This window comes from Gobio gobio (genome assembly GCF_949357685.1).
Source record: "Gobio gobio genome assembly, chromosome: 15".
Taxonomy (NCBI): Eukaryota; Metazoa; Chordata; class Actinopteri; order Cypriniformes; family Gobionidae; genus Gobio; species Gobio gobio.
The window spans coordinates 28,882,611-29,026,789 of NC_137108.1; the positions used below are offsets into that span (position 1 = coordinate 28,882,611).

Below are 144,179 nucleotides of genomic sequence, written 5' to 3' on the forward strand. Positions count from 1 at the left end.
TATTAAGGACATCATGCATTCTTTAAAGTAACAAGCCATTTTTCCAAAGAATGTGATGCCTTCGGTGCAGAGACTGAAGTTTCATGATAAATGGACTTTCCTGATGGACAGCCATCCCAAAGTATACATCCAAATCTACTTAAGCTTGGTTCAGGGATCAGTCGTAGAATGTTCTTCAGTGGCCTGTACAGATTTAAATCTCATTGAAAATATTTGGTGGAATTTAAAGAAAGCAGTGGTAAAGTGAAAACAAATGATTATCAGTGATCTGGAAGCTTTTTCACGCAAGGAATGGGCCGAGATTGCAGTAGAGAGGTAACAGAAGCTTCTAAGCACCTACAGACAGCATTTATTGCCTGAAAAGATTGTGCACAAAATTTGACTTTTGCAGGTTGAACCATTTTGAACACAAATGTTTAGAGCCAATTTGATTTTTTTAATTTCTCATCAACTTTAAGTTTTCAGAATCACTTAAAGGGGTACTTCAGCGCTGGGAAGATGAATGTGTATTTAAACTGGGTCATTTATGTAGTAGAAATGTGAAATTATTTTTTAATTTGGTGCCTTCTAGACTGAGAAAAGACAGAAAATGTATTTTTGTCTCATGTGGATGAAAGACAACAACTCCCAGAATGCACTTGCTTCTCTGCCCTACAAGGCCACTCCCTACACTGCCCCACTGTCGTTTTGATCTTCATAATAATACAATAATTTCTTTCAGTTAGAGAATAAACACTACAGTTAAAAACTGAACGTGTCTTTTCAATAAAGTGTGAATGAGCCAAACGAAAGTCACGGGACGAAAGTCACGCAGTCAGAGCGCAGAGCTGAGGTAAGCAGGGCATTCATTCTCAGCGCGTGTCCAGTCTGGGTCAGATCGCATATGGAAGCTAAACTTTCATATAGGAATTCATTGAAAAGTTTAAACACTCACTTTGCTCTGCACCGCTCCGTTATTAATGCCCGAGGCCGAGCGGCAGCGGTTTACATTCTGTGAGTGTGATCTCTCCCCTGTGGGGGGGGGTGATAACACGCGGAACAGCTCCTTCTACTGGCTGTAGTTTTTAGCCTCTGGCCCAAAAATCCTCCTATGACGCAAAATGACGATTTTATTTTTCCAGAAATAAAATGCTTAAATTTCTCATCTCAGGGGGATATGAGGGGGGAAAGTACCCTAATTTGAATATACTACCGGGTTTCTACTGATACAAAGCTTAATGCTAAATCGCTGAAGTAACCCTTTAAATGTGAATGAATAAACTTTCTATAATAGTTTACTGATGCCTTGTTGAATTGTTTTCATACAATTTTGTTCTTAGGACCAAAAGTCTTGCAGGTCAAGGGGGTTGAATAATTTCGATTGCAACTGTAAGTTAACTGATATCCATATTAAGCATAATTGTAAGATACAGTTGAGTAACATGAAACTATAGGCCTGCATAGCCCTTTACCACACAATCAGTTAAAGAGCAAACTAATATATCGGCTATATTTAAAAATACTACGAATCCCTTGATTTATGATCTGAAATTTTATGATTTAAGACTAGAGATTGAAGAATATTTGCTCTTTGTCAGTGTGCTTCTGGATACAAGAGAATGACAAGAAAAGACAGTAGGCCTACTATTTTTTGTTTCATTTGGTGTAATATGAATTGGTGCACTGAATTTACTGAATTCTGCCTTCCAATACAAAGCCACTTGTACAGAGATAAATACTGTACAGTAATATATAGAGAGCTTGTCTTTCACTTTGTCCTTGGATTTTTCCTCTGACCTAAAAAACAGCATCTGGGTGTTTCCCAGCATATAGTACAAATTTGGATCCACATGTTTGGTAGTCTAAAGTCTTTTATACTTTTATAGTTATTTGGATCATTAATAAACTAAATATAGTTTATATTTATGTAGTTAAAAACTTTATATAGCTCTAACTGTTATGTATATAAGTATTGTTACTGTATTTTTCAGAAGCAATGTTTTTAACTTTAACATAAGAATCTGAGATGAGGTTTAGATTTCAATATTTTGAAATGCATTAAATAACAAATTCATTCTGAAGTAAATTTTGATGCATTTTATTTGAAATTACAAACTATAATTTCACACAAGAGCTAGGAACAATAGAACAATACCTGATAATAGTTCAGCACATAAAATAAAAGCTATACATAAAGTCTCTTTTTTTTTCATTGAGTGCAGTTGTGACAATTTATTAAATCTAATCATAACCAACGTTTCTATGTCTGAGGTCTGTTTGGGTAAGCACAACATTACTGAATGCGGGTTCTGAGCAGCTCATTGACTCTGAATGTGTCATCAGCCACCTCAGTTATGATGACTACATCAGTATATGCAGACCATTGCTCTGCCCTGCAGTACGTGCCCCTGCTGGCACCATTTGCAGGAAACACCATCAGCTCAATAAGTACAGGCTTTAAGTCAGACTGTTACCAATTATGAAGTGTTAAGATTGTTTTATATATTTAAAAATGTGACCAACAATGTCTTCATGAGGAACTATAAGAAATAATAATGAATAAATGTATTCCTGTTAGTGCTGTCAAATCGATTAAACGCGATTAATCGCATCAAAAATAAACGTTTGTGTATACATAATATATGTGTGTGTAGAAATATTTGCATGCATATATATATTTATATAATTTATATCATATGTAAATAAATATTTTAAATATTTTCTTTTATATATATATATATATATATAATACTTATATACACTGTACAATTATTATTGTATTATTGTACACTGTTGAAAGTAAAAATAATATTATGAATGCTGATGTTAACAGTGTGGAGCCAAGAAAACTAAACAGAATATTATAAGCAAAGGATCATTTACTCTACCATAAGCCAAATTGAAATGTTCAAATAGACCTGTACATCTATTGTTTCTAGATGATATTGTTTGTGCTGCTTGATAACCTGTGTCATGCTTTAGGGCACAATACCAATAACCAGTTGTCTTATGCATGTTGTAATTTTACAATAATTCTTAAGTGAAGAATCGGCAATGATTCTGTAATAGATTGAAGGTGAACTAAAATGATTAATAGCCAAAGTCAAAGTCTTGGTAATTAATATGCAGTGCAGTGCCTTTGACTAAATTTAACAGACATGCTATAACTGTGCAAGGTCAAAAATCTGAAATTACTCCAGGATCAAAAGTGTTTCACAAGAACCTTTAGATGGCATGTTTAAGTCATGTAAATATACACACATAGCCTATAGTTTAACAAATTGAAGGAATAAAAAAAAAAAATCACATGCAGGATGATTATATCTCTCCTAAAACTTTTATAAGTCTATTATAAGCATTATAAAAATAAATGCAATTTCAGTCAAATGCAAAATCTAAAGTTTATGTCTATTCATTTATTGTTTTTTAAAGTTATTTTTCTTTTTATTGATGAATAAGTTAGATATTGCAAAAGTTACCCTTAACTTTCAATAGTCGTTCAAAAAATTGTAATGTAATTTTCTGATGTATAGTGTAATTTCACAGCAATATCTATCATGTTATACATTCTATATCGCACAGATAATATAATCTAAAGTTCATAAGATTAGCATGAAAAAGGCACAACAAATTGCATATAATTGCATATTTTTAAACATATAGGTTATGATAGGTATCAGTAACATTAATTATTTAGTTAACCAACTAACAATGAAATCAATGACAGTAGACTGTAAAAATTTCACAAGCAAAAAAATACAATTGTATATTTGTTAGATGGACGTTTACTACAGGACTATTAGAAGTTCATGAGAAATATTTCTAAGAACAATATCCTGTTCTACGACTAGATTGTGAAACGGTCAGGGACAAGTACAGATGTAAAACCTGGGTGAGAAGATGGACAGCTGTTGAAAACTTAGAAGCCCGCTGTCAAGGTTACAAAGTCAACACCTTACATATTCAACAGCACAGCTGCTGGATCTCCCTGCTTCTATCCAAAACCGATGTCTTATCTTCACACTGTCAGCACTTTGTTTAAAATATTATGTTGTTTCTCAGAATGTTAATACTTATTAGGTAGCTTTTCACTGTCAAGTAAAGGAGGTTTTGGCTTTATATTTTGGAAAATATATGACAAACATTTTATCTTTGAGAATAAGTACGAATAAAAAACAATATATGTTGTTAATTCACATTATCTGTACACTAAAAAATGCCTCTAAAAATGCCATGTTTGGGTCAAATACGGACAAACTCAATTGTTGGTTTTTAAAATGGTTGTGTTTGTCCATGTTTGACCCAAACATGGGTTGAAATAACCCAGCATTTTTTTAGAGTGCTGGGTGATATTAGAGTTCCAATGCAGCCCCTAACATATAGTGTTGTAACATTCAAGTAATTAAGTTGTAATACTGTATTTCCTCATGGAAACACAATAACAGTGAATTACTTATCAGACTTCAGATAGGTCTTTTGGAGCTGATTGGTCAATGGCAGTCCAGTGGGCGTGGATCAATAGGCTGAGAGTCTCATAAATACAGCGAGTGAGGAGCGAAACCATCATCGAACAGATTCAATCAGCAGTCATGAAGTCTTTGGTGTTCCTGGTGCTCCTTGGAGCTGCCTGTGAGTAGAGATTCAATGATAGCAATTATGAATTGAATACATTTTGCATGTCAATGCTGATGATACTCTCTCATTGTATGTAGTTGCTCTGGAGGATGACAAGATTGTCGGGGGATATGAGTGCACACCCTATTCCCAGCCCTGGCAGGTGTCTCTGAACTCTGGCTACCACTTTTGCGGTGGCTCTCTGGTCAGCCAGGACTGGGTTGTGTCTGCTGCTCACTGCTACAAGTCGTAAGTGGCGTCTTCATAGAGTAGCTCATGTTCCGGTCCATTGGCTTCCTCGGTTATGAACAGTATTTTTTGTCTTTCAGACGTGTGGAGGTCCGTATGGGCGAGCACAATATCGTGGTTACTGAGGGCAATGAGCAGTTCATCTCCTCTGAGAAGGTCATCCGCCACCCCAGCTACAACTCCTGGACCATTGACAGTGACATCATGCTGATCAAGCTTAGCAAGCCCGCTACCCTCAATGCGTATGTGCAGCCTGTGTCCCTGCCCAACGGCTGTGCCGCCTCTGGCACCATGTGCAGAGTCAGTGGCTGGGGAAACACCATGAGTTCCAGTGAGTGACCGAGTTCATGATGTCACTTACTTCACACTTGATGTTTATAGCACTTGAGTTGACTGTTTTATTAATTTCTTCGCAGCTGCTGATTCCAACAAGCTTCAGTGTGTGGAGGTTCCCATCGTGTCCGAGAGCGACTGCGACAACTCCTACCCTGGCATGATCACCAACACCATGTTCTGTGCTGGATACCTGGAGGGAGGAAAGGACTCTTGCCAGGTAGGGGATGAGACAAGAAATGTCACACAAATATCACCAGCGACTATCTTAATAATAACCAGCGGTTATCTTTCTCTTTTTTCAGGGTGACTCTGGTGGCCCTGTGGTGTGCAACAATGAGCTGCATGGTATTGTGTCCTGGGGTTATGGCTGTGCTGAGAAGAATCATCCTGGTGTCTATGCCAAGGTAATATAGTTGTTGTTAGTTACAAAACAATAGGTTTGGTATTATATGAAGAAATTACATGACTTCTGTGAATTCTTATTTCTTCAAGGTCTGCATGTTCAGCCAGTGGATCGCCGACACCATGAGAAACAACTAAAGATGATCCAAAGTCACATACAGCCTCCAAATGTGCAATCCATCATTTTTTCTTTATTTTGGAGATAAAAACCTGTGTGAAAAATAAAAGCATTTAAAAAAATCCTGTTTTCTCCAAGTGCTTCATTCGTATTTGTGAATAAATACTGAATATATTGCTGTAAGTACGTAAAGAGGCTCAGATTTAAATGTACAATGCTGCCAACAAACAATTACTTAGCAAAGCAACGCACAATAACAATTTACAGGAGTTACAAGTTTCTAATATTTCTAATAATCAAGACAAATAATTTATCAAGACCATGAAAAGATTCAAATAATTTCTAACAAAGGAAATGTTAAGCAACCATACCAGCTAATAGGGAACATTCTCAGAAGTTACTCAGAGGATTGGCTAAACTTTATGGCAATGTTCTCTCAAAGTTATATATAGGCCTATATTAAAAAACATACTTCCAGTAACATTAGAATGATAGTTCAAAGTTATCTGGTCTTTAATAACGTTTTAGTTTGTCTGATATGTTCAAATGCTATTTAAACATTTAGAAATAATTTGCTAACAATTCCATTAATAGCCTAACCATCAGAACGTTCGAAAAAAACTTTCTTAGAACGTATTTTTGCTAGCTGGGATGGTCATTTATAATACAGTGATTGTTAGCATCAACATAAATCATCAACGTTCTTCATATTTAACCATTTAACCGTTCCAGTAACAACTGAAGAACCGAAAGAAAGAAATAGCATAGGCCTACTCTCTTGAGAGAAATATCGCCAGATTGTATAGGGGAGAGCAAGGATAAATATGACATTTAATAAATAGGCTACTATATGTTTTGTTGTGTGTTTTCAAAAAAAAATTACAGTGATGATGTGTTGTGTGACTAAAATTAGTTTGGCTACTATTTCACTTCTTTCTCATTTACTGAGACCGTTGTCTTGTTTCAGTTCAGTTGTATCTAACTATAAAATTTTAGGCTAGATTTAATGATAATTGCTCAAACGGGTGTTGAGGTAGATTTGCAAACCATTCCGTATTTAACCCTCTGGGGTTCTTCGGGTCAAAAATGACCCGAACATTTTATAAAAAAATGTTAAAAATCGTAGCTTCATCGGAATGGTCCGAAACTTGGTGACTTTATTGGTACTTGGTATATTAACACCCAAATAAATTGGGGACAGGAATTGAAATCAGCCAGGATGCAGAAAAAAAGGACTCAACAGTGAAGGGGTGAATCTCTAAAACATCAGACAAAAACACACACACACACACACACAAACACACAATTAGCTTTTGGAATGGCACGTGTTCATTTGTGTGTGCGTGTGTTTTTGTGTGTATAAGTGTGTGTGTGAGTTTTTTGTCTGTTTTGCACTCTTGATGTTTTAGAGATTCACCCCTTCACTGTTCTGGATCCTGGCTGATTTGTAGATTGTATGCACAAAAAACTCTGTATATTCATATATTTGCCAATTTCCCATTCATTTCCTATGGGGGTCATTTTTGACCCGAAGGTCCTGAGTGTGACAATTTTTTTTACGACCACTTCGACGTTTCAAATCCTGTCCGCAAATTTTTGGGGTGTTCATATATACCAAGTACCAATAAAGTCACCAAGTTTCGGACCATTCCAATGAAGCTACGATTTTACCATTTTTTGTATAAAACGCAAGATCCACTATAGTGGTAAAAATGTGCTATTGAGTGATAAAAATGCTCAATGTGTTCACCGGATGTCACCGATCTCATTTAAAAAATTGCTTTCATGATGCCTAGGCTTGACTCTAAAATGAAATACAGCTTTAATAAAAATAAAAATTAAATATTATATATATACATTTTTTATTATATATTTAATGTGAAAAAATGGGTCATAACTATTGCATAAATATTAATTATAAATCATAAAATTATCTCAAAACACCAAAAAAGAAAAGAAAAAAATATTATTGAACAAAAATATATTTCATTGATTTTACTCAAATCTTTTTTTTTCTTAATCCCGCACTCCGGGTCATTTTTGACCCAAAGGTCCTGAGTGTGACCCATAAATGAAGAACCCCAGAGGGTTAATACGGAATCGCACTGTAAAAAAAAAAAAAAACACCTTAAAAACTTTAGGTTTAGTTGCGACCTTAAATGTTTAAGTAGGCTATAATCAATTATCTGTGTAAGTCATTTAAAGGTGACTTTTAAAAATTTTTGTTGAATTAATATAGGCGTAACTTTTAACTTAACTTTTAACTGTTTAAATAGGCTATGTTTTGAAAGAACAGTATGTTGCTATGAATTTAGCCATTTATCATAGGATACAGGTTTTTTACAGAACATTTATGACATCAAGCGTTCCATACTGAACGCAGTTTGTCCCGTGTAGTAGGCTAGCCTTTCTATCGTTTTTAAATGTAATATAAGGATAATAAAATGATTTCGAATAGAGGACCTAGAAAGCATAGTAGCATATTTGAAGTCAATGTTTCCTTTTTTTCTAAATCTGAAAATAAGTAAAAGCTTTACGGGGTAAAATGTAACCTTATTTAGTGCTTGATGTAATTGCTTTTTTCAATACTTGCATGCGGAACCTTACTCAAGTATTGTCTTTCATTCCGGACGCTTCAGACCGACGTACCATCACACATGTATTTCGTCTGTGCTGTCATTTGAACGCATAACCTTATACTCTAGATTAAATAGATGCGCTTGTTTATTCATGGACAGTTGATGCAGTCGCTGATCACATCAGTGCTGATTTGAGGCTTCTTTATTTTTGCAATATAACGTTGTGTAACCAAGGGGATTTATTTTCTGGAGTAGTGTCCTTCATCGCTTCTTGCAATGCGACTCACCCTGCGGGCTTTGATTTCCCATGGCCGAGTGGCTCGTCGGATGGGACTCGGAACTGAGTCCAGAATCAACATTCTTCGGAACATACTCACTGGTCTGGTTCGACACGAGAGAATAGAGACAACAAGAGCCCGAGCCGATGAAGTTCGCTTTTACGCTGAAAAGGCAAGTACACGTTTTCTGTACCTTGCTTTATATTCTTCACTGAGGGAAATGTTTGACTGGTTATTAAAAAACAGCAAACTTTGTTTAATCTTGGACTTTATGATTCTCAAAGTCACTCTTCTGCTCTGGTTGCCATGAGATCCCCCATTAGAATAAATATGAACTTTATTCTGTAGTTGCTTGGCATTTAAGGGAACAATTACGAAATATTGATGAACAAATTTTATAATATTGAGTTTAAGCTAAATTGTCCAAAATAGTGCAATTCTGGTAGATTTAACTCTTTAAAAAAATAGGGGAAAATTATTAAAGGGAGAGTTCACCCAAAAATGGAAGTTCTGTCATCATTTACTCACCATCAAGTTGTTCAAATCCTGTATGGATTTCTTTTGAAGAATATGTGTTACCAAACAGTTGATGGGCCCCATTAACTTCCATAGTATGAACTGTTTGGTTACCCGCATTCTGAACTATCCCTTTAAAGAGATTTGCGGGCTCAACACAAATACAATGTTAAATCAATTTCAATCTATTCTTTAAAACGATTATTGTTTTGAATGATTTTGTTTCTATTTTGGCTTTTTATTTTTTAACATTTCTGTTTTCTTTTTTAGTTGATTGATTATGCTAAAAAGGGAGATAATAATGAAAAGTCAATGAAAATGGCTGACTTCTGGCTAACGGTAAGTTTTCATTGATTGCTAAAAAAGTTCTAACAATGTTCTTCTAACAGTGTTTCTAACAATCAAGTGTAAAGCACATGCACATTGATTTGTGTTTTTAACATTTTTACATTTCTCCATTCAGGAAAAAGATCTGATCCCCAAACTCTTCAAAGTTCTGTCGGTAAGGTTTGAGAATCATACAGGTGGATATACGCGCATGGCCCGCATTCCTAACAGAGAGAATCTGGACCGCGCAGCCATGGCTGTCCTGGAGTACAAAGGCAACCCTTTCCCTCCCCTGTTCCCCGTGAAACGGGTCAGTGAACTGAACTTGGTAAACCAACTTCTGAAAGGATACAGAGAAGAAAAAGCTCAAATGGTCACTGAGAAAAAGGACTTATAATATCGCACTGTATTTGTACATTATATTTCAACCAGTATACATTTCATTAAAATCTCAGTTTTGTTCTCAATTTTGTGTGTGTATGTTTGATGCCTAACATGTCCATGACATTTTTGAATCAATATTTTACATTCAAAATGTATATGACTGTATAAGATAAGTGTGTCTGGGGTCCTGTCTCAAACACATAATTAAAAACAAAACAAATTTCAGTTAGCATTTTGTCTTCATTAATTCATTCCAGATGGTCCTGTTGTGTGACAAGTGAATTCAAGTATATATATTCCATATCTCTCAGTTAATGGTCATAAAAAAGAAATGCTGGACACATTGCAGAAGACTTAAATTTGTTTAGTATTTTACACAGTAGAACATGTCAACTATCTGGCTGTATAAATATTTAACTTGGCCATTTAAAAAAAAAAAATTCTATTAAAATACAGGATGAAAGTTAATATCAAGATATTATTTTGGATAAATCTATTCATTTTTAAAAGCACTTATCTTTGTTTGGGTGAAACCCCCTGCTTTTCATTTTTTTCCCATGCATCCCAATATGGGTCAACAAGCTCAGATATAAAAAGTCACATTTTGATTCTTGGATTCACTTTAATTAATGAAGGGATGTGAGACTACATGGTTATAAACTGATTTTCAGTCCCATGACAATAGTTTAAGGGGTTGTTTGTACTTTAGAGTTGCAGGGTTACAATTAGCAACCTTCATTGCTAATCTAACTGCAAAATGAAACAAACAAGCCATTGTAGTAAAACAGACCATTTTAATTTGGCAAAAAGGGTATGCACTGCCAAGTCATTTGACACTATTAAAATGCATTCAGTATGAACAGTGCAACAGAAATGTGCTTAACTGAATCGTTCTGTGCTCCCGAATGTCATGTGCTATTATCTATCATACATTCAAAAAGTGTGCCCGCTCCTCTCTGCTAGGTGTGCACACTCACTGAAGAGACGGAAAAAAATAATGGCAAAGCCTTTTAGAATAACCTTTTCTGATGGCTTCCTGACAAATCAAGCGTTTCAGGCCCAAGTACATCTGTTAATACAAAACAAATCTTAAACTGCAAGAACCTATCTTTAATGATTCTTCAAGTATGGTCCATCTCTTTAAAAAACAATTTTGAATATAAATATGTCATTATGTACATAACTTATAGGATTAGATTTAAAACAGGTCAATTTCAGATGGAGATTATATAGGATATGTTCATATATATAACAAATACAACCCACAGCTTGTTTAAAAAAATAAAATAAAACAAACACAGCAGTGATAATGGACATTTTACAGATAAAACCTTCCCATTTTACCTGTACATTTGTCATTCACTCTATTGCATTTTCAAGGGTCTCTGATGGTAACGAAATAAGTGTTTAAAAACAGTAAAGTGCTCCATGCAGTCAATACAAAGTGTTTCTGTAAGAGTAGAGCTATATTTTCATCAGACGCTGTAAACAAACCAGTGGACTGAATGATTCTTCCGTCTACTCACAGACAGAATAAAAGTGTGAGTGTTATTACATGTACAAATGTATAATAAAGTTTGCTGAACTTGAATCTGAACTCCACAAACCCCTGCACTGTATTATCTGAACTAAACTGCTATTATGGAATAGACAACACAGACCAGGATGAAGATGAGGACGTCGTCATCATTCATCGTCCGCTTGAGTTAAATATTCTCTACATACTGTAGCTATAAACAGTGTGTACTGCATACAAAATTAAGACTGCTAGTTGTAAAAACTAGGCACAATCAAAATTACGTTAAATATATCAGAATGTAGACAAAGCACAAACATGCATGGTGTACAAAACTGCCTAGTTGTTCCACAGTTAACTTGCCATTGCAGTTTAACATCAGTTTGCAAAGTCTCTAGCTGTATTCAATGTGAATAAAAATATATAAACCCTAAATTATCTCCACTTTACAGACAACGTGTGTAAATAAAAAAAAACTTTAAAAAAATGAGTGAGGGAGATGAATACTTGGTTCTGTTGCATTAAAATGGCAAGGAAAACAAATATTAACGGCACCACTTGAAATGAACGAAGCATTAAAAAAATATGTCAAGAGCTAACTGTACTGTTACTGTACACATCGCTATCCTACTGTCACATTAAGCTTGAAATATCTATACTCTAGATTCACCGTCTTCTCCTGTCACTCTATTGCACTGCCTTTATTATCTCTCTCCAGTGACTCTCAACTCACTGAAATATTTATTGCATTTTTTTCTAGGTGCAGTGTGAGCAGGTTATGCCCCACTCTCTCTCTCGACGTTCTGCAGCCTGCGTTTCTCTTTACAAATTCAAAGATACGGATGTTTGGTAACATTTTTGAAAATGGCTTTGCTTTTTCACGCTTGCCTTAACCTAATCTATTGAAATATTGAACTCTTTTCCACTTCGTAGATGTTTGAAAGTTGTTTCCGCATGGCTCGTTCCTCTGCGGCCCGCTCTAGGCATTGGAACCCATCCCCGTGGCCCCTTGCATACTAAAATACTCGGTGAAGTGGGACGTTAATCTAGGAGGAGGGGGAGAGTGTGCAGAGCTGCGTGGTGGTATGGGAGGAGGAAGAGGGGAGAATGTAGACGACAGGTCTGCCGTTGTGGTGATGATCTTGTGCTCGCTGTTCCTTGGCACTTCCTGTCCCTTCCGAGCCACCGTCTCTTCTATCGTCTTCACAGGGTCCTCAATAGAGAAACATGACATATAAGAAATAACATGATTGAACACTAAAAATAAAAGGACCTTTATTAGCATCTATGGATCCATGAAGAACATTTCCATTCCACAAAAGGTTCTTTATAGTGGAAAAAAGTTATTTAGATTTATATAAAAAAAAGTTCTACAAAAATTAAAAACTAAATTTGCCTTGACATTTAGGGCCCTATTTTAACTGTCAGAGCGCATGGTGCAAGTGCACTGAGGGCGTGTCCAAATCCACTTTTGCTAGCGCCCGGCACATGGTCTAAAAGGGTTGTCCCTATTCTCTAAATGAGTAATGGGTGTAATAAACCAACCAGAGTCTCATCTCCCATTCCCTTTAAAAGCCAGTTGCACCATGGTGGATTCGCTATTTACATGGCAGAATTTACGAGCGGAAAGACTGTACACTCCAGTGAGGAATCCTTTTATTTTTAATATTTAAAAATGTTTGTGTGCTGCTGCCAGTGTTGGAAAGAGTACCGAAAAAGCATACTCAAGTAAAAGTACTGTTACTTGTCAAAAAATGTAGTGCAAGAAGAGTAAAAGTACCTGTCCTGAATACTACTCAAAGTAGGAGTAAAAAGTAGCCCTTTTAAAAGTAGCTATTATGCTATGAATGTTATTCCACCTTATACCCTGCAAATTAAAAATGTAGTTTACTCTTTTTTGGATGATTCTCAGTAAGAATAATTTTTTTTTTTTTTAAACGAGATCGCCAACAGTATTTCAGTATTTCTCCAAGTTTTATTTTTGACTGCTAGCACTAAAAATACAGCCATGTAATATTTGAGAAAGCAACCAATAACCTGGTAACATTTATGAAAACCTTGGTTACTCTGTAGAGGTTTTCTTGCGGTTAATTAAAAAAGGTTGCAAAGCGTTGTACATTAACAATTGTATGTTAAAAAAAGCAGAGTTCTTTCTTTTCAAGACGCATGTACTGCTTTAATTTCAATGGATGTTTTCTCTGTAAAAAGAATACACTTCAGATATCAGAATCAAGTAACTCACAATTTTCACCACTGATTATTTTTTACTTGCAATTAAAAAATAAACCTGATTTAAATATAAATCTGATGTTTTATGAAAGTTATTTGCTATACATGGACTAAAATTTTAAATCGCCATGTGAGAACACATTACATTAAAATATGCACTTCAATAAGCCGACAGAAAGCAGGTTAATGTGTTGTCATGCTGAGCGAAGTCGATGTAAGAAACAAAAATCTAGCAGTGACGATCGGTTAATGCCTAATGCACTTTGAAGCCTGGCAAACAATCAAGCTAAATTAAGTGTTTCCAGCAGATGGCACCGTGAGGTCGTGCAGCGCTAACAGAATACATACCATTTGTGCGTGTATTCGAAAATTCTGCATTCTGCAGTCAATTTTTAGTAATTGTTTAAGGCAATTTCACGATTCAAGTCATTACTCAGCAACAACCCCCTTTCATAAAGCGCGTACCTCTCACTCTAGGCTGGTCTAAGCGTCTGCACGAGCACGAGGGTATCACACATTTGAAGGGAGTCACACGCGCGACACATGGAGACAGGACTGATTATTCGTCTTAGCCAATCACGTTCACAGGAAAAAAAAATTTAGCGACGGCAGGTTTAGGGAAAATAGCGCAGTAAAAGTACCGATACAGCACTTAAAATGTACTCAAGTAAAAGTACACTGTTTTTAAACTACTTAATAAAGTACAATTCCTGAGAAAAACTACTCAATTACAGTAACGAGAGTATTTGTAATTCGTTACTTTACACCACTGGCTGCTGCGCATCCCTGTGTGTGTAATAAGCAAAGTGTATGTGAGTTGTAGACCCGCCTATGGGCGCATATTACTAATGCGCTCATTAAATAACAAAAAAAATATTGCGCAGTCTATTTCAGTTGCCTCAAAATGGCAACGTGCCAACAATGCGCTTGAACACACCTCGTTTTCAGAACGCCCATGGGCGCATGTAGTAAACGTTGTTTGTACGAGAAGAAGGAGGCGGGAACCGGCGGACAACCAAAAGGTTTAATAAAAAACAAACACAAAATAAAATGGCGGCGGCAGCCCCTCGCGGTCGACTGCCGCCTACACACAAACACAAAATGAAAATAAAAAGCTGCAGCCCCTCACGGACGACTGCAGCGAACACAAAATAAAACATAACACAAAATCCAGGCCTGGTCCTCTCTCGTCCCTCACTGTCGTCACTCCTCCTTTATACTCCCTCACTCCTCCGCAAGGGCCGAGATCGCTGCGGCTCGCAGCTGGCGCTCATCCTCTCTTATGAGCGCCGCCTCGTCCCGCCCTCACGGTCCCTCGGCCTCGCTGCTCGCCACATCGCACAAATGCATTTGCTTTTTAAACAATGTGGTGCAGGACGTGACAATGATAACCGCGTCGGGCTTAAACTAGCAAAAAACACTTGCGTCGCGCCTGCCGCTGCATTTTGCCGGGTGTGTGATAGGGCGCATAAGAGGTCTTTGTACCATTAAAACATCCTGTGAGTTTCATAGTTTAACATGTCCTCCTCATTAAAACAAATCTACAAAAGCTCCAGAAACGGCTCATTCGAATATTGTGGGACTTGTGATGTCACACAAGCAAATATAGGCCCCGCCCACTGGCATTCAATTGCTTAACGGCTGAAATTTGCATTCACTGGTTGTGAGCGTTGCGTCAAAAGCAAATAGAACCCATTATAATCCCTGATGCTGTCTACACTGGATACAGTATACAGATGTGCGTTCAGTTTCATACTTGTCTGTCGACAACAGGACAAATGGAAGAGTGAAAGAACGTTCGCTTTGACGTGTCCAGTTTAAACAGCTTTGTGTCTCTGTAGAGACTTCAGAAGGATGCCAAGAGGATGGTTTATTTTAATGGCGTCCCAGATCGTGTCGGAGAATTATATGTTTATTCAGAGTAATTTGTTTTGTAATCGAGGCACAGTGTAATGAGAGTTTGCAAAGAAACTATGAGTTTTATTATTAGTGAACCTCAAGGAACATATTAAAATAATAAATACATCCCTATCACGACCCCTTTAAGAGTGTAGCTCAATCATTTGAAAAGCTGTCCAGCCTGAATATATTATCATCAAATGAGTTAATTTATATTCAACTCATATTTGAATCAGATTTTTCATTCCCATCTACAACATCTGATACTCACTGAGTGGATGGAAAAGAGCTCTGTGAAGTTTGGCTGAGAGTCTCCCAGGAAGGAGCTATTCCCATAAGCATGATGAGGGAAGCTTTCTGTGCCTGCCATGCCTTTAGGACTGGAGAGAAGGATTCCTATCTGTGACGTCCGCACATGGTAAGGAAAGTTCTTATTGGCTGCTGACGGACGCGTGATGGCCTAGAATGACAAGATTATTTACATGCAGGGGTGTTATCATATTATTTGTTTAAATAAATTAAGTAAGTAATAAACAACAACAACAAAAATTCTACCAGGAAGACGATATGGGCATAGAGATGAATGCCAAGTTGGATGCCGTTAACAATCTTTTCCCTGGCCCAGCGAGAGATGCCAAAGTTGGCAATTAGAGCCATGACTGGCACAGCAAAAAACCTATGGGTGAAAAAGTAATGGATGAAAAGAGGAACAGCAGCTTTATACTGCCAGTCTTCTTTACAGCTTTACAAAGTCTGTGGAGAACTATAACCCAGAAGATTTTTGAGTCAAAGTAGAGATGAACAGTTTCAGCCTGGTCTCATGAATATGCATACTCGTCATTTCTGCGAATGTTGATGTGCTACAATTTTACTGTGATTTACAGTTTCAGCCTGGTCTCATGAATATGCATACTTGCCAACCTTGATGTGCTACATTTTACTATAATTTACCGTAGACCAATTTACATGTGAAATGTCCACCGGGTGGCACCAAAAATGATTCAAACCCACGTTTTTGCTATTAGCAGTGCTACACTCAAACAAGAGGTGCGTCATAATTTGTGTTCTTGTGCACTATTCTATGCCCTTTTAATAGAGTGAGTAGTGCATTTATAAGGAAAATTCCAAAAATAAAAAGTAATACCCGGATGATGCACTTAACCCAAAAATGAAGTGTGGAATGTTGGACACTTCTTGCACTCGACTGTCACGGCCCCTCTCCCTCCGCTATGTAAGGAAAGCTATCAAACTCCAATGTTGGATAACAAAATAACCTTATAAAATTCATACAGTATATAGTTTGTATTTTGAAGCACAACTAAGACTTGTGTGAGGTGTTGAACAAAATATTTACATTGGAAAAGTTCACACCAAGTATTTGCTCAGGCTGATGTTTTGGACTGTCATCAATTCATCTGTATTTCATGTAACGAAAACATACTATAAAATATCTTATGTTTAAGGCACTATTAAGTCGCAAATGAAAGCAGCAGCAGACCTTTTCATCCATATTGTGATGTATATATGATTGAAACAGATATTGAAAAAGAAAAAAATGTAGGGTGGAACTTGGCTCTATCCATCAGTTGTTGATTGGATGGAGGCAGATCTGAATGTGAACTTACAGTTGATTGTAAGAAAGGGAGAGAGTTTAAGCAACTAAATGACTGGAGAAGTTCGACGAGAAGTCTGTCATTACACCTGAAGATCGAGTTGACATCATTTTGATTGAAAATGATGAAGTAATAAATGAAGTAATAAATTAATTAAACATGCACAGATGAATCGTTCACAAAAATATCAATAATATGCATTTAGAAATCATACAGGGTAAATGTTTATTTCATGCAGATTTTTTTCATGCTAAAATTGGAGTGTTTTTAGAGCCATTGGATGTTGCAAAGGAAACTGGGTTAAACAATATCAAAATGGTATGTTTGTAAAAATTTACGTTTTCTCTTGCCAATTAATGTCAAGCACACCACTGAAAAAATATACAGGTGCTGGTCATATAATTAGAATATCATCAAAAAGTTGATTTATTTCACTAATTCCATTCAAAAAGTGAAACTTGTATATTATATTCATTCATTACACACAGACTGATATATTTCAAAAGTTTATTTCTTTTAATTTTGATGATTATAACTGACAACTAAGGAAAATCCCAAATTCAGTATCTCAGAAAATTAGAATATTGTAAAAAGGTTCAATATTGAAGACACCTGGTGCCACACTTTAATCAGCTAATTAACTGCAAAGGCCTTCACATGGTCTCTCAGTCTAGTTCTGTAGGCTACACAATCATGGGGAAGACTGCTGACTTGACAGTTGTCCAAAAGACGACCATTGACACCTTCCACAAGGAGGGCAAGACACAAAAGGTCATTGCAAAAGAGGCTGGCTGTTCACAGAGCTCTGTGTCCAAGCACATTAATAGAGAGGCGAAGGGAAGGAAAAGATGTGGTAGAAAAAAGTGTACACGCAATAGGGATAACCGCACTCTGGAGAGGATTGTGAAACAAAACCCATTCAAAAATGTGGGGGAGATTCACAAAGAGTGGACTGCAGCTGGAGTCAGTGCTTCAAGAACCACTACGCACAGACGTATGCAAGACCTGGGTTTCAGCTCAATGTGTTATTAGTGAAATAAATCAACTTTTTGATGATATTATAATTATTTGACCAGCACCTGTATAGCTTCTGGTATATCTATGTACACTAGATTGTATTCCAGTTTATGGTATGTTTATTGCAGAACTCACCACAGAGTGTACGTAGTGAAGAAGGGGATGTAGAAAGGTTGTTTTTCAGGGTAGTGTTTGAGGGACACCAGCACAGCATAGCAGAACCATACGTACGCAAGCAGCTGCAGACCCATTAGACCGTATCCTGCAGGGCTGTCATAAGCATACAGCACCTCGCCTGGATCAAAGAACTACAAACACACACGCAGTGGGAGTGGGAACTGGGAAATCATCGTCCCTTGGCATCCCATCTGTTTGACTGATGGTTTTAAATCCGACCATGGCACAATCTGTTAGGCTGCATAAGTGGAAACTGGCGGAACATTCCTCAAATCCAAACATCTAAAGCTGCATTAGAGCAAAGGGTGACATTGACACAGGATGCAACAGGAGCTCTCCATGATACCGCAAGAGCTTATCTGGGTCATTCTCTTCACCTGTCTTTCCCTCACTCTATTTATCTGTCTATCTGCCGGGTTCCATTACACCACGCTACAGCAGAACGACATGCTCGTGCTGAGTAACTTCATCTCACAGCTTTACATTATGTATTGAGCAGATTAGCTCTCGGGTGCAGCATGAGAAACTGCATTTGATAGTACTCAATGATAGTGAGTTTTACACAATAGGTAATATGGAAATGAATAGACATTTTCTGGTATGGTTATTTACAGTATATTTTATGGGATCAATAGTATTTTTAAATGTTTTGAAAGAAGTTGTTTTATTCTCATTTATTTGATCAAAATTAAACATTTAAAATAACAGTTTTCTATTTTAATTTTAAAATGTAATTAATTCCTGTGATGACAAAGCTGAATATTACTACAGTCTTCAGTCACATTATCCTTCAGAAATTATTCTAATATGCTGATTTGCTGCTCAAGAAACATTTCTTATTATTATCATTGTTGAAAACAGTTGTGCTGCTTAATATTTTTTGGAAACCATGACACTTTTTCAGGATTCTTTGATTAATAGAAAGAACACACTGTCACTGGGGCAGTACCCTAAGGTACAAAAGCGAAAAGGTACTAATATGTACTTTTAAAGTACTACCATGTACCTTTAAGGTACTAATATGCACCATTTAGGTCAATTTAATGCATCCCTGATAAACAAAATACATATCTTAAAAAATTAAATAAAATGTACTGGTAGGGTACTCTATATTATGGATATCCAGCATATTGCCCACCCTCAGCATATGATAAAAGAAAAAGATAAAAGGCAAGCAGATCTTACCTCTGCTTCATATATGAAGAGAATTATGTAGGTAATGGTGTACACTGTCATATAAATGGACAGTTTCACAGAGCCACTGTGACTTATTCTTGCCCTGGGAAGCAAAAGAAAGAGAAACATTATCACTACTGTATGTCATTTTCTTTGAAAACATGGGTCAAAAGACCAATTGGCATATGTAGTATCACCTGCATACCTAAAGAACATCCCCATCAACAGTTAAGAAGTACGTTCATCACTTAATTCAGCACATACTCTGAAAATATGGGAATTTGGATACAAAATTGTCTTGACATCTGGGTCACATTTGCATGATTAGCCTTGTAAGTCATTACCCACATTATGTGAGAAGTAAGGCCTCCTACCTGGTGACTGTGAATCCCTTTCCCAAGAGAATCAGCATGAGCAAGAAAATCAGGAAGCTCACAGAAAAGAGTAATTTCCCTGGTGAGAGAGAGAGAGAGCCACAAAGTGTTACACAGGTGACCACAAGTAGGTTATGAATCAGGTCAGCTTTTAAGAATGAATTCAGTCACACACACACAAATGTGTGATTCTAAAACCAAGTATGTTTAGATATTGTATTGTAATATTGTTTAGCACAGTATTTATCTGGAATTCTTCATTCTGATTGGTCATTGATTTGGCCATAGTTTGTTCAAATATTTTTACAAAACCATGTTCCTTAAAACAGACTTAAAACACTTTACACATTCTACTATCTAACCAACAGTATTCAGACTGATCATGGTATAATTTGCGATGATGAGCATGCTTTCCTCACCAAATAGCTTGAGGCTGCCATTCCCGACGCCATCCCTGGCATAAAGGCCCCAGTAAATGCAAAAGAAGAGCAGGCTTAAAACTGAGAAGGAGGAATCAGAAAGAGATTGAAAGGATGCCAGAGATATGGGAGAGAGATAAATCAAAGTAGCAGCAGTGAGAGCGCAGTGGAAGTGAGGAGGAGATAAGGATGAAAGAAATAAGGGATGACACAAGAGATGTTGTTATGCATCCAGTGTTGCAAAGCCCAGTCATAAAAGTGTGTGCTAGTGTTTATCTATATGAGTGTGTTCAGAGGCCTTTCTCACCCTCCACTCCAGCTGCAGTCATAAACATCTTATAGGTCGTATGGAGCAGCTGTCTTCCCTTTAAATTATCTTAAAGGATTACATAGAGGGAGAGAGATTCAGAGGAAACTAATAACTTAAACAGAGGGACTAAGAAAAGAGAAGAACCGTATGTTTATTCATCTGGATGATGGCTAAGAATATCCTTTAATTTAACACTAAATAATAAGACTTGCAAATTATGTATTAAGACCAACGCATTTGAGATCTTTTATACCTCCAGGATATGGAAACTCACAAGCAAAATAACAAGACAGTGTAAACACAGTAGTGAATATAACCAAGAACGTGATGTCTGTCTCCAGGATGCCTGAAACAGAACAAAACAAGAATAGCAATCAGTCACAGTGTAAGCATGATGAATGTCTTAGTTACTTAATGATGAATTCTTGGGAGAGAGTTCACCTAAGAATTCATCCTTAAATCACTCTCATTCCCAACCCATATGACTTTCTTTCTTCAATGGACACAAAAGGAGAGGTTTAGCAGAATGATAACACTGCTCTTTTCCAACAAAACATACACACAAAGATGTCAAATCACTTCAGAAGACATGGGGCCAGATTTACTAAACAGGGCAAATTAGCGTGAGAGCGCAATTCCAAAAAAAGTGCCGATGGAAGTGGAAAGTTCTGCGCATGATCTACTGACGACGCTCACATTAAAGAACACGCACGCAGTCGGATCATTTCCAATGACCAACGCAATCTACCAGTTTGCGTCTGGTTTAAGACATGCTTTCTTTGGGTGGTAAATAATGCCGCAAACACCAGTACATTGACGAGCGCAAATCTTAGTAAATCACCTTGAATGATTCACTTAAATACTCTCCTCCCATAATGTTTGTGTCTGAAAGGGAAACTCCTACAAATGCATATGCAGTAAGGTCAGCCACAAAAATAACTCTGACCACTTCTTTTCAGCGCTATTTTTCACTGCGTATTTAGTAAATCCTGACCGTAATTTTTTATTAAATCTGGTCCTTGGAATATAGTGCAAAATTGTATGGGCTAACATATGGTGCTTTTTTATTTTATTTTTAGAGCTTGACAACCCCTGATCACCATTAACTTTCATTATAGAAGAAAAATGGCACTGGTTTGGAAAAAATATATAAGTAAAAAAATATATATTGTCCTATGTCCTATTCCTCCCTTTAAGTCTATATATATATATAGAATGATTATATTTTGCCAATCTTTCACATAATATAAAATCAATTCCTCTCTCTTTCAGTTGTGTCTTACCAAATTCATCTGCAGAGAAATGCTGGGTCCAGAAGGACTGTCCATTGGTTAATGTCATTTCATATTCCAGCTGCAGCCCATCTCCCTGTGTTTCATGGCAAAAGAGAAAAAAAGGGGAATTCAGAGGAGGGAAAAGCAGGAGGTGAGGAACGGAGGAAAAAAAAGTGAGTGGGGAGCTGCAGAGACCACTGAGTGCACAAATAGATCTTTGGGCTATAAAAGACTTCAAAGCAGCACAGTTTCTAGCTGTTGAGAGGATTTCGGCCTGGCTTAATAAAAGAGAAACACTTTGATTTCACTTGGCAGGAAAAACCAATTCCCTTTCCCTCATTCCAAAAAGGTGAGGTGCATATGAAGCTTGCCCTATCACCAAATCAATGTGGCCAGAGATGGAGAGGTGAGAGAGAGCGGGACAAAGATACAGAGCTAGAGAGGGACATAGAAAAGACTGTTATGTACAAAGTGAATGAGCATGAAAGAATTAAGTGAGTAATCAAAAACTCTATCAGAAGTTACAAGGTACAGTGGTATACGGCTGGCCAATGAGAAGGGAAGTATGAGGGAGATAAGAAGAGAAATTGGCAGCAGGCACAGAGAAACTCCCTTAGGGACAGAGCTGAGAGCTCATTGCTCAGAGATGGTGCTTTACTTCAGTCCAACAGGATTTAGCACTGTGTCCATCAGCCTGCCTCCATCCATGAAACATTTTGCCCCATTTATTTGGCCGAAATCCTTCACATCGTGTACCTCTTAAACACTACATGTGCATCGCTTTAAACAGCTACAACAAGAATCACTCATTGCCTCCTGTAGAGGGTCCAATTCAGCACTGAGGCCCTGCGTTTTGGTCGATCGGATCACAAGTAGATGAGGGAGACATATTCCTGTTTACACTTGCTGTTTTAATCTGTCTCTTTTGTCCGCTTTAAACCACTTCTATCCTGATTTCTTCGAGGAGAGGGTTTATAGACAGGTAAATGTATGGGCTTTTTCAGATCTTTCAATCTAACGGACGAAATAAGCACATTAAATTTACATATGAATGCGAAAGGAGACAACGGTAAAACAGACTGAGAGCTCTGATAGCCGCCACGAAAGCTGTGAGTGTGTTAGAAATCAGGAATGGTAAGAGAACATTGTACTTGGTACGTTTTTCATCTTTAAACCAAACTTGCGTATTCGACTACCTCTGTAAGTGGTTGAAAGTGGGCAAACTCAAAACGTTTTAAACCCTGTTTACATCTGTATTTAGCGTCATCCACTTGTGATCTGATCGACATCAAAATGCATCTTCATACCAGGGGTAAACAGGGCCAAAGCCTCTTTATCCATCAAGAAATCCATTTAATCACATTCCTTAAAACCAGGTCAAATAAACACATGCCTCGTTTCTTACTCGCTTCTCGTTTTTATATTTTTATTTTTATATTTTTATTTTTATCTTATTTCCTATTTTTATCTTTTACTTGATTTATTTATAATTCTACTTATGTTAATACTTTTTATTCTAATATTATTCTATTTCTTTTTTAATTTCCCCTTGTGTTTCTTGTAACTGTTATTTGCACTGTCCATGGAGCGGACCTGTTTACATTTCACTGCCAGTTGTATATTGTGTATATAACTGTGTATGTGACAAATAAAACTCTTGAATCTTGAATTACATGCCTTATATGGAAGCAGTGAATTTGGATTACAGTAAATTCATAGTCATAATAAAAATGGAACCTGTAGAAAAAGCATATATTGTAGATGTCTCATATATTGTCTATTCAAGCCAATAATTTAGTATTTACAGCCTGGTTCTGTATTCAGATAGAATCAATTGAGGGCAGGCTTCAACTGGAAGTGCGTCAAAACTTTAGAAATAATTTTACTCCATTTGTAGTTTCCATTTAGCAAATTTACCATAATTCATAAAATTACTCATTCGTTTTTTATTAAAACCTTTGTGTAAAATAAATCAATGTTAAATGATCAAACTAAAATAAAAATATTTTTATTTACCGATACTTATAATATTTATTAACATCTTGAGTAAGCTTTTATTTTTCAAAAGGTAAAAAAATATGTATAATATAGTATCTTATTTTAATGTTCAGATAAACTGTAAAAGGAGACAGCAACATGGCCATCCATGTGCAGACAATTTCACACCATTGTCATTCACAAGACACCACTTTAGTCATCCTGGCTTCACAGACTAACCATTATGTTTTTTGATATGTTAATTAAAAATATTGCTTTGCCCTTGTTGCATTATCAGTCTAACGTGTTATTCAGTGGAATTAGACATTCATTGTGAAGTCATTAATCATGCCTTTGTGAATAAGGTAGTTCGCTTCAGGCACATTCCTAGCCACTACATATTGTTTACCGTATCAGCACTCACCCCACACTTGCTGAGCGCAATGTACCACCATCTCTCTCTGACAGAACGAAAACTTCGACCTCCTACACAACTCAGCATCTCTTCATTACCTTCGCCTTCCACCTGATACAGGCAGATATAAAGACAAAAGATTACAAAAAGAAGCAGCTCTTCACTGCATAATTGTACAGCATATTCTCTTATAATTTGGTGTGTGTAATTTATTTATTTCTCCTATCCACGTTTAATATGGGGAGACATACTGAAATTAAGACACAAATCAATATGCATGCATCATGATTATTTGAGTTGGCTCGCCCATTGGCAGACAGGCAGTGTGTTTGGGAAATCATTGAAAAACATTCTTTTTGCAATAGTGTTGTGCAGTGTGCACACAGACTATGTAAGACTAGCTCGTTTCTTACCATACAGCCAGACCAGGTGTAGTGGGTGGTCAGGTTGATGACCTGGTTATTTTCAGGCCTCAGCACTGACTCTTTCAGGTAGCAATCCTGTAGAGCACATAAACCCTCCATGAACAAACATGCTCTCCGTGGGATTTCAGGCACCCTATAACAATATCAAGTGCTGAAGTACTAAGTAGCAGATTATGACTGGAGGAGTGTGATGAAGAGCAGGGGCTTCCTACGAGCACTTTTTCATAGAATCCCGCAATGCAGATCCTTCCACAGGGAGAGAAAATGTGCTGTATTTAAATACGCACATGCACTGACACTCGTGTCTTTTTGGAGACTGGATTTGGATTCCTAATCCACAGAGCACTGCTGACATTTCTCCTTTAATTCTCATATACTTTCGATGTGTAACGCACACATTCATGCTCGTGTTCTCTGTTCACGCACACACATGCAGTCTGTCAGTACATTCAATATTTTCACACACACAAACACAAAGTCTTCCAGCGTGTGTCTCACCTTGTCCGGCCTCTTGTACACAGATGGCCACTGAGAGCTTTCATCAAAGTAGAGCAATATGTTCTGACAGCATCGGGACTTTCAGTGAGCAACAGATATAGAGAGAGGGAGGGGAAGACAGGATAGATGGAGAGATAGATAGAGAAAGGGGGAGAGATTAATATTTGGACTCTCTATGCCACCTAGAAACTTAAAAGGATCTAAGTGACTGACATATACAGAAAGAAGAAAGGCACAGACTGACAACATCATTTAATGGTTAGACTCTGTAGAAGTTTTTTTTTTACGGTGTTCTTGTTTTTAAATTGCGAGGGCATCTTCTGTCCTACACACCGCCCGCGCCTTTCTTTGCTGAAGCCATTCTTTTGTAGATAGTATTAGCGTGAAACCAAGTTAAGTAGCTTGAAACCAAAATGATTTCAGAATCTTATAAGAAGCTTAGATTTATTTGGATTTAATAAGCTTTTTCTCTACTACATGTCACTTTGGTTTTCAGTTGCATAGGTTGTAATTTTAAAAGGTGCAAAAGTTCAGATTTATTACTTTGTTTTAGTTAGTACAACATTAGTCATGAGTAAAAATTTAAATATAGGTCTTTAATCTTACCTTGGGGTATCGGAACTTAAAGTTCAGTCTGCCAAAATCGGTCAGGAAGCAAAACCTTGTAAGGAAAACCCAGTCCTGTGGAGAAGAGGGGAGGGTAAGTATAGGGAAGCATAGCGGCCATGTCTGGATGGTAACCCTTGAATTTTATTCAATCCTCATTTTGGGGATTTACATGCAACATTCAGGTAGGGCTGTGAAATGAATCGAATTTTTGCTTCTAACGATTATGAAAACAAGATAATCGAGGTATAACTATTACTGTGCCACTGCCGTATTCTGTCCAGCATACTTTCCTTTCCTTCACAGCGGTGTGCTTTCGTTCCTCCCGAAGCCAAACTTAACATATTTGTGAGTGCTGTAAAATGTAGTCTACTGTTGCTAAACTATGGGACATGCTTGATATTAAACAGTGTTATTAAAAGCGCATTAAGCCGCAAAAGAGACCCTGTTCCATAGGCGGCATCCTCCAAGGTGGGGCAGAACGTGCATAAGCGAAGAAATAGCCTACACACAAACATGTTGAAATGCCATTTTGGTAAGTACCCTCGTAAACACAGTCGGTTATGTCTTTAGTGAATGTAAACATTTGAGAAATCATGTTTGAAACGTGTGTAACAGTATATTGGATCCGTGCAGCTCTTAAAGTGACATCAGCCTAATAAATCTGCTGCAGTCATTAATATTAATCAGACGAGAAAAGACAAAGATAAAATCACTCACTGCTTTTGGATGAATCATTTTTGTAGTTTTAAATAAGGTAAGTCTATATTTAGTGTATACAGCAGTGTTCTTTTACATTTGATTACTTTATTCAATTTCTGTTGTAGGCTATTACTTATCTGTTTTGTTTGTAATTTAGTTTCTTTGCTCTTATTGTATAGTGACTGTTGTCTTCTGTAACGGTTTTGAGGACTTTTAAATTACATTAATTAACCTAGTATTAGCTTTTGCTGAAATATCGATAATTGTGAAATTTCACTGACATTTAACATTACTCATATCATGAAATAAGGCGTTGATCATTTCACCCACATCATGTTAAATAATCATGATTATGATATTTGTCATAGTCGAGCAGCCCTACATTCAGACACTGTTTATTTAGAGTCCCGCAGCAACCGTACCCCTGCTAGCAGCAAACGCAAACCTTGTGAAACTCACAGAACAGCCTAACCATCTAGACATGACATCATTTAGCAGACAAAGCACCTTACAGTACATTTATTAGAATGATATTTTCCCTGAGGCTTGCTCAGCAACACTGTAGTGATGGCTCACAGCTTGAGGTATCAAACCAGCAATCTTCTGCTTCCAAGCCCTGAGCTTTACACCACATAAATTCACAAATTCAATCTTATCTAATAGAAGTCTGATCTAATGCACTGATAACGGTTTAAAGACCTTCATATCACATTATATGGTAATAGTTGAAGAGTTAATGAAGTTCCTGCAGTGTTCAAGACTTCAGTTGGGCTTCATCTCACACACTCTCTCGAACTTACGCTGACAGACACACACGCAGTCAGTGAAGTGTAAAATGGCACTAAGTGCGCTCTAGCTTTCAGCCCCTTGTCCATATTAACTTCTCCTTCAGTGTCTGCAGTTGGTGGTTTCTATAACAACAGGTTTCCTTGACAATACAGACAGCAGCCCTAAGACTCTCTGACCCAGAACTGAGCCCAAACAACCATTAAGAGCCAGGCATCACATGACCGAGCTTCTGAAAGACCACCTTGTCTCTCTAAAACAGAAGTACACGTAAAGAGCACCTATGAACAGTCAGCCAGTTAAACAATCACCCACTCAAAAAAAAAGTCTTCACTGAAACAAAAATCTTAGTACTATTGTCATGGCAACGGACACATACTGCACTTAGCAGCCACTATAGAAACCAGTAGAGGCCCGACTCTGTCTAAACCCCCTTATAGCAAGACCGACCGTCCTTTAATCCTGGTGTTTAAAACCAAAGGACTTCACAACATTGTATTTCTTTCTTTCTGTCCTTGCTCACAATTCCATCTGTTACGTTTCCTATGTGACTGCACAGCCATCCGTGTGAAAAATCCTCTCATTCTCTCCCGTAGCTTATGCAGTGGTGCAATATTCAGGGTTTAGTACAAGTTCAGCTCAATTGAAAGAATTTGTGGTGTAATGTTGTTGACCACAAAACAATTATTTTGACCCATTCCTCGTTTTATTTAATTAAAAACAAAAATAACAAAAAACATTATAGTGAATGGGACCAATACGTACATATTAAAATAGCCACTACAGTCGCAAGACGTGAACAATACAGTGTGTTGCTTACCAACCTTTTCTATGTAAAGCTATATCCAATTTTACTATTACGTTGCTATGACAATGTAATAGCAATAATAATATTAATGGCTTCACTGAAATTACAGTAAAGTACTGAGTAATGTTAATGTTACTACAAAAAGTACATGTAACACGGTAAAATAAAGTGTTTCCTATTATTGTATAATATTGTTATTACGTCATAATAGCCTAACTTCATAAAACATTTGTAAAATTGATTATTTAAACAGTTTTATAGCTCTAATTAGAACATATTAGTAATATCATGTCACATTTCTGCTTTTAAACACTGCAAAAACTGGCCCCATTCACTTCTATTGTAAGTGCTGCACCATAACCTTAATTTTTGCCTTTTAATAAAAAAGAAAACAAGGGATGAGTTCAAACTTATTTTCATAATGCCATAAATGCTTTTGACTGAGCTTACCTTGTGTTTGAGAAGCTTGAGATGATTCTGTATCTGTTTGTAAGGGCAAACTTAAACTCGTATAATGGCTGGCTGCAAAACAGAATGTGTGTGTTGTGATGCAAAATAGGCCATAAAAAGCGTCACTATTAATCCCTGCCATCCGTCTTATCCCCCACAGATACTGCATTGTAATACAAAGTCATTGAATCAGCCAAAGGGAGGATGAGAGACACGGCACACAGACCCTACATTAATCAAGCACTATACCCAGATGCAGTATCCGGTCACTTCACCGAATCAGTGGTGGCCTCACCTCTCACTGTCTTTCCGGATCTCTGTCCGCTCGCTAAGCCTCATTAAGAATTAATTACCAATCAACTAGTCATGTCACCCCAGGTCCACTGGGCTTTTAAATGATTCATTACTTAAGTTACACAACGGAGCAACACATAAATACACTCACATGTGCTGACACACATATACATTTACCCACAACACGTTGACCTGAGTGCCCCAAGAAAGAGTCCTTGCCTGTGGCAGTGTTAGTTACCCATAGGCAGTTACCTGCACAACCCTCTGGCCAGATTCAATTCAGAGGAAGGAGCTTTGCTGGAAATATGTTTTAAAGATTAAGGGGAAAAAAGAAAGGACAATGCTTTTGTTTTCCTCCGTCTCAAATTATGTTTTGATTAAAGGGGCAAACGCCTCACACCACCAAACACCTTTAACGTGATAAAACTTCCCAGTAATGTGTGTGCGTATGTGCGAGTGTGTGCATGGCAGTGTAAAAGAGCGACCTTGTAAGGAAATAAACAGAAGTGAGATTAATGGACTGTTTAATCATTTTATACAGAGACCCAAAACAGAACAGGTTCAGCACTTGGATACAGGCAGGAACAGGCTGTCGTTACATTACTCACAGCAAACAGAAGACAAAGCTCATCCACAAATGCCAAATTTAAATGGAAGAAACAAAAACCTACTTAATCACGAAAATTATTTACTTTTTAATTATTTACTTAATTATTTAAATTATTTAATTATTTAAAATTATTGAATTATTCAAATTCAAAAGAAGTAGGCTATCCATGGAAGCTTTTAAGTAATAATAAAAAGTAATTTGAAGCAGTTATTTCAATGCTATAGGCTGTGTACTATGGATTTTGAAACGAAAAAAATGTAACTGTTCCCTCATTTCTCTGTATTTTCGTCATTTTTCTTCATTAAATCCATGTGATGAAATAAGAGCTCCAATTACTTTTTGCAGCACAATCAGTCTCACTATTTGCTTCAGGCCAACATTACTTTTTGTTCCTCAAATAACAATGCCAGTGTTTCCCACAAGGCACACTGCAATCAAATAATGTATCCAAATAGCTAGCTAATACATTTAAGAAAATGACACACGGCAAATATGGACACACTTCAACAGCAGTGACTCATATCGTCTGCTGTGCCGTATTTCCACGTGAATTTTGTGCAGAGTTGTTGTTTGAATTAGGTGTATCAGTATCGTGCACATCACACACCCCCACCGTTATAAACGCAACCTAAAATCAGTTTGGACACAAACATCAGCGATGAATACAATGTTACAATGCTGTAATGATGACTGTAATGAGATTCTTGGTCGACAGACACACACCTGTAAAAGCGGATGGGAGGGTGCAAGTTGGTTTTCGGCAATACGTTTATAATGTGTTTTTAACGTGCCTTAAGGAGGAATTAAGCTTTCATCGGCTCAATAGTGGCGGGTGTAATGATCTTGGCAACGCACATTAAAGCATCAGGCTTCCAGATGCGCGCAAATGCAGAGGCGTCAGTACACTTGCTATGAGAGCCCATTAATAACAGCCATCAGGAGATGCGCAGCTGAAGAACGCCGGAAAACTCCGAACCATTACCAGCACAACAATAATAAAATGTAAACACTATACTCACCTCTTTTGTGTTGACGATACCTCTGACGTATTTCCCCAAAACCGAGCCGACACACAACATACTGGATACCACGGCGAGTCCTAATACTTTCTCCATCTTCACCTGTCCACCGTAGCGTTTCTGCGCTCTCCTTCCTATAGTGTGAGCAGGAAGGCTGGCGGAGATCTGCCTACTAGTCTGTGGCTACCAGACGCGCGTCCTCGTTCTTCGCCTCAAACGCATGTATCCCCCAGAATTTTCGCCGGGAGCGCGCCTAGTAACGCACGCGCTTTGCCAGGAAAGCGTGAAACGCGCGCTGCCGATATTTTATTGCGACATAACATTACACAAATGGCTATTCCTTATAGATACATTTGTATCGTTTTAACCCCTTCCATTGCAAAATTACTAGCCATTTTTTTGCGTTCTCCAGTCACAAGGTAAACACAGAGATGCAGAGAAAATATTTATTAAAATATAAATCGACACAGGGAAAATACATAGGCCTACTGCAGAAAAATAGCTACTCTCATTTATCATGGTAACATTCCTACAGTCCTCACGTCTCAAAATAACAACTTAAGAATATAATTATGGTCTCTCTATACAATAAATGTCATCTATGCATATACAGAACATTCCAAATACACAGGTTTGCACTTATGGTGTCTTTACATGAGGAATAATAATACCAGTAGTTATATTATTGAGAATCATAAAATCACAAAGAAGATAACTCTCAGTTCCTGAATGGCTGTGAGGCCACCTGAAAGCTCCCTCACACGCCACCCCAAATGCTGCAATACACTGAACTATAAAGTGCTTATTAGCTGAGATTGCCCTGAAAACATCAGGTCTGACTGAATGTGAGAAAGTTTGCCTGGGACATACAGTTGAGTTTGTATCACTCAGTCGATCACTCATTGGATTTTGTATCACTCAGTGACGCCAGTGAAAATAAGAGAATAGACATCAGCACCCTCACAAATGATACTGCAGTGGTCATTAGAGCCTGCTCTTAAAGTGAGCAACATCAGCCGTTGGTGGACTTCAACAGGACAGGAGCTCAAAACAATTCTGAGACAATGAAACAACCTGATTAAAACTCTCAGTCAGTGACAGATTGATTCTTGAGAACAGATGTAAAAAAGCAATGACATGACTCAGTGGACTGGTGCCTCTGAGGGGAGATGGTGCAGCACGGTTTTGGCTGCTTACTCTTCAGTAATAAGTGCAGGTATGGTCGTTTAAACTGAGGACTAAATTAACATGGTGTTTTATATAACACCCTCGAGATGAATGAGTAATCTCTCTTTGAGGGAGGCAGTTTGAGAGTCACACAAACAGAAAAAAAACACAAAAAAACCAAGGTGGAAATGCTCAAGTGCATTCAAGGTTACATCGTCCTACCAAAAATAAAAAAAAAGGCTTACAGAGACAACTCGACTGGAACGGATAACCAGAGGGCGTCATAGTGTCTTATCTTTCCTCTCCCAGTTCTGGTTGTTTTAGTCATGGTTCCATGAAGGGACTACACACAATAGAATCTAGAAGCACAATGGCATTGAGAAGCTTTTCCATGCAGAGTTTCTGAAAACAACTCGCATGCACATACAGAACCAAAAATACCTAGATAAGGAAGTATAACACGCGAACCATGACAAAAACTGCAGAGTAATCAAGACATGGCATTTCAAATCCGTCACCAGAAAGGAGCAGCTTTGACAGGGTGAAAAGAGCAAGCAAGCAAATCTTTTTATATCGTGACACTCTTAAAAACTGACTCTCAAATGCTGCAATCAGCAGTAGATGGAGCATTGTTTTCTCTCAGCAGATAAAGCCTGACTTCAGCTCTGGCTTAATCCAATCATAGACACCGATAAAGACCAGGCCTTTGCCGAGGATATATGCGGTCCCGAAAGACATGTCGTGCTGTGCCGCTGAGCAGAGCGAATTTTAAAATGACAGCAAATGGAATTATAGCCCATTGTTGTTTCAAACATGTCAACAATACTTTAAATAGGATATGTGCGCTATATAAACACACTGCGGGAGGTCAGGCCACTATCACATAGCAGAGCTTTGTACACATAGGTCTAAACCTCCCATACAGCACTAATATATTTTATGGAGTGCCACAATGTTGCCGATTTTGTTTCGGAAGAGTCAATAGAGTTAATTAGTGCCAGAGAGAGAGGAGACCTGATTTAAATAGAGACACGCTATCTCAGCGGTATGTATCACACATATGCAGGCTGAAAGATTTCATTGGCTCAAGGTTGCTTGGTGTAAAGGGAATCAGCTTAAAATACCTCTAGGATGGGCTGGGTGAGAATTGAAAAGTGTGCTCAAAATGGGTCAGCATGCACGGGGACAGACGACACGACTGTGAACAAGGGGGAAACAAACTGACTGAAGGAACGAGGGAGGTGGAAAAATAATGGAAGCTTGCGCCGACATGCCGACTAAGAGGGAAAGGCCGTGATGAAGAGGTATAGCCCATGTTTTTTTCTCTCTAAGCTCTTGTCCAGTTTTCAAACCAATATATATATATATATATATATATATATATATATATATATATTCTTGTCTTTTTGACAAGTAATCTAATCTAACAGATAAATAATGTTATTATAATAAACAAATCTTAAGTCAAAATATGTCATTTCGACACCACCTGCGACTTAAAGATGCAATTCATCCAAAAAAAATATAAATTCTGGCATTATTTACTCTCCAAACCTGTATGACTTTCATTGTTTTGTGGAGGGTAGGGGAGATATTTTGAAAAGTTTCTCAGTGTTTTTCTCTCTTGCTCATACAATGAAAGTCAAAAAGTTCCCATGTTGGTTTGTTTTGGACCCCAGTGGCTTTCATTGTTTGAGCAAAAATAGCTGTTAACGTTCTTCAAGACATTGTCATACAGGTTTGAAACAACATGAGGGTGAGAAAATGATGACAGAATTTTTGTTTTTGGGTGAACTAGCAATTTTAAGTAAACATTTACAGACATAAACACAATTCTCCATGCCATTACGAAGATAATATACGACAGTGGCAAAATAGACTATTATCTTGAATATAGCAAGACTGGGCACCATAGAACACAAATAACACTATATCATAAACTCTGTGTCGTTTCGTGTAACTTGAGCTTTCCTTCCACAGAGCGCTTGTGGAAACTCGATCGTAATTAATTGCATTTGATAATCATTGAACTCTATGAGGACAAAGCAGCATCAGAAATCCCATTCAAACGCTAGTCACACAGGACGTTCTCTAGGTGCCAAGAGGCAGGTAGATTAATAAAGGGTGATTAACATACACAATAACACCATATTATAATTCAGTGTCATAAATATTTCAAAAGCTACTATAAAAGTATTTTAATAAGTGCTTTTGTCAGTTTAGCCCCAGGATGCCTAGCAGCAATGCATTCTATTCGGCTATAAACTGGTACACACAGGTATAATATTGAATCACAGTTAGTAGACAGATTTCATTATTGTATAAGAACATTTAGTGCTATAAGGAGTGAGGTTTGGGTTTATACATCCATTTGTGGTAATGACGTTATGTGCTGGGATGTTTTTGTAGAACAAGGCAGGATATTAGTTTTTGTGCTGGTATAACGCAACAAAAGGCAAAGTGGTAGAATAGATGTAAAGGGAGTGCATGTGTACGCCATCACATTTGAATAATAAAGCTAGAGGTTTATTAATTTGATATTTTTCCTCTCTATAACTAAATACTTAATGGTCTCTCATATAAGTTATCGTTTAATAATCGGTTAATTACTTTATTTTTCTCTCTACACTCTAATCATTCACATAATGTGTTATTCACATAACATGTCTCTCTCTCTTTTGGTATCCTTCAGAATAAAACCAGTCCAAAATCTAAGCTGGAATCTTTTCAGATTCAGATTCAGTGGGAGGGTAAAAACCAGCAAGTCCCTCCTCATCCACAACAGAAGCCTCTCCCTCAACAGATACCCCCTCCTCCTCCAGCACGGTCACTTGCGAAAGTTGAATGTGGTCTCTTTTGGTAGCGGAAGGTTTCCGATTGGCCCGTTCCAATTTGCGGTGTTTGCGCATCTCTGGCGGAGGGTCTTTTGTGGTGAAGACATCCTTGATTCGCTCCATGCATACGTTAGCTGCTTCCCGAGTCTCCCTCGAGAGCTGTGACAGGCTGAGGAAGCCATGAGGAAGGTCATCCACGACGCACAGGGTCACTGGCTGACCGACATCTCGCAGCCTTTTGGCAAACATCACAGAGTCGTCTAGCATGGGGTCCAGATGACAGGCCTGAGAAAAGGGGGATGAAGAAGAGTCTCAGACATAGGCAAACATGTGCTTATGAGGGGAGCAATAACATTTAAAATATTTGTTCTTATCCTAAAATGAAGTACTTAGCACATCTTTCTTTCTCTTACCACTATGTGTATGGGAGGTAGTCCCTTTAGCATGCTGTCTGGAGCCAGAAGGGGGGACATGTAGGGGTTTCTGACAATGGGAGAACTCTGTACGTTCATTTCTGCCAATTGCTCCGAGCGCAGAGGCTCAAAGCCGTCTGGAAACTCCCGGGGTTGCTCAGAGTCCTCCTCACCACCAGGGGGCGGAATGGCCACAGCAGAAAAGGATTCTGACACAGAGGGATCCACTTCTTTGCAAAGGAAGAAACTCACGTCCTCGGGCTAGGAGAGAGGTGGAGGTAAATGGAGGTCAGTAAGATATGAACGTGAGGCAACAATGTTCACCCCTGGCAGATGAACAAAGTGAAACATCTCCATTACCTGATGTGTTCTAATTTAAAATATTACTGCATAATGGGCATTATGGGCCACACTGGTCATATATTTATTTATTTATTTATTTTTAATTATGGTACAAATTTGGGGTGAGTAAGACTTTTTAATTATTCTTTTTTATTTCATTTATTATATAGGGCAGTGGGTATTTGTAAGGAACATAGAGGAACGGAGATGGGGAGCGGGTTCAGGAGAGGATGAGAAAACTCATTTGAACCAGGCAGTAAATAATTTGCATTTCAAATCCAGCAATTATTCACGCATCTGATGTCATCGTATCATGGGATTCTCTGTGGGATTTTAACATACTTGAACAATGGCATGCAAAATCCAAATGACTTCATTGCAGCATAACCCTTGGCACTTTCTCAGAGTTGCACACTTCACTAAGCCGGACCACGAGGAATACAGTGAAATAATTGTGCAGAATCAAAAAAAGCTATGCGATTTATTTGCACACAGTGTACCAGACTAAAATAACCAGATCAACAATTTACTGGAAGCTATTAAAATCAGGCAGTGTTAAGAGGCCAGTTAATTCTGCGCATTAGACAGCCTGCGTTCTGCCACAGCTCTGACTCTGATGCTAATTATGGCATACCAAACTCCTGTTTTTCTGCCACCAATGGCAATTTGATACTGTGTACAAACATCTGTGCTGCACTCCAGCACACATACCAGATTCTTACTAACAATGGGACTGTCTGTTATTTAAATGTTATGTTTGACTATGATATAAGCAACACTGTTTAATTGTTGAAGGCTAGGTCATTCTCACTCTAGTGCAAATTAATCAGCGCAAATATTGGCATATGTTTCACATACTCATAAAGCCATGAAAAACAGCCTGATGGATGCTCTGTAGCAGAGATTGGCACCCTAGTAGAATGCAAATCAGCTGGATGATTAATATGACTCACTATTTCAATCTGTAAAAGGGAGACCTTCGACACCACGGGAGCTTTAGGAACACGACGAAAACAGAAATTTGATTAAACCCTTCTAAAGCAGAAGATGAGGAGCTGTACCTTGCTCTCGGGGGTCAGAGTGATGTCAAGGATGGAGCTGTGGTTGGCTGTGGTGGTGCTAAGGTGGTTGGCGGTCTCGCTGGCATTTTTCTGCATGTTGCTGTTAGCATGGGTGCCCAAGTCCTGGCATGTCTGGCTCCTCAGAGACCCTTTCCCCTGGGAGTAGTCAGACGTCTTGGCGGGCACCGGAGGGTCTGTGTGAGGAGAGGTCAGAGACGCTTCTGAAACGCTCTTTCTCACAGAGTCTGAAAAGAAAAAAGGGGAGATATTTAGGTCGTTTTAGAGGTAAGTGACAATGAACGTAATTTCAAGGTCATCATGGTGATGTGGATGTTTTAAAGTCACACACATTGACTGATGTTGCACTCCCGTTTATTATTTTGTTAGATAAAATCTACATTAGATATTAACAGGCCCAAAATGTGATGGTGGAAAAACAAAAGCGACAAAACGAAGGTAATCTTGAATTCCCAAAGCAAGTTCTAAGCAATCAGGAAAAGGGGAAATTCCTAATCGAAATCTTATAGAGAGCAGACATGCTTCCAGAAACATTTCTGAATGCAAATACAGAACGGCAAAACGAGCAAGTAAATAAATATGTAAAAGGAGTACAAATGGGCAGAGAGTAGGAATTTTAAGCAACAGGGGTGGGGGATTACAAAGACCCTCACACAGACATTGGTGGAGGCTGTTGGCGAGGAAACAGTTGCCAGGGAGAGGTAAGGCATGTGACTGTCTGATGTGAAGTGCATGTGTGTGGCATTAAACAGACATTCAGAAAAATATTAAGGCCCTCAAACTACCATACAAACAGACATTAACACACACAACTGACCAGCCACAACACAGCTGTATTGCCCATAGCCATAATCTAGTGAAAAACTATTCTCAGCTATACTGGTATAGTGAATAATGAATTCATGGACATCATGAGGCAATTAGAATGCTTTGTTTTGTGTCTGACACCACACTAATGATGCCTTTTAGACATCCTGCACAGCCCTACTCTTTCTCGCTCTGTGTGAGCTAATGAACTCAAATGATATGAGATCTGGGGTTGATAGTAGCCCATTTAAACCATTGACTTAAAAACCGATGAGCATTTGACACAACGCAATATGTGAAGCCATTACAAAGGGCTTAGTCTGAATAAAAAGAATAAAAATGCAGATACAGTCAGAGAGCATTTGTGACAATTTTATTAGAAACGCAAAATATATCAGTACCATATCTATTATTGGCCAAATATTAGAGATGTTTTAATTAATTAACTTAGTTAAATATTGCATATTTAACTGTGCGCGCTTATTTAGATAACCTTTGCTGTCATCTAATAACATATTTAATAACACTGTTTTATGCAATCTTTAGCAAATATAAAAAAAATGTATACTGTAATATTGTGATGCCTAAATTGACCTGTAGCATTCAAAAAATATTTTAGTGTTTTATTTTTTATTCTCATATACAAAATAGTATAGAATTCTAATACAATTATAACAATTTTAAAACAATTGAAATAGTAATTGGTAGCAACCAACTGAAGCATGGGAGGCAGGGCTGAACTACTGTTGTTGGTGGAATATCATGGGGAAGATCACTTAGGCCAAAGGGTTGATGAGTTATTAAAGGGTTAGTTCACCCACAAATTTAAACTCTGTCATTAATTACTCACCCTCATGTCTTTCCAAACCCGTAAGACCTTCATTCATCTTCGGAACACAAATGAAGATATTTTTGATGAAATCCGAGAGCTCTCTGACCCCTCCATAGACAGCAATTTAGATGCTGCAGTCAATGCTATTCACGTGAGCACCACGACGCATGTGCATGATGATGACGTGGGAGCTGCACTCTTTGTACAACGTAAACTGTGTAGGAGACTGGCACAGGCTAGAACAAAATTGTTGAATAAAGTCGTTATTTTCTCTCTCGGATTTCATTTTAAGGGTGAACTATCCCTTTAATACTACTGTAGAGAGAAGAGGAAGGAATTGTGGAGTTGAAAATTGGGTTAGCCTTCCAGGTATGCTTCAACAGCCCGCTTCGATGACGGATACAGACTGAATCGGGGCCTCCAATCAGAAGCATTAAGTCAGCAAATGCTCAGAAGGACTGCTTTGCACAAAACCATCTGTGTGTCACGCACCACAAGCTGGAGAATGAGTTCAGAAGCTACCACATATAGCTCTGAACAAATGGCTATTATCACCATGGAGCCAATTATATCAAGCAAAGCAGAGTGCTACGGGGGATTTGTATGCCTTAATTTAAACCTAATTAAAACAGATCAAATAATTAGCCAGCTGCACTATTACAAAGGCATCATCATCAGTGTGTGTAGGGATTATAATCATAAAATGACAAATTGATAATGACGTTTTAGACACAGTCTGCACAATGAGTACAGAATACGCTCTATTTCAGCCCTATACATGTACCTGCACTCCCTCTATCCAGCAGAGAATGGATCCAGTTGGAGGCCCCCTGTTTGAAGTCTCGGAGCAGCAAGGCAGTATCTCTCCTCACCATGCTCAAAGTGCTAACCTTCTCCACCTGCTTCTCCACCTGTGGATCTGTGCCTGCACACAGCAGAGAAGGACAAAGGGGAAAAAGCTAATAATATGCAGTAGGGATTATCAAATGTGTTATATTGATTTAATCAATCAATATACACAAACAAACTGAAATTAAATTAAAAACATAAATGCAATATGACATTTTATAACAAAAAATCTCAAAATAAAATTTGTTAAAAAAAAATTTTAAATGTAAAATGAATTACATTTTTTTAATAAAATATCAAAAATCGAAGCATTTTAGATACTGTATTACTTTAAATAACCAGTACTACTATAAAAGAAATACAACATTGCTACAGTTCACCTGCAGAGGAAAGACAATACAAGCCGTGGCCATTGATTTGACTTTATCATTACTATGACTGAAAACACTACTAATCGAATCATTTATAACAAAATACAAACCTATTAATCTATTCCTGACGTGTGTGGCTTCACTTAACTTTACTTGTTGAAATCATTCATCATCATTAAGGTGTCTACACTCCCCTAAATTGTGAATATGCTAAACTTTTACCAGCGATAAATTATGCATCGGACCTGATCATTCCAGCTCACTAATAACCCAAGTCACAACACAGCACTATTTGTCATAAAATCTATTAAGGTTCCAGACTGACCTGCGTAAGCACTGAGGCAGCGTGAGAGCACACTAAGGGGTAACAGAGGGTCTATGAGGGTGAGCAGGCGGGATGGTGAGGCGTACACGGTGAGCAGGGTGGCGGGGTATGCAGCGACGATGCCATCCGGCATTCTCACGCCATGAGCAGCGGCTCGCATCGACACAGTCACACACAGGTTTCCTCCTGCGCTGTCACCGGCCAAACACACACGCTCACCGGTCCAACCTGAGGAAGAGAGGGGCCAACAGAAGAGAATTAGGAAGGATGCGCAAAGCAGAAAATGAAGTAATGAGCAATAGATCACATAAAAAAAAAATATTTAGAGAATCAGGAAGATAAATACACTCTATAATTCTCAAATGAGGTCACGTTTTTATTACGGATGTGCAGTGGTTTTCACACCAAAAGAGAATTATTAGAAGTGCGTGATCTGCGTCATGATCCAGAGATAGATAGTGGAGGTGAGAGAACACTGAATGATGAATATGTTTACGCTGCTGTAGTCAGACTGGGTGTGAGCTGAGTTTCAATAGGAATCTTTGTTCCCTCTGGGATCTCGACACCATCACAGTACAACAGTATGACAGATCATCAAGTCAGCCAATTTCACTTGTCTTGTACCTTAATCAGTTTTCTTAAGGACTAATCAAGTGACTGAATCATACAATGACGAAAAAAAATTAAATTCATAATTTAAAAAGCAGTCTGGTAGATGGATGATGCAATTACTATAAATGTTGTATTCAGTGTTTCATTAAATTGGTAATAAAACGAACACAATTAAATGAATAAAACAAAATATTTCTCCACAAAATGTGTTCTGACATTCTGTAGGAAACTCATTTTATTTATATGTGGGTTGGAGTGCAGAGTTTGCACTCATAAAAGCTGAAGGACCACGTAAAAGCTAAATGCCGTTTTATTGGTCGTGAATAAAATGACCTCCAATTGGTCAATGTCAACCATGAAAAGACAAAATCATGCTTGATGTGTGCCACCAGCAGTCGTGCATGACAAAGCGGCTAGATCTGGCGAAAACAAAAGCCTTCTCTCAGGTGACATGTGCAGGACTTCTCTAAACATGTACTTTGCTTAAAGGGATAGTTCATCAAAATTCTGTCATTAATTACTCACCCTCATGTCGTTCCAAACCCGCAAGACCTTCGTTCATCTTCGGAACACAAAATCAAGATATTTTTGATGAAATCCGAGAGCTCTCTGACCTCTCCCATAGACAGCAATTTAATTACCACTTTCAAGACTCAGAAAGGTGGCAAAGACATTGTTAAAATAGTCCATGTGACTACAGGTTCAACCTAAATTTTATGAAGCGATGAGAATACTTTTTGTGCCCAAAAACAAAGCCTGTGCCAGTCTCCAACGCAGTTTCAGTGCAGCGATTTCGTGTTATGGCAGCCGATGCTGTTCATGTGAGTACCACGACACATGCATGTGCTGTATTTACAACGGAAACTGCGTTGGAGACTGACACAGGTTAGAACGAAATTGTTGAATAAATCATTTTTGTTTGTTTTTGGGCACAAAAAGTATTCTCGTCGCTTCATAAAATTAAGGTTGAACCACTGGAGTCACATGGACATTTTTTAACAGTTTTTACTACCTTTCTGGGTCTTGAAAGTGGTAATTAAATAGCTGTCTATGAAGAGGTCAGAGATCCCTCGGATTTCATCAAAAATATCTTCATTTGTGTTCCGAAGATGAACAAAGTCCTTTCTGGTTTGGAACAACATGAGGGTAAGTAATTAATGACAGAATTTTCATTTTGGGGTGAACTAACCCTTTAAACCCCTCTCCTGCAAGCTCACGTTCACCTGCCTCCTTTTCAATGCGACATCCAATCAACAAACGATGGCTAGAACCAAGTCCCCACCAAGCCATTACACTCGAATGTACGCTATTTCCGTATCCTTATGACTTTAAGAAACAAATATGAATCACAATATTGTATGATAAAGGAAGTATAAAGAAAGGGCTATTCTTCTCACCTAGTAAGTTGTGATTCTTGATAGCCCAGCAGTAGGCGTAGAAACATTCCTCTAAAGCCCGAGGAAACGGGGCCTCAGGGGCCAGAGAATAGTCCACTGAAAGGACGGGGGCATTCAGGTCTTGAGACCAGCTCTTCAGATATGGCTGGAGAGGGAGAGAAAGACAGTAGAAAAAAAAAAAGCAACATTTTTGGGGATTAGAAATCATAGACAACAGAGCCCGACCGATTTATCGGTCTGCCGATATGAGACTGTCACAGATGTAATGGCATCGGTGTATATGCCGCAGATATGCCACCGAGATGAACGCATCTCACAGTGCAAATATTCACACAAATTAAATCAAAATGCCTGTCTTGTCAAGTATCATCGAAAACATAGTCGGTTATATATTAAGTGAACATAAACATGAAATTTGCCAGTCACCCCCAGCGTTTTTGGTCATTTTCACAAGTTTCATGGCCCACAGAATATCTTCTATGAATATCTGAACATGCAATATATCAAAAGAAAGAACAGACCCTCTGGTAAATTCTAGCTTCATGCATTCTTGTTTATCAACACTTGAATGTGGGTAAGCAACATTTTGAGCAAAAAGCTGAGAAAATAAGTTTTTGTCAAAGACTACTACAGATGGGATTCAGAACGATGATCAAAACACAGATGGAGTAGATCGAGTCCATCAACACCAACAAAACTTCACAGTCCTATAGCCACCTATCCTGGGTCCTCCACCTCGTCCTGGTTCGACATTCATTCAATAATAAAGCCGTTTTGATTTATATGCCGTTTAATGTTGATGATAGCATTATTTTACATATGCATCTGCTTATATGAGATCGCTCGTTTCTGCTTCTTCTTCGCCTATGTTTTGATCAGGAGACTCTGCACTCTTTCGATGCGTAATAGTGCCCCCTACCATATAACAGTGAAAACATGGAAAGCCAGAAAATCTTGTTTTCTCAAAAAAGATGAGAACAAATTAATCACTCACTATTCTTGACTGAATAACTTTAATAAGAGTCGATCTATATTTATACAGTGAAGACTATGAAGTGATATTTTATATTTGATCACTATTTTTAACTTTTAATAAAAAACATTAACATACTACCACGCTTGGAAAGACATCTCTTCTTTGATGACGTGTACTCTGGTACAGGGGCTGGCCCATAAGTTTTCAATCCCTCCCCTCCCTGTCATTCCACAACTGACTGCAAACTTACATTCAGAGTTTGCAATTCCCACTTTCTGCAATCCAATCAGTTCCTAATGGATAAATCAAGACCGGCCCTACATTTTTTCTCATTTCACTCAGAAATACATTACAATAGGAAAGAAAATTGTTGCAATTTCCAATTCATGCTGACTTTGTTTAGCATTTAATTACCTGTTTTACCTGAACTGAATAAATGGGTCCAAATCCTCAATAATATACTCCCTTATCCTGAGTCTGAATATGGCTACCTACTTACTAGATAGTATGAGAAAAACAATACATCAAATGTGCAATACAGCATTCAGTAGGCATAAAAATACCCAGATTACCTACTTTCCCACCAAGAATTTAAAATGTGTATCCAATGGACACTATTATCCCATGAGGCCACATGAGGTGTGTTACGTATTTGTAAATAACAGGGAATGAGGTCACGGCTGAAATAATGCCAACATGTCAGATGTAGCATGTTCAAATTGTAATTGTAGAGTACTTCATTAGCTAACGAGAAGTATATTTTTTCTGCAATGTAGTACACATTATGACTATTTATATTATGGATTTATTTCACTTGTGTCAATTAAGTAGTTCTAGTGTTGCTAACTGATGGCAAAGATCCACATTTTCAAATCCTGAACTGCTTACCCAGCTCACAACCCTAATTCCTCTCTGAATTCTGACCTCATGTAGTTTCAAGCTTTAAGACATTGGTTTCAACGTGACTGCAACTGCTGAACAGAGCCTGAATTAAGCTAAATGTTCATTTCAAATAGCTTCTGTCACCCTGGATATCCATCTGAACGTGCCTCACCAAGCATTAAGAGAAAACACTTAGGGAATGAGCATATTTCTTTTCAGATATTTCAGTCTTTTTTTCTTGTTCTCACTCTGTTTTGTTTTGCAGTTTAAAGAAATGATGCGTGCTGACAGGCGTCACAACATGTTGCTCTGACTGCCAGTTACATCTCATATCAACGTGTCCAATGTTGAGTGGCGCTCGTTCAAGCAGCTAATGCATTGTGTCGAGAACGCAGGCTCCCGCTGGTGAGTGTGTGCGTGTGAATTTTGCATGAGTGCAGTGATAATATGATACTTTAAAAGAGCAGTAGTCTTATATTGTGCATAAGACACAGGGCACAATCAAATGCAAATGACCAATACTGCTTGCCAAGAAGCTGCTCTGCATAATATCCAAAAGAAGAGGCATTATTATTGACCACTAAATAAATAATCAGACATATAAGTGGGATCCTGGGGGACTGCAGTCCATGTCTAAAGACAAAGTATTAAAAATTCAAATAAATATGCCATGAACAACTTAAGGATGAATCTAATGGTAAAAGATGCTCTGTAGTCTGTAGCATTTTGGTATTTATTTAACTATGGGCACCTTTGTGAAAATAACCTCTCTTAAAAACAATTTAATTGTCCACTAAAAATGTCCAACAGTGAACATGCATGAATCACAGGAAAATGAAAAACTATCACCACAGTGTCATTACCACCACATCTTAAGTGACATATTATATTTAATTATATTCTGTGTTGGAAATGGCGTTAATAGGAATGGAATTTGGAATAAAACACTTTTACACTTTTAAACTTTTATTTTGCTACTGCTAATTTCACAGCCAAGTATCCTAAATACACAAAAAATTACATAATAGTTTCAAATTGTTGCATCATTTGACAAAATTATAGCTTGAAATGACATCAATACAAAATTCTGCTAAGTGATTTTACCTTGATTTTTCTTCATATATCATTGGTCTCATTAGCATATCAAGACACTGTTGTCACATTAGTAAACACAAATACATCTTTTACAAATGAAAAGTATTAGGGGAAATGGTTGTGGTGGAAATTACATCAAAACTGTGGGACTGTCCTGTTTTTTAAAATCACATTTAAAATAGCAATGGGTTATGTTTATTTCAGTATTTATTACCACTCCAAGGCTCTATACAGGGAGTGCAGAATTATTAGGCACGTTGATTTTCTGATCATATTTTTTTTCCAGGCACATTTGACCAATTCCAAACCACAGTAATCCTAATAACTACTATTGATTTAGTATTTAATAATGTATAAGTGATATATAATTGTTCATGAAGGCTGGAAATGAAAATCACCTTATATTCAGGTGTGCAGAATTATTAGGCATGTTTTCTTTTACAGATAAATTGAGCCAAAAAAGAGATTTAACTCAGACTGAAAAGTCAAAAAGTATTAAATGCCCATGAGAAGGATGCAATACTAATGCAATACTAGACATTGCAGTTAAGGCATGACCATTGGACAGTGAAATGCTCGTTGGGTCAGCAGGATCTGACAAAAACAGGTGGTGAAGAAAAGACACCTGTTAACTGCAAAAAAAATAAGAATTAAGGTGAAGAATTAAGGGTGAAACCATCAGGAACCCTTTAGTCTCCAGCGCCACCATTTTCCAAAGCTGCAACCTACCTGGAGTCTCCAGAAGTGCAAGGTGTTAGGATCTCAGAGACTTCAGTTAGGTAAAGAATCCTAAAAAATGACCCCCACTAGATAAGAATCACAAGCTGAAGTGTTGTAAAATACATGAAGAAGGTTTTTTTATAGGCTTTATGGACAGATAGGTTGAGAGTGACTCTTGAAGGACCAGCACCACATCCTCTAGTACCACTGTTTGAAGAATTCATCTTCCAGAATCTGGCAGTACGTTTTGGGAGTTCATTTTAGTCCATCCTGAAGTCCGTTTTGCAGAGATGGACTAAAAAGGAACTCCCAAAACGTACTGCCAGATTCTGGAAGATGAATTCTTCAAACAGTGGTACTAGAGGATGTGGTGCTGGTCCTTCAAGAGTCACTCTCAACCTATCTGTCCATAAAGCCTATAAAAAAAACCTTCTTCATGTATTTTACAACACTTCAGCTTGTGATTCTTATCTAGTGGGGTCATTTTTTAGGATTCTTTACCTAACTGAAGTCTCTGAGATCCTGACACCTTGCACTTCTGGAGACTCCAGGTAGGTTACAGCTTTGGAAAATGGTGGCGCTGGAGACTAAAGGGTTCCTGATGGTTTCACCCTTAATTTTTCACCTTAATTCTTAATTCTTTTGCAGTTAACAGGTGTCTTTTCTTCACCACCTGTTTTTGTCAGATCCTGCTGACCCAACGAGCATTTCACTGTCCAATGGTCATGCCTTAACTGCAATGTCTAGTATTGCATTAGTATTGCATCCTTCTCATGGGCATTTAATACTTTTTGACTTTTCAGTCTGAGTTAAATCTCTTTTTTGGCTCAATTTATCTGTAAAAGAAAACATGCCTAATAATTCTGCACACCTGAATATAAGGTGATTTTCATTTCCAGCCTTCATGAACAATTATATATCACTTATACATTATTAAACACTAAATCAGTAGTAGTTATTAGGATTACTGTGGTTTGGAATTGGTCAAATGTGCCTGGAAAAAAAATATGATCAGAAAATCAACATGCCTAATAATTCTGCACTCCCTGTATTATTGTGCTTCCTATATTTCTATAAGATTTTCAGGTGGAAATCATGACTTAAAAGTAACAGGTCTGCATGATTTAATGTACGATAAAAAGGGGGCGAGAAGAGACGAAGAGATACCTCATGTGATTTGGAAGTCTGTGCCACAAAGCCTCCTCCGTGGAAGTGCAACACCAGCCATGGGGAAGGGGGACTGCGCTTCGGCTTTAGGCCCAAAGAAAGAGATATCGGGCCCCCCTCTGAGCGGCACAGTGCTAGTAATTTCTCACTGTCCTGAAGACAGAAAATAAAAAATAAAATGGACTATAAGCACCAAAACAATAGAGATCAACCTTCCTGATTTGAATAATACTTATTTTGAATCTCTTTGAAGCTCTGCGCCCCACACAAAGACGAAAACTCTCATTTAGACAAGAGATGTGTAATTAAACACTACAGACGCATGGTTCTTAAACACGTTTACGCCTCAGCTGGATCAATAGGAGTTCAAAGGGTGTGAAGCAAAGTCAAGTAGGCTTTTTTAAACATCATTACATCTTACTCATCTATATTTCAAGTCCAACCAATTCAAGTCCTCCCATGACACTGAGAGGTATATCAGGAATTATAGGGCTTTAAGTAAAGGATAAAAGGATAAAAGATCAACCACTTTATTTAGCTAAGCACTTAGCACACCTCAATATGACTGACGGTGATTTTATTCATTCCTTGCTATCTGTGCATATTTATTTATTGACAAGATAAGAGCATGTAGAGTGAAAAAAATTACTCTCAAATTATGAAATCCAAATTATGATTCAAATGAAAAATTCAGGCTTGAGCTTCTATGAGGAGTAGGAGGAGCGGGAAGAAACATAAGTGAGGGATGATTATCATTCAGGACTAATTAAGACGGTCATTGACATCAGTATAAACTGTTGTACCTGTCCTTCTCTCAGCTCATATGAGATCAACCTCATGTGCACAGGCCCCAGGCCGATATGAGCTGCTGGAGGAGACACGGTCACCATCTGAGTGGGATCTGCCACCAACGGCAGGTCAAAGGGCATAGGGGGCACAGAAATAGCTCGATTCACCTTCACTGTTGTGGCCGTGATAGACATCAGACTCTTGAGAGAGAGAAAGTGAGATTAGATAAAGCAGCAATTAATTTCTGTTTCACTACTATGTGAATTGAACTTTGCAATATGAGAATTATAGACAGGTTATAATCTGATCTGATCAGCTGTAGAAAAGATTGTCGAGTATATTAAAAAGACACTGTGCAAGGAGTAGATGTCAGTAGAGTTTTATAACTCAGGGGAATATTTGACAAATATTGTCAATGCAATTTGAACAACGTTATAAGATAAGATATCAAGGCTAAAATGTTTTGCCCACACTCTGCTGTCAGTATCCTTTGAATGCGTTTAAACTTTAGAAAGTTAAGAAAGAGAGAGATAAAAAAAGTTTTCTAAGTTGAGTCAAAAGTAAACTTAGTAAAAATGTTTCATTTGAATCCACACTGGGCCTAAATTTGATAGTGGATTTTTAGGTCCTCTTTAGTTGTGATAGGGATTCAGCAAATGTGGAAAAATAATATATTTTTTTCAACCCCAGCCTTATTTAATGTTATTTCACATTTGGCTGGTGCCCAGTGTTAATTTGCATTCAAATTTTTAAATATATTATATTATATTATATTATATTATATTATATTATATTATATTATATTATATTATATTATATTATATTATATTATGTTTTATTATATTAATTATATTTGAACTGGGGTTGAAAAAGTGAATGCAAATTAACACTGGGCACCAGCCAAATTATCATTATAAATGGGGTGTCAAATCTCAAACGGTCAAATCTCAAACCAATTTTTTTTTTTTATTATTAATTGTGATGCCATAACTAAAACACTCAGATGGTTAATACTAACTGATAAAACTTCAGTCTCTGTTACGTTCCAGAATGTCTTCCAAAAATGAACATCCAGGTTCTGAGTGATGCGTTCATACTCCTGACCTCTCAGTTCAGGGTCAATGGCATACTTCCCAGAGGTGAGGAAAGAACTGGCTGCTACACCTGAGAGAAAATACAGACAAATAGAGTTAGATTAATGCCTGCCTACATAACTGGCATATCACACCAGGGCATCATACTTAGACAGTAATACAGAGGGGAAAGAAATGAAAGTGGGTTCCCGACTAACAGAAACGCACAAATAACAGTGACCTCGATCATCTTACCTTGACAAACAAGAATGAGCAATTCGTTTAATATTTACTAACAGGGAGTAGAAGAAAAAAGATTCTCAGATGCATCATGGTTCTCTTTAAAAACTTCAGAATCGATCCAGAGCTTGGTTTTGTTTTTTTCCTGCATATTATGCACGACGGCGCTTGTGTGTGGGGGTTCTCAACTCTGGCCCTCAAGATCCTCTTTCCTGCAGAGTTTTGCTCCAACCCGAATCAACCACACCTGAACAAGCTAACCAAGATCCTTAGGATTACTAGAAAGATACAGAGAGGTGAGATTGATCAAGGTTGGAGCTAAACTCTGCAGGAAACAGGGGAGCCCTGCAAACCCTGGCCACCCCTAGTATGATTTTGCATTGGGTACTGTTAATTTGAATGCATAATGTAATTTCACAATAGGTTATGAAGTGAAAAAAATGTACTAAAATGAAGCAGCTGCTGCAGCCACCAAAAAAAGATTGTAGATTGTTTGGCACCACCAGTGTAGCTTTTAAACCATTCAAGGGCGACAACACCAAAGAGAACTTTGAATATTGTGTCATGTGACGCGCCAGAATTAAGTTCTCTTTCGTGCTTGAACGAACAATAACACACAGAATTATGACAAAATGTCTGTTTTGTTGAGTATTCTCATAAGAACAGTCTTAAATTAGTGAAACAATGCCTTAAATTAACTTAAAGAGTTGTGAGAAAATGAAACGCACGTCAGATAAGTAGAATAATAAACCAGGGGCTGTCATCCATATTAATCAAAAGAACAAAGGTTATAGAGAAAAGTGTATCTTTAATAAGGATTAATCTATATTTAATTTATTTATGCAGTGCAGACTGTTTGATAACTTTATTCAGTTTCTGTATATTTCTGTATATCTGTTAGACAGAAGGCCACAGGTAAATACATGTACTATAATGGGTGTATGTGAAGATTGTTTTAAAGAGTTAGTTTACCCAAAAATTTTAATAATGTAATTTATTACTCACCTTCATGTCGTTCTACACCTGTAAGACCTCAGTTCATCTTCAGAACACAAATTAAGATATTTTTGATCAAATCCGATGGCTCGGTGAGACCTCCATTGCCATCAAAGTCACTGAACCTCTAAAGATCCAGAAACTTTCTAAAGATGCATTTAAAACAGTTAACGTAAGTACAGTTTCGAATCAGTGGTTCGGTGCGCCAAAGTCACGTAATTTCAGCAGTTTGATACGCGATCCGAAACACTGATTTTAAATAATTACATTATTTAAATGTTTGGGTAAACTATAATTTGATATAATTCATAAAAAGAAATTTAAAAAGTTATTTTCCATAGCCTAATAAATGTTGAAATTGATTTAGCTTTCAATTTTACTGTAATGTTGAATGTCTGCCATTAATGTTTTTTTAAAGCAATTTCATAGAGACATCAGTATAGTATCGTGATACTGGCCTTCATTCATAAAAAAAAGAGCCATTACAACAAATATTTAAAATATACTATCTTTAAGTTGCTTCTACATTCATTTGGAGAGTAACTGTGAAATCATTACAATATTAAATATTAAAGACAAATGTTATAATCGTGGTTATTCACGATTAATAACAATTTTTTTTTTTATTAATTAGTTACTTTTTTAATCGATTGACAGCACTAATTCATATTAATGTATTATTTACATTGAATTATGAGTCATGATATTCATATTCTAATGTTATATAGGCTGGTAGAAGAGCAATTAATTACTCTAAATAAAGCTGCATTTCATAAATTTTACTTCTTTGTCACCATCTCTGTTTGAACCCTGAAACTGCAGTTATTTTCAGAGTTATCTTCCATATGGATGGATGGATTTTGGATAAATTTTAACCAAAAAAAGTTACGGACTACAGCTTTAAAGTCATATTGTTACAATAACCGCAAACAAAAGTAAACAGCTGTATTTTGGTAACACTTCACAATAAGGTTCATTATAGTTAACATTAGTTAACTACATTACAAGTAATGAACTGCACTTATAAACCATTTATTTATCTTTGTCAATGTTAATTTCAACATTTACTAATGCATTACTAAAATCTTGTTAACATTAGTTAATGCACTGTGAACTAACATGAACAGCTGGATTTTAATGAACTAACATTAACAAAGATTAACTAATGCTGAACAGAGGTGTTGTTCATGGTTAGTTCATGTTAACTAATGCATTAACTAATGTTAACTAATACAACCTTATTGTAAAGTGTTACCTGTATTTTTTTGTGCCCTCCCAAGATTTGCTGTGGCTTCCTCTGGCCACCCCTATTAAAAGATTCTGGGGGCGCTACTGGCAGGAAAGCACTCAAGGGCCAGAGTGAGAACCCCTGCACTAGAGACAGCCATATTCTGCTTGCTAATCAAAAAAACATTGAACAAGTATAAAAACTTGCATTAAGTTTCTTGAGCAAAATACAAGGGCAATCGCAGGCTTCACTGCACAGGCTATGTGCTGTGACAAGCGTATTTTGGTATATGTATTTCAGGGTTTTCTCTTCCAAATGCTCTACAAAAGCATTATTTATGCTGTCTGAAATGCAGTATATTCGATACACAAAACCCACTTACCAACAGACAGCTGCTTTTAAATGCTCATGTGCATGACTCCTTATAAGCGGTTAAGTAGGGTACTTATAAGTATACATGTAATTTAAAAAAAAATGTACAAATAAATTTGATATTCAAAGTCTGTAAAAGTCTGTTTTCTTAAGAAGAAAAAATGTAGATCACGAATTGTTTTGAAATCAGATTGTGATTCCCAGAATCGGAATCAGATCGGTTCGGGTGGCGCCTAAAGATGCCCACCCCTAGCAGACACAGGCACTAATCAACTCTTTAGAGGAAAAAGGTAATCTACTTGCAGAATGGATGACAGGTTCAGGAAGGAAACAAATTTCTCTCATCCATACTGCCCTCTGTGAGAGCTACTCACCATATGGTGCAATATCTCCTGCCTCCCCTAGGGTGCAGCATTGAGCACAAGAAACAATATTAGAATGCCTCTGCAGGTCAGCGTATACAACTGCACTTCTGTGTCCAAAATTAACACAAGAGGAAAACCTGCTGTGCAGACACTCGCAAAGATAAAGTAGTGTGAAATAGTGACCTGTTCCCATAAATCAGAAGACACATAAAGGAAGGTTTATCAGACCAGGCTGAATATGACCGCTTTACTGACCTATCCCTGACTGATGTTTCTTGTAGTTGTCTCCAAAGGCAACGAGGCTGATAGCAATTGACTGCAGGCATGGACGGATGGCAGGAGTAAACTAAAAGGAAAGAGAACAAGATATTCACCTTAAAACAGAAAAAAATATGTAGGTTGAAACAGTAAAAACTGTAATATTGTGAAATATTATTACAATTAGTGTCACATGATCCGTCAGAAATCACTCTAATATGCTGAACCCAAACTTTTGAACACCAGTGTGTGTATATTGTGTTTGTATATATATATATATATATATATATATATATATATATATATATATATATATATATATATATATATATATATATATATATATATATATATATATATATATATATATATATATATATATATATATATATATATATATTTATATATTTATATATATTAGGGTTGTGACGAGATCTTGTAAATAAAAACCTGTATGGGAAAACCCGTCTTAATTATCTGTAAACAGATTTTGTTTTATTTCTTACATTAAACCTTTTGAATCTATTAAGCAACAATGGTTTTGTTGAAATTACTTTAGATTCCAACCTTAAAGTAGAAACTGTAGAAACGTGATAATCATTCGTCAATAGAATCCTGTGAGTCACAAGCTCATGCGCTCTTGTACAAACACACCTGAAATCCAACACAGCGGCCGTAGAAGCAGCCTTTGTGCATGGAGGCGTATTCTCTCAGGAAGCTCTGACTGAGGCCACTTTCCTCCTGGAAGAAGAGGTTGCCGTGGCTGTTGTCATGAAGCAGTCTCTGGGCTAGATAGAGCAGTGCCCTGAGCTGACACAGAGCGCTACAGTATGCTTCCATCTCTGCCGCATTGTGGCTGGCACGGAAAAAGATGCTTCGCCTGTTGGATGTGATATAGCGCCCTTTGTGGATGATGTGGAGGAGGCAACAGCGCACCACCTGAGGAAGAGGATGACCGAGTGAGATGAATGGAAGTGTGTGCTAGGAAACATACGCAAATGCATCATGCAGGAAAAAGGAAGTGCAATGTAAAAACTGCTTATTGAGAGAAACAAAGTCATAGAAAGGACAAGCGTGGAAGGACTAATGAAACATGCCCCCGGCAGAAATGAGCTTAACAAAAGTAGAATACGAAAACCAGTTAACAGTGATGACTAACTGCTGAAAGAGGCAGGTGGGAAAGGCATCTCTTGCCCTCAAGCTAACTCATTAAAATCATTAAGCACACAGTCAGAAAAGCACCTTAACAAGGGAGCGATATCCATTGGCAGGGATATGAGGGTCAAAGTCAAAGTGGTGGTAGATGGCAGCGAATCCAGTGATGACAGGCTCCAGGCTTCGGGCATGTTCCTGGATGGTGGTCATGGCGTCCACCAGGCGCTGAGCTGCATCCCCGGCTTGGCCCTTTGTGGCCCCAGAGAAAAAGGCGGCATTTTCTTCACACACGTCAAACAAGGCAGTGAAAACTGCCTTGGTGTCCATCACTAAAGGGGAATGGATGGGTTGAGGACACAACAATTACTTCAAATTGGCACTTATACTGAAATACTTTTAAGCCAATATAGAGCGATTAAGCTCAGGACAAAAGCCAAGCATTTGTGTAGACTGTGGTTATAAATAGAGCAATAAACATTTTATAGATCAATCAACTGGAAATGCCTCAGCCGAAGTACTCCAGTTCAGAAAATCGTTTTCTTCATCAGTGCTTTGTCTTGTTTCCAGTACAATATCTAAACATCCTTAAAACAAGAAAAATGTGTGCGAGACACAAAATATAATAAGATATTAGGAGTTGTTTCTGGAGCACACTACTGTTCAAAGTTTGGGATCTGTATTAAGATTTAAAAAAAAGGTAATTGCCACTTTTTATATAACAATTCTGACTTTTTCCAGAATTGCGTGATATTAAGTCGCAATTGTGATCTTATAATTCGCAATTCTGACTCACAATTCTATCACTGTTTTACTGTAATTTTGATCGAATACATGCAGCCATGGTTAGCAACAAAAACATTATAAAATGCACCAACTAAGCTTTTGAACTGCAGTGCATTTTCCTGCTTTAAGTATAAATATAAACCACAATAAATTGTATTACTGTAGATTACATTTTTTTTTATAATAATAATAATAATAATAATATGGGAGTAAAGATATATTCTATTAAAACAACTGTAATATTTTAATAAATTTTTAAGTAAATGTATTGTTTTAGGGATGTCAAAATGTTTTTACTGTAAAATAAGACAAAAACACTGTCCAGTCTCTATGAAAACATAGGTACCACTATCACACATACAACTACACAACCAATAGCATCTATCAGAACACATTACAATACAACACAGTGAACACACTCATTTTGAAGACGCTGACTGCTAAAAAAACTACTGTTGCTTGTTTTCTCTACAGTACGTGCAGCAAGCTACAAAGGACAGAAGCTGTGGACAAGATCACAGGACATAATACTGAGAGAAACAGTGACGGATGGCCATCAGCCAGCTATATACAGTCAGTCATTCATACACTCACATTCATGCACATTTATCTGATCAAGATTGACATGCCAGATACAGAGACAATACAGGTGAGTAAGGTCTCTCAGTGACAAGATTATGACAGGTGACTAGGTCAATCTGTTGCACTCAGCGACTTGACAACTGAGAGAATCACAAGCAACTTCACAAAAGCAGGCAATGCCGGGAATAGCAGGACCTTAAACAAACCTTCAGCTTTTTATTAATGCAGTCAAAACGAGTAATCGCATCCAAAATAAAAGTTTGTGTTTACAATAATATGTGTGTGTACTGTGTATAATTATTATGTGTGTATGTATATGTGTATGTATATGTATATGTATATGTATATGTATGTGTATATATATATATATATATATATATATATATATATATATATATATATATATATATATATATATATATAAAATGCATGATGTATACACTCTAAAAAAAAAAAGGTTCTATATTGCACCAAAAATGGTTCTTGGCTCGTAATCATAGGGGAACCTTTTTTAGTGCTATATAGCACCAATTTTGGTGCTTCAGTGGTTCTTCAGAGGTTCTTCACCGGTTCTTTGACTAAGGTGCTATATAGCACCTCTGAAGAACCGCTGAAGAACCACTGAAGCACCAAAATTGGTGCTATATAGCACTAAAAAAGGTTCCCCTATGATTACGAGCCTTTTTTTTTTAGAGTGTATACCGTATATAATTATATAACAATTGTATATATAAATATAACAAATTTCTTAAATATATACATGCATGTGTGTGTGTATTTATATATGCATAATAATTATACACAGTACACACACATATATTAAGTAAACACAACATTTTATTTTAGATGCGATTAATCACGATTAATCGATTTGACAGCACTATTTTGTATAATTTTATAAAAATAAAACACAAATGCAAGCAAATACATCTTGAGCATAATCATTATTTGTTTATATAATTTAAGATCATATATATTATCATGTATATAATCCAAGATAGGGCATTGTCCGTAACGAAGGATAATCAAAACCTAAGCAACAGTTAAAGACAAACTTACTTGTCGTACTTTACATTGTGGTGGCAAGATTTTTTTTACAAACAGAAAAAAAGATTTGGGCTTTGAATGTCTGAATCCAAAGTGCTTACTTTGTCAATGCAAAATTAGTCCAGACAACATTTCTTTTCTTACATGCATTACATTTCCATGGTTATTTAGAGCTGAATTCCCAAGATAACTCTTATCTGCTACGCATATGGGTTTAAACCAGACCTAGCTCTTTCCTTTCTGCCCTTTACTCCAGATAACCCCTCCCATCACATGTCCAGTCATTCTCTTTCAGACTTTCCAAACTCTCCCTTTTTCAACTGACAAAGTATCCTTCAAACTGGCAGTGATCTCTTCCCTTCATTGGCAAACACAAACAGTACATCTTCCTCTCTCAAAAAGGATTGTCCTCTCTTCTCCTCCATTTCTGTACCCTGTCCTTATTCTAAAAGCTGTAGCCAGACCCAGAGAGATTAGTGTCCTAATCTGCATGGGAAACTAATGTTAATGTGTCACTGCTCAAACTGCTTCCATTGAGAGACAATAAACCAACAACTATCATAAAACTAGTTTGACTCTTGTAGTTTGAGAAATTACTTTCATTTCTGTGATGGGTTTCAGTTCAGAAGCTAGAGCACTGACTAAATGAACCTCATGCCTGTAGATTATCTAAATCTTTCATTATGGAAACATGTGCAACAAGAGAACCTACCACCCAATCCATTTACTCAATGAAAGACTCCCCAGCACCAGTTTACCACAGCAAAACACACACTGACACCTGAAAACACTAAAGTTAAGAATTCAAGGCTCTTGACATAATGAAGGAAAAAGGCTGACAAATCTATAAAAACTCCAACCCCTTAATGTTGCTGGTGAAATATGAGTTAAGTTATTAGAAATCCCCTAACGATGGGCAAGGGCAAAATGGTGAGTAGAATTTCGAACATAGAATTTCGTTGTAAGCTTGTAAACACAGTTTTATTCAAAAATTTGTTTTAAAAAATTGTGATAATTTAGATAGTAGTTACATTGGAAAAGCTATAAATACATTACGTCACTTCATTTAGACTAATAACTTATAGCTTCAATAAAAATGTTTGGGGTCGGCAAGATGTTTTAAAAGTAGTCTCTTTCAGCATCATTACTCCAGTCTTCAATGTCACATGATCCTTCAGAAATCATTCTATCATTATTTGCTTCTCAAGAAACATTTCTTATTATTATCAATGTTGAATTTTTTTAAAGAACCACATTTATTTGAAATATAAATCTTTTGTAACATCATAAACGTGCACTGTAAAAATGATCGGTTGACTTCAATTGAGTTATAAACTTCAAAAAAATTAAGTTATGTGAACTTGACAATTCCACATAACTTAATTTCTCAATTACACTACTGTTATTTTATTTACTAAACTTAAAACTTTTAAGTCAAATGATCACTTTTTACAGTGTACTGTCACTTCTGATGATCAATAAAATGCTAGCTGAATAAAAGTATTCATTTCTTTTGAAAAATCCTGCAATGGCTGCAGATATCTCTAGCCAGACTAGTCAACTAGTCGATTAAACGATTTGGCTGCTTTTAGTCGACTTGGAACAAATACTAGTTGGTAACTTTTTTTTTTGTGGACATTTAGCCCTAATATTTTGCCATATATTTTTTACAAAGGCTATGTTTAAATTACCGTCATTTTATTGTTACATTTTAAAAAGAATATCTTATTTTGAAAAGTGTAGCTATATGGAGCAGAACACAAAATGATTTCAAGTCACCTCGGGTTTTGAATGCGTTGATTTTCTCTGTGGTGCTTGCGGCTGGTTATGAGAAATGTCCTTTCGAAAGTCGAGCGAGGTGAGTATTTTGACAGCCGACACAAAACCTTTCTGTTTTCTTCTATGTCATGTCTAACTAGTATATAACAATTAAGCTAGCTTATAGGCTTGTTATACTATCAGTTATGAAGGACAATATGGTATGAAATTTTCTATCGGATTAAAGGAAAAACATTATAAATTAAACTTACTTGGCACTTGAACCCTTGCTATATCATCCCAACGAAGATAATACACTTAAATAATGTATAGTTGTCAGTACACGTCAAGCTTTTCTTGCGATTTTGCCAACCGTCATGTGTACACTTCACTTTTCATACACAGCAGCGTTCAAAACTGGACACTCAAGTCAGGTAACAAACAGTTTGATTGGTCGACTAGTCGGTAGCAAATATTCTGTTTAAACGTTAATGGAATTAGTCGTTGTACACATCCCTATTTGCAAATTCAGTTGTTGGACAGAAGATGGTAAGTAGAACATTTATCAATCAACAATCAATTTAGCAATCAACACTGTTCATTCCAATTAGTACCACAATCCCAATGGATCAATAAATCAAAGAACACAGAAAAGAAAAAAAAACATTTGCAGCCAGAAAAACAAAACCTACCTAATGCTGTCTACTTTGAATGTGATCATCATTCATGTTTGCAAAACAGGCATCTTCTCAATTCATCCAAACATAGTACATATCTACAGCCAAAGCCTGGCCTACCAGGCAGCTAAGCAAATCTACTGCAAGGACACTGCAACTGCAAGGACACCTGCTTTTTCAGTGACACTGCACTAAAATACATGAATACAATTTACCCTAAAAACATACAGCACAACCCACAACAGAGAAGCAACAAGACACATGAAAGGGATACAAGGGGGTAAAGCAGAGCTTAAGTGAGAATCTACAACCTAGAAACATGCAAAAAAATACACACAGGGATGGATCCCTGGAGAATCTGAATGTTACCCTCTTCTGAACTCATGCTGGAGTCCTTGTGCGTCCTGTTCCCTCAATACCAGCACAGCCATGGATCCAGAGAAATAGAGACATGGGAAGGGGGAGGTAAACAAAAGGGGAAGACAGTAAGATAGAGTGTTTCGATTGGACACTCACACTCGCCCTCCCTCCCACCTGTTCGTCCCCTCAGATCACGACATTACATTCTGTCACTTTCTATTTTATCCCCTCTTCTTTTCTGTGAACTCCTACTTCCTTTATTCTCATTCCTCTCATTCCCTGGAGAGAACAGCTTTGTTATTTTCTCCCATACCAACTGTCCCTCTGTTATGGTGAGATGGCTTTTCACCCAGTGTACAATGAAAACAAATTACTCACTGTAACATGCACACATGTTCCACACACACACACACACAGTGTTTGCTGTTTAAAAGGATCCAGGCTAATGGTGTCCTAAGACCAACTTGACTCTTCCTGCAAACCCACAATTGCCTAAAGTAACCTTTGTAACCTTTGTTTCTACTGGTTGTATCAGCTGGGGGTGGCCATTGGCCAGTGACCTTCACCCTAACTGGATGATCCAAATCTGGTCCAGACAGCCACAACAATGTTTTTTTTGTCATTGCTACACCAAAAGTTGTGGGTTACATACCGACTTCATTTATGTCATTTGGCAATGGTTGTATATGTATGATGTCATATGGCAAGACTAGTAATAATACTAACAATAAGAGTAATAACAAGTAATGCATATAAAAAAACTACACAGTAAACAATGTTGGCATTAGTTTCCTAAGATTACTATTTCTGAGGCTAGAGTAAATTCAATAACTATAGGGATTCGCCTATATCAATACAGATAACTATTAACTATTAGCTTATAGAGAAAACTTTTTTCAAGTTATGGCTGATAATATAAAAAATAATTTATATAAAAAAATAATTAATTATAATGCTAAAGTGAATTTAGGCATCACAATTCATTTTAAATTGAGAAAAAATTATGTATGGGTCAAAGATGAAACGGGGGTTTCAAGCATTAACAAAAATTGTGTATTACAGCTTTGAATTCAGTTTTTTCTCTGTAGGCCTACATTGGAATGTGTCCTGTTTAATTTTATATTTTTCAGAGCAAAAAAATAATGACTATCATACATTTTTTACCATGATTTACAGAAGACTAAAATGTCATTCAGTGTAACAATATGTATCAGAAAATCTTATTAGGCATATTTAAAACAGGAATCATTTGATGACATATTAAAAGACTATTTAAAAATTACAGTGCAGCCCTCAAATACTAATTAATTGTAATTTTTTTTATCTTTACACTTTGCCACTATCCTTCATTCCACTAGGTTTTACCAATTTGTCAGCAAGAAGTTTTTGTAAGGAAGTGATAATCATTTAAAATATAACATTATTTTATATATTTTAATAAATTACAGGTCAGAATAAGTATATTGTTTCATTTTTACATAAATATATCCGTTACGCTGAATGACCATGATTTGTTACTCTGAATGACATTTTGCCAAAAAGGGAGATAATATTGCCATTGTTCCCATAATTGCAATGTTTTTAGTATAAGTCTGTATCATTCAATTAGTTTTAAAAATATGAATTTAAAAGTAAATGACAGCAGAAGCAGGTGTTGAAAAATAATAAGCATTCTATTCTACTGTTCTGATGCTCTCTGGCATGCTTGCTTAGCTTGTCACTTTGTTTCTGACTTGCTCGGCTCAAAAAAATCCTTGCAGCTATATTTATGAATACTTTTTGCTTGCGAATGCCAACATAAATGACGTTATCAGGATTGGTATTTTGGATGGAGAATCCCCTCAATGGTCTCTTTTGAACTTGTGACAGCGTAGTGAGGGGGAACTCTCTATTCAGAAATATTGGTAAGCTATTATTCTAACAATCGCAATCCTGAACACCTTTCTCTTTTCCTTGCTAAAGGCCCGTTCACACCAAGTATGATAACTATAATGATAATTATAAAGATCCCTTACAAACTGCATTTTCGGGACAAAAGTCCCCTGGTTATTTATATACTTTAAAAAAAATAAGACATAATCTTTTTAATATAACAAATTATTTGAAAATGCCAAGAAAATGAATATATTTTCTAACTTGGTATTTTATGTTTATTTAAGATGTAATGGCAAAATCAAAGTCTGGACCATTATGCTGAATGACAATTTTACACTTTGAAACATTATTTCCCCCATATGTTGACATTTTAATTTGACAAAAGTTATTTGAAATATTAAAGTAGACACTTTACTTGCATTTAACATGTTTTTTTATTTATAAAAAAATACTTTTGTAAACTTAATTTGATGCAGGCACGAAAATTATGACGTCTCATCTTTGTCCCTTATACCAAAAATGAATTTGACAGTTTTAATAAATTAGTGTTTTTAAAGATTAACTTTATAGGTTAGTGTTAGATAATGGCAAAGGAAAATCTAATATGATACTGATCATTCGTGCATGCCTATAAATTCAATTTTCCCTTGCAAACTCAAAAACTGTATAAACAATATGCAATATTATTCCTTAGAATATATTAACCCTCTAATAAACTCTATACTTTTCACAAACCATGAACGCACCTCAATACACTAAGCTTAATGGCATGGCAGCAATAACACAGGTATGTATGTTAAAGACCCAATCATATGGCTGTGAAGTCTTAAGGGGAAATTACTTACATAATAACATACATTTTCAAAAGGCAAACTGTTTGTTGGAATAAAATAAAAAGTTCTGTGCGTTTAAATTATGTCTGACCTAGCAAGAAATGATAAGTACATTTAAATGCTACACTTAAAAATAGAAGCATACCGTTTATATAAAAAGTAGAAAAATAGAAATGTATCTAATTATTGTTTAATACATACAATACACATACAACAAGTTTGTCACATTACTTAAATGTAACATAAAATGTCCGCACTATTCGGCTCATAAAAGGACATTCCTAGAGATTAGTTTCTGGCAAATCTGAATTTTTCAAAAGCTACAAAAGGCTTTGACAGTTAATTTGCATTTCTCCTCATGGGTCGAGGACCACACATTTCTACTAAGAATATTTGTGGTAGGGAAATTAAGACAAGAACCAAAGTAAACTGACCAGATCCGAACCTTCTCTTTTTTTCTACATGCATCATGAACCACATCCTTTATTCAGTTGGCTGGCAGTAAGGAACAATGGAAGGATCCAAGCAGACCTTTGTCCCAGATTATTTTGTATGTGGTCAAATCATCTCAACAGGAAAAGAAAAACAATGCACTGGCCCTGACATCAGTGAAGAGTTTCCTCTCACTCTCCTCAAAACATGACAGCAGCGAGTAAAACTATTTACTTATACCAAACATACATAATGTAAACAGCCTGATATGGCCAACATATGAATGTACAAGACTACTAATATTGTCATATTGCTCTTCTGCATACCTGAGAGCTCAGTTAAAATGGCTGAGTGATGTCTTAAATAGCAAATCAATGACGCTCTGGCAGTTGCAACAGAGAGAACATGGGGACTCCTTGCACCATTTCAATAACAGTGTGGTGAAATAAAAGGTTATTTAAAAGCCCACAGTGGTTTTTGATAACAGTTGGTCAAAGCATATCTTCACAAGCAAAACCCTGCAGTGGTTTTTAATAACAGTTGGTCAACGCATATCTTCACAATTATCTTAAAGTGATAGTTCACCCAAAAATGGCAAATTTACGTCATCATATATACTCGACTTTTTTGTGGGACATAAAAGAAGATATTTTGACACATGGTTCAGTGTTTTTGTCCATACAATTAAAGTCAGAAGTCAGCAAAACAGTCTGGTTGACTTATCAGCATATCCTCTTTTGTGTTCCACAGAAGAAAATGTTTAAGAACATCGACACTTACTACACACACATCTTCACTTTGATAAAGCTTAAAAACACATTCTATATCTTTCATGAGTCATGCATCCCAAAGGCATGTCCTGATGTATGTTTAGGCAAATACTCACATGTCATTCAAACGTACACTCTCCCATCTAAGATCAGTTAAAGCACAGTTTATGTCAATGTATTACAATGCAATACAGTTTATTACAATGCAATTAGTTTAAGTGGAAATGTCATCAATGCATACACTACACTAGCTACAGTTACAGTTACCGTAGCCGATGTATTGCATAACACAAAATACCCCATAAAAACGTGATTAAAACCTGTTGGTTTAGAGCTACAGCCTCTTGAGAGACTTCAAATTAATGTTTACATAGTAGTAAGCAAATGCCAGTGCTCATACGGTGTGGTAGGCTACATTGGTCCCGCATTACTGTACACAGTAAGCGTTCGGGTTTTAATCTTCTTTTTGACACTTCTGGAACTATCTAACCGGGAGCGAGGATGTCATTTACCGTACAAGCGACAGCTGCCCCCCCCTAAAAAAAGCGGTTATATTTATTAAAAGAGAATATACCTATTGGAACTTCTTTGTGCTTTGACGAGCGCCTCCTGCTTACTGCTTTTTCAAGAACACCGCTCCCAGACTTCTTTGCCGACGCCATCTTCCACAAACACGAATCATTACCTCCCACCTCTGTTCTGTCTGGACATACCTTACAGATGGCCTCGCCCACAATCAAATCTATAGCCAATAACGCGTCAGAGGATCCTCAAAGCACCTATCACATAGTTCTGACTTCACAGTACCGCCCATCATGCTGCCTATATTTAGCCAAGTGACGTTCCTACAACATGTGTGACGTCAAATAAATAAATAAATATCCCTAGTCTACTGTATTACTAGCCTATTTAACTGTCACTTTGAGTATCCAATGGAGTCCCATTCTTTAAAATAATAATAATAATAATTTGTTTATTATTTATACTTTTATATTATTATAGGCTATCGTCCTCAGGATACCCTTAAAATGCTGACATACATCAAAATCCACACAAAGCAACACGTTTTATACAATTTATTCAGATCATTAGCAGATATATTCGATTTACCACTGCAAGACACAAACATGCTTATCTTCAAACCATTAGACAGATGCAGACATAGTGACAGCCGGCTCATAAAAATACTGAAATTACCAATTAAGCAATTTATCTCAAATAATACACAGAGTTCACCCTATACTTGTTTGTCTATGATGTTTTAAATGGTCCCTTTCCCTGTTTCTTCAGATCCAGTTATGGCTTCTCCAACTGAATGTCTTCTCCACAGCTGGCCACATCCTGATAAGGGCCTTGCTGATTGGAGCGTTGAATTTGATGGTAAGCTGAGTTGCAGTCGTCCAGGTTTAGGCCCTATGGATAGATATGTGAAGGTCTCTTTCATAATTACGCTGCATGTTAGTAATAAGAATAGTGGACATGGGCATACCTCATAGATATTCTCCTCCTCCCGTCCTTTCTTCTTGTTCAGTTCATTCAACGTCTTTGACTATGGAGAAAAAAAAAGTTGCACACCTCTGATCTTCCTGGGAACACTTTATATGTTTGTTTACTGTTGTGTGAGGAGCAAATATGTTTTCATGTGGTGTATGGAACACATTTAATATGTTGAATCAACGTGTCTGACCTTGCAGAGCAGCATAGTGCCAGGGATCAGCACACACAGCAGCAGCAACACCCCTTCTGCTGTAATGATGCTGTTCTTCACACTCTCACTGAGGTTCAAGGTCTTCTGCAAAGGTACTAACAAAAAAAAATGGTCTTAACCGATCAAAATTTCTTTTAGGAATGACAAAAGCACATCATTGCAAGTCGAACTGACCATGGACCCTTGTCCTGAGAATATTTCAGGGAACAATTCGACTGAAAAAAAAAAGAATCCAAAAGAGCTGATATGTTTACTTTATCTGACAATAAATCAGAGAGTTAAGTAACACAAACTTAGCATGAATGAGTAGAATTTGGGTTTATGTCATTGAATGGGCTATTTGTATTTGCCTAACTCAGCCAATTAAATGATTTGTGGGGATTATTGCACAATGCAGCCTCTTAGAGAGCTTGAGTGCTTGCATTGTTAAGTTTACGACTTTCATATCCCATTCATGTAATGAAGAGTAAATAGTGGGCCTACAAATTATGTACAATATTAAATTACAATGCATGGTTATATACAGTACAGCATAGATTGTTGTTCAAAATTTGGGGGCAGCACATTTTTTAAAGATATTAATACTTATATTCAGCAAGGATGCATTCAATTAATGAAAAATGACAGTAAACATTTCTACATTGTTCCCCCAAAAAAAAAAAATCTCATTCAAAATAATGTCGTTCTTGAAAAGAATCCTGAAAAAAATGTATCACTGTTTCCACAAGCACAACATTGATGATAATAATAAATGTTCTTGAGCACCAAATCAGCATATTCTAATGATTTCTGAAGGATCATGTGACACTGAAGACAGGAGTAGCCTAATGATGCTGAAAATTCAACGTTGTCATTACACGAATAAATTACATTTTAAAATATATTCAAATAAAAAAAAAAAGAGTTATTTTAAATTGAAAAACTATTTCACAAGATTACAGTTTTTACTGTAGTTTGGATCAAATAAATGCAGCCTTGCTGAGCATAAAAGACTCCTTTCAAAAACATTACAAATTTTACAGACCCCAAACTTTTAAATTGTTGTGTAGCCTATATTAAAATAGAAAATAGCCATTTTAAAGCCATTTGTGAAATATTTCCTAATATATTTGTTTTTAGGAGAGGAGAGTTAAGTAACACAAACTTAGCATGAATGAGTAGAATTTGGGTTTATGTCATTGAATGGGCTATTTGTATTTGCCTAACTCAGCCAATTGAATGATTTGTGGGGATTATTGCACAATACAGCCTCTTAGAGAGCTTGAGTGCTTTTGTTAAACATTGTTAAGTTTATGACTTTCATATCCCATTCATGTTATGAAGAGTAAATAGTGGGCCTATTTTATAAAAAAATATTTCCCAATATAATTATTTTTACTATAGTTTTGATCAAATACATTTGATTTTGGTAAGCATAAGACTTCTTTCAAAAACATCGAACAGAATTTTTTTAAAAAAATAGAATTGAGTAAATATAATAAAATTAAATACACTTAAACAACTATGATCTGACTCACTGTACACTTGAAGGAAGGTACCATGGGAAAACATGTGAAGTGAGCTATAATTCAGTTTACACTGGTAAAGGCCGGTATCATTGAGTTGGACACTCTTGAAAACCAGCGAATGGCATTTGACGCCATTGGTTTCAGACATTGGATTGTGGATCACATTCTCGGACTGATTTACTAATCTGATCCATGGGGTGTCATTGACAAGGTGAACATTCACAATCCAGGTGATGTGGGGTGTCTTCGTCCAACGGTAGCAGCAGCTGACTGTAACATCATGGGCAACAGCCACACGCTGAAACGGCTCATCCGCCTCCAATTTCGGCTCTTCCACTTTAGCACTGGCAGCAGCTTATGAAAAAAAAAAACGATAAACCAAAATATACCACATAATAGTAGTTAAGAATAATATGCTGTTATTGAGGGTGGGAAGACGGCAGAACAAAATATTCAAGTTTAAAACCGTCAGTGACTTCACAGTGGGGGGTTTCTTTAAGATATGGCCATAAGTGATTAAAAACCTCTTATATCAAAGCAGCTTATTATGGGCTACAGCTTTACACCCCCAACGGGCATTCACTTCAATCCACATGATATCAGCATGTTTAAATCTATTAGCTAAACCGTACACTTCCCACCCATGCTGTATAGACAAGACTTCAGTTCATAAAGTGAAAAGCTACACAATACAGTGTAAAATTATATTAGACCCTTAACATTGAAAGTCACACTGGAACAAAAGAGAAGAAGAAAAAAATCCACACACTGCTAGCAAAAAGACACATTGCAGCAGCTGCTCTGAGAGGAGATCAGCTTCACTGAAGCAGAACGCAGATGTGCAGATGGAAATTGTGTACTTTGTTCTTTTGTAAAAGATAAAGTTTAATAATCATGTTGAAACGGTATGCTTTCTAAAAACTGTACATTTAGATGTCAAATTTGTTGTGCTCAAAGAGAGCCTAGATTACTTTAAACCAGTTATAATAAATGCTGAACAAATATTAACATTCCACATTAAAATCAACACTACATAAACACATCGGACGTACGTTAAACACCCACCTGCCCAGAAACACAAAAAAATGACCAGTCCGAACTCCATTTTCTCCAATAAACCAGACAAACTGAAGACACCTACTGCTGCTTGCAAGTAAATTTACTGTTTGAGTGTTTGTCTTCCTTTCCTGTATCATCTACACCCACCCATTCTTCTATTTCAGTTTGTGCTTGCGCGCGCGCCACACACACACACACACACACACACACACACACACACACACACACACACACACACACACACACACACACACACACACACACACACACACACACACACACACACACACACACACACACACACACACACACACACACACACACACACACACACACACACACACACCTTTTCTTGGATAATGGGGTAATCTATTAATATCAAGCAAATGCTTCTGAAAATGAAGACAATAAAAGCTTGTTGTTTTTGATCATTTATTAAAAAATAAGAACGAAAAGAAAATCATAATAATTAAAAAAAAAAACGTACCTAAATATTTCTTATGTAACTTACATATAAAATCAAAGCCCAAATACACAGAATAGTCCTTGCATAATGAATTATATAAACAGACAGCAATGAAATGCCTGTATTAAGTGGACTCCTGTACACAGAATTACATAAAAGACAGTCATATATTGCAGAGGGTTTAAAAGATCTAACAAAGAGCACTCAGTACTAAGCACTCAACCATTTTAAAGAACAAGGGGTTCGGAGAAAAATATCAGATAATCATTTAACACTGAACATTGCTAAATGAGGAGAGGGCAACAAACCCAATTTGCACAAGGCACCCTATAAATAGATGTAAACATACAGATATATCACTATATATATATATATATATATATATATATATATATATATATATATATATATATATATATATATATATATATATATATATATATATATATATATATATATATATATATATATATATGTGTGTGTGTGTGACAGATACACATGAAAGGCTTAAGGAATGAGAGAGAAATGACCACACCCAAAACCCTGTCTTGCGCATTATAAAGAGTTCATAGAGATAGCAAAGGTTCAGATTGAAAATTAATTTCTAATTGAGTTTAAATTGTAGCTCCAGCCATAAAGCAAAAGCCTTTTATAGGTAGTCTGGTTAAGGGTGTACTTTATGTCTCTCTCAGTCCCTTATTTATAATAGGCAATGCATAGTACTGTAATTACATCGTTTTCAAAGAAAATCAAAACAACAGAATCTAAAAGAATGAATGAACCACCCATTCAAGAAATCGCGAATAAAAACAATTGTGCAAAAGGACTGTAGGAAAGTCAAGTGGGTAGAACAGATCTCGCACCATGATAGTTTCATTACCAAACTTTAAGCATTGTCATTGGCTACTTCTAAAAGGAAAGAAAAGAAGAAAAAAAATGTAAGATTGACATGTACGAGTTGTTCTGATAATCCACTTTTGGATAAGACCTAGAGTAAGTCTTTTGACTGTGTTAAAGGTAAACCGCTGAGGAAAGAGAGGGAAAGGGAAACAAGGCCTTACATATAATCACAATAAACAACACAATTAGAACTTAACCGTGAATATAAAATCACACTTTGTAACAAATAAGGTAAAATAATAATTTGACAGTTGGTCGGGGTGTTGCAGTAGCATTAAGAATACATGAAAACAATTACAGTACTGGTGTGAAAACCTACTGTTTGTGTTCCTGTCTCCAAACTCTGAGATATAACACTTTTAAGCCCCTGCAATTGCCTGATCGTCTGTGATCTGACTTCCTAATAAGATAAGGAGAGCAGGAGAGTACAAGCTGGTCCCTAAAGCTGAAAAACATAGACTGATAATGAAATCCAGGTAACTGCTCTATAATTGATATAGCAATTCAGTTCTGACAGTTCTCACTTTGAATTCCTTCTGTCTAAAATAGGATTATAAACCATTACATTTACAAGCCAATCGATCTACTTCACCATTTTGTGGGTTGATCCAGCAGCTAAGGCGACCTTTCAACAGAGTATGTCATTCCAATTTACAGGTTTTCATATCTAAACTTTGTTCCGCTATCATCTCTTTGGTCCTGCTTGTGTAGAAAACTACTCCCTAGAATAAAATAACTGAGAAATAATTCCAAGTTATTCCAGATAAAAAATGCAAACCAGTAATATATATCCATTGCATCCAACGTGTAACTGTAATGTAGAACATAAAAAAAAACGGAAAATGCACAAAATGACTGAAGCCTTTTACAGCCACACCTCATGAATTTGCATAGAGGCTCACAAGTAGGCAATGCGTGATGATTATAATCGGATCTGCGTAGAATTACCACAGTACTATTTGCAACACCCTGGTTATACATAGTTATTGTGCATGCTTCATTTGTATAACACCACCAATGTGTGGATGTACCTACAAGCTGGTCTGTATGCATTAGTTACATTCAAACTTCTACGCAATAAACGCATACTTCCTCGAACCCTGATGAAATCTCTCAACATCAAAACTTGCCACGTCAAATCTTGCATCGCTCAACATCAAACCTTGCCTGGTTTCACTACAGAGAGGTTAGACTTAACTTCCAAAGACTCAAGCCCAGCTTCCCCAAACCTCCTCTCTACTTCCCTTCCTCAACCATTTATTGATCTATCCTACTTAGCATTTCTTTTCTCATTTATAGAGTAATATTCTGGTAAGATGACACACAAAACAAAACAGACAAAAACAAAAAAACTACATTTCTTTGCTTCTACTCTCCATTTTACTACAGTTTGGCCAATGCATGCTACAAAGACTCTGCAAAAAACATACATACATCCATTTTAATGTGTGTAGTTTTTGCAAATGCATGTAATTGTAATAAATATTAGGATGAGCGAACATTATCTTGAAATGGCAAAAAAAGAAAAAGAAAAAAATAAATGGCACATTATCTGTTTGAATTAACTGATTGAAACCCTGACTGAATTACAGTCCGCGCAGCAGGCTTCATATGCGTCAGACTGCATTCACAAAGATGCAACTATACTTTTCTGTGAATATAGATAGTCTTTTGGTACTAAATTACTTTTGACATGCTTAGACAGGTTAATCTTTGGGTGTGTGCGCATGTTATAATGCGCCCACTTGTACACTTAGAGTTTCGCTCTGATATCTCTCTAGGGGTTGCGCATTTCTTTGGCATTTTTTGGTTAGTCTCTCTCTCGCACCTCTCAACAGAAACACATACATACTCATTTATGCTCAAGGATCACTATAATTTCTCAACACCCACTTAATTTCTTTTCTCAGTGGCATGGAAACTGCTGGAGGCCTGCTGTCAATCTTCTGAAAGGACAGTTGAGAACAGAGATGAGAGAGCAGGAACATTCAGGCAGCATTAGTCAATCAGCGCATCTCCCGAAAGCAAGTCTCAAGTCCAGCACATACAGTGATCTGAGGACAAAAAGGACAGATGAGAGAAATTGAGTTGCAATACTTAGAAATAACAGAATAGCACTATATAAAAATGAAGATGATTCATATAAAAAATATAAATATAGTGTTGTATTTAGTACGTGGTCGCACCTTGTAACAGCAGGTTGTGATGTTTCTCAGTTGAAATGGCCACCCTGAAGTGAATATTTAGCAAGAGCTTCTTGCAACTTATAATGGTCCTCCTCAACAGCCTGAGAAAAAACACAACACCAGAGACGCATATTAGTAAGGACACCTCTCTCAGCTTCCCCTCACTCGAATGGAGCCCTTTTACTTATCTCCTCTTCAAGAGCTGGAGAACTGACCGTTCTGTTTCACAAATGCAATTGACAGCTCCTCACCTGCAGTCTCTTCAGTTGCTCCTCGAGAGCCTGCAGTCTCCTCTGCACCTCATCCATGCGTTCCTGAGAAAGAACGAGAGGAGTGCTGATCCCTTTTTCCTCGTCTCCTTTACTCCCTCCGTCTGTCCCACCCTCTTCCCCTTCAGTTCTTCCTTCTGTGCTGGATTCCTCCACTGAGAGGGAAAAAGGCATTGGGAATTTCAAAATGTATAAGAATGCATAAGTTCCACTTAAGATCATCATATACATTACATTTATTTATTTTTATATATATATATATATATATATATATATATATATATATATATATATATATATACACACACACACACACACACACACACACACACACACACACTTTTTTTAACATACATTTGATGTCAACTAAAGTTAACTAGTGGGACTTTATTATATATGTATAAGTGTGTGTGTGTGTGTGTGTGTGTGTGTGTGTGTGTGTGTGTGTGTGTGTGTGTGTGTGTGTGTGTGTGTGTGTGTGTGTGTGTGTGTGTGTGTGTGTGTGTGTGTGTGTGTGTGTGTGTGTGTGTGTGTGTGTGTGTGTGTGTGTGTGTGTGTGTGTGTGTGCGTTACTTCTAAAGCATTTAATTCAACATTTACTAATACATTATTAAAATCAAAGGTTGTATATGTTCATATTATTTAATGGGCCTGAGCTAACATGAACAAACAATGAACATTTGTATTTTTATTAACTAAAGTTAAGATGAATAAATAATGTAACAAATGTATTGCCCATTGTTAGTTAGTGCATTAACTCATCTTAATTAATAGGACTTTATTATGTGAATATATGTATAGATACTTAATAAATACAGATATTACTGATATGTATACACATTGCACACACACATACATACATACACACATACACACATAATCTTATAGAGCAATATTTTTTACTAGGATTCATCACAGACCTGAATGAGGATTCATTACATTTCTGAAGAGTTTGGTTAGGAGGGATCACAGCTGTATTTGATGATTAAGTGTGAGGCTGAACCTCTTCAGCTTAAAACCGAAATCAATATGTGTGCAGTACCTGATGACAGAACTCCATCTGCCTCCTGGCTTTCAGGCGCCGTTCCTCCATTTTCCCCAAGAGTATGAGAGTCATCTGACAAGCTAATACTGCCAACCAGCAGCCTCTTCAAATACATGACTGAGAGAGGAATACAACCAAGAAGATTAAGTATGGTAGGGGTACAATGCAGTCTGTTAGAATTTTATAAAATTATATAAAGGCTGACCTTCGTCCAAAGCACCATTAGCGGACTTCTCTGGAGGGGCGTGGCTGTGGGTGAGCAGGTCAAACCCATTGGCCGCTAGGTAGTCTATGAGTGAAGGATCAGTTTCTCTACCCTTCTCATCAGTAAGACCTTTAAATTGCGCTAAGGTGAAATAAAACACACCGTCACAATAAAATATCACTGTAAAATTACTTCATTTATGCTTAATATCCGTTTCCAAGAGCCAAAAATCTCACCACTGCGACTTTTAAACAGGTCTCCTCCATTCTCAGTGGGGCTAAGAGGAGGTTGCAAACTGGAGAAGAGAAATTGAAAGAACTTCAATGAATTAAGTTGGCTTAGAGTAGGCTAGTGGGATGTCAACCCTTAAAGGATGCTCGTATTCTCTTATGGGGCCCTTGCTATTTGCCAAAAAAAAAAAAAAAACACTCACGCATTATATGCAGGTCCAATGGTGCCGCTGGGCGTGCTCCCACCTCTGGTGTTTCTATCCAGTTTCCCAACCCTCTTCTTCAACTCGTCAATCGCAATTTTGATAGCCTCTGTCCAACTGGAGCAATAGACAGACTGTGAGTGTCAGATCAAATTGCAAGCTCTGGATCTCGATTTATCAAAAGCACATTTTCATATATTTTGCTCGTCAGTCATTCATGCATGCGTTCCATATAAGTGGCTTTATATGGTTAGCATACTCACTTTTTCCTCTCCCCTATGGACTGAGCCACTAGTTCATAGATCTGTGCTCCGCTGTCCCAAGTGAAGATGACGTAGAGGGCCTTCGGGTCTGATGAAAAGAACGAAAGTAACTGCATATTAAACTTGCGTTCTTCAGAATGAACAAGCTTGGAATAATTGCCTTGTATTTTGAGGCCTAAAAAGGATCTATTACTAACATGTTGGGAAAAATGGATGGAGTAGTATAATGTAAACAATATTTAATGACACTGTGAATGTAAACCTATACTTAGAATGAATACCCCTTGTTTTATTGTTTATCTGTTTTATATGTTTTCTGTATTTCCATAATACTATTGTTACAACCCTCTAGTCTATCTCTGTGTTTTGTTTGAGGGAAGTGTTTACTGTGTATTCTGTCCAGGAAGACTGATTCCTGCAGACACATTACTACTACACCTGTCCTTGATGGTCAGCTGACACCTGCAGGCCTATAAAACATCCAGTCATCGTCACTTCTCTCGTCAGCATTGTTGCTCGCTTGCTGTGTATAATTTAATCTCTATCACGTTAGCTAGTATTTGGAGTGTATTAATGATTTTGAATGATTTGAGAGCATTTTGTGTGATTGCTTGAGTGTTTGCTTGAAAGATACTTTGTGTGATTGACTAGTTTGGACATTTTGTGATAACTACAACTATTTGTTAGAACTTTATTTACTTTTTTTATCCTTATGGTGCGTTCACAGCAGACGCGAATGAAGCGTTAAGTGCAAGTGATTTACATGTTAAGTCAATGCAAAGACGCAAATAGACATTCTGCGGAGCGATTTGTGCGAATGACATGGTGCGAATTGAGCGTTCGGCCGTTTGACGCGCAAAATGAGTGATTCGCGCAAGTTGAAAAATCTGAACTTTGGCGGATATTCGCGCTGCGTTAACCAATCAGGAGCTTGCTCTAGTTGTGACAACAATGAGGACAAAATCATATGTGGATACCCGGAGATGTACTTCATAGAAACAGGAATAAAAATGGATCTTGCATGGAAGAAAGTGAGTGAGGAGCTCGGAGAGTCTGGTAAGTTGTAAAAAACGCTCTTTACTCAATTTGAGCTATACATAGGGTGATTGAAAAATTATTGAATGCTTGAATTTACCATTTACCAATGGCAATGAATGTTTTAAAATACGGTGAATAGGCTCAATTTGCCGGCTTTAACTAGCTTGTAGTCTCAATTGGGTGAATTCAGGGTGATTGGGACCCTTTTTGCCATTGAGATGACTTGGAAAAAGTGTCCCAATCACCCTGAATTCACCCAATTGAGACTACAAGCTAGTTAAAGCCGGCAAATTGAGCTTATTCACCGTATTTTAAAACATTCATTGCCATTGGTAAATGTTAAATTCAAGCATTCAATCATTTTTCAAAGTGTTTTCCTAGGCCATTCAAGCATTCAATAATTTTTCAAAGTCTTTTCCAAGGCGGGGTGTAACAACTATATAAAAAAATGTATTGAAAATCAAGAAAATAAAATGTTTTCTTGAAAATCAATAATAAAAATTAGGTTAAAAAAAGAAAGAAAGAAAACAACAAGATACCTCAGTGAAACTCTTACTCACCAGTGGCCACGTCTCTGAGGAAAACAGACTCCAGTTTGATGATTGGACTCAGCATCAGTTTGCCTTCTTGAGCGCCCATGTTGCTTTTGCTCTGACATTTCAAAACCATCTTATCATCCTGCTTCTGAAGCAAGACCAGCAGGTCTGACAGCAACACACAGTGCACATCTGCAAACACACACAAAAATAGGATGAGTAATAGGCCCCGAAAACCATCAAATTTGTCAATTTGCAAAAAACTGTATTGCCGGATTACCGATCGCTTTCTCCTTGGTCACCCTCCATATCAGAGGTCCTTCAAACAGCATCTTTCTGGAGGTCAGATCAATGTTCTGATGGATAGAGAAAAGAATGGATATCATACCAGTCTGAGAGCGCCTTCATTAATAACGTAACTGATACATGAGACATCAAGATATTTCTCACCTTGTACTCACTGTAGAGGTCATTACTGGGTTTCAATCCTGAGGTGTCCAGTCGGCGCTGGTAGTCTTTTAAAATCTGAGTTGAAAGATAAGCGGAGGAGAAAAAAAAACAGGTGGTGGGGAAAATGTATATTAGAAATTATTAATCAAGCTTAAACTATCCATATAGGGTGGGCGGTATGTCTAAACATATTTCACAGTATGACCAATTTTACTGTATCATAAATGTACTGAATGTTCTAACCAGCAGGTTCTCCATGAGTTTGACTTCTTCATTGACGTGGTTGAGGATCTTGCGGCAGGATTCAGCTGCTTGGTTAATGTTCTCTTTTTCTGCTTCATTCTCTGAAAGAAAAGGACATTAGATATAAACTTTTTTTGTCTAATATATTGCAGTATTGTTAGTGCTGTCAAACAGTTGTAACTGCTTAATCAGCATGTCATGTAATTACATCAATTAAATTAAAGGCCCCAATATACTTAAAGCGAAATCGAAGAATGAACTGATGTGACGTCATGTCAAACAAAATCAGGCCAAAATGAACTTAATTTGTAGTTTGTTTTGGGAGTTCTAAACAGCTTGCCAAAGAGAACTTTCTAGAAAAGTATTCAACGGCTCGTAAACACCTGGTAATATGTGGGGATTATACAATAGGTAGGTGTGCACAGATGCTCTGCCTTCTTTCACATTACATTTTTTCTGGTTCATTTCTCTCGTTTAGTCCTTCGAGGTCAGATGTCCGCGAGTAAAAACATGAACACACTGGAAATCTGCTTAAGTTGTACTTCTGATTACATGAGACACTGACACTGTTTTCATGTTTAATACTGTAAAGCTGCTTGATTGTGAGCAGTGTTGGGCACGTTACTTGAAAAAGTAATTAGTTATAGTTACAAATAGTAACTGAGTTAGTAACTGAGTTACATCATTATAAAAGTAACTAATTACCATGAAAAGTAACTACTGTTACTTTTTTCCCCCAAATGTTCAAATATGTCAAAACTTGGATACCCCCAATATTAAATATGTTAAATGAATGAATTGGACACTAAATAGAATAAATTATTATTATAAAACATTGTACATTAAAGTACACTATTGTAATGTTGCTGTGGGACAATGTGAGAGACACCTATCAAATTCAATACATTATTGCAAATATTATCAGTAGATCTACTATAGTGTAAATATTGTGTAAATATTATCAGTAGGCCTACTATACTACTCCTTTGGTAGTGGAGCTCACGCTATCACCTGGGTTTTAAGCCACTAATTTTGTGGCGGCATGTGATGTGAGGTGCTTCATTAGATTAGAATTACTTGCCACCGATGTGGAGAGACTTTTTCTTCCTGGGCATAAGTTGCACGTTACATAAACATTCTTACCTTTCACCTCAATGAGGGAAAGCTATACTTCCAGTTTGCGAAAGCTACCTTTGAAGTCATTGGACTTGCCATCGCACTGACTCCTCGTCGTTGGTGTGTGTGACTGTGCATATGCGTGTGTCATAGGTGTGCGTGCGTGTGTGTGAACTCAATCTATCAACCTCAACCTTGTCTCCCACCCACCCACCAATCATCATCAGTTATTTGTACCAAACACGCATGGCATGCACGCACGCACGCACGCACGCACGCACGCACGCACACCAACCAACCAGTGAAAAAAAAAAACCTTGCAGGTCCGACTGACAAGGAGCCTGTTCGGATGAAAACTGCTTCAGTGAGCTCAATTATAGTAACGCCGCATTTTATTCTCAGTAATGCTAACGGCTTTGTAACGGAAGAAACAGTAATCGTTTGATTACTTGTTACTGAAAAAAATTGTTCCGTTAGTAACACCGTTTATCTAGAACGCCGTTATTCCCATCACCGATTGTGAGCAATCAATTGTATAAAGTGTGACATGACTTTCCTAAAGTGCCAAATTGCAGAGCTTGTGCAAACATATCCACATTGCTATGATCAGATGCTTTTCTTATGCTTTATAAAAAAAATGCTTGCTGTTTTCTCAATTTTGTTGAGTGTTTATTTTGTTTTTGAGAGGAGAGTGCACAGCACATAATATGCTCTTTTGATTATACACTGCTGAGAGCAACGATTAGATGAATATGTAAATATTATTTACATATTCATCTAATCGTCGCTCTCAGCAGTGTATAATCAAAACAGTATATCGCTGCTCACGTACTTCGAACTTGGTTGTACCCCTAGCCAAGGAGGAAAAAGAACTTTGCCGTGAGTATATCGGGCCTTAATGAGATAGTTCACCCACAAATTAAAATTACACCATGATTTACTCACCAGAGTCGAAGTTATATTAAAAAATGTCCTGGCTAATCCAATCATTATTATGGCAGTAAATGGCAGCCCAAAATTTGAAGCCCAAAAAAATGCATCCATCCATTACAAAAGTAATCCACACGGGTTACAAAAGGCCTTCTGAAGCAAAGCAGTGCGTTTGTGTATTTAACACGCTATAAAGTAAAATATCTAGATTGCACAAGACAGCCTTCCGTATTTAACTTACGAGAAAACCATAACTGGCGTGACGTATGACGTCGGATGTAGTAAGTGTTTTAAACGGCAAGAGGCGTTACACTTTCTTCATAAGCCATTATAATGCTTGGATGAGCCAGGACATTTTTTTTAATACAACTCCGATTGTATTTGTCTGAGTCATATACACCTAGGATGGCTTTAGGGTGAGTAAATCATGGGGTATTTTTTATTTTTGGGGGAACTATCACTTTAAGCATAATTAATTGCATATACTGTCAACTGTTGAGAAAAATCCCAAGACAAAATACAATATTGTGGCAGATGAGTTCATCGTTTAATAGGTTGCACTATTTGTACATAAGGTTTAATAGAAATAAAATCAATTTGAAACACACACCTGTGTCCTTGGCAATGTTGGCCAGCAGAAGAGGGTACTTGGTTAGTCTTTGCATCTCTGTAGGAATGATATCCTTTAGCTGTAGCCTCCGACACTGTGGCTTACTCTCTGCATCCTACAACACAAACACAAAATAATCCGTTTACCAAAAGATTAGAATAGAATAGAATAGAATAGAATAGAATAGAATAGAATAGAATAGAATAGAATAGAATAGAATAGAATAGAATAGAATAGAATAGAATAGAATAGAATAGAATAGAATAGAATAGAATTTATTTTCCCGTTTTTGGGAAATACGTCTTGGACTACAATAACTACAAGATGCCAAGTCTCCAGAAAATGGCAAGTTAAAACTTTTACCCATCACAATCCATTTGTGTCTATCGACTACTAGCAATAAAATGGACAACAGTGTTTTAAGTGTAAACTTACCAGTATGAAAGCATTAAAACGGGGGTCCTTCTTTTGTCTGCTCTTTATCTGCTCTAGAGCCCAGGACTGGTAGCTACAAAAGCGTGCAGTGAGCTTCTGAAACCATTCTCCTTCTGATCCACTGAACTACAGAGATAAAGACATGTCTACTTGCGTAACATCTGATATACATTTAAACATTCAAGAAGAATGCTGAATGACCCAGTGTTCATAAAGAACAAGAAAAACGATCGTTTAGCACACTCTAAGCCACTTACCCTGTTGAGAAGTGGCGTGCTTATGATTTTGACAATGTAATCATCTTCCTGCCGCAGTTTTTTCAGGTTCTCATAAAAAGCATCTAAAAAAAATATATATATGAATTTATACTTTATACAAGAGACTTGACGGGCAACCATGCAGAGTTCAGTGTATTAATGCATTTGAGGTAGTTACGTACAGTGCATCTCTATGATCTCATCGAGGCTGGGGAAGATGGTGGCCAGCTCAGTTATGCTCATAATCTCTTCTCTCTCCAGAGGACGAGAAAACACGGTCTGTAATACACTCAGCATACGAACATGAGCGTGCTCGGTCGCAAACAGCTCTGAGAGACACAGAAAGAAAATGTTCATCATTGCATCTTGCTACATAGCAGATACGACAAAACAATAAGGCACTTGAACATGTGTTTTTCTCAATTTTGTCAATGTTCTTGCTTTTATTACCATTGATGACTTCTTGTCTTTTGGTTTCCTTCTTGCTGAGTTTTTTCATGTTCTCAGGGGGAGCAAGTTCCCTCCAGTTGGGCGGGTCCTGCTCGAGTTCCAGGAGGCGGGGCTCAATTTCCTCCTGCTGAGGGAAGGGGCCAAAAGCAGGACCAGTGAAGGGGCCATCGGACAACAATCCACCTTCCACACTGAGAGAGAGAAATGAAGGGAACAAAGTGAAAATGGATACGTACATGTTAAGCATTGTGAAAATAGGTAAGGTAGTGATGATCACAATCTCTGAACTCTATGAGTTACTGAGAAGCCCCTTGTGCTGCTGTCTCCTGTGAACGGTGTGTATATGAGTATTTCTGAGTGTGCGTGGAAGTTAGTCTTTGCCTTACGGGACTGAATGCTGTGGGGAGGGTGAGAGGGGGTGGGAAGTGGAAGTTGACTGCAGGTCCACGTCGCTTCGGGAGCGCGACTGCTTGGCTCGGGTAGAGCCACTACGTCGAGAGTGACGGCGCTCCACACAAAGGCTCTCGCTGCGCCGCACATTCCTGAACACCCAAGAGAGGGTGGGTCGAAGAGAAAAAGAGGATGAAGAAGGAAAAGGAAAGGAAAGGAAAAGGGCAGAGAAATAAAAGGAAATAGAAAGGAAAGAAATGTGGAAGGAAACGAAAGGTAATGAAATAAGGAAATTAAAGAAAAGGAAGATATAGTAAAGGAAAGGGAAAAGGAAGATATAGGAAAGGAAAGGTAGAAAGGAAAGAAAAGCAAGAGGAAGAAAAGAAAGGGAAAGGAGAAATGAAGAGGTAAGAACAGGAATGAACAAGAAGGATAAAAAGAAAGGAAGAAGAGGGGGATAAAAAAAGGAAATGTAAAGGTTGAAGAGTGGAAAGGAAAGTGGTAATGAAGTATTAGAAATGTTTTAGTGCATGGAAAATAAAATAAAAACACACAAAAAAAAAAAGAAACAGTGGAAAGGACAGACAGATGTCAGTGAGGTTAGACACCACAGATCAAAGGTAACATGACCAGATGATGGAAATAGAAAATTTAACAATACTGAAGTAATGAACAGAGAGTGAAATGTGAAGACAAATGATGTTAAAACCACTATATAACATGTTATTAACTAGTTCATCAAGGAGATTCATTCACTCCCAACAGTCAAAACCCTTCTAGGATCCACATTAGAAGAACATAACTATCTGTTTCTAAAAGTATCACATACAGCATCTCAGTGCATTTGAACACCTAAAACACTAATGTCAGGTAATTGTCCGTTCGTGGAAAGCATTCCAAAAAAGAAGACACTTCTGCCCTGAATCCCTACAGCCCAAACACCAGAATAGAACCATACTTAGCCATGCAGTGAGTGTCTGTGTGAGTCTGTATGTGACTCTAAAGCACAAAAAAACCATGCCACTAATTTAACACAACTTCTACGATATGAATTATAATACGTAATGTCATCTGTGTTTGGTAAGAGAGCATGTGTGGATCAGTAGTAGCTTGAAGCTGGCAGAAAATCCCAGACATTCGCCCCGACCCACCTTGACTTCTTTCTGTAAAAACATAGGACAACGAACAGTTAAGAGCATACCTGACAACAAACCATTTATCAACATACACCAAACAAAATCTTCCAACTAAAAACCAACTGACCTCAAAGCAAACCGAATCTGAAGGCTGACAACAAAGCGAGACAGAGTGTACAAAAACAGACAACAGCAACAAACAATGCTTCCACATGAAGGACAGTTGCACGAGCAAAATAAAAATGCACAGCTAATCCAGTTATGCCAGTTTTATGCCATATACTATAAGAAAAGCAGTTACATTATGTTAATTATGTTTAAAATCTGGTGGCCTGAAGGTTGCTGGTTCAATTTCCTCAATTAACTATCACCATTGTACCATACCGCATAACAACAGGTTGCTCCAGCTAAATTTTCTCTGTCATATGCGCTCCGTAAGTAACTTCAGATGACAGCTTCTGCTAAATAACAACCTACTAACTACAGAACCAAAAACATAACTCTTCAAATAGTTGGTTGGTCGTAATATTTGCCTAAATCTTACAATCTGCTTATTTTGATAGCTTTGTGCCTTGGCGCGACATTGCAGGACATAGCTGCGAAGGAAGACTGCGCGCAGGACGAGTAAACTGAAAGCTTACAAAAATGACTCACATTGCAGTACATCGTGTGGGACGAGGAATAAACAGACAACAAGAAACAAGAAAGCAAAATGCAAAGATAAAAAAGTGAGTAGTGGGAAAAAGGGTGTTAGGATAGGAGGGGAAAGGGAGGGAGGCGGTATGCGCAGTAAAGGATCGTCTTGGTCCTTGCTGTCCACAAGGAGGGTAGCGTATATTGCGGGCAGCAGCAGGAGCAGCAGCACAGGAGGGACACAGCACGCTCCCCAGGACAAAGCAGACAGGGAGATTTAACATTCTCCCTTAATTATATAGTAAAAAGTAAGACTAGCTTATTTTGCACAGTTATAAAAGTAGGCTGTCTGATTGGTTATTTCATTGTGAGTTGCACTATTGCACTTTTGCATTCCTTCTTACCTGCAACCATCCTGACTGTCCTCTGGAGGGATGTCAATGACAGAGGGAGGTTCACAGATGGTGAGACCCCCACCAGTGCTGACAGGAGATGCATCACCCCCCTCCGAGACAGGTTTGGGGTCTGACCGATTGTTAGAGACACCTATAGGAGGAAAGACATAATTTCTGCACATGAAATACTAGAGGGACATTCAATAATATTAATATCCATGTTTCACACTGCATCTACTGTAGGTATCATTATATGTATTGGTACCATATTGGTTATTGGCTGATATTACAGATTTTTTTTTAATTATTGCGATTAACTTTGTTGATATTGGCACGAAAATGTGACAATTGAAATGTGGCCTTTTCATCTAACTTGAGTTGAAGCATTAAAATGAACTGGAAATAAAAAAAAAACTTAAATAGTAATATTAAAAAAACTAAAAACAGATAAAAGCACGTAAAATTACAAAAAAATTACAAATATAAAATGAAAAGCTAAAAAGAATATATTTTTAAAAGTATATAATAGTAATATTAATTCAAATATGCTTGACACAAGTAGTAGCTGTAGAAATCGCACGAAGCAGGTGAATCCAAACAAACACTTCTTTATTAATCCAAAAATTATCATACAGGAGATTGCAGGAGCAAACGAACACACAACCACATAAAATAAAGACAATACCAGACAATGAAACATGAAACAAAGGAAACTGAGGTTAAGGCGAGTCACTGCGGGCAAAAACACAGTTTTTCATGCATCTGTCAATTCTGAGATTTTCAATTCTTCAGATTAGCGGAAAGAAAACATCCAAAATACACTTTTAGGTATATATTTTATAGCACGTCATCTATTAGCGCCTGTAGATTTCAATTACAGTACATATCTTTAAAGAACTTCTCAAAATGAGTTGGTGCACTGAGCCAGAAATCTCCACTTCCGTAGCACTTAAATACACCAAATATTAGTTTTATACATTTTATTCCTTTTTTTCTGGCTATTGACAGTATTTTCTGATTCATGGAGTGATAAAAGGAGATATCCAAAATCCTCTTTGTAAAAACCTTTAACTCTAATGTTGTAAGAATTTTGAACCTGACTTCATCCAATGTTCAGATTTTTGTTCTAGAAATGATTGCATATTTAATCAGATAACGCCTAATGTGCGTAATGTATTTAAACATAACATTTCAGAAATGCAAATTTTTTCCGCAATTCTTAATGTAATCAATGAACTGGGTAAGTATTGTGATATCTATTATATTATATCGATATATTTTTACCATATTCATCTGGGATGTCTTGCCTTAAATACACAGGGGCGTAATCAAGGTAAAACAAAATAGGTGCAGGAACTAATTAACTACCAGAATGATTATTAATTATCAGGAACACGACGGGATTAAGGAAAACAGAACCGAAACACAATGAAACTACACAGACAGACATAGAACTACATGTTACAATACTATAATAGTATATAAATATTACTAAAATAACACAGTCATTTCCTTTATTTGTACATTTTCATTACTTTTTCCAGCATATAACGCTCACTAGATGTTAATATTTAAAAAATAATCGGACCCACTTTATATTAGGTGGCCTTAACTACTATGTACTAACATTTTTATTAATCATTTGATACAATGCACTTATTGTGTACATACATGTTTTTACATTGTACTTACATTTAAAAAAATACTTGCATCTAATTACATCTGTAATTAATTTCTGTAGTTACATTTGAAATTACACAGTTGACACTTCCCTTACACCTAAGCCTACCCTTAAACTTACCCATACCACCACACCTGTCCCTAACCCTACCCGTATCCCACCTCAATATCAGCAAAAGTGTTTTGCAATACAATTTGAACACAGTAAGTACATTGTACTTATTTTTTCATGCAAGTACATAGTACTTAAGGCCACCTAATGTAAAGTGGGGCCAAATAATCTAAAGAATTGACATGTATCAATCGAATAATCAATCAATAAAAAATGAGACCTTGCCCAACATCCTAGGTGGCTAGGCTAGACTGATTTTGATGTGAAGGACATTTTTATCGATAAAATCCCATTCAATGACACATGAATTGAATGCTTACAATGCTCAGGATAATGCCGAAAAAGCTATTCTGTACTATAATGTCAATGTTAATTCATATTAAGTCTCACATAGACAGATCTGTATAGTCTATCCACCTTTTTCCTAATGAGCCTACTGCATTTTAGGTTATGGGAGGCCTTTCCGGTTTGGGGAAGCTCCACCAAAGACTTCAGTGAGTTCCACTCAAATCAATTCAAATCATAAGGGTGCGCTACAAATAATCCTTTTCCGTCAGTTTGACTGAATGAGCTGTAAAATTTCCTTTTTCTATTTTCAGACACCAGGAGAAAAATTTAACACTTGGTATTTTAAGTGACATTTTATAATAAGAATATCTATGGCAAGAGCTCTTTTCAGTCAACATTTACTGCGCATTTGTGGTCTGTTCTCCCCATTTGATTTATAATATCCTATGAATGATTCACTGGAATGCACTAAGAATCTCTCGTGTTTGTCTCCAAATCCTCAAATCTCTTTCCAGGTTTGTTTGTACACAGGTGCTTTAAAATGTAATCGTCTCTCTTTTTCACTTCTAATCCATATTAGCAGTGTTTACTGAAATGTTTCTAAAGCATGTAAATACAATATTTGTTATCCGTTTCACACTGCATGTACCATTATATATATATATATATATATATATATATATATATATATATATATATATATATATATATATATATATATATATATATATATATATATATATATATATATATATATATATATATATATATATATATATATATATATATATATATATATATATATATATATATATATATATATATATATATATATATATATATATATATATATATATATATATATATATATATATATATATATATATATATATATATATATATATATATATATATAAAATTGTACCATATTGGTTATTGGTTGATATTACAGATCTTTTTTTTATTATTGGTGTCAAACTTTGCTGATATTGGCACGGAAATTAAAATGTGGCCTTTGCATCTAACTTGAGTTGAAGCTCTAAAATGAACACAAAAAAAAAACGTAATTGGTAATATTAAAATGTAATCGTCTCTCCATATTAGAAGTGTTTAATGGAATGTTTCTAAAGCAGGTAAATACAATATTTGTTATCTGTCAAAAGGACAGAAATCACTTTGAAATATTATCACTCGATGTTCCAGTTACTAAACATTTTTGATTAAGGCAATGTATGTTACATAATACAGATGCATATTACTACAGTGATATTTAACACGTCCGTCATATTGCTGTGGAAATCATTTTGGGGTTATTCATGGTCTGTTGTTTGTTAATGTTTTGACACTTTTAAAAAGTACTTTTAAAATGTTCAATGGTTGAAGGGTGAGCAGAACAAATATCATCTCATTGTACCGAGTTTTTGAAATTACTTATTATTGCGTTCATAGAGCGAAACTTTTCCTGATTGTTTATAGTTTGTGCAAAGTGTTATGGGGCATAGGAAAAAGATGGATAGTCTCAAACGTACTTTAAAATCAAACTATCATAACTAAATTTTAATAACCACATCCGGTCTACATGATGCCAACGCAGAGCTGGTGCACACATATCCACATCGCTATCATCATAGCTGTGTGTTTATTTCGTTTTTGAGAGGAACGCACACGCAACATATTTGCACATTTTATCTTAACATCGCTGTCTGTAGTGTGGATGGCGTTTGGGATGTTTTTTAACAGTACATCGCTGCAAAGCGAATTCTACATATAGCTCCTTTAATAACACATTTAAACCTCAGCAAATCTCAAAACAAAAATGTTATACTGTACATTATAATGCATAAAAATTCACAAGTAGCATTTAAAATGATTGATTTTAGTTAGCGTTTTATTTTTAGACAAAATAGTATAGAATATGAATATGTAAATAATTAAAGGTAGGGTAGGCCATTTGTTTTATAAACATTATTTGTAATACTGGTTGAAACTCTTTACATCCTGATAGCAATCAATAATAGAAGTGGTCTAATATTAAAAAAATTACACATATCTTCTGTGGAAGTCTGTCCGAATGCAATGTTAGAATGTCCTACCTGCCTGTCAACATATGTATTTCCATACCTCCTCGCACCCTGTTTGTGCAGACATCACTTATTATCAGCACGTTCCATAAGGCTATGCTGAGTTGTACACAGACAGTCACCGAGCACCGCAAACAAACAGCAGCTGCCTTTTACAGTTCATCCTGAACTAAAACAACGAGCTCATGTTCCGTTCACAGCATGTCGTAACCATTATTATGAGATGGAAACTTGTGACGTTCTACCCGGAGACGTTCTATGTCAACACGATCAACGCCGAAATGAATCTGCAGCAGTCAGGGTGTAAAAACGGCCATTATAGTCAGAAAATTAGTATGCCTTCTGAATAAATCTCTCTCTGTTTGCCGAGATTGAGTGACACTCAGCATCCAGCACAGCAGCCAATCAGCACTCACAGATCAACGTGCAGGCAAACATCCCGCCCACCGCGCTCAGGGTGAAGAGAGTCGGTCCGAGCGCTGATGCCGATGCTGAACTTTGCCGTTGCATAACACATATAATTTTCCTTTTTGTTCATTGTCCGGGTGTTGTGCGTCTGTTCAAAGTAAGTGGGTTATTTATCTTGTTAGAGATCGTGGATGCGATATGCCGGACTAAGCTGTCTATCACTATTTGCTATTATAACGGACGTTAGTTTATTACGGCCAACGATAGGATATAATTCTGTCTTTAGCATGATGTTGTGCTGTATCATATACGTTTCCTTTACTTGTAATTGCTTATATTGATGTTATTATGTATATTTTTATTTGGATTTCGGTGAAAAGTGCCCGTTATTGAGGTATTCTAAAGTTGTAAACAACTTAATGCGCATGCGCGCAGGACATGTCCAGACAGAGCGCCACTGATACAATACAGAACAAATTAAGCTATTTACTGTTTAAAGTAATGTGTATGACATAGTGAGTTTTCTTCAAATCATTACACTGTTAATTCTGTTTTAATGAACATTAATCATGTGTATTTCTGTTAGAAGATTTAATGTTATCATCATGTATATTTACCCTGCATTTCCAATGTTTATAGAAAACCACATACTAAACACCTACAAATAAGGACAACTGTTCAACCATCTCTAATAACTGAGTTGTTGTGGTGACTAATAAACGGGGTACTCCCATATTGCAACCATCTTTGACTAAGTCTCTTACCGGACATCTTGTGGCGGGTTTCAAACCTAACCAGCAACATGCAACAAATGTGAACAAGCTAATAAGAGCTACATCATTTCTACACAGGGGGTACAAGTAAGAGCTCTGTAAGTTGTTTATGTTCATTATTATTGTAATGTTATGTGGTTTGAGACATGAGGTAATTTAACACCGTCTTTCGTGACGCTTTGCAGAATCTGCTGTGTGCGTTAATTTGTTTTGAAGAAGGCGTGGCTTTGGAGAGCACTCCTAGCACTGCTAGTCTCTCCATAATTGCCTGCCCTACCTTAATCGGCCACACTTTTAATACCCTTGCATCCCTGAATATGTATGGTGGCAGTATAGATTTGTATGAACTGTTTTCATATACCTTCATATTCCCAGAGGACTCAAACATTCCATGTTAGTTGATTTCCCAGATGTCCAATGTGCTTGAATCTAAAACATGTATGAGACATTTTTTGATCCTCACCCATGTCACTTTGAGAGTCGGGGCTGGGAGTCACGCTGACGCTGATAATAATCTCTTCGCTGCTCTCTGAGCCATGGGTGCTACCTGACCCTGCCACACCAGCTTTTCGCCCTGGAGTGGTGTTGCCATCACTTATGGACGGTCGATGAGGTGGGACAGTTGGTTTGATTTGCTTTACTAGACCAAGAGAAAGTAAGAGAGAACAGAAAGAGAGAGAAATGAAAGCAACACATCAATCATGCGCGATTATAAACTATTATTAAACATGGAGATGATCGTTATGTGGTTCTAACAAGAAAACATGACAACTAGATGGAGGGGAAGGGGGCAATCTGGAGTTTGATCCAACAGTGTTAGTCATTCATTGGGAAGAGAGGTTTCCAGGGTCCGCCAAGCCCAAAAATACCATAAAGAGTACAGGCGAAACCAAACACGGACAAACATCACACACGAAAACAGTGCAAAGTATAATCTATTGATGAATACGTCACCATCGGTATATTGTAATGGTAAGATCATGAAGATTTGTAAGCAAGCATTACCATCACAACAAAGTCATCTCAACCAGAAAACCTTTTCAGATTTGCTAAATGGATGGATAAAGAAACGGAAACTACAGACAAACCCATGTGTTTGAAGTGGAACATGCAAACATGCATTAGATTTGATTAGCAAGGGAATGTACCATCCAAGAAGAGAGGATCTACACAAAGAGAACAGACCATAATACCTTCAAAGTCCAATCTAGTTTGCTTACCATCATCTGCAAGAGGAAAACATAGCAACACAAACAGGTTCCTTTAAATTCTGCATCAATCTTTTATCTTGCAGGTATTTAAATGAATATATGCAAAATGTTTCTCATACTATAAACTACAGAAGTGCCTTCTAGTTTTTGTGTACATTGATTTCAATTATCTTAGCAGGTGTCTGAGATGTTATGGGTAATTAGTGTAAATGGCAGAATGGAAATCGATGTGCGCAGTGAAATAATAAAGGTTTGGTCAATGAGAGTGTGATGTAAGTAGGGAGTTGCTCTGAGTGGAGGGAATGAGGGGATTCTGTTGAGTACGTACGGCTGAATGCAGCTGGTTTTGGTGGATTTTTGTTGGGTTTGTTAGTTCCCCATGGCTGTTCAACACAAACAGAAACAAAACTGTTAGACAAGATAATACAAATACAGTCCATACAGTGAAAAACAGAGAAATGTATATGTTATGATATGTTATGACTATGGAGTACGTCATCTAACCTTCAACACAGAAGGGACAGAGGGCCGCCATCCTGACTTAGTCTTCTTGTTGTCAAGTGCTCTGGTCTTGACGCCAAGGTGCTTCATATAGAAGGCAACTGCTCCAAAGATGGAGTGACTGAAGGAAGAAACGAACAGAAATGGTTATATAGAGTACTGAAATTTGTAAAAAGTCGCTTTACAGCTTAACAGCTGTGGTCAGCACCACTTCAACAATGTAATTTAGCAAACAGTATGGTTGTCGTCACCCTTTATGTTTCAGGGCAGTTCGCAAAATGTTTGTAATCTCGTAAATTAACTCAAACAATCTTTATTCCTGTGATGGCAAAGCTGAGTCTTGAGCGTCACACACGATATTTCAGAAAGCAATCTAATATGCTGATTTGGTGCTAAAAAATAATTTCTTCTTATCATCAATGTTGAAAACATTTTTGTGGAAACCATGATGCTTTTTTCAGGATTCTTTAATGATTAGAAGATTCAAAAGAGCTGCATTTATTCGAAATATATTTGTAAAACTATTTTTCCTCTGACTGTTGCCACATATTGACAAAGTGCAACTGAAATCATGTGATCAGTGACTTGTCAAATGCAACCCCCGTAGTGTACTATGAAATTGTCCAAGTACCTTAGGGGGGATCTTCAATTGGCATCAAGCCATTTCCTTCACTCTAAAAAGAACAGCTGAATCCCCAGTAAAGGAGGAGAAAGAGAAGAGGGAGGGCTAAAAGGGGGAGGGACAGAAGTCTGGAGGAGGAGACTGTGCACATGTGCATATCCATTGTCTCATGCACAGATGGATGAAGTCATACATCTGTGCATGACAAAATGAACAAATGCAGTAGATAAACATATACCAACAGCCTCTCTCACAGACACATTGTGCACCAACTGCCTTCAGCCAATGCATTCATTTCATAAAAAAGAAAAAACATCAAATCAACCAAACTAACTAAACTGTTTACTGATATTTTCATGAACACATTCTCTTAAAAATGTGCAAAATGTGGAAAAAATGTGACTACAACTACAGAAAAGTAAATATATATGCTTTTACAACTACATAAAAGTCACTATATAATAGTTATAGATAGAAAGTGACAAAGCTACAAACCAGAAAACGCAACAATAAACACATAAGAACATGCAAATGACTAAAAAGAGGAAAAAGACAACTCACCCTTTGTCCTTGTCGGGAACAATTGAGGGGCTGCAAAAAGCGAAACAGAAATAATTAGAGGGATTTCAAAGGAAAAATGCAGCACAACGCTGGTCTAAAGGACTCACCGTTTAGAGTTAAGTAACATTTTTTCTTCCTCGTACTCGACCGGATTTTAACTCTGTTTTAGGACGGTGGAATCTGAAGTGTTCACACTTTTCCTGACCCAAAATGACAGTAACTGTTGTATTGTTTGTAGAATTCAAACTAATGAACATATTCTGTCACTTGCAAATGAAATAAAAAGAAACCAAAAAAAAAAAAGATCTAAAAAAATTTGCGGTGCATCAAAAATTGCAATCCAGGCAAATTTTGATAGACAATATAATGCAAAAGTAAAATTCAGTGAAAATCTCTTGCCAAACTAGATGTCTAGAAGTCTGAGCTACACTATCTTCTCAAACTGCAAGCACTACAATGGCACTCTCCTAAGGCACTGAGGCTGTCCTACGGCGATGTCCACAAGCAATGTAAGTGCCCCGGCGACGGAACTTGCTATTTAACTGTGTTTTTGGCTGATGCAACAAGCATGCAAGAACATGGAAATCAGATCCTTGTGTTTTCCTATGATAATATAAAAGGAGGAGTGCGATAAGGAATCCCCAGCGCCTGGCCAATCAAAAACCTTGATCCGCCTCTCAAATTAAAAGTGAAGCCAATGAGAGCATCTGTAGGTGAGGTCATTACTGTTGCACTGTCGGAGGAGAATGAATGAGGGAGCAAAAAAAAAACTGCGAGGGGAAGCAGACAGTGTTTGAGAAAACAGAGGACGATTGTGTGAGTGAATATGAAGCCTGAATAGCCATATTGAGACTAGACATAAAAAGAATCTGTGTGAAGTCTCTGAGGACACATTATGTCTCTAATAATGCCACTGAATGAGTGCGACGTTTTACATGCATTTTTTTTTCAATGCAGCCTCTATATCTCTTTACAACATCACTTTAACCTGGTGGATCTGGTATACATTAACTACTCTATCTCATTGCAAACAGGCATTTGTCCCTTGCAGCTCTGCCGGCTTCTAACTTGACCCCAGTCTCATCCCTCTTTCCATATTTCTCTCTGGCAGAGAGCCAGAAAGCAGAGACTTCCTGCCAGCGTGGCACTTCTGACTCCATCATCTCTCTACCACTTCCTCTGTTTGCCACTATTTCTTTCTTTTTTGATGCAGAATCAGTTGCAACATGGTGTATGTTTTGAACAGAAATAAAGGGTGTGACTAGGCAGAGCATGCATACCATTGTAGGATTCACGATTGAGCAGTAAAATAATTTTTTACCAGAGTTGACTGGAGTCTGAATCGAATGTTATGATATAAAGACATCCAATTTGTATGCAACATAATGGTGGTAAAACACATCTTTCTGTCTAGCTGCACTCAAGAGAGCGACTAGACAAATGACAAGTTATTTTAATGAGCCACCCAAAAAGATTCACAAGAGTTCGCTTTGATTCAATACCTGAGCAGTTACTGAATCACCATCTTACTCTCTAGTTTTTATATTCAGACATGATTGACGTAAAATGAAGACAGAGCTGTTTTGTATGCTTGAGGTTTGTAAAATAATTGTAACTACAAGACACAATAACAAAGTAAACTATGAATTAAATATACACTACTGCTCAAAAGGTTGGGGTCAGTCTGGAGTTTATTCAGCAAGGATGCATTTTTAAGTGAACTGTTACTTTAAGCAAAGCAACTTGGGTGCTTTAATACGAGGGATCGCAAAGGGATGATGAGTGCATTAGGTTCACATTAAAAGGTGAACGGGCATTAATATATTACACCCCATGAGAAGTGAGGACCCCATGCAGGAAGTGAGACAGGAGAAGACTGCTGAGCCTTTCACCTCTTCTGCACACTCTGCCAATCTGAATTCAGATCATTATTTCTGCACAATGAAAGTCAGCAGGGAAAATCTGGCACTTGCTGCGCACTATACAGTAAAAGAACCACACAAGTTCCTAACTGCATATATGAAAACAACAATATTGTACATACATTACCATTTGAAAGTTTGGGGTCAATGAGATTTATTTATTTGAAATAGAAATCATTTGTAACATTATAACTGTCACTTTTGATCCATTTAAATGTGCCGTTGCTGAATAAAAGTGTTTATTTCTGTCAAAAAAAATTTTTACTGACCGTAAACTTTTAAAAATTATAAAATGAATAATTTTAAAAGTCAATCAAAACATTATAATACAGTATACAGATAACCAATATGGTACCAATGTACTGTGCATCCCTAATTAGAAAAACTAGGAATATAGCGCACAAATCATATAGACTAGACTTTTTTTTTTGTCCTGGAAAAAGAGCAGTCTGATCATTGTGCTAAATATAGCCTTTTGTGTGCCACAGAAGGCAAAAAAATCATAGAGGTTTCAAACATGTTCATTTTAGGCAAGCATAAAGGTGACTAAACTGCATTCAGTTTAAGTGAAGAAAGGCCCTAACCCAAAACAAAAGAACAATTTCAGAGCTGAGAATGAAACTTAAATGGATACGTCAGCTGGTCCTCTGAGTTAATTGAACTGCATATGAAGGACAACAGTGAGTGGAGTGAATTCTGATATGAATATTATAGAATTCACTGCAAGGGGTCAAACAGCCCAGCAGCAAGAAGATCCTGTGCAGTATGACATTCAATAGGCATCAGTTAGCAGCCGGTGAGTGAATATCGACAGAGACTGGGGTTCTGATCCGCAGTGAATGCAGATTTGACAATAGCTGTATTCGGTCTAAGAGAGAGAGAGAGAGAGAACTGTTTGTGGCAAACGATCCTCTTCCCCACTGCAAAGATGGTCTTTGACTCAGCTGGGCAACACAAAAGTCACACAGCAGACAGTCAGAAATCAGGACTGGATTATAGGCTAGCAACTATAAACTATAAAGGTCTGGCTCTGCGTTTCAGACAAGACCAGAGCACCCGCAAGGTAGTACTTTTTCAAAGTTCAGGAACTTTTGGGGGTGGGACTTGGGTGGTGAACAGGATACGACAGATGGGCCGACGAGGTTCAGGCTTTATTAAGCTCATATACGAAGGACAACATCCAGCTGTAACTGGAAAGTTACATGCAGTCCTACGTCACCGGACTAATCTTCACGGTACTTTAGACCACGATTGAAACACAGACAGCAACAGGGGGGAAAAAGTTCCTGGGACAAATTGTTCTGGGTCATTTCGGTGGAAACGGGGACAAAATAGAAACCGTGTAAACTGACCATTACATATGGGATAATACGATTATAATTATTGACAGCTCTTACTTGGCATCAACCATCTTTTCCAGCAAGGATTCAGCCACAGCCTTCTCCTTCATCTCCATTGGGATGCGGTCGGTGGGACGATGGGATTCCACGTCACTTAGTTCCCGCTCATTGGGAGTCATTCCCATCATCCTCTTCTGCCTAATGAGGGAAACAAAGACAAGTATGGTACTGGGATAGATAAGTACTTGTCACCAGAGCCTGACATTTTTTAGCTTTATCTAATATGTAAATATAATGTGCATTGCGAATGCAAAGTACTCCAGATTCACTTCATTTTGAAATTCACTCACTGGTCACTGACTCACCTAAAGTCTTCGAGCTGCCGGAATATCTCTGGACTCTGTGTGAACTGCACTTCATTAATGTAACGTCTTTGTTGATCTTCGCTGCAAATTTCTGGACGCAAGCGATCTGAAGGAGACAGAGGGGTGAATGGAAATTAATGAAACTACAGCAATAAAACGATCAACATTGAGTGCATTGAGAGAAGAAATTTTATTTTTTACTGGTAAGGCCTTACCCAGTTCTGACGCTATGTTATTTGGCACTGATACTTTGAGAATCTGGAAGAGAGAAGGAATGAAAAGAGAAAATGTGTTATTTCCAATCCAAATCCAACAGTAAGAATGTGTTATATTGGCCAGTTAAATATATGTATAGAAATACCATAAAAAATTATGGATAATTATAAATAAATTAAATTCTGAAAATATGTTGCATTACATTAATAATTATAACATTTAACAGTTGATGTTTTTGTCCTCAAGTGTAGAATGTAATTCAGCACAGCACCACCAGAGGTCACAACAATATAAATAACCAGATAACTACTTTCTATTATTTAGTTTCCAGCTCAATCCACAGGTCCACAAGCTTGATGTCAACTCAAAGAAATGAGCACAGATTAAAATATCCAATAGAAGAAAAAAAAAGACTTAAAACTTAAAAACAAAATATTCAGTCATTCATCAGGGGAGGTCATTCCCATGACCCAAAGCAGGAAGTTGGGGTCGGACACACACTAAGATGAGACAGAAAAGGAGAACATGTCTAAAATAAGGATAAAGAACACACCAAGAAATATATAACATTGGACAGAAGGGATATGCAGACAGACTGGGGAAAAAGGATAAAGATTAAAAAAATGTATTCAAAAATGTATACAATGAATTGAGGCCTAAACAGAGATGGATTGGGGGAGAAATAGATGAGCGGGGAAATTATCTGAAATACAGTTTCATGAGAAATTAAAAGAAAGAACTGGGTAACATACTGTCTATCTCTAATGACTATATTAGAGGTATTAAAAAATATAGTCATAAAGAACCATAAAAATTCACTCGTACAAATGATGAAATTAAGAAGCACTACAGTCATTAACTTATTTCACAGCAAAATAAAACCCACTGTAAATGCAATACAGCCTAATTAGACAAAAATTTCAGTCACTTTAAAGCAAATGAAAAGCCATATGATGATACAAATTGAAGAGCCTAAAATCATGCTATTGCTAATGCTATTTCATGCATTCTGACTTGTTTACACTCTTAAAAAGTTGGATTCTCATACTAAACATGGCCAACGAGTTGGAGGGATGACGGGGTATTTCTGTGCCAAATACTCCTTCAGGATTTGAACAGGTATGGCCCTGTATGACATCATAAAGGGTGGAAATCCTTGTATGGATACTTCTCCCGGATGAGTGCGTGCGCACATCAACCTTAGCGAGAGCCAGAGTGACCCATCAATGAGCTTCGTTCGGGTTACAGAAGCTGTTAGCAGAGCTGTCATTTTGTTTTTATACCACAAAATCAAGCATGTCACTAAAGAAGTGTGTTTTTGGTTGTGAGGGAAAGATAACCTTTTTCAGTTTCACAAATAGCCCAGCGTTAAGGAAACAGTGGATGTAATTTGTTTTTCCGGAGCAGCAACGGAGTTCTGCAAGTGTGTTTGTTCGTTCCCGCCGGTCATGAGTCGAAACCGCAGGCGGTGAGTGAAACTGCATCAAATGTCTGTGTTTTGTTGCAATCGGCGAGTAAGAGCATAAAATATAAACAACACGAACGTTTCGTGAATCTAAAGTTATCCAGGGATAATTGTGTATTGTGTGTGTGTGTGTGTGTGTGTGTGTGTGTGTGTGTGTGTGTGTGTGTGTGTGTGTGTGTGTGTGTGTGTGTGTGTGTGTGTGTGTGTGTGTGTGTGTGTGTGTCTCATAGGTGGGTGGGTGCTCGTGACTCTTTAGCTCCGCCCACTGCACGCCTTCACGAGTTCTGCTTTTTCGTAAAGAATCGTTACAGTTTATCTGTCTTTTATAAAGATGATAAAACTAAAGACTATTCGGAGATATGCAGGCTGCAATACTACTCTATAATTAACATGAGATTGGCATGAAACTGTGTGTGTTATGTACCCTTTAATCTGCCTAATTCAGAAAAAAATGAACAAAAACAATTTCTCAACTTTGAAAGACAACTCGAGCTCAAAGCTAAGACTGACGGACAGCCGATCATCTGTCTGTTAAATAAAGTACAACTTAAAAAAAATTCCCCGGCATTCCTTTAGGGGGTCTAACAAAAAAAATGTAGACAATAAAATGAGGGGTGGACTGAAATTTGTGACTGAACAAAGAGGAAAACTTGTAAAGATATAAACAAACTTGACAGCTGAATGTCTAGAACTCTTCTTGTTCACGTACCGCTCCTTTTTCAAGGAAAGTGTTGTAGAATTCCCCAAAGTGCTTCTTTGTGTCTTTGGCACTGAAGTTCTTGATGAGGTCAGCATGAAGGTAGCATAGCTAGAACAAGGGGAAAGAGAGAGAGAGAACGAAGGAGGGAGATTAAAGAAAAAACAGATTTAGACAGCAAAAATAGAGGGATAGTTATGTGTGCTATGTTAACCTATACGTGGACTTTATTGACTGGATAGAGGCAACTGAATATTTCAAGATTTCAGAGAATCTTTTAGAGCAGTGAGAAAAGAGTATCAGGAGCAATGACAGGGACAAATGGACCTATCTAAAATTAATGAACACAACATAGCTGGATTCGAAACCAAACATAACTGGTCCAACTCAATAATACATTAAAGGTACACAAAAGGAAAACAATATAGGGTGAGATGTCTTACTCATACTAATTTAGATTTTTCATCTGAACATTATCATCTGTGAGATGTATCCTATCTGACCAGTTTTGAGGTTAAATGAAGATAGAGATAAAGGATTTGGGTTTGGGAGACGGTACCTGGGGTAGATCACATTGGCTGCATGCCAAACAAAGGAAGAAATACTCATGCTTTAAATCACATGAAAAGGGCTTTATCTCAATACTAGTACATACATGACAGCCCACCCCCTAAGCGCACACAACATTCATAGCTGAACAAGAGATAATGTAAGAAACACAGAGAGCCTCACATACTAAAGTGAGCACATGCATGTGGACTGACAAAAATAAAGTGCCACATATTATGTAATTTCTCACCACAGGAGCACAGTCAAACTGTAACATGACATGATGAACGAAGACCAGCAGGTGGGTGGGCCTGGACTTCAACAGTTCAATACTGTTAAAGTGACTGCACTGATCATCCACCATCTGAGAAGAAAAATCATTACATGCATATATAAAAATAATAAACAATTAAAAAAAAATGTAAATGTTTTTGAAAGAAGCCTCTTATGCTCACAAAGGCTGAATTTATTTAATCCAAAATACAATTAGTAATACTGTGAAATATCATTACAATTTAAAATAACTGTGTTCAATTTTAATATATTTTAAAATGTGATCGCAAAGCTGAATTTACAGCAGCCATTACTCCATATCTCCAGTGTCTAATATTCTGATTTGCTGAACATTTCTTATTGTTATCAATGTTGAAAACAGTTCTGCGGCTTAATATGTTTAAGGAAACCATCATAAATGATTCTTTGCTCCACAGAAAGTTCAAAAGAGCAGCATTTATTTTTTACAATTATTTATTATTTCTTTACTGTCAATTTTGATAAATTTAATGCATACTCCAAATAGTTTTACCACAAATGTACTAAAAGAATCATTAAGTAAGTGGAATATTAACCATGTTCCCAATCCCTACTAGTTCTGAGCTAATGTATCACTCACAGGTTGCTCATCATTCTCAAAGTCTTCATCCTCTGCTCCAATTATATTCATTGCTGGATTCGAACCCTGAGCACCTGACGGCCCGCGCTGTGGAGAGAGAAAGAGGAGATGAAAAAAAAGCTAACAGTTCCCTCAACACTATAAAAAAATTACTAAAAACAAAGCCCTTAACAAATGTTAATGCAGCATGTAACGATATACTGCCATTATGAGATCATTTCTAATTGAAGGAGAAGAATTGAAAACATTGAGTAGCTGCCACAAATATTCTGACTTGAGGCTAAACTAAAAGATTCATGCTCTGAACCGGAGCTCAGGGAGCCAAGGAGAACATTTAAACATGGAGGAGAGTGAATTAATATTCATACTCCACCACCAAAATGAATCTCGTTCTTTCACAAAAGGCAAGAGATCATATTTATATTTATTTCTACCTGTTGATAAGAAACTAAATCAGAGGAATATTCCATAAACCGGCAAATGCATCTGGCCAATGGCTGTAAATGTAACAGTGCTCTACTGAGAGAGTTGCTAAGAACAAATTTCCTCTGTCGTGTTGTGCAATAACTCAGTGGAAAAAGGCTGAAAATCCCTGTACAAGTCAAACTCCAGCCAATCAACAAACTAACAGTGTTTATTTCAGTAGAAACAAAAAAAGCTATTGTGATACTACAAGCACAAATAGAGCAAACGGTTTCACAGCGTAAATGTTTTAATCACAGATACAATGTGCATGTGTTTACTAAACATTACAAGGGATAGCTCCTCAAAAAAACTAACATTCTGTCATCATTTACTCACTCTCATGCCGTTCTAAACCTGTACAACCTGTATCAGAAAAAAGTCATACTGGTTTGGAACAGAAATGAGGACAGAATGTACATTATTGGGTGAACTTTCCCTTTAAGCACTGAATGAATCCGTGTTTTTGAACAGATCGGTTGAATGAATGATTCAGTGACTCACTCATAAAGCCGTCATTTGCTGTCCCCTACTGCCGTAAAAGTGTAACCTGAAGTAAGATTCACTACAGAGGGATAGAGTCCCATATTTCTGCTAGACTACTACTTTTAGGGCTTTTACCATTGTACTTCCAGACTCTGCAAAACCTCCACTGAAAGGTCAGACCCCCCTTCAGGCTGGTGAGAATATGGAGGAGTGTAACTCATTGCACAAGACACTCAGAGAAGAGTCAGCTGTGCCGCCCCACCTACTACAGCACATTCCTGATTTTATTAAGCATCCAGAAACATTTGCGACTCGACAGCTGTAATGTCAGACAGTGTATGCCTTGGTATTTCAGTGTATTCCTTGTCCATAATCTGATGTGAATTTGTTCTAATAACACAAATAAAAGCTCTCTAACTACCCCTTTGATAATATGCATTTCATGCACAAATGGTTTAAATAGTCTGTGTACTCAAACAAAGAGGCATAGTGCTAAAGATCAAATATAGACACCCTTGCGAAGGCGTACTAGCCGGCCGCAACAGGTCTCATTTTTTTCTACTTGTTTTCCATGACTAAGCCATGATGAAATAAAAGCTTTCTATACTTTTCATAAACCCGAGTGACTTGGCTTGATATCTTTTAAGAGATGCATAGTCCATCTAGTCATTGTCATTATGGTCAAAGAGAAAGTGTCAGAAAAAAGTTTATTAATTTCACAATAATGCACAGTCTTGTGTTTATGGCCAATTTTATTAAACAAATGTGCCTATGTAAATATTTCTAAACCTGGCCTGTCCCAGTAAGTCAGTTATGTGAACATTAAAACATTTTTAAAAAAAATGTGAATTTAAAACTTACATTTATGTTTTCATTGTACTAAAGCAAAAATAAATGATTAATCTAACATTATGAGAATTTTAATTCAAATATTTTTAATAATCAAAAATACATACAATTACGGTTAATTGCATTAAAGGTGCTCCAAGCGATCCTGGGTGGAGTAACTTCTTGTTGACGTTCGAAGTGTTGTCAAACAAAACCATAGACCGTAAAAAAATATGGACGACGCGACTTCATTGACTTCCGCTGACCAAAGTTGAAGCTTTCATAGGCCCGCTCACGGCGCTGACATCTTGGGACCGAGTCTGCGCAGTAGCGATCTCGGGACCGGAGTTGCGCAGTAGAGAACAGGAAGTAGAGGCGCGATTATCAAAAGCCCGCCCACACTCTCGCAGATGCAGAACTAATAATTATGTTGGTGTGAAATAAACAGTTATGGAAGTGTAGAAATTAAAGCTAAAGCTCCAATCTCCTCCCAAAAATCCAGAAAAAAGTCCGTTAGTGCCTCAGTGACAAGTTCACTCAGAGAAGCCGTCAATCTCAGCTGTCAATCATGACGTCACACCCCCGTTTTTATAGCATCAAATAACTCACTAAAACTAAACTTATTTAAAAAACGAACACTTGAAATGAAATTATTGTAATAAAAACTGCCTAAAATGACAGAAACCATCTTTAGGAAACAATTATTTGAAGTGTAATTAAATTGTTTAGTGTGTCTCGCGCCCATTCTAATACATGGAGAGGCGGGGTTTAGGAGCTATACTGGGACCGGCCACCGGGGGGCGATCGAGGCCCGAAAGCTTCAATTTCTGACTGGAGCACTACAGGCTTGAACAAAACAGAGGCTAACTAGACCCTCCCTCCTCCTCCCCATCCCCTTCGTGCTTCCGGAAGCCCTTCTGCCGCCAGAGTTCTCGCCACCTTTCCGTTGTAAATTCGGGACTTTGTGCGTTCCTTCTCCTTTTCCCTTTTCGTTGCAAGTTGATCATCAGAACGTTGTCTCTTTGGTCGTGTGTCGGCCATATCAAAATCATATAATTCGAACTTCCCTCTTTATGCTTCTCTCTTCTACACACACCTCTTCATGTGCACGCGCACCAACCCCAAACCTCCACCCCCAAATCATTCTTGTCGGTTATTGGCTGGAGCACTGTTTATTATGTTTCGTTGTCCAGACTGGCCAAGTTTGTTTTTGTTGCCGTTTGTGGAGCTTGTGCTGACTACAGAGACCGCGTTTTTTTCAAGCGGCAACCTCCCGCAGTTTCTCTTGAAGCCAATACGGAAGTGCCATATACTGCAATTCATCGACTGGCCGCTAGGGACAGGCTCCAGAAGGGAGCAGAATCTCATTGAGCCCCATGTTAAAATGGCCAACTTTACAGCAGATTAAAACATGTTTACAGCCTGGTACAAATTGTGGTTTTGGTCTATACGGCTAATTCTACCCTTCATGACAACTGTGAGGGGGGTGAATTTTTTTATAACTCATTCGTTTACATTATATAAAGCATTAAAGTTCTGCATAATTAAGGGCATGGTCACTTCGAGTGACAGATGGATAGCCATTTATCTGCTGTATGTTAGTCATCGCGTCACTTCAGCTCCGCCCACATCCCACCTTTTTGCCCATATTCTGTTATCCGGGAGTGACGCGCTGCCAAGATGGCAACTTGTCCATACTTTGCGCTTCAGAACGGCTCATCAGAATCCTATGGGTGACGTCAGGGACACTACGTACATATTTTTTTTACAGTCTATGTTTTTTTTACAGTGTGTTCAGGGGATAGACGGCTAGCGGATAGTGAGGAGATGTTTGCTGTATGTGGCAAAAATGTTTGGCCTAAAAAACGCGTGACATCACTTATAGCACCTTCAAATAATTAATTTAATAATAATTAAATTGCAATTGTTATATTAAAAATAAATGTATTAAATTAAATTAAAAATATTTAAAATAAAATAAAAATCCTGTGTAATTTTCCAGATTCCCTGGTGCCCCTGAAACTGGTAATAATGGTTGAAACGTATTACACCATCTCCGTTATCAAATCAGATGCAGGGCACTTATAAGACCACAAAGAACCAATGGAAACAAACAAATAGAAGCAGTTTCAGATATCTTTACCCCGTTTTGGGTGTCTTCATAATCCATGCTGTCGTAGTTTGCAGCAACACTGGTAAACCGAGGTCCTGCAAAGACAAGACATCATGAAAGGCTAGAATGGCATCCTTTGTCAACAATACAACACAAAGTGGAGCACATACAAACACACTGCCATGTGCAAGGCAGATTGGGCCATCTGATACAAGTATACAGAGTGGAGAACAACAACATCAGGATCAGCCAATAAATCAATAACAGATAGACCGATGTGGAAGAACTAAAGCCAGACACGGTCTATCAATGAGGATGGTTTTGAATAAACAACAGTGACTTCAGTTCTCTATGGTCAAAAGATCTATAGTTCAGTTTATTTGTTGTGTGTGACTTATCTTCTGCCTTCAGAATAATAGATATGAGATCTTTACTGCAGGAGAGGTTTTAAAAAGGATTGTTTGTTCTCTGCTCAGTATCTTGCTGATGTGTTTGTCTTTCACATTCCAATATAAAACAAAGGCTTCTTATGATCTAATCTCAATGAGCATCAATACCGACATTAGGCTACTGTATACTGCATTGAGTTACGCAGAGAAAGTGCACCAACTTTCAGACAAAAAAAAAAGCAGATAACAGGGGGATGTCTTTGCATTCCAGACTACCGTATGCAGCTGTTGGGACAATGGCCTTGACCTCTGCACTGAAGCAGTGCGATAGCAAAGGCCTAAAATAACTGCTAATGGAGCTGTGTTTGTGTTCAGGTTTTATCAGCTGCTTTAATCAGCCAAGTCTCTGAGATCTTCAAAGCTTTCCAAAAAGCTGCGTCTACAGTGCAGGCAAGCATAAAAAGACAAGAGAGAGAGAGACAGAGAGAGCGACGGAGGAAGTGGGTGTAGTTTCCTCAGGAAACGATCACAGCCATTTTTTGTCAACCTGTCTGCAAAAGTCATGTTCAGAGTAACAGAGTGCATAAAACAAAGGAAAAAGACAAGGAGACAAGGACACATGAAAAAGAGAAAGGTGTAAAGATGTATGGCACTGTATTGTTTTAAAGCATTATAGGCACAGATATGTTTTCATTTGTAGTGAGAACTACTACAAATGTTAGATAAACTATCATATTTAAAATTAATCTAGCTTAAAATGTAGCTAGTGCGCAATAAACATCTGTAAACCCCAAAATAAAAAAAATAAATAGTAAAATAAATAGTAAAATAATCGAAAATACATTAAAATAGTACAAAAACAAAACCATTTTGATCTGTTCAACTGATTCATTCAAATGATTGTAGCAAAAAACTTTTAACTCTAATTTAGAAATTCTGTTAATTTCATTTAGACGTACATGTCTATTGCTAGAACATGATTGCAAAAAAATAAATCAGGGTTAACTATTTAGACATTTTGAATTTTGAACATTTTGAAAAAAACGTAAGTAAAATAAAATGATATGTAGTTATGACCTCCTGAGGTCGACGCTGACAATTGTTGTAAAAGAAAAAAGCTTCTGTTTCAGGCTCAATTTCTTTATCTAATTCAAGAGTATAAAGTGCAAGACAGCTTAGCGATCATGTTTTCTCTCTCTTTTCGTGAGAAAGAGAGAAACATCACAACATTAGCAAAAGAGTAAAAACTTATAATAAAAAGAGGAAGAGATAACAAGAAAATTAACAACATATGAGGTCACTCATGCGTACATGTGGAAACAGAGTGGAAAAAAACATCTGTAACCTTATTTGAGCAAAAACAAGTCAAGTGAGAAAAATGATGGAGGACAAGATAGGAAAGAGGCACTGACAGATTAAAAAAAAGTGGGTTGAAAAACTATAAAAGTCATAACTGTTCTAGACATCCCAAGCATTACTGAGACAGGACTGCAAAATTCATGAACTTTCAGTATGACTCAGATTTCATGCCAAAATGTGATTTTGATAAATGACAACCTAAAAGACATTTAAAAACACCCACAGCTTTTAATAAATCATCTCAACAGCTGTCAAGATCAATCAGTGAGCGTTAAACAAAGACTCTCTTCACGAAAGAGAGAGAAAGATCTGCATGGTGGTCAGAGGAAGTGTGCATCTTCTCAATTTAACCAAGAATGAGTGCGTGGAGCCACTGGGATGTTACAGGTGGGGTTAATGAGGTCTATCGCCATCTCCTCAAAAGTATGTAATGATTGCACTCTCTCTCTCTCTCTGATTCTCTCTGGACTGTGTGGTATTTCAACACTGCAGGAGATTAGAGATCTCTGAGCTTCTCTCAGTCGTTCCAATAAGAGCAGAGGAAGGGTGGTGTACAGGCATGTGGCCTCACTGACCATGTGAGCATGAAGAGCAAAGAGAGTGAGAGAGAGGAATAAACAGTGTGACAGAATGTTTAGAGCAAAGGACTGTAAGGATGTGTGACTAAGATGTGTTAACCTCAAATAAAGATCACACATTCTCCTCCCTTAACTTCTTTCTTCTTAAAGTTTTTTCCCTTTATCTAGGTAATGGAGATTTAAATGTAATTTATTCCTGTGATGGCAAAGCTGAATTTTCCGCATCACTCTTCAGTGTCACATGATCCTTCAGAAATCCTTCTGATATGCTGAGTTGCTTCAAGAAACATTTCTTAATATTATCAATGTTAAAAAAATGGTGGTGCTGCTTAATATTTTTGTGGAAATCATAATACACTTTTTCACCATTCTTTACACACATAAACTAACTTCCTACTTTCTCTCTATCCCCAAGTTTAGTAATAGGAATGCTTGAAACCCCATTAATTCTGGAAAAAGGAGCGGAAATAAGCTTGTTATTTACCCTGCTGTGCACTTTTATCCCCTCCTGCTTTCTTTCTATAGCCTCAACTTCCCATCATTGCTAATAGACGTAAACGTTGCCTGAAATATCCCGGGGGCATGCGTTCTGAACACACTTAAAGGTAATCAAGACCATTTCACTAAATGCCAATCCCTGGATGTTTCATACAGTAACCAGGACATATTTCAAGCATATCTATTTCTACTGCATTTTTAAGTAGGGATGCACCGATACCATATTTTCAGAACCGATACCAAAAATTCTCAGTATCGGCCGAAACTGATTCGATACGAGCCCAGTTTTGTTTAAAAATTCAATATAGAATTTCTATACCTCAGTGTGTTGAACTGACAAAAATACTACTATAAACTAGATGGTGAAAAATCATGAGTGCACAATAATTGTATAAAACTAACAAAAAACATTTAGTGGGGAATCAATAAAAGTGAATAAGTGTAGCACTAAATCTGGTAAAATGTTACATGTTGTAAAATACATTCATGAAAAACAAGTAAATATATTTATAGAAATAGGGCCTATATACTAAGAAATTAAAATATATTTGTTTTAAATGTATAGCACAGCTTTTTAACGAGGCAGCAACATATTATAGATAGGGCAGAATAAGAAATGCTATTAATAATCTTTCATTGCGCAAAAGTATTATAATACGAAAGGCTCCAATACAGAGCGGCACAAAACGCGTATGCACATCCCGTGCGCAGGATAATGCGCTTGAAGCAACACAGCGTGCAGCGGCATCGCTCCGTTCGCATTGAACATTTCAAAACACAAAGGAAAGATATATTCCTGTAGTTTAAAATTTCAGTTGCCATGCGTGTGAAGAACAATACAATACAATACAATACAATACAACCCGGTAGAAAGTAACATGATTTAGCAGCAATAAACTCCAGCCAGATAAAGTCATTTTATGCGAAACCATAAACCGTTATCTTCAGATCAAGTATAATAACAGGAATATTGAATCATCTTGGAGAGAGTTTCATCGTGTTAACTGTCGTAACCTAACGGGACACAGTTTGAATGCTGAATGGAGAATGATTGACAGACGCAGCGGAGGGAAGCATTCACGTGAAGTTGAATTTAATGACTTAAATTTAAAAAAGGCTTCAGAATACTTAATATAGTGCACAAAGTGTTGATAATGCTTTATAATGTTGTTGTGCCTTTTGTGGTGCACTGGGGCAATAACACAGAATATTATACGCACAGTATCGAATCTGGATCGGGACAGGACGATACCCGATCAGGGAAATAATGGCGTCTCGGAGCCGATACCGATACTAATGCCGCGTTCCAGGCAACCCGTAAAGGCCTGTTCACACCGGGACGATTTTCGCGCACGTTTATTGCCAACGTTTAACGCCTTGTGACTCAACAAAGGGCGCCAATGTGAGTGTGCACACCGACGTGCAAAATGCCAGGCGTAAAAGCGGAATTTTTTTTTTTAAAAACGCCTCGGGTTCGTTAAAAACTGTACGACCAATGAGATCAGCGCTTTTGTTCACGTGCCTGGAGCTGCTGAAGTGACAGTAAAACACAACTTGGTGGCGCTCAAGCACAAAACGGTCTTGCCAAGCACACATTGATACGACGAAGAAGTAGTAAGTAGACAAAGAAGAAGATGAGCTGCTAATGCTGCTTGCCAGTTAGCAAAAAGTGTGTATGGTTTTGGCCATAGACATAATATATCTATGGTTTTGGCAAGCACGTAAATACTGTCTCTCTTCTTCTTCTTCTGTGTGACAAGCGAGTGTCAGAAGCGTAAAGTGGCGCCGCACCACCTTGTGTACCGGGAGTGCATCTACTGAATGTGCACGTTCACTCGACGCATCGCCAGTGAAAATCGCTTGGGTGTGAACACTCAAGACACGCCGGAAAACGTCACGAAAACCGCTGACGATAAGCGCACGCGATGTTCATCCCGGTGTGTACAGGCCTTAACCCATGTTTTTCCAACATTCTACCCGTGAAAGTGCACTGGAACGGCAGTCAAACCCGTGACTTCCCACCCGTGAATTCGTGCTAGTTTGATGTACTCCCAGTTACGAGCTCTGACGTCACATAGCCCGCGAAACAACAATGACAGCCCCATACGGATGCAGTGTTTATGAAACAAATATCCAAATAACGTTAAATAAAAGATATAACAGCTTCTCTTGCCGTATGCGCAGTTTTTTCCCTTCCGTTTCCCTCAAAATAAGCAAGTAACCACCTTTGGCGATAGAAATTATTGTAAATTTAGCATAAGCCTCGTATGGTCCGTCATGCTTTGTTTACATCAGCTACCACACGATTCCTTGCGCTCAGGCAGTTTGGCATGACTTTGCCTGGAACGCTACAAACTATGTTGTGAGTCGTGTTTTGAAGTTGAACTTACGGGCTCAAAGACCTGCCTGGAAAGCAGCATCAGTATTGGATCGGTGCATCCCTATTTTTAAGCCATCTGTAATATTTGAGGCATCCATAGTATTAAAAGCACCTTAAACCTGTTCCCTGGAAAATGTTTCTCTTGTGATGGAAGGCAAAACACATTTTCAGTCTGCTGCATGAGGTTGGCAAGCTTGTGAATTTTCCGATTGCATCCCTCCTTTATATCTACTGCTTTCCATCTTCATGTTTTTGTTCAACCTTCATTTTGTACTTTTTAACAGTACTCAAAATGAAAAATTGGCAAAAATGCCCATCCCTAACAGATATGCATCCTCGATGCGCACTTTTGATGAGCCAGCGACACGAAAGTGTAGATTCAGAGGAAAATTGCAAGGGCTTAGGGCTCCATTTGGGACAGGGCCATTATTGAGCAGACCCTTACAGACTGGTTTAGATTTGTAATGCCATTTTCAAGAATATTTTAAAATATTAGAAAATAATAATTTAAAATATTCTTTAACGGTTTCCCCACCAGCATTTTTTTTTTAAAAGTTGTCTGTTCCCCGGCAGCACTTTTGATAATTTTCACAAAAATGTCATGGCCCCCAGAATATTTTGTTGCATGAATATCTAAACATGCAATATATCAAAAAAAAAGAACAGAACCTCTGCTTTTAAGCAAAAAAAATAAATAAAATAATTAGTTCTATCTTCATGCATTCTTTTTTGTAATCAACATTTTGAGCAAAAATAAAAGGTGAGAAAATTGTGTTTTTGATAGGGATGCACCGATACCATTTTTTCAGAACCGATCCGATCCCAAAAATTCAGCCAATACCGATACCAATGCAGTTTTGTTTAAAAATTAATTGTAGAATTTCTATACCTCAGTGTGAACTTATAATCACTCTTTTGTGTGTTAAACATAATCTTCTAAATACAGGCAACTTCATTAAAAAGAAAAATAACATAAAAAAATATATAAAATCACAATATGACAAAAATACTACTATAAACTAGATGCTGGATAAACTAGATTAGTGGATAATTCAGCAGCAAAAATTAATCTAGAGAAAGCGCGAGTGCAAAATAATTGTATGAAATCTAAACATGTAGTCAGGAACAAATAAAAGTGAATAAGTGTAGCACTAAATCTGATAAAATGTTACATGTTGTAAAATACATTCATAAAAAACAAGTATATGTATATATATATATATATATATATATATATATATATATATATATATATATATATATATAGAGAGAAATAGGGCCTACTAAGAAATTAAAATACATTTGTTTTAAATGTATAGCGCCGCTTTTTAATGAGGCAGCAACATACTGTAGATAGGGCAGAACAAGAAAGGCTATTAATAATCTTTCATTGCTCAAAAGTATTATAATACGAAAGGCTCCAATACAGAGCGGCACAAAGGGCGTATGCGCATCCGGTGCACAGGATGATGCGCTTGAAGCAACACAGCATGCAGCGGCAGCACTCCGTTCGCATTGAAAAGTTCAAAACACAATGAGAAGATATATCCATGTGTAGTGTATCTATCTATCTATGCAATATTTTATTGAGTCTTTTCTTTTAAAAGTTTCAAATTTCAGTTGCCATGCATGTGAAGAACAATACAATACAATCTCAATACAATACAACCCAGTAGAAAGTAACATGATTTAGCAGCAATAAACTCTAGCCAGATTAAATCAATTTAATGCGAAACCATAAACCGTTATCTTCAGATCAAGTATAATAACAGGAACATTATTTTAGATATTTTTTACCTTTTTGCAAACATCTGCCAAAGTTATCATCATATGAAACTTTTAAGAGGTCACAATCAGAATGAGAATTACAAACTTGAAAGGATAGGGGTTGGGAGCTAAACAGGACACTACTGTCCAATGGATGCAAATGCTGGCCGAGTGAACCAGTGCTACACCACAGCATTGATTGGTAGAAGCCGTGGCAGCTTGCAATCTCCCTCTAACTGTTTCCAAATGTGGGTTGCGAGTCCAGGGAGTAATCAGTCCGCTTCAAACACAGAGCCCTTTGACTGCACACAAACCTGGCCTGTCCGGCTGCCCAACAGACCTGCTCCACCACTGGCATGCCGACCGGGATTCAGTGAGTGTGTGTGTGTGTGTGTGTGTGCGCGAGTATGAGTTAACGTCTGAGTATGCATCTGTGTTTCAGTGTGTACACGTGTCCATGTATGTTCTCACGTTGAACATCTCTGAATGGAGCACAGTTATTCAGGAACTTTACATCATGTTGTGTTTGTGTCCAACGGACGAGCGCTCGAGGGGTAGGGAATGCCAGGAAGCTCCAGCACTGTGATCGGCAGCCAGGAATCAACCCACCCTCTTTACGGAGCCAACCACATTTAGTCTATACGCCTAAAACACACTCCCAGAAACAACTATGAAGTCCTTTTAGTTGGTAGATCATCCAACTTTAACCTCCATTTTGAGTCAAGTCTGAGAGATGACTATATCTGTACTTCTTGAAAATGTGCCAGTACAAAAAGGAAAATGCTAGAATTCGGTCAAAACAAGTCGTCTCAATGGAGACAGGTGATCACTCTGTAGCTCAACTCCTAGATCTGAACACTGGCATCACCACATCAAATCATTTTCCTGCCCTCCACCAGCCTTGCTTGCTTTCCCCTCCACAATCCTGTCACTGCATCCATCATTCTGTCAGTTCATCACTCCACCCTGGGCGATCTGACTCAACCTGACTGCAACTCGTTTCTCTTCAGCGATTCCCGCCTGCATCACGTCTCACCGCCAAACATCTGAGAGAGGATCCTGGAATACCACATCATTTTCTGGCATATGCCCTTGCATCAAACATACAACACAGGGATGGCAATGAATAATTCCATCGATTTTAACTATTCATTTCATCTTTTGAATCATACCTAGTTCCAATTAAGGCTATTATCAGTAACTAAAACTATCACAAAGACTGTTAGTGGAAAAATGTAAAAACCCTTGATAAATGATTTTTATTTTTGTATTTTCAATGCTGGACATTGTGGACAATGAACAACATGTAAAGCTACCATCCCCAACTGGCTTGTAAGTTAAATTTAGGGGCAGCGACATCGGAAATCGACGACACCACTATAACAAACCAGAATGCAGCAAAAATATGGTGCACATGATTTCAGAGCAAACAGTATGAAAGAGCAAACAATATAAAAGACAATGCAAATTGTTTAGTTGATCCAAACAATCTCAATGATTATATGCCATTAACTTAGCAAAACTAGGCAAATCCACTATATAGCTGCTGTCCAGCATAGGCGATCTGACAAGATCTATCTAGTCCATACTGTGGAATCATAAATGCTCCGGAGTTGCCGAGAGTGATGATAGTAACTGCTGAATGTATAGTGATTTTTTTTAAATGATAATAAATCTAGTTCAAATACAACAAAAAAAGTAAAATGTGTGTGACAAAACTTGTTTGCATTATATTGGATTAAATACAATTTTAAGTATCCTAGTTTCTATACAACACAATCAAGGTGGTAAAGAAACTGCAACAAAGAATGTTGTTTCTGAAAAACATAATACAAATAATTTTTTCAAAAATTACACAATTAATCATGTCCTCTAACCAATACGAAAATTCAGCAATTCAAGCTTTAAGTACCGCCATCGTGTTTTTGTGAGATTAAATCATGTGCTGTTCCTACTCGATCGCTTAATCCAATTGATCAATCTGCCCCTCCGTGAAGGAATGACTTCAGTTCAGATCGATTTGAATTCGCTGTCAGTGTAAATGCACCTGAAGCGAACTACAGGCAACTCCCTGCACCAGAACACACGGAGCAGATGGACGAAGACAGACAGAATGCCACAGAACACAGGGATCTTGAGACACATTTTTATTTAAAGTTGACAACTTTTAACTTGACACGGCATCTTAAAGGTCCCGTTTTTCGTGGTTTTTTTTTAGCTTTGATTGTGTTTACAGTGTGCAATATAACATGTGTTCATGTTTCATGTGTAAAAAAACACAGTATTTTTCACACAATTTACTTATCTGTAAACCGCTGTTTTCACTGTCGGCCTAAGAATTTCAAAACGGCCTAAGAATTTCCTCGTTCTATGAAATCCCTCCTTCATAAATACGTAACGAGTTCTGATTGTGCCAGCGGTTCCCATGTTGTGATTCGACAGCAGCTTAGGGCACGTTGCCCGGGAAGGTCACGCCTCTTACCATAACGGGGAGATGAACGCGCTCAAACTACAGCCCCTGAAGGCCAAACAAAGGTGATTTGACTCCGGGATGAAAATAACAGCGTCTGAACGACATGGCGACAAACGCAACCGAACCGAACCAAACGCAACACTTCCTCTTCTCCACGAGGGAGCAACAAGACCACGCCCCCTTTTTCACGTATTCTTGTGGGCGGAGGTTAGTCAACAAACTGTTCTACTGACGTAATTAAAGCAGGATGTACCAGGATGTAGTCCAAACCGGCCGTTCGCTGTAGGCTTTGAAAGGGAACTTCTGTTAAATAAAATATCTCGCTTGGCATTGAACTTTGAACTTTATAATTTTACAGATATTATTTATGCTCTAACAGCAACATTACACACTAACTAAAGTTTGAAAAATGAGATCACGAAGAACAGGACCTTTAAAAAAACCCAGCACTCGCAGCAAGAGATGACACAACAACCAAAGACATCCACAAAAGTCCTGTTCTCTTTCGTTTCTGCTGTCTATAGCCCCTTTCGCACTGGGTAGTTCTAGGCACTAGCCACCAGGGGGGTTCTCCGGGAACTAAATGTTCCCTTAGGGCCATTTTCCTGGTTGCATTCACACCGCCAGTACGGGACTCTGAAGTGACGTAAGCCGCGCTTGTTGTTGATGCCACAGCGGACATTTATTTTGATGGCACTGAGAACATCATAGCCTGACGACACAGCACTCCCATTCTCCACCTTCATTAACAGGAACAGTGGTGAATCAGCAACAGGGCTATGGGCGGCAAAGGCTCATTGACGCAAGTGGGGCGCGAAGGCTGGCCCGTGTGGTCCGATAAAACAAGACTAGCTACTGTAGCTCAAATTGCTCAAGAAGGTAATGCTGGTTCTGATCGAAAGGTGTCAGAATACACAGTGCGTCGCAGTTTGTTGTGTATGGGGCTGCATAGCCGCAGACCAGTCAGGGTGCCCATGCTGACCCCTGTCCACCGCCGAAATTGCCAACAGTGGGCACGTGAGCATCAGAACTGGACAACAGAGCAATGGAAGAAGGTGGCCTGGTCTGATGAATCACGTTTTCTTTTACATCACGTGGATGGCCGGGTGCGTGTGCATTGCTTACTTGGGGAACACATGGCACCAGAATGCACCATGGGAAGAAGGCAAGCCGGCGGAGGCAGTGTGATGAGCAATGAGCAATGTTCTGCTGGGAAACCTTGGGTCCTGCCACCCATGTGTATGTTCCTTTGACACACACCCCCTACCTAAGCATTGCTGCAAACCATGTACACCCTTTCATGGAAACGGTATTCCCTGGTGGCTGTGGCCTCTTTCAGCAGGACAATGAGCCCTGCCACAAAGCAAAAATGGTTCAGGAATGATGAGTTTGAGGTGTTGACTTGGCCTACAAATTCCACAGATCTCAATCCATTCGAGCATCTGTGGGATGTGCTGAACAAATCCGATCCATGGAGGCCCCACCTCGCAATTTACAGGACTTAAAGGGTCAGGGCTGTTTTGGCAGCAAAAAGGGGACCAACACAATACTAGGAAGGGGGTCATAATGTTATGCCTGATCTGTGTATATAGGCTATAATCTGTGTGTGTGTACATGGCTTTTTTTTTAAATGGTGGGTGCTGGTGGCCAATCAGCGTACACTTACGTCACTGGTGGTTCCTATTGTGCTGGGTTATGTTGCCTTCACTTGTGCTATAGAAATTCTTACTTCTCACTTCTAAAATCGTGATTACGAGCTCGTCGCATTCAAGTGCTTTTTTGTCGAAAAGAACAGGAACCATGGTGGACCCCAGGTTAATTCTTGTCTATTAATTGGGAAAATCTCATTAAAACCAAAATGATATTTAGCGTCCCATTCGTTGACAACCATATAAACATTCACCTGACGATTCTGGAATTTCCGTCAAACACAGTCTATTTTCAGTGTGTATAAAACAAACAATACGCTTTAAATGATTACTCATACATGTATGCACTACTTTAACGACAAGGCAAGGCAATGTAGCGGTTGTGGAAAAAAAAACAAGTGAAAAAAAAAAGGAATACCAGTCCCAGCAGTAATCATTCTACCCTCCACCATGTTTAAAGTTGTTGGCACGCACATCTCTGGAAATTGGGAATCAAAATTTATTTAGTAAATCTGTCCTTCATTCTATACTTAAAAAAAAAATGAATCAATTTTAAATAAAAGTAATTAGTTACAATTAAATTAAAATGTAGAAACAACAAATGTAGACAGACTAGATGTAAATATATGCTTATTACTGTTTATTTCTATTTTTATGATTATTTAATATCTTGCCTTGTGGAGAGAGGGTTTTTGTTGTCTTATTTCGTTGTTTCATTTTGTTTTTGCGTTTTTGTAAAAAATGAAAACCATAAATAAAATATTTTTAAAAAAATGTTATAAGAAAACGCTTAACGTGGCTTGATGTACTAAGACAGTGTTACAGACATCCCAACCTGAAAAAAGTCATTTCAGGGAGGTAAGCCCGCCCACACTGACAATTGATTGGTTGACTTACCGAAACAAGCCAATCAGGATGCTCTCCGTCTTACATGTGCTTCATTAGGTGCACACTAGCACACACACGCAAGGTCTCTCGCTCTCTCTCCGTGCGCGCGTGCACAGTTTGCGGTTAATTTTTACCTCTTACCGCTACACATCTGACTCCGTTTAGGTCTGCTCTGCCGTCTTGTTACACGTCAGTAACAGCGAAACATGGCCAATGAGGGAGAGGAGAGAAGTGGAGATTTATGATTGATTGGTTAGTGTTTTGTTATTGTGCGAGTGTGACAAGCTCTGGTGCGACCAATAACGCGTGAACGCAGCATGATCTGAGGGAAATACACGGAAGTGAATCGCCAACATTAAGAAATGAGATCACATTTATGTTTGAATCGAGATCATGATTTTTTTTCGATTAATCGTGCAGCCCTACTTCATTCTGTCTTCTTTATTAGCTATCCATATCCTTGTATCAATAGGCCCTAGTCATTTTACTTTTCATATAAAGACATATCCCTCAATTATACCTTCTCTTTAAGACTCTGCATCTCTGTCACTATTTCTTTCCTTTTAGCTTTACATTTTCCACTTATGTCACAAGTAACTTGTTCACATACCTTTGCATCTGGATAAGGTTCAAGTGTCCGCACACACCTTTGCTTCCTAATAAAATACAACCACAATTCACACTGCGAACACATCCACTGACAACTTCCACAAACATACCTCCCACCCAGACATACGCCACTACTATTACTCATGGCAAGACATAGGGTTCTTTGTTAATGGGTCAGAGAACACCAACGGTTTCTGTTGCCTCAGCAAAGCATGCCAAAAACATCACATTACACGTATGCACATCCCCAGTACACTGTGAGAGCTTTGTCACTGCATAAACACACAAACAGAAGACACTTTTCTACTTTTTGCACTGGCCTTCTGACGTCTCATTTTAAGTGGAAATTTGCAAACTCAACTAACCAGAAACCCAAATTATCTCATTTAAAGCTAAATTCAACAACTTTGTATTCTTCTGCAACAAGAAACTAAATGGCTGTGTTCACAGTTTCTCACCTGCTGCACAGACATCCATGCATAAACAAACTTACAAGGATTTGTCCCATCATTTTTTCAAGACAGATCTTTTCATATAAAAAATTTAAACAGCGTTGTGTGCCTTGAGGCTCAGTTCACTGTTGTTTCCACATGTACGGAAAAAAATGTGTATATACACTATATTGCCGAAAGCATTGGGACACCCCTCCAAATCATTGAATTCAGGTGTTCCAATCACTTTCATGGCCCCGGGTATATAAAATCAAGCACCTAGGCATGAAGACTGCTTCTCCAAACATTTGTTAAAGAATGGGTCTCCCTTCAGATTAGCTCAAGAACAGTGTGTAGAGAGCTTCATGGAATGTGTTTCTATGGGAGCAGCTGCATCCAAGCCTTACATTACCAAGTGCAATGCAAAGCGTCGGATGCAGTGGTGTAAAGCACGCCTCTGCTGGACTCTAGAACAGTGGAGACGTGTTCTCTGGAGTGACGAATCACGCTTCTCTGTCTGGAACTCTTAAAGCACACTCCTAAACCTTGTGGAAAGCCTTCCCAGAAGAGTTGAAGCTGTTATAGCTGCAAATGGTGGGCCAACTCCATATTAAACCCTACAGATTAAGAATGGGATGTCATTAAAGTTCATGTGCGTGTAAAGGCAGGCGTCCCAAAACTTTTTGCCAGGTACTGTTGGTCTAAAAGTAATATTAACAAGAAACTATCAAGAAACAGCCTACTGAAACTAAATGAAATGGTCTGCATTCCTTCAAAAGAAAGAGTCAGTAGCGACAGTCTTGACAAGATTGAACTTGCCTCTCTGTATGAAAGTCACAGAGAGAGAGAGCGAGAGAGCGAAAGAGAGGAGCAATGTCAGGACAGGAAGAGGAAGTGGTAAGGCACCCCCATTGTTTCAGTTATTATCCACTCAAATGACAAATCTGGGAGAAAAGCACTTTACACCAACTTATTGCACGGTGTACAGGTGCTACAGTGGTAATGTGATGCCCAAGCCTTGAAATACCGGCAGTGCCACAGTATTTTCAAAACGGTAGTACGATGATGCATGGTACGAGTATTCTCATGCTATACATGCTTCAAATGCAATACTCAAGATGAACTCATTGGCATGTATTTTAGGTGCCATTTACACAGGTCCAGTGACAGAGCACAATGGAATAAAACACAATGCAAGAATTTGACAGCATCTTAAAAGGCAAAGAGAAAATACAAGAGAAATATAAAAATGTGAAAGTAATGATGAGTTCACTTGACTTTTGAGAGATTGATGGTCATTTGTAGTGCGATACTACTTGGTATTGACAAACCTATGTACTAATCTAAACAGCTGAAGCAACTTATGGGATCATGTCTAAAATATCTCAGGGTAAAAAGTGTTTTTCATACATTAAAGGGTAAGCTCACCCAAAAATGAAAATTCTGTCATTAATTACTTACCCTCATGTCGTTCGACACCCGTAAGACCTCCGTTCATCTTCGGAACACAAATTATATCGATATTTTAGTTGAAATCCGATGGCTCAGAAAGGCCTCCATTGGCACAATGCACTGTACACTCTCAAGACTAAAGACGTCGTTACAAAGTCAATCTCACTACAGTGGTTCTACAATAACTTTATGAAGCGGCGAGAATAGTTTTTGTGCGCAAAAAAACCTAAATAACGTTTTATATAGTGATGACCGATTTCAAAACACAGCATCATGAAGCTTCGAAGCGTTGTGTGAATCAGCGAGTCAAATCATGATTCGGATCGCGTGTCAAACCGTCAAACTGCTGAAATTACGTGACTTTGGCGATCCAAACCGCTGAATCGACTCAATGATTCAACTGTGCCAATGTAGGCCTTTCTGAGCCAGCGAATTTAAACTAAAATATCTTCATTTGTGTTCCGAAGATGAACGGAGGTCTTACGGGTGTCGAACGACATGAGGGTAAGTAATTAATGACAGAATTTTCATTTTTGGGTGAACTAACCCTTAAAGTTTTTTTAAGATTTTTTTTTTATTATAAATTAATACTTTTATTCAGCAAGGATGCATCTTGGATTAATTGAGCAGACGTGACATTTACATTGTTACAAAAGATTTGTATTTCAAATAAATGCTGTTCTTTCTATTCTTTTCTATCCTGAAAAACAGTATGAAGGTTTCCACAAAAATATTAAGCAGCACAACTGTTCAACATTGATAATATTAATAAGAAATGTTTCTGGAGAAGCAAATCAGAATTTTAGAATGATTTTTGAAGGATCACACGTCACATTGAAGAGTGGATGTGGATGCTGAAAATTCAGATTTGCTATCACAAAAATACATTACCTTTTAAAATATATTAAAATAGAAAAGAAGCATTTTAAATGGATAGAATACCTCAAAATCTTACTTTTTTTGACTGTATTTTTGATCAAATAAATGCAGTCATGGTGAACAACACATTGAAAAAACAAAAACTGAAAAACAATTGTTTTTTTTATTACAGGGCCCATACAGTATTGTATTTTAATAATTGATATTGCAGTGAGTGTGATTTCACCAAGTATAACATGTTCCTGTATCAATATTTTTGTTGATCCTGGAACAACATTCCAATCAACCAACCCGATTTTGAGGGACAAGTTTACAGTTTATGTTAGTTTAGGCTTTCAACCAGGGTTAGGTTCTTCTACATTAGTGTTATTCACATCATTTCCCTCTGATTTCAGGGATAAGTTATGGGTACTAGGTAGGGATATGGTTAGGACTACATTTTCAGACAGTCTTACTTGGCAAAATCACGGTGACCTATTGCACACATTGCACAGAAAAGAGGATGATTGTACAGATTCTAGATTAGAATGCTTGCTTTGAGAATTTTAATACAAATTAGTTTGAATCTTGCAGATCGTGTACATAGCCAATTCAACTGGCTTTCGTGACAGCATAATCATTCCAGCTTTTCCACTGAACTACAGTAATTAGGAACCTCTTTGTGATGGGTTGTACCATCCAAGCCAAAAAGGCCTAAAGCTCTTTATTGTTGACCTAAAACTTTTTTTGCGACTAAGTAACTGTGTTGTCTTCCTGTTTTTCCATTATGATCTACTACAGTAACGTAACCACAAACAGCTACAACAACAACGCTTGTGTTTGGCCATTCCATGTGTTAGTCCTATAACAAAATAATCTGAACAGACTCTTAAAGGATTATACATTATACAGTGGTGCATTTTAGTCTAAATAATAATCTGAGTATTTTAAAAAGCAACAACATCAAGAAAACAAGCAATGAGAATGTTTACATAAAACAACAGTGGGATGAAACCCGAGTACTATCAGCTGACAGAGAAATACCGGCAGGTTAACTGATGACTGCAATTTCTCTTCAAATGCATCCAATAAATATGAACAAGGCTCACTCCATGAAGGTTACACTAATCTAATCCCAGTTCACTCTAGCTGTCAGATGGTCGTAGCTAAGAACTACATCAAGACTAACGATGCTTCTTAAGTGCTCCTTGCCCAAAAATGTAATGGACTACAGTGGTTTTCTACACAACGAATTACCTGGAAGCCAAACATAAAATGTAAACAATGGCTTACATCAATTTACCTTGACATTCGCTTATATAACGCCTGCAAAAACAAACCGAGTCTGAAGTTAAAGATACTTTATGTATGGACAAGTGCTACAATTTGTACTCAGTTTATTCAGTAGCCTATATCAATAAAATTCATAATAAACCCTATTTGTTTCTGCCTGCCAGGGCTTATTATAAACGCATTAAACTGCATGCAATTTCTGGTTCAAATTTGATAGGTTGGGTGGTGTTTCAAGAGTGTAGTTATTTAATATAACAGCACAGGGACAAAGACTGGAGAATGTGAGTAGTGTAAAGTTGAAACAAAGCTAGTTTTGTTTCAAGGAGCAAGTTTTCTAAAAGTTGAAGTTATTGTTTTCTCTCGCGAATAGAAGAGGAACGGGGTGATTTTGCTTGCAGCGATTTGAAGGTTTTTAGAAGTCATTGCAGCATTATTTTCTCTTCAACTGGGTTTCTCTCATCAGTGGCATACAAAACAAGGGGTGGAACAACAGCGCAGTGATTAGCCAGAAGGCCTGGAGCAAGGAGGGGAAATCCACTTAAAAATGCTAATCCAGACCAGGCTTTCAGTTTGTTCGTTGGTTGGAGATACGTAAAAGTTGTTGGTCTGGTTTATTTTGGAACTATTTTATTTGGCGGAGAAGAAATATATAGGCTAGTAGCTACTTGTGTAATGAACTGTTGTATAAAATCAATATGACAATAGTAATCGTGCAGAATTACAGCCGTGCTGATATGCAGTAGCAGCAACATGCTATCGCTCGCTACTCGTGTGATATTACTTAAAATAATACAATTCCTACAAAAATATATCTCAGACTCTTTTCACATGCATGCCTTAGGCTACATGTCTATCACGAACTACAGATAATATAATCAGCTTATTATAAATGTATGAAATTAATTGCATATAGCGCTAACGCCATGTCATTACTCGCCAGGCTGAAATATCAATAACAGCGCAAACGGTGGTTATGTTGACATTGCTTTTGCATGTGCTGCAAACATTTTGTCGAGACATTTGATGTAAAATTGTTTAGCTGTCAAAGATCGGAATCAATTTTATTTGCTCATTCAAAACATCTCGCGGAGAAACTAGATTCAAATATTACCGTCGTTGTTTGTTTGTTGAAAAATAGAGGAGCGGGGTCGACGGAAATATTAGGAATGCTGGCAAAGGTTACATTGTAGCCAAATACAACATTCCTCTCGCCGAGCAAAGCAACTGGCAGGATCGGATCGCTCGCGGATCATGCTAATCAAGCATGCGAAAGCTCCCTCTGATGACAAATCACATCATTGCGCACAAGAAAAATAATAAACTGCCTCAAAATCAAAACAGACCCTGTTATCCAGATGTTTAAGCTTAAAACTTACCTTCTAAAAGGTGAGACGAAGTGTCAAGCGCCTCTGAAAGGCTTCCTGTTCTAAAGTTGTCGTATGTCGTTGGAAAAAAACATTGTACGCGGAAGTGGAGACAAATTCAGCGCGACGTTTGACAGCAGATATAAAAGCAGGACTAAATCATTCTCCTTAATGTGCAGATTATCATTAAATGTGTTCAATAACCCCCAAATGTACTCGACAGAAAGCTATGGGTTTTTTTGAGTTGGAAACGTAACTTTTCGCCGTCCACTGCCTCTTCCTGTGTGACTTGCGACCACCAGAGGCCGAAAGATGTCCAAAAAATCTTTCATGTATGCCCGTATGGTTCCGTTCAGTGTTACACTAAATTTGTTCCCCTCCATTTGTATGACTCTGAGGGCTCTTGAACGCGTGTTCGGCTCCCTGTGGAATTAGCCTACTATTCACGATTTATGAATATGAACCCGAGCCAAGTCAGTCGTTGGGGTGTAGGCCTACATTGCGTGAACTCCACCATATTAGTTTACATTTTGTTCTATTTTTGAAATATACTGCACTCATATAGATTTTGAATGGACAGGAAATATGGCCTATAGGTCCCTAGTTGTTTATTCATCAATTAATTTCAGAAAGGCCGCGAGTTTCGCACCTGACATGAAACTTTTGACAGACAGAAAAAAAAATGAAGGAGTAGCCTCGCCCTATTTTTTATTGGATGCATTTGATCTAAATTCACATAGACCTATTGAATGCCAGAGAAAAACTCACACTTTTACAATTGAATCTCAAGAATATTGTTTATTGCTTTTGAAGATATTACTCTTTGCTCATTTTTTGTTCTAGTCATCCTTTCTGTTTTAAATTTCACAATAAAACAAAGAAAAGCTTTACTGTTAGGTAAATGGTATTTTTTTTCCTTTTCAATGTGTACACACAAATACACAAAGTTCTATGTACAGATGAAATCTCCTTTAGTACGGGCAAGTCAAGGGCACCAGCTGTCATGTAACAACTCTTTCAAATTCTTATCTAGAATCAGATAAGAAACTTCCAAAGAATTGTAACAATATATCTGTAAATATTGTTGGCACACGTTTGGTAAAACCTTGCTTTTATTTTGCCTTTGCATTAAACATGATCTGGGTAGGTCCCTTTTTTCTCACCTTGTCTGAAATGTTTTCAATGGTAAATCCATTCATCAATGTGTGTCATTCCGCTCCTATGCATTGTCTTTACATTCAGATTGGATGTTCATATATCAAACTTAAACATTAGAATGAACATTGGTTAAAGAAATGAGCAGATGCTGCAACTAATATTATTCACACTTGATTAATTATAGTACATCACCACTGGGTGAATGAATTATTGAAATATGAAACTAGCGGCGTAACTCAGTCCAGTAGGGTCATCTACTTTTCTGAGCTGTCTGGAGAAAATTTCCACAGGGCACAATTAGAGGGAGCAGAAATATTTTTTTTTTTGCACACCTCCCTGTCTAAACTCTTATGAGCAATGTAAAAAACAATTGCCCCTTCTTAGTCAACTTTGGGTCACTACACATATACTTATCCATTTCCCTGTCTCATATATCACTCGTAGAGAGTTAAATGACACCAATACAACTATCCCATATAGTAATAGTAATTAAACATAATGTACACAATAATAAAATATATACAATGAAATAGATACAAACTTTAAATATTCACTGACATGAGCAGCATTGACTCTGTCTCTCATTCTCAGGCTCATAAAGATTTTGAACGTTTAAAAAAAAGACACAGACTGAACATGAAATCTGAAAGTTAAAATAATAAATACATAAATAAACGTTTGTCTTAAAAAACTATGAAGGGCTTTGAAAAATATAACCACAAGATGGCAATGTTTGACCATATATTTTTTCTGAATCAGCACACTAAAACAAAAGTGCTTTATTGCAACACTGAATCACCTTAAAATTACTATCAGTGTTGCCATTATTGCGTTTTGCTTGTTTTACACTGTTCAGCTGAACACTGTATTGCAGAGCTTAGCATTAACTTATGGAAAAGTCTGTGACATACACAGAGCAGAACAAACTTACTGCCTATCTCAGCATGGCCAGAATGCAGTGCAATTCAGAAAGTGGTGATAAAAGATGTGCATATTCCAATACTGTGCTGTCTTGGCTATAAAATATCTCTGTTTCCTAACGGAGATTAGAAAAGGAGAATTATTTAGATATTTAAACATTCTAATCTGAAAAGCTTTTTTGTTTTTTGTGTGTACTGCACTACTCTCAGAATGACCAAAAAAAAATTGCATTGAGAGTCTTATTGTACGATACAGAAATTGAAGAAAGCAGAAATTGAAAGCTGGAACTGCATGAATGGCTTTGGTGGACTCCGGAACAGAGGAAGGGAAAAAATGAAATGGGGATATACAGCATTATTTCACAAATACACAGACAGGAAAAAAAAGAAAGAGAACCTGCAAGACATCAGAAATCACACAACAGAACATATTAACTGTGAGCAAGTTTAACTGTCTCTGTTTCCCTGTGCCGGTCAACCATACTGAGGGCGGGAGAGAGGGATGGAGGGAGGGATGACGGTGGAGGAGTCAGGGGTCCCAGACTTTTGAGGGGATGTGGAGACACAGGAGGAGGAAGAGAAGAGAGAGGGGGCAGGACTCCCCCGAGACCCCCGGATTTGGCCTCTAGAAGGTGTGAGCGACCACCCAGCCTTGGCTCCTTCCCTAGAGGGAAGTCTGGTTCGTTCTCATTCTCCGAGCTGCAGTCGCTCAGGTCTGTTATCTCCAGCTCAGAGTCAGACTCTGGATCCTGCTTCACACCCTTTCTCCGCTCGGAAGGGCTTTGACGGCCTCCTCCTCCGCTTCCCACGCTGAGCCCACCCAAACCCAATCCTAGGCCTAACCCTAAACCAAGACCTCCACCTGTGACACCGGTGTTGGTCTCCCCTCTTTCCCGGTCGCCTCCACCCGTACCCCCGTTCCCCAGCTCAGTCCGACCCAGTGACAAGCTCCCTGGGTACGGTGGGATGCAGAGTCTGGGGGGCTGACCGTTAGTTCCTCCCGTTTGACCGCGTTCTGCCCCGGTCGTGTCTCCGGGGGGTAAGAGTGAAGAGAAGGGGTGTGGTAGCTGAGACAAGCTGGACTGGAGCGGGTTGGGGTAGAAATGTGAGGAGTAGAGGGAGCCTGGGGGCAATTTGGGACAGTTGTTCAGAGAAAAGGCCCCTGGGAGGTAGGGGTTGAAGCCCCAGGGGTAGTCAAAAGAGGGGTTCCGTGGGTAAGGACCCAACAGGGATGGAGGTTTGGAGTAACAAGGAGCCCCTGTGGGAGAAATTGAAAAACATGAAACGGAAACTAGTGTTACTGTTTAAGTACAGATGTTAGAGACATGACTGAGAACAGAAAATGCAAGGCAACTCTTTCTCATATGATATGTGTATATCATATAGTAATATTTCATCATTACTCAGCCATTACTCGAGTCTTCAGTGTCACCTGATCCTTCAGAAATCATTCTAATATGCTGATTTGAATATATATATATAAATGTATCATTTATTTTGATTAATGTTACAAACAGTTGTGTTGTGGTTATATGTTTTTGTGGAGACTGTGAAGCATATAGTAATATTTCATCATTACTCGGCCATTACTCGAGTCTTCAGTGTCACCTGATCCTTCAGAAATCATTCTAATATGCTGATTTGAATATATATATATATATATATATATATATATATATATATATATATATATATATATATATATATATATATATATATATATATATATATATATATATATATATATATATATATATATATAAATGTATCATTTATTTTGATTAATGTTACAAACAGTTGTGTTGTGGTTATATGTTTTTGTGGAGACTGTGAAGCATTTTTTGTTAGGATTCTTCAATGAATAGATGATTCAAATGAATAGCATTTATTTGAAATAGAAATCCTTTGTAATATTATAAATGTCTTTACTGTCACTTTGACTTGCTCAATCATTTGAGCAATTACATATTAATTACGTTAAAAAATACTGACCACATACATTAGTTATTTATTATTAATGTATTATTATTATTATTATTATTATTATTATTATTATTATGAAGTGGTGGTGTAACATAAAACAGAAAATAGATGTCAGCCAGGTTATTTTTTTACAGATCCTATGTGATATGAAATAAGAGTAGATATGACTGATTTCACACTCCTAATACCTTACATGCTTTTCACCAAATTTTTCTTTCTTTCTTTCTTTCTTTCTTTCTTTCTTTCTTTCTTTCTTTCTTTCTTTCTTTCTTTCTTTCTTTCTTTCTTTCTTTCTTTCTTTCTTTCTTTCTTTCTTTCTACTTCATTTTCTCTCCCTGTCTTTTCTCTCCCTGTCTTTTCTCTCTCTCCACAGCCTCTCTCTGTGTTATTTGCTATGCAGGGCTAATTTGACAGTGCTAGAGAGTGTGTGTGTGTGTATGTTGGGCCAGGAGTAGCTGGCAGACACATGAATATTGAATCAGTCAGGCAGGCCTCACTTGCTTATGAAAACACAGTAATGGGCGCCCACAGGCCACAAACTGAAGCCTGCACCCTCAATTAGGGCCTTCCTGCTTGGGAAGGGATTAGGACAAGGGGTACACATGGGAGGCAGAGAGGGGTAGGAAGAGGAGGAGGGTGGAACAGGACCTCAGGACAAACAAAGTTGAAGGGAAGGGAGGGGAGGGGCTGGGGTATGGAGGTGGCGGTGGGGGGAGGTTGCCAGGGACTTTTTGGGGTGGGGAGTTGGATTGACATACTCATGCCCTCATACATTCTGATACATTGATATTTCAATGTATCATTCAGAACATCCGGAAAAAACAAAACAATATGTACATGATACCGTAGCACTCGCAGAGGAAGTGCTAGAAAAATGCAAGTGTAACTGCAAATAGACAATGTCAAGAACTTACTGATAACTGTGTGATCTAATCACTTATCTGAACTCAACATACTTATACACTCTAAAATAAAAAAAAAAGGTTCTATATGGCACCAAAAATGGTTCTTGGCTCGTAATCATAGGGGAACCTTTTTAAGTGCTATATAGCACCAATTTTGGTGCTTCAGTGGTTCTTCAACGGTTCTTTGACTAAGGTGCTATATAGCACTGCTAACTAAGGTGCTATATAGCACGACTACCATATACAGAACATGTTAAGATATGGTGCTATATAGCACCAAAAGTGGTTCCTCTATGATTACGACGAAGAACCATTTTTGGTGCCATATAGAACCTAGAGTGTATACTTTATTTCACTGTGCTGAAAAACTAAGAACCTTTCCTAATAAACTTTAATCTATAATTTTCTCTTTTTCTTTTGTTAAATTTGTTTAATTTATGTCTCACCTGTGCCGAGGAAAGGAAAAGCGTCCAGTCTCAGCTTGTCCCCATCAGGCCCTGGGGCCCCTGCACTGCGTTCAAACAGAGAGGGCCCTCGACCCGACTCAGGCAAACGAGGGAATAAAGACTGAAGGGCCTGGGGAAAATGGGATAGTGAAAAGACAGCATGTGAGGATCATTAGTGAGAAGAATTAGTTTAATAAATGACATGACAGGCTAGCTTTTTAAAGAATAATATACTATAGTATAATATACATTATATTAAACTTATATATAACAATATTGATAACATAAATAATAATTTTGTCCATTTTAACAGTTTTATTAGCCATTTTATTGTGATGTTTGTGTGCTGTATATTCAGATTAAGCAATAAAAGATGAAAATAAGTGCATAATCAGACAAAGAATTCACTGATGTAAATTTTTACATTCAAAGAATGATAAGAAATGTGAAACTATCATGACATCTTTTAACAAGTCTTGTCTTAAAGATGTCAGTCAGAGTATAGGCCACAAAGAGATCTCCCAAAACGTGGAACGGCTTTTGGGAGCAGATTAGAAAAGGGTGGTGGGGGATAAAGCTCAATAAAGAAAACCTGGAAGTCATTGCAAGAATCTTAGCAGATGAATGCCATAAAGATTTTCTCTTTTTTTATGATTAGTGACATGAAGGGGATCAATAATTTCTGTCACTCTTCTCTTTTCGGTGAGAAAGGCAGGACTGTATTTCGAAGCTACGTAATCTGGATTGCTTAACCAAACCGCATTAATTACACGGCAGTGATCTGACAGCCCCACCTTCTCTTTCATTTCTCACATGTCTTTCATTTTCAATCAATGGCAGTGATGAGTGCACTTCCAAGACTGGGATGAGAGGAAGGGGATAATGTCTTCTTTTGTTTTAAGGCTGCTTAACGCCATCTGTGACATTCTCTCTACTTTCTTCTTCACCTCTAGATCTTTCCCTTCTCCTGCAGTCTCCTCTAGTCAAGACAACTTTCTCATAGAATGACCTGGGTAGATATACTTTGTAAGGCTAAAATAAAATCAAATATTATAAAAAAATAATATTATTAAATAATGATTTAATTTTGAGTTACCTTGTGTAGCAAATGTACCACCTTTTTATTCTTTTAACCAATTTATATTTTTGAGGAGCATATTTTAAGTGAATTTCACGTTTGACTAAACCTTTATTGATAACCTATTCTCAGACTCTTTGTATTCAAGCAGGACGTATAAATGTTTGCTTTGCCCCTGGTATTCAGATGATAACTATTTTAGTTAAAGTTTAACAGTCAAATAATTGCTGAACACCAATACTAGAGCAATTACAGAAAATACATACAATAAATACAAAAAAAGATACCGACATACTGATTGACTCTGTAGAATCAATAACCTGATCCCTCACATCAAAGCTAATACAGAAAGCCTTATACAGTATGGATAAAAAAAACATCAATCATTAAACACAAGCAATAGAGCTGTTATTATCACAGAACACATCAGCCCTTCAGGTTTTTGTCTGACTTCATTCTTCTGTTATATCTGGCGGTTCATTCCTGTCTCTCATTATATTGAGATTGTTTGTTCTGTTGATTTTACGCTTCTGTAATCACACTGCACCAAATACACGCGATGCATTTATTCCCTCATACCTCGGGTGTGACAGGGCTGCAGTCCGGAGTGGCTGCCCCTCCATTGAAGTGGTTCTGGGCCAGCAGGAACGGAGAGCTGGCCATGTCCAGCAGCGGGTAATTCACCAGAACCACCTTACTGAAGTTGAACTTGTAGGTGAAGCGCTTGCCTTTAGTTTTGTGCAAAATGCGTTTGTTGTAGTAGTACCTGCAGGATGGAGAACAACAGAAAACACAAACAAATAAGCTGTAAATGTTTGTCCCTCACCTGTTTAACAAAATTAACAAACACAATTGCCTCTGTGCATACAAGAATAAATGCTTGAATTACAGGGATAGAACAGACCAAAAGGTACAATTCTATCAAAATTTACCAAAACTGTACACTGTAAAAAATTACTGTTGGTTTAACTTAAAACTTGCCTGCATGGTTATCTTAAAATGTTTAGTTAATACAACAAAAGAGATTGAATTAATAAACAGAAACTCAAAATATTATGTTATCTGAACCACATTAATTATCTAAGTTGATTTGACAAATGTTTTTTTTTTTATGTATGTGTTTTTTGTGCATACAATAAGGTCCAAAGTTGTTTTGTTCTGCACACAGGTTTGGAACGACATTAGGAGGAATAAAATAAGGTACAGATTTAATTTTCAAGTGAGCTATGCCTTTAAAGGGGGGAAAGGCTGCCTTCACCTCGGCTGAAACATTTTCCAGGGTCATGGCCTTCATTTGGGAATGCCAGCCTTGTCAGCTGCCTGTTCTGCACGGTGATGACCACTTAGATTCCCCTCAACATCACACAACGGCGTATCACTCAGTTGGAAATAAGAGATGGATCTATACAGAGTCTTTCCCCCTGACCATCACCCGTTTGCGCTCATCACGAGTGTCAGAACGCTTTGAGGATGCTCACCTGTGCATGAGAGCGAGGCTCTTTAATCTCAGCACACTTTATGCTTGACTTCACTTTACCCGGTCCGGCAGCCTACACGAGTTCCCGTGATGCAATCTGCCGGCGCAATAATTTGTAAGCTTTTATTTTATGTGGCAATTGTGCCCCTTAATTGAGCAATTAAGCAAGGCTAATCAACGAGGCTAATTATGGCCTGTGCCTATTCATAACAATTAGCGGCTAGCGACAGCATCTATTAAAGGGAGGCTGGGGGAGGGGAGTGTTAGGAGGGGAGCAGAGCGATAAAAAAGGCGGGATGAGAAATGGCTAAGCGTATGTGCATGAATAAGAGCAAAAGTGCTTCAACCAGGGTCAAAGTTCAAACCTTAAAAGTTTTATGTTGGAGTTTGGAGTTCTGATATAAGTTTGGTAAGGTACGAATCAATTTTAGACTTAATTTCAAAATCCCCATCGACAAGTATTCTTTATATGAGCCTCTCGCCGGAGAACATCCAGAATCCATTTAGATGTTCAAAGATTCCACAAATTGGACTGTATTGATGTTCTTTGGAGGGAAGGCAGCACTTAAAATATCCACATACTATCAAGCATCAAGCATCAAGCATGGAGCGGCCAAGGCTATTATTCAGGATATTATGTGAGGATAAAATAAATGATGTTTTTCCCCCATGCAAGATGCAAGATGCAAGACAAAAACACATACACACAAAAGAAACAGCCAAACACACTGTGTACTCAACAAAGCACATCATCTAGAATATACATATTGCATGAGAGAACAATAAAAGGCAGCAATTAAGCATTAACACAGAAAACAATCCTTTGAATATGAAACGCACACATGCTGTGCATACCTAAGTGCTCGACTGAGCTTGTCGTAGTTCATGTGAGGTTTGCACTTCCGAATGCCCCACAGTCTTGCCACCTCATCTGGGTCTTTGATCACAAATTCACCATAGTCTCCCTGCCAGGCAATCACCCCCTGGTATTCCTCCTTCTGCAGGAGCTCCAGGATGAAGTGCCACAGCTGGATCTGCCTGGAGCCTGGGCTTGACTCTGGCTTATAGGCCCAGTCTGGGAAGGCGATGCCTGAGGAGAGGGAGCCAAGTAAGTGAAAGGATTTGGATAAGGCCTGTTGGTTTTGTTACTTGCTAAGAGCATTCCTGTCTAAATAACTGATGAAGCGATGGGTGGTTCAATAGGGTATTTTGAGCCGAGGGAGTAGTTAACAAGTACAGGTAAGAGAACTTTCTCTCTTTTTTAATTGATTTGGATGAAACTTTGATGAAGGGTGTACATGTAGATTATTGCTCAAACTGTAGCAAACAGCCTATGATGACAGCCAGGAAATTGAAATTGAATTAATCCAACAGTTAGTTCCGGTCTTTGATTTGATTGGCCAAGCTGCATTCTGGGACTTTATACTGTTTGTATCAGAGACTATCTATGCAAAGTCACTGGGTGCTTCTCAATATCTCTCCTCGTTTTCTTGCTCCTCCATCCTATGACCCGGAAACCGACCGAGGCCAGCCATCTTGTAGGACATCTCAATTCTCTAATTGCATAGCGAGGAGGCGAGGATCGAGGAGTGAGGAGGCTTCCTGAGGAGTCATGAGCGAGGATACACGGGTGTATCCCTGGCGGAAGTGTTTTATCGGCTAAACGTGACACACGTATAAATTCTCCTCCCCCTTCACATCTTGCCACAGTTTATTCATTATTATTATTATGTTTACATGTACAAGACACAAATGTATGTCAAATAACTGACAGTTGCAGAATTATATCAAAGCACAAGAAAATTAAAGAAAGAAACTGTAATACCATACAACAAATAAAGAGCAGTTAATAACTGTTGTTCTTAATAACTGGTAATATTAAATAAAATATGGACAAATGTGGTATTTTGTAGCGGTTGAAACTATTACAATATAAATAGTTATCTCTAATGTTCAAGAATCCCAATGTGCAAACTAAATCCAGCGGTGTAGAGTCATCATTATTTGACGACGCTTTGAAGTGACGCTAAAGGGAGCGAGGATATATCATTTCACTTGATTCAATTCCTCCGTCCTCGCGTCTTTTCCTTGCGTCCTTCCCTCGCATCCTGAAGGGGTGGAGATAAGACGCGAGGAAAGGAAGCTAGGAAAGGAAACGAGGATGCACAAATAAGATTTGAGAAGCACCCAGTCTGTGCATTACTATTTGGGGTTTTTAAGGGATTCTTTTTGCAAGTTACATCATTGTGAATCATTCATTCAACCGATTTAATTTAGGAATGAAACAAGTGACTGTCTTTGGCTGCATCCGAAAGCTGAAAAATGATGCCTCCGCTGGCAACATACGGAGGTAGGAAGGCAACAAGGCACGTCCGAATCCAATGATTGTGTTACATCCTGTCAACTGAGATACCTGCACAAACACTGCCTGAAGTCATTGCCTGATAAGGCAGCGAGGCAACAAGTCAGCTGCCTATGGTTTCGTACCCAGCCTATTAAAGTGAGTCAGTGAATAATTTACTTAACCAATTTGTTCAAAACACTGATTTATTCAGGAATGAAACGCTACTACAGTGGGTTGTTAGGAGATGCAGCGCTCGATTCTACCTTAGCTTAGTTTTTCATTGCCGGACAAAAAAAAACAGACAATGAAACTGGAAATTTTGTGACTAAAATGTACGTTTCTTAATATTAACTATAATAACATATCGTGTCATGCTGTTGGTTGGAACTCTTGTTCATGTGATCATTTGCTAAAATGTATGATGGTGAATGAATGAAGAAATTTGTGAACATGGTGAAGAAAAAGACATTTAAGTTGGATGGAAAAGAAATCCTCTTCCGGTGTCTCACCTGGTGTCCAGAGGGTTGGGACGGGTGGCGTGAGCAGCAGGTCACTAACACAGTTACAGTCCATACCTCCACTACACCTGCATTCACACACAAACCAACACAAATTTTAGGTTAGACCACAGAACATAAGGCTAAAGCATAATACTTTGACTCCACAAATATGTGTCACGTCGTTCTTGTGAACTCATTTCACCCACGACACACCAGTGTGTCAGAACATTCTGTTGTAAACCATGAGGGCAAGTAATTCCAGTGGCCTCTGAAATCAATCAATGCCTTTTTATTTGAAAGGTTTCTTTAAATATGGTTGCCGAAGGCTCTCCCTTCAGCCATGCAGAAGATCACTGAGCATTTTTTCACAAAGAGCAACGTTCAAAAGACCCCATCTCATGTTGAACATCTATGACTGTGTGCGAGGCCCTCGAGCAATTAGTCCATAGGTTTTCCTGTTTGCACTTTAAAGCATTACATTTCGTAATAATGATCAAAATACGTAAATTACATGATCTTTTATCATAATAATTTAAGCATTTTTCAGTTTCCACACGTTATGCGCGAGAACTGAACGTAATTTCCAGCATGAAATGTTCACGCGACAGCAAAAGGAAATAAACACACCACAGTGGGCATGTGTTCATACAAATAACTTCAAAGCAGGATATCAAAAATCATTGAAGATTGCATCTGCTATCAGATCAACTGGGAGCATCAGTAAAGATCCATCTCTCCATGCAGCAATTGAGTATACATGGCTAGAGGAGTTCAATCTCTCCTCAGCCATCACAATTTCATAAAGGTTGTTTTACAAAGCTCGGGAAGAAGAAGGAGCCAGTACAAGGGTATCTTTAATGCTGGCCTCTCCCTCTCTCCCTCTCCTCTCTCACTCTATTTAATTATGCTCTGTGAATTTTGGATCTTCCCTCCAGCATTGAAATGGAATGTGAATTATTGAGGTGTGTTTGTATAAATTATTATTGCTAACTCCAGGCACTTCTCTCTCACACACAAGTACACACACACAAAAACACGCACACACCCTTTGTTGCTTTTACTCTTTGGACTGTCCACTAGCTCTCCCCCACTCTCGCACCATCTACTTCTCATCTTGCTCTTTTTTCGTAACATTCATCTGTTGTTATTTCTTAAGTACAGAAAGCTATTATGTGAATTCACTTGGCTGTATTTTTACTTACCTGTTTCGATAGCTTTGCGAGGGCAGACACATGTAGATTCAGACTTTGTGCTCTCTAAGATTTGTCTTATACTGGGCCAGTCCTATACGAGATTATCAATACTACTTTATCATACTCCTTTACATTACCATACAACTTTAACACTATTAAATACAATTCAGCACAGTGCAACTGCAGTCCAGATCACACCTGTAAACGAATTAATTTGTGAAATCTGTATTCAGTGCCTATCAGCCAGCCTATCGGATCAAAGGAAACCCAGCCGTACCTGCCCGTCCACCTAACTGCACTCTCTCTCTCGCTCTCTGTCTCTCTCCTCTGTATGTTTTGCTCCCGCTCAGTAATTTTCCGTTTGATTTCGGAGGTAATGCATTTTTTACAAATCAAAGAGGAAGCCAGGACGCCCCCCCACCCTCCCTTTCCCTCGATCTCTTTCTTTTGCCCTGGTCTTCCCCTCCAGGCCAGTGAAGAGATAAAGGAGCCCCCATCATTTCCTTGTTAGTTTTGATTTGGGCAGCACAGGGCTTTCAAGTTCTCCCCATCACCCCCAGAAACATTATAACTAGCAGCCAAGGGAATACATCTTCTCACAATCTCCTAGATATGAAGACACTGATTCAGGGAGTGCACAACCACACACACCAAACAAAAAAACTCAGGAAAAAAAAAGATGCACTTGGACAGGGCAACACAAAGTAACACCTTTCCCCAAGACAACATGCTCAAATGCACTCTTGAGGAAGTAAAACTCTTCTGTGATAGGTACATAATCACATCAAGGTCACAAACTAACAGAAACTCACAATTATATCATCTGTGAGCATATGAGCACAAAATATGACGATCAGTGAATAAAAGTGGAAGATATACACATATATTTTATTTTATTTCAAATTAAATATATACTAATTCGTTTTTATAAAATTATATACATGCAAATATATATAAATGTTTATATACTGTATGTATGCGAAAAAGTTAAATTTATAACACTTAAATAATTAGGCTACAATATATATTGTAATTATTTAAGTAAAAAAATGTAACTTTAATAATGATTCATATATTAATTAATATATACTAAATATACATTTAGCTTGCTCATCTGGATTATTTATTGTTAATATTTATGTAAAGCAGATTTCATGGTTTAATATTGAATATTGTGTCTGTATGTTAAATCATTTTAATCATTAAGTAAATCTATGTTTTGCAATGGTGTGGGGATTCAAATAAGTCTAGCTTAATGCCATGGAAAAATTATTTGCGCTAATCATATAGCACAAAAACACTAAGTATGAAATAATAAGTGTGCTTTTATAAACATTATTGCATTTAAACACAGGCATTGATTACTCATTCATTATGGAATAGCCATGCCCTACAGATTTACCCCTGTGACTAATTACATTTTGTGAAAAGCTCTGCTGATTGCACATTAATGTTTTCGACAAAACAGGCCTGCTGGAAACAGTTTTGTGTTATCGGTGGACCACAAATAAAATGGTAAAAAGATGAGGTTGAGAAGTGGACTAAAAAGTAGAACTGGGTAACAGATGGTACACATTGTTTCTAGTTTTGAAAAAGATGGACAGCAAGGTTCTGAAACAGAGATGAGGGAATGTGACGAGTCTCGTCCCTCTCGCTCTCTGCTCCCAGGACATGAAACAAACCCTCCGTATCTGTGTCATCTTTCTGTTTCGGGCTGCCACTGAAAAGGGACTTACTGAGCACCCTCGCCCCTCTCCCCCCACTGGTCCTTCCTCTTTCCCTCTTTTACTTTTTCTCGATCTCACGATTTCTCTTGACTCTACTCTGACAGTCTGCACAGCCTCAGGGTCAAAGAACAGAAGGACTGGCGTGTGTGTTTGTTATGAAGAAGGAAAAGGGGAGAGCAGGGGAAGAGAGGGGTAAGGGGAAAGACGGTCAAGATGGAGAACTCGAGATGAGACGCATCTGACAAATTGTGCACACTACGAGACAAAAATGACAGTTCCTATGTAAACACATGGAAATGAAATATTTTCAGGTGGCTCACAAAATTCTGAGAACTTTATTTAACAAATATTTTCACATAGCAATATCTGTATACAGGCAATAAGATTGTGCTGCCTACAGCCTACATTGTGTAAATCTATTAGATGTGATTCAAATTATTCCAGTTCTGTCTTTTAACATTGTTAACCACAAATCAAACTGATATGAAATTATATTTCTATATAACTAAATCAAAAAGTGTTTACCCTGTGAATGCCTTATATATTTTTTTACACACACTGTTTCTACTGTCACCTCAGGAGGGTGGTCATGCATGATAGTGATGCCCTGTAACTAATTTCTAGTTGGTTAGGTGACGTGGCTGAGACGCCCCATGTTACACCACTCTCCAGCGATCATCTTTCCTAACACTAGCAAAGTTGAGGTACGAAACCCAATAATTGAGATAATGGAGACCGCGCGAAAGTGAAGTTTTGGCGGTGCTTAGCACTTACAGATGAGAGAGCGGGGGAAACTTGGTGAAAAAAAGAGGAGAGGTAGCCTATGGAACAGAACTTGCTCAACTTTAGTAGCGATGATAGGAGCGAGCGTGCGATATGATAGCTCTTATAGAGCATCGGACTTAAGATACAAGGGAAAAAAAGGGAAAAAAGACGGAGAAAAAGTATCAATCGATAGGGTTAAATTATTCATCGTCATTAATTATCGATCGCTCTCCGTTGCCGACTCGTCCGCCTCGCGCCAGAGTTGAAAGGAGGGAAAGCGCGCTTTATTAAAACCGGCTCGAGCCTCATTGTTTCATGTCCCGCGGCAAAGAAAAAGCTCGAGCTTGGTTCTGCCCGCGCCAGTGAAATATATACACACACATCGCCCCCCTTAAAGCTCTTTTTCTCTCCTCGCTCGCTTTCCCTCCTGACGCGCGGGAGAGCTTTGGGGAGCCTCGTACGGTGTTCACGGGGCGGCTGTGTCTCGCGTGGATCGATGTGGGATCAATGGCTCTCGCTGACTAATAGCCAGAGAGCGCCTTTGATCTCGCGGCTGAGAGATCAAAACCTGCGCGAGAGGGAAGAGAGAAGGGAAGAGAAAGAGGAAAATGCGCGGGAGAGCGAGCGGACCTTAAACTTCACACAAACACGCGCGCCGCTCGTACTTCGTAACCTGCCATCGTCTTGTGAGGTGACATCATAACGTATAGTCAACGAGTGTTTACTTTCCTTCAATGAGCAGGTATAGGCTATTACGCCCTGTATAGGCTCCATAAACAAGATAAACAAGAAGAGCTAATTTAGCGATGTCAGCATGACGCTGTTTTTACTGCACGTCGGCCTACTATAGCCTTTATGAAACTCCCAAACAAAATCAAATATTTAAAAAGAAACCAGATTATCTATCAGTCTTCACTGACATCATTTCCCCCATTAGACCTATAGGCCTATAAGTGAGTTTCACTCGCGCCATAATTTAAATCTTCCTGTTTTGTTTTAGGCCCTACCTTAAAAATCAATTTAACGCGGAAATCCAAGACATTTATTCTGATTCAAATGATTGTTTAAATGGTGCACCAGGGAACTTTTTGGCTCTGCTTGATGTTAATTTAAAATGCGTGGAAAGCTAATTAAGTATTTGGGGAACGAGAGAGTGGCGAAGAAGTGAAGTGCAGACTGCTCAAGGTCTTGAGATCACAGCAATGTAAGTGTGCATTTGAACACCAGATGATTCCCCATTAAATCGCTCTAAAAAAAGAAGCAACCTGAATCCCGCTCTTTTATATGCCCTTCATATGTCTTATGTAGCCTCTACAGGACAGAAGCTACAACTATTGCGCATTTCTTCCTACTTGCTATCCCCCTCTCTTTATCCCTCCTCCCTCTGGTCAGTGAGTTACTCTCTCTATCGCTCTCACTTCCCGAATTAACCACTCAAGAAGTCACCACCGACTCAATCAATAGCTCATACATAAACCCTGCTATAATCGCTCCACATGCCTGTCTGTCTGCCCCCTCATCCCTCGTTACCCCTTCATTCTTTCTCTCTCTCTCTCACACACACACACACACACACACACACAAGCACATTTCTTCTGTCCCCTTACCTTCAATTTATGTTGACTTGACAAACTACTACTAATTAACTTAATGTTCACTTTCTTGTTGCAGCCTTCTAATAACTGCTTACTTTTCTCCCAGGCACCATGCAAACACTGTGATTAATCTAATCATTGTGTTGCTATGCATCAGAAAATGTATTATACCTAGAATTTAGAATCAGTCTGAAATGGCATTTTGGCTTTCATTCTTGTGTTTCCACAGCGTCATGACAGACTCACATCTTCCTTGCACCGCTATTTCTATCAACATTTAGTAGACTACAGGAATGAATATTCAGTTTTACAAAAAGAAGCATATGATTGTTGGATTGTTTTTTTCAACATTTCATTCACAAAATCTGCTTTGTAACAAATTAACTGGTTTTATTCAAGTTAAAAATATGATTTGATACAAATCAACCTGACTAAATTAGATCACACACGCATGTCTGGTTCACTTTGTGGGACTCTCCATTGACATAATTGTTTTTATACTGTACAAACTGTATCTATCCCCTTACACTAACCCTACCCCTAAACCTACCCATCACACAAAACTTTCTGCATTTTTGCATTTTCACAAAACTCATTCTGTATGATTTATAAGCTTGTTTCCTCATGGGGACCGCAATTTGGGGACCTCAATTTAGGTCCCCACGGTGACACAAGTCCCCATGAGTCTGGCCATTCACACACACACACACACACACACACACACACACACACACACACACACACACACACACACACACACACACACACACACACACACACACACACACACGCAATATTTAATGCTCTGTTTCCTGTTTGTGTAATACAAAGTTTGTTTCGATAGCCTACCTACGATTCGTTTGTTTTTGCCACAGCAAGTAAATATCCCAGCTGGACACTCACTCTCTTTTTAGCCCCTGCTGATCTCCTCATATTCAAAAATATGAAAACACAGAATCCAACACACGCGCACACAAACAGGCTCACACACACAAGACATAGAGAATTTAAAGATTACAGATGAGCGGGCCCATGCTCATATTCCCTGTGCTCCATCCTCTCTTTCCCTCTGTCTCTGTTTCAAACTCTTTGATTCGATGGAGCGGTTTGATCTGTGCTAGAGCGAGTTTTGTAAACACATTTTTGCGATCATATAGCCATGGGCAAGGCGCGTATAAATGAGGGAGAGAGAGAGAGAGGGGGAGTATGGCGAAGAGAGAGGGAGTAAAAGAGAGCGACGTTTAATGAGAGGCTCAAGTGGAAAGGCACACGGACGGATTCAAACTTGAACACGAGAAATGTAGAGAAATCAGCCTTCCCCACCGGATAGGTTGATGAAATATAATGTAATAGTGGATGGCTGGCTCTGCTTTTAAACAAACAACTCGGGTGAAAAGTGCTACATAGTATCTAAATCGACATTTCCCCACGGAGAAAGAGAGAGAGGGAGAGAACAATTTTGCAAAAGGGACATAGCAATCACAAGCAAGGACAGACACAAACACATTACGGTGGGAGCAAATAAAGAGAAAACCTTGGCGAAAAACGGATTCGGTACGAGCTAAACTAATAAATGTGCGCGGTCCTATTCTTTTCTCTGTTTCTTTTCTCCACATCGGCGTCGTGAGCTGCTAATTCGTTTAACTTCGATTGCTAGCGCAATAATAGCGCTAACCCGTCGCCTCCGTCTCCTGGATTGCAGAGACTTCAGATCACATCTCATTGGGAGGGGAAGAAGCTATGACCCCTATCACTGATGATGACTATAGCCTAATATACAAAACGAAATAATACACTAACATTGTACAATCACTTAAATCAATTGTGAATTAATCTATATAAATATAGGCGAATTATTTATATAAATATGCTACTAATATTTTAATGTAAGACTAATTGTAGGCCTATTAGTTTTGAAACGGAAACGACAATAAGTGGACATTAAGTTCAAGTAAGTTCTGTAAGTAATGTAATGCATTATTAAATGACATTTTATTTTGTCTATCTGTGTGTATTAATTGGTAGGCTACAGGTGACATTTATATGACTATGACGCAACTTCTCATTATGCATCAAGCCCCGTATCTTTATTTGCATAAAAATCCCATGCCTCGGTCCCTTGCGCAGAAAAGGAAAGCTCTTCTTTTCTGTTCTTGTTTAGTGTGTGCTTTTCCAGCTTTTTAAAAAACGAATAGCTCGAAGCCGTAAGTGTGTCTCTGTGCTGCAGTGGTGTGTGTGTGTGCGTGTATGTGTGAGTGCCCGCGCGCGCTTTCTTTTCTTCCTATTCTATCTACCTCTGTCCAGGGAATTGTTCTCAACATTCACAAACACATCGCAAATACCCGCCGGCTTCACAGTATCGATTTCTAATTAGACGGCAGGATAATCGTTGGAGAGAGAGAGATGAAAAAGGGAAGAGGGTGGCGAGAATAAATAAATAAATAAAAAGGTCTCGTGATTAACTGAATTAATAAGAGAAGTACAAAAACAAGAGAGCGATGCTAACTAATGGCCTTTTCTTTGCATTCTTAAAGTGTAACTGCGAAAGGATTTTTAAACAAGAGCATCTTTTCTGTTCTAATGCGAAACAATTAGTAGTTTTAAACTGAAACAAAAAAAGAAACTTTAATTTTTCAAATGAACTTTCTCTCGTTTTGACATCAGTCAGGAGGATGCGTCACTTTGAACTTCCCACTCTGAACTTTACTCTTTGCTCTCCCTCCATCCTCATCCGTCTGTTCCCTTCTTGACAGTGTGCGTCACAGAGGTTAGTCCAGGGCTCAGGTAGCTCGTTTACTTTAATCAAGCTTTCATCATCAGGCCTATACGCCTGTCTTTGACGCGTGCACATTCACGACGCACTTCCCTCATCCCCTTTCTTCCTTTACTTTTTCGTTGAACATCTCTCTCTCTCTCTCTCTCTCTCTCTCTCTCTCTCTCTCTCTCTCTCTCTCTCTCTCTCTCTCTCTCTCTCTCTCTCTCTCTCTCTCTCCTCAAGCATATGCTAATAACTCGGGTGAATACACACCTACTTAACCCTTCTCTCCTTTGTGCTCTCCTCCCTCTTTGGCGCTCTCCGTCATTAAGATGGAGATAAAGTGTAGGATTAGTCAGAGGGCTAAAACAGTGACTGCCCTGCCCTGAACTCAGCGCGCACTATCAATCTCCCCGAGTCCTACGGAGTCCTACTTCTGTCTCTGCACTTTTGCGGGTTTTATCTATCGCCCTTATCCTACTTTTATTCACACAATTCTATATTCGAATGTGTAGTAGTGTAAGGTTAATAGTGTTGGAAGTAATTTATCACTTGTCTTGTGGCTTCAATTTTTCCAAAAAAAAGGCAGATGTAGCCTACGCAGTAAACACATTGATTTATTCTCTCTCACACTTGTATCAGAGATCCGTTAGGATTTCTTTTTTCCCGTTTGTTTGAAGTGCTCGGCACGTCTCATTACCGACACGCAAGAATCTCTCAATAAAGGAAACGCGCGTCTTATAGGCAGATTTTAATCCTTCCAGGTGTTGTTTCATATATTATTATTATTAGCCTATTCTTATATGTTTATCACAGTTGCGTCACGGCTACTGAACATTTCCTTCCGAGAATCTTCTTAAATTAATCGGCACATAAATCATGATGTAACTGCAACGCAATTCTTTTCCAGTAACGTCTCTGATGAGAATGTCAATCAGACGCGCGCGGCTGTGCGTGTGTCATTTGTGACGCGATAGGCCGGGTTCAGGTTTTCCCAGACTAGCATGATGAAGTAGCCTAAATTGTTATAGCAGCTGTCAGGTTCAAATGTGCTGAACAAAACCGATACTGTATCTCAGGGAGTTTGTCTCCCTAGTACGACAATATGTTACTAAAGATAAAAAAAAATATCGTGTAATCTGTTGAGGTTTTAGTGAACACAAAATAAATTATGCCTATTGGTGAATTTCAGGAATGTTCATGTTCAGCTGCATACAGATTAATAAATGTTGGCTTATATATAAATAAATAATGTGAAAGTGATTAGATGAGATGATTAGAAGGGGCTCGACAATTCTCCAAAATGTGACACGTGTGACTGACTGGAGCAGATCTGAACTTGCCATTGAAAGAAGAGGAAGATGACACGCGTAACGCAAGATAACTGGTAAAAGTAATATCTTAATTAAGAATAACTATAAATAAAAAGTAATATATAAGTATAATACATAAGTAAATCAAGTATAAGTGTCTGTCACATGAAGGCAGGTCTACGTGATATGCATTTATCTTTTTCAAGGCGATTTTACAACAGTTTTATTCTCGGATTTAATTTTGTACAAAGAGTTTGCATTACTCAAAATGTATTAATGTCGTTTATGTTCTGACAGTTCTTCTGTCCTCTCTCTCTCTCTTTCTCTCTCTCTGATAGACTTGTGAAGAAACGAACAAGCTCTGTGAAAGTGATAGATTTAATAGTTATCCGTGGCTGTGATTAATTTACCGCGGACGTTTTTACGCGTTATAGCCTACATTTAGCTATAGATGCATTTTTTTTTCATTTGTTAATATTACTGCCTTGGGAAACCCTGACGGAAATAATAAGGAACATATCTGAAAACCTTAGATCTCGTTATAACAGACAGAAACATTTCCCAACATAGGAATTAGGTGCAATTTGAGGATTATTATTATAAACTGTTATCGATGTTTATTGTGAATTCATCATGTTTTCCTGAACACTTTGCAAATTAGAGACCTAAAGAAATAATTAAAAGAAAAAATAATAATTAAGTAGGCCCAATTTTTGGTGTCTTTTGAAATGATGTTATTTATTCTGGGAAGTCATACACATATTGAACACCAGTGTGATGGTTAACTGATTGTTTTACAAACCAGCAGATAGATCACTCTTATTTTAGTGCTAGAATTTTAGTGCAGTTTTAGGTCATAATCTGTTGAATTATCGACCAAAACTTCCATCAATATGTTCAAAGGGTTTTCTCACACTAAAATGAAATCTCAGATATAGTGTAATGACTTTGCAATGATCAATATGTGTTAAGAAGATATGCATTAAGTGTCCCTTTTGTCTAATGAGAAAGAGTTTGAAAAAAATGAGAAAGATTCATTAAAGTTGCAAGTAATGGGCTGTTCACATATTGAGCATTTTGCATTGACAAATCAGAGATCTTTTTCTTTATTTGTGACGTGAGCAACAACCACCACTGACATCTAATTGGCTCTAATAATCTGTACAGTCTACTTATAGGCTTATGATGCTTTTGGGTAACACGACCGGGGGCAGTTAATGAACATCATCACAGCCTAAGATGTTTGGCAATGAGGTTCAAGGTACAAATCCACACGACCTGTGTAGATATCTTCTGCACTGTTACCTTTTGTCAGGTCTTACCAAGGATCAAAATCTTTGCTTGTGTAAACTTGCACTTGGAGTTAGCTGGTTCAGATTCCTTTAATTGGTGTAGAGGTATTTTGAAGGCTTGAGTATAACAAATCTGTTGATCCCAAAAGGAGCTGGCAGATGTGGCTGTTCCAAAATTTGCTGATGACAAAGCAAAGGAGGCAAAGGAAACAAATCATCACTAATTGCAACAAACCCTTTAACAAGACTCCAGGATGGAACAGGTGCCCCCAACATGACTTTAGACATCATAGCATCTTCTTTACCATCTAAATCTTTCGAACACTGAAAAGTTCTCTAATTTCTAATCCTAAAATGTTTTATTTGTGTCCATATGAACATATTTCAACACCATACCTGCACTGAGGAAATTTTAGCAAGACTGTAAAGACTTTTGTTAAACGACATTTGTTATACTCGCTGTACACTCTAAAAAATGCTGGGTTGTTTCAACCCATGGGTCAAATATGGACAAACCTAACCATTGGTTTAAATTAATGAAACCAACGGTTGGGTTTGTCCATAGTTTTGTGCATAAGTGTAAGTGTATATGAAATAGTTCACCCAAAAGGTTTACATGTACTTTCCCTAATGTCACGTGACTCTTCCATGGAACACAAAAAGTGAATTTAAATTTTTTTAAAGGTTTTGCATCCAGCTGTGTGAAGATCGAAAAGCCTTTAAAGGGTTAGTTCACCCAAAAATGAAAATTCTGTCATTAATTACTTACCCTCATGTCGTTCGACACCCGTAAGAACTTTGTTCATCTTCGGAACACAAATTAAGATATTTTTGTTGAAATCCGATGGCTCAGAATGGCCTCCATTGACAGCAATGTAACTTGCACTCACAAGACCCATAAAAGGTACTAAAGATGTTACAAAGTCCATCTCACTACAGTGGTTCTACAATAATTTTATGAAGCGGTGAGAATAGTTTTTGTGCGCAAAAAAAAAATGTATTCAACAAGTTTCTGTATTCCGCCTGCGCCTTTGACGTGAACTCATGAAGCACCACGACGCATGCGCGAGAATATGACTTTCGTTTTGCGGCTTTGATAAGGCACTTTTACGTTCGTTTCTCATGGTTCGGGCATCCAGGAAATGCACACTTAAGCCCCATTTTGACCACTACGCCACGAACTAAAGCACGATCAATGTAGAATTCAACAGCTTAGATACAGCGCGTCTTCCTCTGCTTGTAAACAAAGCTCCTTGCTTCCGGGTCATGTGTCAGAACGCCGGCTCTACATCATATTTTCGCGCATGCGTCGTGGTGCTTCGTGAGTTCACGGCAAAGGCGAAGGCGGAAGACAGACACTTGTTGAATAAAGTCGTTATTTAGATTTTTTTTTGCGCACAAAAACTATTCTCGTCACTTCATAAAATTATTGTAGAACCACTGTAGTGAGATGGACTTTGTAACGACGTCTTTAGTACCTTTTATGGGTCTTGTGAGTGCAAGTTACATTGCTGTCAATGGAGGCCTTTCTTAGCCATCGGATTTCAACAAAAAATATCTTAATTTGTGTTCCGAAGATGAACAAAGGTCTTACGGGTGTCGAACGACATGAGGGTAAGTAATTAATGACAGAATTTTCATTTTAGGGTGAACTAACCCTTTAAGACTAGAGTAGATGTAAAAGTTATAACAATTTATCAGTAGTTTTCATTACTTTTAATGAACATTGCTGCAAACTCCAAGACTCATTAAAACAGTGATTGTCAGGGTTGGAGTGTGTTCATTTTAAATTTAGAAAGCCTTGGTGAGCACCTGCAGCTCTAATGAAGGGAGATAATATTGGAAACATTGTAATGTTGATTTCACTTGGCTTAATCAATTGATAAATTGTTATAACTTTTACTTCTACTCTGGTCTTAAGGGCTTTTTAGATCTTCACACAGCTGGCTTGAAACTCAAATTTAAAAAAAAAAAATTAACTTTTTGTGTTCCATGGAATAAAGAATCTAATGTTTTGGAGTGACTTTATAAGGATTTTTAATTTTTTTTATTTTATTTTTACTTTTGCACAAAATATGGACAAACTCAACCATTGGTTTAAATCAACCTAGAATGGTTCATTTAAACCAACAGTTGGGTTTGTCCATATTTGACCCAAACATGGACTGAAACAACCCAGCATTTCCCAGGATCAATAAAGCAAACTAAACTAGACATAAAACAAAAAACCTTCTCTACATTGTTTTGTTTTAGATTGAACAGACTGAAATGGAGAGTGTGATTTTAAGTTCTATTATCTTGAGCCTGTTGAATGTGAATATTAATGTTACATTTGATTAAAATTATTGCAATAACCACAAAGCAGGAATCTATCATAATTACTTTCAGAAACAGAAAGAGTCTTATTCACCCAGTGTTAACACGTTTAAGGAATTGGATTGGGTTTACAGGAGCACTGAGTACTAAAAAAAACAACATTTTGTCATCATGTTTCAACTCTTTTTGGGAGCTGAGTGGGGTCCAATGTTGTTTTGGCTCTCATTGACTTTCATTGTATGAACAAAAATAGATAACAGAGATATTTCTCAAAATATCTTTTCAACAGAAGAAAGTCATATGAGTGTATTTCCCAAAAGCATTGTTATCAACTATGGTCGCAAGTTCAGTCATTACCAACATAGTTCAACGATTTAGTTTCGATTACCGAATCATAGTTCCAATGAACATTCCATTACAGCATCACAACGTTGTGGTTGGAACTACAGCTCCCGACCTGCAGGAACATGCTCTTGGGCACAATAAGCAAGCTAACAATCAATACATTCTATCTTTCATCCCATTTAAATACATACATTTCAATCTATATATTTTAGTGCGTCAACAATCAGCACCGTTTTGAAGAGTGTGCATGTGAAGTGAAGTAGGCCTCATATGCCATGCTCGATTATAGTAATCTGACATTAATTACAATCTTGAATCAATTAATTAGCAGAAGATATTACTCCACCACCTGCATGTGAAGTCATTAACTAAAGTCCTATATTGTTGAACCGACATGGTTCAAACGACAGAGGTGTAACCATGTTACTATGGTCTATCTCTTACTAGTTGATATCTCCAATGATGCATCGTACTAGGTAGTTAAGCAGCGAGTTATGTTGTAGTATGGCAAATGCACCCTAGATTTGTAATGACGTGGGGTGACAGAGTAAATGCTGAGAGGATTTTCATGTGCGGGTGAACTATCCCTTTAAGTTAAAATTATCTCATAAAATAAGACATTGTTCTAAAATAAAAAACAAAAATTTAAACAATAGGCCCACTCACAACCTCTTTCACACATAACTCTTACTACCCTTTGTCTTCAGTCAAACTCGGGACCTTATTTCCACTCTTGTACCCCCCCCCCCCCCCCCCCCCCCAACCAAACAGCCCACCTCTGCGCGTGTCAAATCGAATCTCCACCACAGCGCCTACTACACCCGCTGTGTCCATGTATAATACGTCATACACACAGGGAGTGTGCGATGACGGATTACTGAATTAGACGAATAATGACACCTGACACTTCTGTTACCGCTCCCTGAGCTGCCACAGCCAGCACCGCAGCGCCGGTAAATAAAGACCAGAGATGAGGAAATACAGAGAGAGATGAACAAGGAGGGGGAGCAGCAGGGAGATGAATGGAGAGAGCAAATGGAGGTGCGTAGGCCTATATTCAAAGAGAGATGGAAGGGAAACCGAAGACAAAGAGAAAAATAAACTCAACAAGTCAGCTAGATGGATGTACGAGGGCATTTTTGTTTGCAATCTGCTTTGTTTCACAATAGTTCACAATGGGGTACCCCTGTTTTCAAAACCAATAAACCCACGAAAGGAGAGGCTGTGTATTGGCTAGACTTTAGGTTCTGTTAGCGTCAACACAACTTGAGTTGCATGTGTGGCCTGTTAGTGTGACCTATAGCGAGTGCACCAAGACCTTGGCCTGAACTTGCTTAGATGTGAAAGAATTTATCTGCAAGGAATATAATATTTATATTATTGAAGGGATAGTTCCCCAAAAATTAAAATGTTTTTGTCATGCAAGTCAAAGGGGTCCAAAACAATACTGAACCCCATTGACTTTCATTGTATGGAGAGAAAAACACTAACACATTTATCAAAATATCTTAGTGTTCCCCAGAAGAAAGAAAATCCTACAGGTTTGGAACAACATTATAAATGACGACATAACTTTCATTATTGGGTGAATTGTCCCTCTAATGCTATATCAGAAAAATAGATGTTGTAAGATATATAGCCTACATTTAAAAATCCTTGGATTGGTGTGAGCATCATGCGGCCTGCAAAAATAATTACACCATCATACAAACAGTCCTAACAATCCAAATATCTGTCACTGTCATACAATTATGTGTCAAAAATCACAACAGAATTTTCCATGGCTTCTACAGGTTTAGGGCAACGTGAGACCCACAACATCTATGGGAATGTGTGTGTGAGAGACAGAAACAGAGAGAGTGGGGAGTCAGAAAGAAATATTGACAAAGCCTAGATATACACATAAGTCATTGAGTGTGGCCTGCCTGGTTCTTGTATTTTATAGCTACGCTCTGTGCTGGCGGAACAAGATGACAGCTGAGTTCCTTCAACGGAAAATATGGTGCCTC

The 144,179-nt window shown here is 37.7% G+C and overlaps 7 protein-coding genes across 16 annotated transcripts; 2 read left to right on the plus strand and 5 right to left on the minus strand.

The window, feature by feature from the left end:
• The first annotated feature begins 3,522 nt into the window (after window positions 1-3,522).
• LOC307139128 (trypsin-2-like) lies at window positions 3,523-5,814 on the plus strand. The gene is made up of 6 exons (XM_079837988.1): window positions 3,523-4,608; window positions 4,692-4,842; window positions 4,923-5,173; window positions 5,259-5,395; window positions 5,481-5,582; window positions 5,671-5,814. The coding sequence occupies exons 1-6, from the start codon at window positions 4,569-4,571 to the stop codon at window positions 5,716-5,718; spliced, it is 729 nt and encodes a 242-aa protein (XP_079694114.1). The 5' UTR covers window positions 3,523-4,568; the 3' UTR covers window positions 5,719-5,814.
• A 2,514-nt stretch (window positions 5,815-8,328) lies between these two features.
• On the plus strand, window positions 8,329-10,010 carry mrpl17 (mitochondrial ribosomal protein L17). Its single transcript, XM_079837990.1, has 3 exons — window positions 8,329-8,727; window positions 9,342-9,410; window positions 9,535-10,010. Exons 1-3 carry the CDS (start codon window positions 8,554-8,556, stop codon window positions 9,793-9,795), a joined length of 504 nt encoding a protein of 167 aa, XP_079694116.1. The 5' UTR covers window positions 8,329-8,553; the 3' UTR covers window positions 9,796-10,010.
• A 548-nt stretch (window positions 10,011-10,558) lies between these two features.
• tmem145 (transmembrane protein 145) lies at window positions 10,559-30,630 on the minus strand. 2 transcript variants are annotated; one of them, XM_079837981.1, is made up of 15 exons: window positions 30,377-30,630; window positions 25,708-25,782; window positions 25,102-25,179; window positions 24,592-24,678; window positions 24,188-24,289; window positions 21,796-21,880; window positions 20,787-20,858; window positions 20,510-20,578; window positions 20,203-20,283; window positions 19,784-19,862; window positions 19,419-19,512; window positions 18,192-18,364; window positions 15,982-16,102; window positions 15,698-15,886; window positions 10,559-12,511 (listed from the first exon to the last, which is right to left on the minus strand). In XM_079837981.1, exons 1-15 carry the CDS (start codon window positions 30,470-30,472, stop codon window positions 12,278-12,280), a joined length of 1,635 nt encoding a protein of 544 aa, XP_079694107.1. In that variant the 5' UTR covers window positions 30,473-30,630; the 3' UTR covers window positions 10,559-12,277. The 2 variants fall into 2 exon arrangements, with proteins under 2 accessions (XP_079694107.1, XP_079694108.1); XM_079837982.1 differs by lacking the exon at window positions 25,102-25,179.
• A 178-nt stretch (window positions 30,631-30,808) lies between these two features.
• lipeb (lipase, hormone-sensitive b) lies at window positions 30,809-62,542 on the minus strand. 5 transcript variants are annotated; one of them, XM_079837978.1, is made up of 14 exons: window positions 62,412-62,542; window positions 57,937-57,971; window positions 52,808-53,049; window positions 52,220-52,504; window positions 51,563-51,653; window positions 48,052-48,197; window positions 47,048-47,233; window positions 46,245-46,397; window positions 41,405-41,549; window positions 39,396-39,623; window positions 38,635-38,775; window positions 36,194-36,438; window positions 34,791-35,051; window positions 30,809-34,662 (listed from the first exon to the last, which is right to left on the minus strand). In XM_079837978.1, the coding sequence occupies exons 2-14, from the start codon at window positions 57,950-57,952 to the stop codon at window positions 34,255-34,257; spliced, it is 2,547 nt and encodes an 848-aa protein (XP_079694104.1). In that variant the 5' UTR covers window positions 57,953-57,971; window positions 62,412-62,542; the 3' UTR covers window positions 30,809-34,254. The 5 variants fall into 5 exon arrangements, with proteins under 5 accessions (XP_079694104.1, XP_079694105.1, XP_079694102.1 ...); XM_079837979.1 differs by lacking the exon at window positions 57,937-57,971 and adding an exon at window positions 61,954-61,980 and having other exon boundaries at window positions 62,412-62,464; XM_079837976.1 differs by lacking the exon at window positions 57,937-57,971 and having other exon boundaries at window positions 62,412-62,521.
• A 356-nt stretch (window positions 62,543-62,898) lies between these two features.
• Window positions 62,899-66,352, minus strand: cd79a (CD79a molecule, immunoglobulin-associated alpha). The gene is made up of 5 exons (XM_079837989.1): window positions 66,119-66,352; window positions 65,063-65,407; window positions 63,525-63,640; window positions 63,327-63,386; window positions 62,899-63,250 (listed from the first exon to the last, which is right to left on the minus strand). Exons 1-5 carry the CDS (start codon window positions 66,156-66,158, stop codon window positions 63,134-63,136), a joined length of 678 nt encoding a protein of 225 aa, XP_079694115.1. The 5' UTR covers window positions 66,159-66,352; the 3' UTR covers window positions 62,899-63,133.
• Window positions 66,353-69,286: 2,934 nt separating this feature from the next.
• Window positions 69,287-118,394, minus strand: arhgef1 (Rho guanine nucleotide exchange factor (GEF) 1). 5 transcript variants are annotated; one of them, XM_079837971.1, is made up of 33 exons: window positions 118,071-118,394; window positions 100,101-100,165; window positions 96,182-96,268; window positions 95,540-95,653; window positions 94,753-94,851; window positions 92,578-92,620; window positions 92,363-92,468; window positions 92,055-92,195; window positions 88,736-88,765; window positions 87,556-87,673; window positions 87,380-87,434; window positions 87,034-87,066; window positions 86,304-86,480; window positions 80,508-80,649; window positions 79,486-79,497; window positions 78,331-78,486; window positions 77,945-78,135; window positions 77,677-77,823; window positions 77,495-77,577; window positions 77,238-77,363; window positions 76,803-76,917; window positions 74,147-74,247; window positions 73,904-73,978; window positions 73,734-73,809; window positions 73,478-73,645; window positions 71,880-71,967; window positions 71,617-71,733; window positions 71,420-71,478; window positions 71,184-71,324; window positions 70,976-71,095; window positions 69,916-70,088; window positions 69,665-69,765; window positions 69,287-69,532 (listed from the first exon to the last, which is right to left on the minus strand). In XM_079837971.1, exons 2-32 carry the CDS (start codon window positions 100,125-100,127, stop codon window positions 69,691-69,693), a joined length of 3,195 nt encoding a protein of 1,064 aa, XP_079694097.1. In that variant the 5' UTR covers window positions 100,128-100,165; window positions 118,071-118,394; the 3' UTR covers window positions 69,287-69,532; window positions 69,665-69,690. The 5 variants fall into 5 exon arrangements, with proteins under 5 accessions (XP_079694097.1, XP_079694099.1, XP_079694098.1 ...); XM_079837973.1 differs by lacking the exon at window positions 87,034-87,066; XM_079837972.1 differs by lacking the exon at window positions 79,486-79,497.
• A 2,173-nt stretch (window positions 118,395-120,567) lies between these two features.
• erfl1 (Ets2 repressor factor like 1) lies at window positions 120,568-128,942 on the minus strand (the record flags this gene model as incomplete). Its single annotated transcript, XM_079837984.1, has 5 exons — window positions 120,568-121,394; window positions 123,471-123,600; window positions 125,128-125,314; window positions 126,881-127,115; window positions 128,879-128,942. 5 exons carry the CDS (start codon window positions 128,940-128,942, stop codon window positions 120,568-120,570), a joined length of 1,443 nt encoding a protein of 480 aa, XP_079694110.1.
• Between the last annotated feature and the right edge of the window lie 15,237 nt (window positions 128,943-144,179).

What these genes read in the sequence shown, in the direction of transcription:
- LOC307139128 (XM_079837988.1), top strand. Translation starts at nt 4,569, where the DNA reads ATGAAGTCTTTGGTGTTCCTGGTGCTCCTTGGAGCTGCCT. An exon ending in GGTGCTCCTTGGAGCTGCCT is followed by an intron (nt 4,609 to 4,691) that starts GTGAGTAGAGAT and finishes CATTGTATGTAG; the next exon opens with TTGCTCTGGAGGATGACAAG. An exon ending in GAGGAAAGGACTCTTGCCAG is followed by an intron (nt 5,396 to 5,480) that starts GTAGGGGATGAG and finishes CTCTTTTTTCAG; the next exon opens with GGTGACTCTGGTGGCCCTGT.
- mrpl17 (XM_079837990.1), top strand. Translation starts at nt 8,554, where the DNA reads ATGCGACTCACCCTGCGGGCTTTGATTTCCCATGGCCGAGTGGCTCGT. An exon ending in TTCGCTTTTACGCTGAAAAG is followed by an intron (nt 8,728 to 9,341) that starts GCAAGTACACGT and finishes TTTCTTTTTTAG; the next exon opens with TTGATTGATTATGCTAAAAA. An exon ending in TGGCTGACTTCTGGCTAACG is followed by an intron (nt 9,411 to 9,534) that starts GTAAGTTTTCAT and finishes TTCTCCATTCAG; the next exon opens with GAAAAAGATCTGATCCCCAA.
- tmem145 (XM_079837981.1), bottom strand. Translation starts at nt 30,472, where the DNA reads ATGGAGAAAGTATTAGGACTCGCCGTGGTATCCAGTATGTTGTGTGTC. An exon ending in TGGCAGCCTCAAGCTATTTG is followed by an intron (nt 19,863 to 20,202) that starts GTGAGGAAAGCA and finishes CTCTCTCACCAG; the next exon opens with GGAAATTACTCTTTTCTGTG. An exon ending in ATGCCCATATCGTCTTCCTG is followed by an intron (nt 15,887 to 15,981) that starts GTAGAATTTTTG and finishes TTGTCATTCTAG; the next exon opens with GCCATCACGCGTCCGTCAGC.
- lipeb (XM_079837976.1), bottom strand. Translation starts at nt 62,499, where the DNA reads ATGGCGTCGGCAAAGAAGTCTGGGAGCGGTGTTCTTGAAAAAGCAGTA. An exon ending in GCACAAAGAAGTTCCAATAG is followed by an intron (nt 53,050 to 62,411) that starts GTATATTCTCTT and finishes ATTCCCCTTTAG; the next exon opens with TGATGGACACCAAGGCAGTT. An exon ending in GCTGGATAGAGGGAGTGCAG is followed by an intron (nt 36,439 to 38,634) that starts GTACATGTATAG and finishes TTTTCTTTTCAG; the next exon opens with ACTCTGTGAGAAAGAGCGTT.
- cd79a (XM_079837989.1), bottom strand. Translation starts at nt 66,158, where the DNA reads ATGGAGTTCGGACTGGTCATTTTTTTGTGTTTCTGGGCAG. An exon ending in TTTTTTGTGTTTCTGGGCAG is followed by an intron (nt 65,408 to 66,118) that starts GTGGGTGTTTAA and finishes TTTTTTCATAAG; the next exon opens with CTGCTGCCAGTGCTAAAGTG. An exon ending in TACCTTCCTTCAAGTGTACA is followed by an intron (nt 63,641 to 65,062) that starts GTGAGTCAGATC and finishes TTTTTTTGTTAG; the next exon opens with TACCTTTGCAGAAGACCTTG.
- arhgef1 (XM_079837971.1), bottom strand. Translation starts at nt 100,127, where the DNA reads ATGGATTATGAAGACACCCAAAACGGG. An exon ending in GTTCCCGACAAGGACAAAGG is followed by an intron (nt 87,674 to 88,735) that starts GTGAGTTGTCTT and finishes TTCTTCCTTCAG; the next exon opens with TCACTCCATCTTTGGAGCAG. An exon ending in TCCCCACAGCATTCAGTCCC is followed by an intron (nt 78,136 to 78,330) that starts GTAAGGCAAAGA and finishes TCTCTCTCTCAG; the next exon opens with TGTGGAAGGTGGATTGTTGT.